The 135,716-nt window shown below is 43.5% G+C and overlaps 19 protein-coding genes across 27 annotated transcripts; 6 read left to right on the top strand and 13 right to left on the bottom strand.

Moving 5' to 3' along the window:
* Nucleotides 1-2,186: 2,186 nt before the first annotated feature.
* cyp26a1 (cytochrome P450, family 26, subfamily A, polypeptide 1) lies at nt 2,187-5,368 on the bottom strand. Its single transcript, XM_079577799.1, has 7 exons — nt 4,429-5,368; nt 4,125-4,349; nt 3,763-4,044; nt 3,546-3,695; nt 3,042-3,176; nt 2,749-2,895; nt 2,187-2,671 (listed from the first exon to the last, which is right to left on the bottom strand). The coding sequence occupies exons 1-7, from the start codon at nt 4,615-4,617 to the stop codon at nt 2,339-2,341; spliced, it is 1,461 nt and encodes a 486-aa protein (XP_079433925.1). The 5' UTR covers nt 4,618-5,368; the 3' UTR covers nt 2,187-2,338.
* A 2,680-nt stretch (nt 5,369-8,048) lies between these two features.
* exoc6 (exocyst complex component 6) lies at nt 8,049-23,500 on the bottom strand (the record flags this gene model as incomplete). 5 transcript variants are annotated; one of them, XM_079576697.1, is made up of 24 exons in its annotated part: nt 23,362-23,500; nt 22,333-22,504; nt 21,922-21,969; nt 20,953-21,043; nt 20,403-20,448; nt 20,201-20,254; nt 19,683-19,833; nt 19,468-19,617; nt 19,313-19,381; nt 18,923-19,006; nt 18,796-18,842; nt 18,591-18,711; nt 17,806-17,877; nt 17,640-17,737; nt 17,419-17,524; nt 17,157-17,269; nt 16,974-17,085; nt 16,553-16,687; nt 16,302-16,481; nt 15,566-15,595; nt 14,059-14,200; nt 13,838-13,911; nt 11,814-11,926; nt 8,049-9,942 (listed from the first exon to the last, which is right to left on the bottom strand). In XM_079576697.1, the coding sequence occupies exons 1-24, from the start codon at nt 23,457-23,459 to the stop codon at nt 9,816-9,818; spliced, it is 2,433 nt and encodes an 810-aa protein (XP_079432823.1). In that variant the 5' UTR covers nt 23,460-23,500. The 5 variants fall into 5 exon arrangements, with proteins under 5 accessions (XP_079432823.1, XP_079432824.1, XP_079432825.1 ...); XM_079576698.1 differs by having other exon boundaries at nt 17,157-17,266; XM_079576699.1 differs by lacking the exon at nt 15,566-15,595.
* Nucleotides 23,501-31,040: 7,540 nt separating this feature from the next.
* Nucleotides 31,041-35,010, bottom strand: hhex (hematopoietically expressed homeobox). Its single transcript, XM_079577440.1, has 4 exons — nt 34,350-35,010; nt 31,904-32,082; nt 31,752-31,802; nt 31,041-31,686 (listed from the first exon to the last, which is right to left on the bottom strand). Exons 1-4 carry the CDS (start codon nt 34,702-34,704, stop codon nt 31,501-31,503), a joined length of 771 nt encoding a protein of 256 aa, XP_079433566.1. The 5' UTR covers nt 34,705-35,010; the 3' UTR covers nt 31,041-31,500.
* A 979-nt stretch (nt 35,011-35,989) lies between these two features.
* Nucleotides 35,990-39,985, bottom strand: trub1 (TruB pseudouridine (psi) synthase family member 1). Its single transcript, XM_079577409.1, has 8 exons — nt 39,829-39,985; nt 39,662-39,760; nt 38,121-38,176; nt 37,925-38,006; nt 37,778-37,850; nt 36,582-36,721; nt 36,428-36,484; nt 35,990-36,361 (listed from the first exon to the last, which is right to left on the bottom strand). The coding sequence occupies exons 1-8, from the start codon at nt 39,974-39,976 to the stop codon at nt 36,114-36,116; spliced, it is 903 nt and encodes a 300-aa protein (XP_079433535.1). The 5' UTR covers nt 39,977-39,985; the 3' UTR covers nt 35,990-36,113.
* Nucleotides 39,986-40,305: 320 nt separating this feature from the next.
* On the top strand, nt 40,306-47,031 carry lrrc45 (leucine rich repeat containing 45). The gene is made up of 18 exons (XM_079576716.1): nt 40,306-40,390; nt 40,729-40,955; nt 41,646-41,707; nt 41,776-41,846; nt 41,925-42,103; nt 42,220-42,348; nt 42,526-42,638; nt 42,721-42,779; nt 42,878-42,955; nt 44,484-44,619; nt 44,700-44,777; nt 44,837-44,948; nt 45,071-45,141; nt 45,218-45,310; nt 45,403-45,495; nt 45,585-45,758; nt 46,148-46,295; nt 46,457-47,031. Exons 2-18 carry the CDS (start codon nt 40,742-40,744, stop codon nt 46,660-46,662), a joined length of 2,016 nt encoding a protein of 671 aa, XP_079432842.1. The 5' UTR covers nt 40,306-40,390; nt 40,729-40,741; the 3' UTR covers nt 46,663-47,031.
* A 510-nt stretch (nt 47,032-47,541) lies between these two features.
* Nucleotides 47,542-52,959, top strand: rac3b (Rac family small GTPase 3b). The gene is made up of 6 exons (XM_079577008.1): nt 47,542-47,701; nt 48,574-48,645; nt 48,798-48,915; nt 49,581-49,643; nt 50,408-50,567; nt 50,659-52,959. Exons 1-6 carry the CDS (start codon nt 47,667-47,669, stop codon nt 50,787-50,789), a joined length of 579 nt encoding a protein of 192 aa, XP_079433134.1. The 5' UTR covers nt 47,542-47,666; the 3' UTR covers nt 50,790-52,959.
* On the bottom strand, nt 50,902-55,757 carry dcxr (dicarbonyl/L-xylulose reductase). The gene is made up of 8 exons (XM_079577007.1): nt 55,471-55,757; nt 54,552-54,649; nt 54,285-54,439; nt 54,077-54,119; nt 53,910-54,009; nt 53,763-53,827; nt 53,394-53,511; nt 50,902-53,287 (listed from the first exon to the last, which is right to left on the bottom strand). Exons 1-8 carry the CDS (start codon nt 55,520-55,522, stop codon nt 53,184-53,186), a joined length of 735 nt encoding a protein of 244 aa, XP_079433133.1. The 5' UTR covers nt 55,523-55,757; the 3' UTR covers nt 50,902-53,183.
* A 472-nt stretch (nt 55,758-56,229) lies between these two features.
* rfng (RFNG O-fucosylpeptide 3-beta-N-acetylglucosaminyltransferase) lies at nt 56,230-65,533 on the bottom strand. Of its 4 annotated transcripts, none has more exons than XM_079577607.1 (9): nt 59,768-60,026; nt 58,893-59,321; nt 58,200-58,248; nt 58,021-58,123; nt 57,820-57,910; nt 57,205-57,290; nt 56,872-57,037; nt 56,571-56,656; nt 56,230-56,506 (listed from the first exon to the last, which is right to left on the bottom strand). In XM_079577607.1, exons 2-9 carry the CDS (start codon nt 59,241-59,243, stop codon nt 56,431-56,433), a joined length of 1,008 nt encoding a protein of 335 aa, XP_079433733.1. In that variant the 5' UTR covers nt 59,244-59,321; nt 59,768-60,026; the 3' UTR covers nt 56,230-56,430. The 4 variants fall into 4 exon arrangements, with proteins under 4 accessions (XP_079433733.1, XP_079433731.1, XP_079433732.1 ...); XM_079577605.1 differs by lacking the exon at nt 59,768-60,026 and adding an exon at nt 65,422-65,533 and having other exon boundaries at nt 56,231-56,506; nt 57,820-57,955; nt 58,893-59,310; XM_079577606.1 differs by lacking the exon at nt 59,768-60,026 and adding an exon at nt 65,432-65,472 and having other exon boundaries at nt 56,231-56,506; nt 57,820-57,955.
* On the bottom strand, nt 60,651-66,605 carry LOC306978342 (NACHT, LRR and PYD domains-containing protein 3-like; the record flags this gene model as incomplete). The annotated part of the gene is made up of 12 exons (XM_079576865.1): nt 60,651-61,258; nt 61,329-61,375; nt 61,469-61,630; nt 61,901-62,074; nt 62,245-62,418; nt 62,490-62,663; nt 62,735-64,523; nt 64,875-65,085; nt 65,432-65,519; nt 65,768-65,872; nt 66,261-66,341; nt 66,469-66,605. 12 exons carry the CDS (start codon nt 66,603-66,605, stop codon nt 60,684-60,686), a joined length of 3,717 nt encoding a protein of 1,238 aa, XP_079432991.1. The 3' UTR covers nt 60,651-60,683.
* A 1,264-nt stretch (nt 66,606-67,869) lies between these two features.
* fasn (fatty acid synthase) lies at nt 67,870-84,564 on the bottom strand. The gene is made up of 42 exons (XM_079577048.1): nt 84,404-84,564; nt 83,156-83,282; nt 82,689-82,841; nt 82,337-82,510; nt 82,064-82,264; nt 81,725-81,847; nt 81,537-81,652; nt 81,253-81,387; nt 80,150-80,600; nt 79,485-79,672; nt 79,093-79,282; nt 78,292-78,386; nt 78,074-78,208; nt 77,800-78,003; nt 77,080-77,195; nt 76,819-76,994; nt 76,552-76,743; nt 76,335-76,415; nt 76,070-76,252; nt 75,672-75,851; nt 75,373-75,576; nt 74,964-75,280; nt 74,492-74,881; nt 74,103-74,267; nt 73,911-74,026; nt 73,671-73,825; nt 73,397-73,600; nt 73,159-73,309; nt 72,809-72,987; nt 72,246-72,365; nt 72,026-72,148; nt 71,679-71,902; nt 71,408-71,588; nt 71,104-71,255; nt 70,856-70,947; nt 70,382-70,776; nt 70,123-70,314; nt 69,798-70,019; nt 69,508-69,719; nt 69,322-69,420; nt 68,407-68,658; nt 67,870-68,181 (listed from the first exon to the last, which is right to left on the bottom strand). The coding sequence occupies exons 2-42, from the start codon at nt 83,280-83,282 to the stop codon at nt 68,047-68,049; spliced, it is 7,500 nt and encodes a 2,499-aa protein (XP_079433174.1). The 5' UTR covers nt 84,404-84,564; the 3' UTR covers nt 67,870-68,046.
* Nucleotides 84,565-84,592: 28 nt separating this feature from the next.
* On the bottom strand, nt 84,593-91,564 carry LOC306978501 (uncharacterized protein; the record flags this gene model as incomplete). The annotated part of the gene is made up of 12 exons (XM_079577049.1): nt 91,356-91,564; nt 91,195-91,263; nt 89,626-89,742; nt 88,757-88,909; nt 88,450-88,612; nt 87,652-87,744; nt 87,389-87,539; nt 86,861-86,946; nt 86,446-86,739; nt 86,238-86,340; nt 85,690-85,781; nt 84,593-84,724 (listed from the first exon to the last, which is right to left on the bottom strand). The coding sequence occupies exons 1-12, from the start codon at nt 91,379-91,381 to the stop codon at nt 84,593-84,595; spliced, it is 1,479 nt and encodes a 492-aa protein (XP_079433175.1). The 5' UTR covers nt 91,382-91,564.
* Nucleotides 91,565-92,233: 669 nt separating this feature from the next.
* Nucleotides 92,234-94,339, top strand: LOC306978246 (monocarboxylate transporter 4-like; the record flags this gene model as incomplete). Its single annotated transcript, XM_079576771.1, has 5 exons — nt 92,234-92,456; nt 92,775-92,918; nt 93,040-93,623; nt 93,733-93,913; nt 94,053-94,339. The coding sequence occupies 5 exons, from the start codon at nt 92,234-92,236 to the stop codon at nt 94,337-94,339; spliced, it is 1,419 nt and encodes a 472-aa protein (XP_079432897.1).
* A 534-nt stretch (nt 94,340-94,873) lies between these two features.
* On the top strand, nt 94,874-96,863 carry LOC306978245 (ectonucleotide pyrophosphatase/phosphodiesterase family member 7-like; the record flags this gene model as incomplete). The annotated part of the gene is made up of 4 exons (XM_079576770.1): nt 94,874-95,142; nt 95,485-95,630; nt 95,826-96,458; nt 96,606-96,863. Exons 1-4 carry the CDS (start codon nt 94,881-94,883, stop codon nt 96,861-96,863), a joined length of 1,299 nt encoding a protein of 432 aa, XP_079432896.1. The 5' UTR covers nt 94,874-94,880.
* Nucleotides 96,864-98,266: 1,403 nt separating this feature from the next.
* LOC306978818 (DNA-directed RNA polymerase III subunit RPC4) lies at nt 98,267-100,822 on the top strand. 2 transcript variants are annotated; one of them, XM_079577499.1, is made up of 9 exons: nt 98,267-98,443; nt 98,772-98,954; nt 99,028-99,074; nt 99,145-99,299; nt 99,367-99,473; nt 99,574-99,661; nt 99,738-100,021; nt 100,242-100,373; nt 100,446-100,822. In XM_079577499.1, the coding sequence occupies exons 2-9, from the start codon at nt 98,787-98,789 to the stop codon at nt 100,575-100,577; spliced, it is 1,113 nt and encodes a 370-aa protein (XP_079433625.1). In that variant the 5' UTR covers nt 98,267-98,443; nt 98,772-98,786; the 3' UTR covers nt 100,578-100,822. The 2 variants fall into 2 exon arrangements, with proteins under 2 accessions (XP_079433625.1, XP_079433624.1); XM_079577498.1 differs by lacking the exon at nt 98,267-98,443 and having other exon boundaries at nt 98,587-98,954; nt 100,446-100,821.
* A 129-nt stretch (nt 100,823-100,951) lies between these two features.
* tfam (transcription factor A, mitochondrial) lies at nt 100,952-105,628 on the bottom strand. Its single transcript, XM_079577439.1, has 7 exons — nt 104,751-105,628; nt 104,366-104,508; nt 104,222-104,292; nt 103,986-104,135; nt 103,431-103,526; nt 103,271-103,327; nt 100,952-101,688 (listed from the first exon to the last, which is right to left on the bottom strand). The coding sequence occupies exons 1-7, from the start codon at nt 104,834-104,836 to the stop codon at nt 101,440-101,442; spliced, it is 852 nt and encodes a 283-aa protein (XP_079433565.1). The 5' UTR covers nt 104,837-105,628; the 3' UTR covers nt 100,952-101,439.
* A 454-nt stretch (nt 105,629-106,082) lies between these two features.
* Nucleotides 106,083-112,621, top strand: ipmkb (inositol polyphosphate multikinase b). Its single transcript, XM_079577652.1, has 6 exons — nt 106,083-106,311; nt 107,184-107,269; nt 107,917-108,013; nt 108,103-108,275; nt 109,238-109,319; nt 109,885-112,621. Exons 1-6 carry the CDS (start codon nt 106,125-106,127, stop codon nt 110,427-110,429), a joined length of 1,170 nt encoding a protein of 389 aa, XP_079433778.1. The 5' UTR covers nt 106,083-106,124; the 3' UTR covers nt 110,430-112,621.
* Nucleotides 112,622-113,008: 387 nt separating this feature from the next.
* On the bottom strand, nt 113,009-117,574 carry naglu (N-acetylglucosaminidase, alpha). The gene is made up of 6 exons (XM_079576715.1): nt 117,019-117,574; nt 115,872-116,019; nt 115,325-115,471; nt 115,035-115,120; nt 114,708-114,964; nt 113,009-114,543 (listed from the first exon to the last, which is right to left on the bottom strand). Exons 1-6 carry the CDS (start codon nt 117,429-117,431, stop codon nt 113,339-113,341), a joined length of 2,256 nt encoding a protein of 751 aa, XP_079432841.1. The 5' UTR covers nt 117,432-117,574; the 3' UTR covers nt 113,009-113,338.
* A 1,967-nt stretch (nt 117,575-119,541) lies between these two features.
* On the bottom strand, nt 119,542-126,958 carry LOC306979085 (signal transducer and activator of transcription 5B-like). Its single transcript, XM_079577898.1, has 19 exons — nt 126,799-126,958; nt 126,384-126,518; nt 126,135-126,291; nt 125,618-125,707; nt 124,449-124,626; nt 124,104-124,234; nt 123,836-123,987; nt 123,597-123,752; nt 123,346-123,525; nt 123,190-123,277; nt 122,785-122,907; nt 122,036-122,128; nt 121,664-121,870; nt 121,497-121,591; nt 121,258-121,400; nt 120,960-121,115; nt 120,829-120,883; nt 120,603-120,707; nt 119,542-120,007 (listed from the first exon to the last, which is right to left on the bottom strand). Exons 2-19 carry the CDS (start codon nt 126,509-126,511, stop codon nt 119,881-119,883), a joined length of 2,364 nt encoding a protein of 787 aa, XP_079434024.1. The 5' UTR covers nt 126,512-126,518; nt 126,799-126,958; the 3' UTR covers nt 119,542-119,880.
* Nucleotides 126,959-128,236: 1,278 nt separating this feature from the next.
* Nucleotides 128,237-135,462, bottom strand: cavin1b (caveolae associated protein 1b). Its single transcript, XM_079577047.1, has 2 exons — nt 134,794-135,462; nt 128,237-129,832 (listed from the first exon to the last, which is right to left on the bottom strand). The coding sequence occupies exons 1-2, from the start codon at nt 135,304-135,306 to the stop codon at nt 128,912-128,914; spliced, it is 1,434 nt and encodes a 477-aa protein (XP_079433173.1). The 5' UTR covers nt 135,307-135,462; the 3' UTR covers nt 128,237-128,911.
* Nucleotides 135,463-135,716: the final 254 nt, after the last annotated feature.

Raw genomic sequence — 135,716 nt, 5'->3', positions numbered from 1 at the left:
GTTGTATTCTGCACCGACTAGTCAATCTGAAATATCAGCCTCACATTGCTTGTTCCTTGACTCCTGCGACTCGCACTGTGGTAATTTTACTATTAAAGCATTTGAGATACGTTGACATTTCACTTCTGGTAATTAATATGTGTAACTTAACATATTGTATGCATGGGTTAATATGTTGAATTAATTCAGACCAATTTTCTGAGTACAAAACACCTGCACTCATCCAGTAAAGCAGGCAGAAAACCAATAGCAATCAGTTTTTAAAAAGACATGATTTGTTTTGGCGGAAATGTAAAAAAAAAAGTGAAGCTTTGTGGACTAAAAAAAACTGTGAGCACATCCTAATGATGTCAGCAGGAACCGGAGGGTGAAAGGAGAGGAAACGCAGATGTACGAGAGAAAGACATCATAACATGGAGAAAAGCTCAAAATAGTTTATTTGATTAAACTGGAACTATAATTGTGGTCCTGCATCAATCCCAGCTTAAATCATTATTTCATTGTGTTGTATCTATGCCCACACAGCACGTGTGAGGTTAGTGTCAGGGTTAATTGAAAGGCTTGTATGGGTCAGGCTGCTGTCAAAGTCCACAGCTTTACAGTGAGAGTAGGGGCTGTCCAAGCTCCAAAGTTCAGCCTTGCTCTTGTAAATATTTAAGAGACAGCAACACACTGTTGTTGTGTCGTTGGGCAAGACACTCCCCACATTGACATGTGTGAATGTGGTCTGTGAGACTTAGTTCAGACTGGCAACAGTCAGCTTTAAGTGTGGCACAGAATGTGCGTGAAGAGAAAATGAATAATGGTCCACTGTAACACAATCCGTGATGTTACCACAAAAACAAATTAAATATATCAATAAATATATATATATATTTTTTAAAGTTATTTTAAACTTATACACCCCATATCTTCCTCGTTCCCATTAGATGGGGAAGCTTTAGAGCCCCCTAGTGGCTAGTGAGGGTACTCTTCATATACAGATTAGTACATAAGAACAAAATGGATTTAAGAGCCAGGATGTCGCTGTCAAACCAAAGTAGATAATCATAAGATTGTTTTTTACTGAAGTTGGGGAAGGTGTCTGCATTTCTCACGGCCAAAGTCAGGGACAGTCCAATATTCAAGAATAGAGAATGCCATCACAACTCAGTTGTAAAGGGCACAAGTAATAAACAGGAACCTTTGAAATAAAGAAGCTGGTCTTTAAGGGATGACTGAAAGTGCTCTGTAAATTAACTTCATGGATAGATTTATAACGAGATGTTGGCAGACCAATCAAAAGTGTTTAGATCCCATAAGGCTGGGTCTGCAGAGCTGAAATCAAGATACACTTCAGACACTGTGCTGTAGGCAGCAGGTGAACCACCGTGTGTCGCCCCGGGCAACAACCATCTTGGTGTAACTGCGTGGCCTCCATAGCTTGAGCTCAGAGCCATAAGAATGATTTAGTCCACACCATGTTCCCGACTCACAGCAACTGAAAGGGAGTGAACCTGGAGTTCCTTTAACACTGTGCTGTAAATTGATGGAGAACAATGGAGCGGAGGCGGAGAGCAGACACAGATCAGAGAAGTTCACTCACATCATTGAGAGAAGCAGCAGTGTGGATAGGACAAGCTCACATTAAGGCGTCAGCTGCAATTTACAAGGACAATTTGGCATGAAGTTTGCCCTGGTCCTGATGACTTACAGTGCTCAGCATTTGTGGATCCAATATCACAAACACAATTGAACTTCATTTAAACGTAATAAACAAAAGCCTAGACAACAGCACAAAGCCCTGTGGCCTGCTTTATAGTGAAGCAGGGACACAACATCCAAATCTCATCACAGACACGCCCACGCTGTGCTGGGACATGGGACTGTCTCTCTCAGTTCCATTACAGGGTATTGGCTGCAGTCTAAAATGATTGTTGTGAACTCCATTTCACCCCGGCTGCACTCATCTGCCACGCTCATCAGCTCCATGCATTCCAGATTTGTCTTTCCCTCTGCTGTGTGTGTAACTTATACCTGCAGGAGGCAGGCTGGGGACACTGATGTCATGATGCTGCAGCAGCACAGGACACATGCCCCAGAGACTTGTTCATTCATAATAATACATTCATATGAACTGAAGGGAATAACATCACGCTTTATTTCTTTCACAAAATGTGTTTATTAAATAAAATCTCATACATTTTAGTAGTCACTTAAATAAGTGAAAAGTACAAAAGTCAAATCTACATATGTACACAGGTCTATAGATACATGTGCTCATGGATACAAGTGTCCCACGTCAGAGTGCCTCTGTTTGCATTTATACACAACATATTTACAAATGTCCAATTGTGCTTCAGTTGTAACTCATGAACTTGGTGGGCAGGTTGTCCACAGGGTACACTGTGGGGCCAGTCTTCATGGTGGGGGGCCCATTTAGGAGCGTCCAGTGGGACTTTGACACCAGCTCGACGAGGAAGATCTTCAGCAGGACTTTGGCAAACTCCTTCCCCACACACATCCTGCTGCCGCCCCCAAAGGGAATGTACTGAAAGCGAGCCGAATCTGCGCAGGGCGAACTCAGGAAGCGCTCAGGCTGGAACTCTTCTTTATGGGGAAAGATCTCGGCCACATCGTGTGTGTCGCATATGCTGTAGATCACGTTCCAGCCTTTGGGGATCTGATAACCCTAAAATGCAAATAAACAAGTTAAAACAAGGCAAATCACACTATGTAAACCCCCAAGAGTTAAGAAAGCAGACATACATTAAGTTCAAACGTCTTCAGGGCCACTCTGAAGCCGCCAGGGACAGGAGGGTTGAGCCGCAGTGTCTCCTTGATCACACAGCTGGTGTATTTGAGCTGCTCCAGCCACTCCATGTTGAGGTTCTGGAGGTCCATGCCCTGCTCCTCCTGCACACAAACAGAGCAGCACAGCCTTGATTAAATGGCTCGAGATTGATTATGGACAGAAAACTCCACTGTGGCGCATCTCAACAAAACTACAAATTAAATACTAAATAAATCCTCCTAGTTTTCAGAAAGGTAAAGTGACGAACCTTCTCGAGGAGTTCAAGGCGTAGGCGGTTCACAGCGTCAGGGTTGAGGCCCAGGAACATGACCAGAGAGGTGGCTGTGCTGGCTGTGGTCTCATGCCCCCCAAACAGCAGCTCTGTGGCAGATTCTTTAATGGCCTGCAGAAGAGAGACAGCATGAGCACACTGCGCATTGCAAACAATAAGCAACATTTTCTTGAAATTGTAGATTTGCCCTTGATTTGACTGACTAACTTAAAAAAATCTGTCCATGAGGCAAAATGAGGCACTTAAAAAAAAAATCTAATTTCACTCAAAATTAGATACTTGTTTTATGATGTTTTTTTTTTTTATTAAAGTGTAAAAAAACTGGACACATTTCTTGAAATTAGTTCTCAAATCAGGGGCCAATTTACTGATGTTACTTATTTCTAGAGGACTTTTAGCAGTGTTATAGCTTCAGGATATCCACATATTGTGTAGTAATGTTTTTTTCTGTCTTAGATGTGACACATGGTGCAGTCATACCTGCATACTAAGGGGCTCTCCGTTCTTGCGGCTGCTGTCGATGAGCTGTTGGAGAGCATCTCTGGGCCGAGAGCCTTTCTCACAGTCCTGCAGCTTCTTTTTGATGTTCTCCTCGATTTTGGAGTGGATGAAGTTCCTGGCCTTCAGCCCCTGTGATACAGCAGGTCAGTATGGTACACCCACACAACTTGTATCAAATAGGAGTTAGTTAACTTACCCGGTACAGGCCGCTGAAAGGCACATCTATGGGCAGAGAGAAAAGGTTTCGGATCATCTCCTCAAAGGCTTCCACCAATTGCTGCTCCTGTGTCTTGATCTGCTCTGCCTCGAAGCCCAGCAGGACCCTCATGGCAATGCGGAACATGAGGCGCTTCATGTCTGGGTAGACAAGGACACATGTGTCCCGGGACAGCCAGTCGTTCACCGCAGCACGCACCTCTTCCTGGATGACTGGGACATACAACTCCAGAGCCTCTCTGGAGAAAGCTCGCATGATGGCCTGCGTAGGGACAGAGCGGTCAATTTGCTGCTATAGCCTGGAAAGTGTGAGAACTCAGCCACTTCACAGAGACACCTTACCTTCTTCTTAGATTTGTGCTGGGATCCATGTACGCTGGACAGAGTGTCTGAGCCCAGAATGGTACGCACAGACGCGGGCCACTGAACGGACACGAGCCGGTGCTCCCCAGTCAGAATTTGTTTGACGTTGTCCGCCCCCATAACGCGCACCGTAGGATTTCCAAAAAGATGCGTGCGGTAGATGTAGCCGTACTTCTGACGCTTCATGCGCAGAAACTTTCTCCTCTGCACAAAGATAGTTCACAGGTTACACGTGCACAAAATAAACAAACAAACCAAAAATGACACGTGTTGCGGGTCTTACCTGGAGGATGAGCTGCAGCGTCTCTCCGAGGAACGGCAGCCCCATAGAGCCGGGGGGCAGCGGCCGGGGGCAGCCGGGGTCCCGGCCTCTCAGCAGGTAAACCTCCCAAAGCTTAAGTGCCACTAGGAAGAGCAGCACGGGCAGTACAATAGTGCACAGGAAGGTGGCCAGCAACGTGTTCAGAGCCATTGCGCAGTGAGGAGCTCTGCTAGAGTGAGTCTAACAGTCGCGCAATCGCGAGGCCTCTTATAGGCTCCTCGCTCTCCTCCCTCACATAAATTAGTTCACACAAAGTTCATCTTTAATTGTGGCTGTCAATGCCCCGCCTACGTCCTATGCTGCTGGCGCGCTCCACCATTTGTTCAGGCCCATCTTTAATCCTTACCTCCTGTAGTATGGACATTTCACTGAGAAAAGGTGCTGCTTTCAGTAAGACAATGAGTGAGTGCCAAGGCGTCTTTGTTTTCCGAGAGGCCACTCGTTTAGGCCTCGGTATTGCTAATCTGCCTGCAGGGCGGACCGCATTCAGCCCAGAGCCAACTCTCCACAGTTCCGTAGCGCATTAATCCGCCTCCCGTGAACCCGGCTGCTGTCATTCAAAGTGCAGCTCTGCGCTATTCTCCGAAAGCTGTTTCGTCAGCGTGAACTGGTTTCAATTTCTGATAATATGCAGTAATTCTGAGTCATAAAGTGATATCTGCCGCGGGTTCAAACTTGGGTCAGCACACTCGCACGCGCACAGGCGCGCGAGGTTATCCACGGGCTACGCACAGAGTAAACAGAGGCACCAGCGGTAAGTGTTTTTACGACCTGAGTGAGCGTGCGCGTGCATGTCAGACAACCTGGTGCCGTGTTCAGCGTTTACGGGCTCACCTCAGTTCAGTGGGACACCGCACATAACGAGCACACTTCTCATGACCCGTTCAAGTTGTGTTTCAGAAGTCATCGGGGGGTTGCGCCTGATGGGGCACCGAGGGTGCATAAACATGTCCCGGTCAAACGCTACGTGTACCTGGATAATCTTGCGTAAATAAATATCGTCACACATTATAAACAGCTGCCTGAGAATAAAAAAAACGTATGTCGAGAGGAGTATCAGTAGTATTAGGCTGCCAGGACAGGTTTTGTTTTGCATTGTAAACGTAAGGCAGTGGAATGTGCAGCTGAAGTTTGAACCTCTTGGATGAAGAAGAGGAAATGAATTGGGGAAAATGAATGAGACGTTCAAAGTGTTGCGACTCCGTCCGCGCGTAGGGCGTGTGTTCATATCACCACAGCTCCTCCCCCGCTCGCGCTCCCTGACCCGCTTGTGACCCTGACATCACTGTGAACTCTGCGCACCAAGTTCACTGTCCGCCAAGCGCACGCACTCACGCACGCGCAGGAGGCACGAGAGCAGTTGTGCTGCACCGCTTCAGGCAAGTCCTCTGCACTGCTTCATTGGATTAAAACTTGTAATAAATATGTCCAAATGTCACTGTTTGATGATGTCATTCTGGAGCCACCAAGTGTATAAAAACAAACAGGATTAGACTGAGACACAAGTGTGCCCCTGTCCACTCTGGAGTCAGCACTAAGAAATAAACAGTCTGGCCTCAGGACAGTGATTAAGCAACAGAATAACTTATGCTATTGGACTTCAACTATAGCCCCAGATCTGTGATCACACCATTCACATGAGGTGAACCTAAACTTCGTGATGCATTTGTGAAGTAATGCAATTAGATCTTAACCTAGACATAACCCTGGCCATATGAACTTACAGGAACTATTTGTGGAGCATGCAGTGGTGTGAGATAATCCCAGCGCTGATCAAAGAGCTGTTATCTGTGTGGGGCAGCACACAGCGGCTGTGAGGTGTGGAGGTGAGGGGTCACTGCAGAGTCAGGCCGGTTCAGCCTCAGGTCAGGGGCTCCACACAGGTCAGTGCCTGCTGTCACAGCACCTCACCGTCACACACTCACTGTAAACTCTGGAGCGCACGGTGACAGTCTCACAAACATCCAGGAAGAGATGGAGCGTTTTAGAAGATTGTTTGTACCAATGTGACATGACATCACAACTTTCTAAAGAGCCTATAGTTTACTTTTGAGGCGGGAGACAGGTCAGAATTCTATGGTAGACTTTGTCTTTTAACTGTCAGAATGCAGATGTTTTGGAATGTTTTATGGTTTATATATCTGTAATTACAAGGCCTATCCACATGAAACAAAACCAGCATAAAGTTCTGTGTCTTTTCTGTCAGCAGAAATGGGCTAAGGTCAACTGTTTTCTTTACTATGGTATTAAAAAGTGGTGGCATTATTCTGTTGCCAGTAACGTCACAGAAGCACAATCTCAAATTTGTGGACCCGGTTACTAACAATATTAGTAACCGGATTTTTTGTTCTTTCAAAAATAGTGAATCGCCCCTTGAGATCTAGACCTCTGTCCTTCATCTGAAATTAATCTTAATCCTAGAATGCTGTGGATGCAATGTATCGTGTAGGCCGCGAATGATTGAAAACAGGAGTATTCAATTATATAAGTGAAACAAAGTTGGACGTTTTCTTCTCGAGTTGTTCCAATGAGACCTGTGGCCTTGTTGACCCTTGCGCTCTATTGTGGCCCAGATGTGCTTGAGATGCTGAGGTTGCTGAACTCTGGCAGAGCGAGCGGTGCCTTCAGGATGTGGCGTGAACGAGCCGAAGCGTCCTGTCTGCGTTGTATTGTTGCGAGCGGGTGTTAAAGCGTTTGATCTCGGCACTAAAATACTTGTCACTTCTATTGACAGTCACAGGAAGAGTTCCTCCCCCCGGAGCGACACAGGAACGCCGAGCTGCCGCCTGCCACACGCTCAGGTCATAAACATGCTCGTTTGGTGCAGCACTAAGCCTTTGTAGAACACAAGAGCGTTGTAAAATATTCAACGTGGCAATCTAGAGCTGCACAATTGATCGCAATTGTATATGAACACAATCTGAACATTTAGGCGGCGCAAGACTCTTTGCAAACAACTAAATGTCTTGTCTTTTCTGAAATACCTTGATTCTCGTTCAGTTTCAGTCCCAAACACAATCACTTAGGCAATATCCTTTGAAAAACAACAAAATATCAAGGCTCTATGGGTTGTATGTTATTGTGTATAAAACCAACAAACCTTGTAGTTCGGACCTCTACAAAGTACAGTGCAACCTGCATTTTAATTTTTAAACTGCATAACAGCATTTTGATGGTGCCCATAAAATGACGTCATATTAGAAAATGCATGGGGTTGTTGGACTTTTCCTCCCTAAAGCCTCACAGCGAGTGTCAGGAGCTGAATTTGAGAATAGAGTAGTGGTTCTCAGCTGGGATGGCCTTGGGACACACCATCACCCTTCGAGAAAAGCCGTGACTGTATTTTCCCCGTTTATTGTATATTTTTCAAAACAACTCATTTTCACAAACTCAGGTAGAGTTTTTGTACTTTTTCAGTAGATAAATGTGAGTCTGGTGACATTTATGGTTCCCGACCCAAGAGTGAGAACCACTGGAGCAGAGGCGTAAGTGAGCTGAAGAGGTGTGGTCTTCAGCTCATTGAAAGGGGGTCTGGATTTGTGGACTTCCCCGGTGTTAGTCCCATTCAAAAGACAATAGAAAACAAAAGCTGTGCTCTTTATTGGCATTGTAAGTCTGCTTGTGGCATGTTGCTGACAAAGAGGAGAGGGTTGTACACGGGTGAGCGGAGCTCATGGATAGGGAGGATGCTGGACTGCCAGATCTTTTTTGTTATTTTTACAAAATATGCATTATCTACAAGCCATTTATAGGGAAATACAGTATTAACAATGCTAAAAAGTAAATATAAGAGGAACAAATTCCTTAGTGCTAATTTGTTCAAAAGGAGACTAATGAAAACAGTCCTGACTAATGTGGGTTAGATTTAGTAGAGCCAATAGGATTCAGTCATTATTGCTGAGCTCTGTGGATTCAAGACTAAAGCTTCAGTTCACCCTGAGAAACAAAAACACAGAAATAAAAATAATTTGTTAAATATTTAAATAGACTGTATATATATAGTTATATTTACCAATGCCACACAAAGTCCCTACATGTGGGAGGTTATCTTATGTCAAGTCTTCCTGCTTTAAAACAGGCCTAAGGTTTGATAACCAGAGACACAGGCTGGAGTCGTGGCCCTTGTTCCTTCATCAGGCCTCAGCGAAAGCCTCTTGAATTACACATGTTAATGAGAGGGAATAAGCTCATGTTGTGGCACCCATGCTCAGTCTGACAGAAGAGTATCGATCTGAAAATTGCTGCATGTGCACAGCCCGGCTCTACATCAGCATTTCATACACTCATCACCTCCCATCATCTCTGCCAACGGCCACAGAACAAAGCAAAAACAAGCAGCAAGAAGATTGTGAACATCAGTCTTGACTCTTTACAAACATCATAGTTCAATAAGAATATTACTTTAGGGGATGTGAAACAGCAGAGCGGCCACCCAAGTACTGGACAAGTCTCTTCAGCTATTGGGCAGGAGACAAGACTTACTGTGAGGAACAACGGAAAAATCTGGCTCGTGTGGACACCTTCAGACTGACTATGGTCTGACTATTATGCGTAAATGCAGTTTTAAGCATGATTTTCTTAATTTTGTTTCATTAAAACTTGTTTGGTCCTGATTAGAAGTCTTACCATTTTCAAAAAGAAATTGCTAACAAAGTGGAATGTACTATGTTGTAATGATTTAGGACATGTTGCAATCATATTGTTCTGGCATGATTCAAGACCGTGCAGCCCTACAGTCTGAAATCCATGTGTCATTGGTGAAGCTTATAGATTTGAAAGTTATTCTGAGTTGAGACTGTACTTGAAGGCGTTTACTGTTTCATATCGCGACAAGCTGAATGCTCACATAGTTTACACATTGATCTCTTAAAGCGCAGGGCAGTGTTCCCTTTAGTGTGTCGTTCCAGGCAGACTCTTCCTTCTTCACCGGGACAGTCGTAAGTTTGAGGTGAACGCAGGCTCAGATGCACAACAAAAAGACAACACTCAGATGGACAACAGGCCGTCTGTCCAACGCCACAGAAAACACAAGGCTCCAGGATTGAGTTTTCTGTTCCATGCCAGTTATTACGAGTGACTCTGCCTTTTCAAGTCCATTTATCTGCTTTAGTGTCATACATTTCACTGTTTCAGGAGTTTGTGCCGTTGCCCACTTCAAAATGACAGGATGTGTGTGGAGTTTTTACAGTTCGAGCAGTCGTTCCCTGCTGCCGGGTCCGTTACTGAAATGGCGTGAGAATCGCTGCTGCTCCGGACCTTACCCGACCCTACTCTCTTTAGTTTCGGAGTAAACGCATGCGCACAGGGGCACATGAGCGCAGGGCAGTCAGTGGGTGAGACGGGAGAGTTCATGACGACATGCCGTTGACCAGGCTGCGCAGCTGCTTCACCACCGTCTCGATCAGCTTCTGCTTGTCTCGATCGTTCTTTCTGAACTGAGAGAAGATGTTGTTCTTCTTACTGGTGTCCTTCATCCTGACGCAAAGAAAAAAAGAGATAATAAACAACCGCCCTATAGATACAGCACTTGTGGACTTAGCTAAGATGAACAACAATGAAACAAGTAAAGAGTAAAGACATTGGGGGTCATTTACCAAGCATTTAAGCACGTTTCAGCAAATGCCAAAGTGGATTAGCAGCAGAGCCGTTTGCACGTTTTTTACTCATGCAGCATTCTGTCATAACAGAATTGGGACACTGATACTGTAGTACACGCAGTTTTAAATGGTGAACCATAATGCCCACAAATAGCTATATATTTGCAATTTTCCAGCAAATGTCTTCTGTGAACATGTGATGTTGAATCGTCACATGTTGAAAGTTCCACTATGCATGCGCCCAGCTTTCTCGTAAAAAACGTCTGTTAACTGCATTTAAACCTTGTGTTACATACTTTTACTCTCTTGTACTTTGATCATAAACAGGTTTAAAAGGAAAATGTCCCTATAGGTGTGTGCATGCAAAGCAACACTGTTTAGCTCCACTCAACGAGCAGCTTGTTTCAACAGTATTGCTCCCTTTTCCAATGCAGATGACTCTTTGGACGACTACGGACATCAAACAACACCACAACACTCATCAGTTTGCTACTTGGGCACAGAAACAGGTTGAAGTAATCTGGATACTACCAACAGTGCAAATACTACCTATGTAGTTTCAAATGTCACAAACAGTACATACACGTGGGCACGTGAGTATACTTACCCTCTGTGGACCCTTCAGCAGCAGGGGGAGCAGAGAAAACATTAAATATCTGTGGTAGAACGCGCTTAACAACTGAGCCACTGGCTCTTCGTAAATATAGAAATAAAGGACCTTTACAGTGACATACAGTACGCGGCGAAAGTTAAGGCCATCAACATTTCTATTAATGTGAATAATGAAGTCAGGGGAAGTCTTTCAATTTTTGTTCTAGGGAATTTTGCCCTTTCTTCCTTGCAAAAGTCTTACAGAACTGAGAGATTTCTGGGCTGCATGTCACACACTGCTCTTTGGAGGTTTATCCACAGATCTTCAATGATGTTTAGGTCAGGAGACTGTGAAGGCCACATTGTGGATTTTGAGCTGTGTTTATAATTTTTTTTATTTTTTTTTATTCATTGATAGGGACAAGTGTGAACAATTAACATGAACCACACTACAACATTTACATTTGCAATGTCTGTCCCTAGAAGAGCTTCTCAAATGCACACTGAAAATACAGAAAAGAGTAACATTCATTCTGACATTACACAAGTGCATTTGAGTGCAATCTAAAAATGATTCCACACTTTCTCTTTTTCAAACACGCTTTAGTTCATTTTTAAAAGTCCCCAGATCTAAGTCCTGTTTCAGCTCAGGAGACAAGGAGTTCCAGAGTTTAGCCTTTAACAGTAAAGGCTGACTGTCCAAAGGTCTTTCTTCCAAAGGGGCACTTTCACATTTCCATTAGCAGCTCCTCGTGTGATGGAGCCCACAGATCGAAGAGGGACTTTGAGCCGTCTGAGAAAATCAGGGGCTTGGTTGTGCAAACATTTAAACATTGAATGTCATTAACATCATTTGCCATGAATGCAGAGTGCCCAAACTTTTGCACTGGTCTTTTTAGATTCTTTTATTTGGAAAATGTAAATCATGGAATGAAAAATTGTTATGGAAATGTCTCATCTACAAGTTCATGCCTTTTGGAGATCATTTCATCTTCCCCTTGCTTCATATTTCACTAAATTAGACATTTTGATCCGGTGTGCCTAAACCTTCGCGCCCCACTGTATATGATACATACTAGGTTACCAAAATACCACAGTAGACACCATGGTGGTAGTATTTTAGTAGTAATTATGTCGGTATTAACAAGAGACACTCACTTCTCCAGCAGGGCCAGGGCAGTGGCTGGGTTCACACGCAGATATTTGGAGTTGGGCTGCCCGTAGTCTGCCAGATACGTGGACCAGTCCCACACCATGAACAGGTCCAGGAGCTGAGCACACACAACAGCCACATAGGCAGTCAATAGAATTCCAACTCATTACAGTGATTTAAGAAACCTTACGATTGAGAGCGTCATTCATGTAAAAAGACAAATTCTCTAATTAGCCTCGAATTATTCTGGTTTGTTTAAATAGATACCATTTATTATGTCTAGAGAGTGTAGTTACAGTGGGCTGTGAGAGCCTTGCAGCGTGACTGAGCGGGGAGTGGCACAGCGGCCCTGACAGCCAACAGCTTGAGCTCAGTGTTAGCGAGCGGTCAGCAGCACAGTCGCAGCCATCACTCTCACTCCGAGCACTTGTTTATGCGGGTCGCCAGAGAAACAAGTTTGGAATAAGGGAGGAGGGAGCCCCGGCTAAATGATGAGCGCTAAGTGTGTGGGGATCCCCCGGTCCACGACCCCTCGGTAACCTAATGGAGATGGACCCCCCCACACACACACAGTATATGCTAATGTGTGAGGCAGAAACAGCTGGGTGTGAGGTTGAAAGAGCAGCTTACTGATAATAGCATTATTCATCTGCTCGACGCTCATAGACTCAGGACAATGGCATTCTTCTCACCTGGAGCTGCACCTCAGACACCACCATCAGCAGAGCCCCACACTGCTCACATGTAAATGGACGCACTGATTTAATAAAGCTATCTGGAGCCGCAGCCACTAATCCGCTTAATCCTGACTAGTCGACCATTAAAACAATCGACAACTAATTATTAAGTCATTATTAATTGTCGGGGCTTAATTTGATCCGCCGTTTGGGAGAGCGGATTCATCTTTGTTTTGAATTTTGGAGGTAAAAGATCCAGCAAAGATTTGAGATGATGTGCATCTGTTTTGTTCTCAGTCCAGATGTGTTCCTGTAACAACTGATTGCTCATTCTCAAAGACGTTTAAAAGCCCTATGCCAGATTATTTTTGTTTTGTTGAAAGAGTTAAAATGTTAGTGGACAAACCAATTCCCAACTTTCCTAATGCACTTCACAGTTTATAAGCAAGTTTCACATCCTGTTTTGGTGACGTAAACAGCCAGCTTTTTCATCCCATCATTAAAAAAGTGCACAGCGACTTGGAGTTTCAAGTCAAGAAGTGAGAACTACTTTTTGAAAACCGTATCCGCGTTATTTGTATGCATACTTGATGAAAATGAATACTTGATGGACCGACTGTTGCAGGGTATATAGCAGCTCTTTGGGAGCCTTCTATCATAGAGGGGGAATGCATTTCGGGCCGTGAACACTGCATGGCCCCCGTCTAACCCCTGTTTTCTGTTGCTTGTGCACACACCTCAGGCTGGGATTAACATGGCCGCCCCCCCCCCAGCCACTGTTCACAGGAAACATATGAAGCGATGTGATGCGGTGTTATAATTATGCCCTGGAGGTCTGACATCAGCGTGGCCCTCTGCTGCGTGTGCGAGAGCTAATGAAGGTGAGAGTTGAAAAGGTTAGGCCGGAGCATATACCTAAGTGAGAAGCAGCGTGTTTTTAAAGAACACACGGCTGGTATGTTAAGTGTGGATGGCCTGGGCTGCCCGGTTAATCTGAGCCTGGAGTGAAGTCACAGCTTTAGCAAAGGAGCCTCTTTATGGAGTGAACTGAGAGGAATGTTTAGGAGAAGCAGCAGCCTATAAACGTGTCGTACGGGGAAGGGAATAAGGCGACGCTGCACAGAGGATTTACTCATTCATGTACTTTACTATATACTGCGCATGCATGTAACTTTGGACTTCAGGGGTACAGAATGGACAGGACAGATATCTAGTCAGGTTGTGTTCACGTCTTTCCAGGGAGAGCCCACTTTGTTTTATGTAGCTTATGAACGTGCAACCTGAAGCACTAATGGGCAAAAACTAACAAGAGCACGCAAACATCAAACCAACAAACTGTTTAATGGCTTTACCTGTCGCAGGTCGATGAAGGCCAGCTGCAGAGTGTCTCCTTGAAACCCAGGAACGGGCTCTGAACTGGCAAACACTGAAGAATCACACACAAAAGAATTTGAATGCTTATGCCCCTATAAAGCATTACTCTATTCAAACTGTAGGGTAGATTTGTTTGTTAAAAGAAGTCTGAAAACCCACTGTATGGGTGTGTGTGTGCACAAGTGACGGGGACGCTTACATTCACACTGGATGACGTCTAGGTTGAACTGTTGTATGGCCCCCATACTGATCTGCCGGAGCTCAGTGTCCAGGAGCATCTGCATCAGGGACGTGGAGAGGTGCTTACATGCCGACATACACGCCGTCTGCGCCACCTTACCCTGTGCGGAGGACAAAGAGCACAGAGATGGACCACATCAGAAACACTACATTATAGCTCCACGCAACCACATGTGCGTGCCGTCCCAGAGACTCCTGCAGAGACTACGATGGATCTTATTCGGCAGTTAGGTGGAGACATCTTTAGCGCGATATTACACGGTGTGAGGAGAAGATAATTCTCATTGAGCAAAGCAACTCCTTTCGGTCACTTTTGAGCTCACCAGCCTCATGACAAAGAGCAATAGGGATAAATCAACCAAGCACAGTCTGGATTCATACACTTGCTAGAAGATTGAAAGTGTGTTACTCTTCATTATTATAATTATCTAGACAGACATGCATCAACATACACAGGAATAAGGTGGTGGCTCTTTGGAAATAAATAAAAATGCATGACTTGACTTGTTGGTAGCATGGATGCCCCACACCATTCCTGTGGACTTCAAACTCATGCTGAAGACTGGCAAACACAGAAGAGAATAAAGAAACCTTTTGTGGCACCATTTGGACCAAAGTTTATGAACAGGCCTCTTAACCGTCTGCAGACTCAAACTGGACTCAAGACGCCGTGCAGGTTTCAGTAACGTCTCGACTTGAATCAGTTTTTATAAGCAAGAAATCAACAAAGTTAATTAAAGATTTGGGGAATTTGTCAGGGCCTGGTGTTTGCTGAGGCTGCCTTAGAAACCTTTTTCCGCTCAATACAGATCCATTAATGTGACTTCTAAAATGTATCAGTCACAAGAGCTTAAATGCTGCAAGAAAATAAAGATGGTGTCTGTGAATGTGACCACCGGACATTTGAACACTCATGGACAAAAGACATGGAAATTCATTAAGCTAAATACAGTATCTCGTCCATCACATGGAGCTGAATTGACTAATCCCACTGGTTTATAACTACGGGAATGCCACATATAAAAGTCACGGCAATAAGAAGCCCTGCAGAGCTTGACATGCAAACGCCACACAAGCAAACTGGACACATCAATAAAAGTGTTTTAAAGCCCAATATCACAGCAGGAGTTGCCTCAAAGGGCTGCACGAATATTACTGATTTTGGATTTGTTTAGAACCGCACTGTATGTCGTCTGTGTTCCAGAGGGAAAGACGCTGGTTTTATAAATGTGAGTAAGCAAATGGTCTGCAATGTTATCCAGAAAAAAAGCCTCCATTTCTACACTCCGTTCCTCTTCCACTGAGTTTTCAGAGATTGAGCGCACACACACAATAAAGACCTCAATCTGCTCCACCAGCACTATATGGAAGATGCAGTCCAGAGTTTAAATGCACAACAGATAAGAGTAAACATGCTTTTCTCCTCTGTCCTCAGCAAACTCAGCAGAGCAGGGAAAGGTACTCACCGACATGGACGCATGGTCATTGTTGTTATTCTGAGCACAAGCCCAAATCAACAAAACATGGAGAAGGGAAAGAGGGAAAGGAGAGGAAAAGAAAGGTGGTAACCATAAATGGACAGAAGGCGTTCAATTCATCAATGAAACTTCAGCATGCAAAACAGAGTTTACATGAAGGGCAAATTTGTAAAGAAAATATAGGAACTAAAAATGTCTGCAAATAATGGGTAAGCATGCAAAGACCTAAGATCTAAAAACTAAAAAAGAACTAAGAACATGAGACCAGTGCCGACAGTTGGACCCAGAGAGCATTCCACTCTACAAGCTTCTTAGAACATGTCACGCTGAGGCTTCAGACTAGTTCCAGCTTGTGAACAAGACCCTTCAATTTACTGCTCATACTTGCAAAAACAAAAATGTTTGTTTGAATATTTGATTTGTATCTAAATAACACAGGTCATACCAGCTTAGGACAGTATGGCACACGCTCAATCGGTTACTTCACTGGTGAGTGTATTAAGAAAAAAAGCTTAGATACACACCTTAGACTACACACTGTTCATGATCAAAATCAAGCCCTCTATTGCTAGTCTTTGGAAATCATATGAACAATTGAAAATCAGTAGATCTTCCTATATATGTGTGTTGTTTTTTTAATACAGACACATCTTTATTTATTATGTTTATTACAATTGTAAGGCCCAGAGAATAGGACCTGTCATGACAAGTTGCTGTGACGTACCGGCAGGTGTGTGAACACCTGGAAGGTGGAGCGTAGGAAGTTGATCAGGTCCATAAGGTATCCTGATGCGCGGCCATCAGACTCTGACATGCCCCAGTCATAATCGGCCAACTGGATGAACTCATCTATCTTTTGGTTCAGTTTTGTGTAGATCTCTCCTTCCGCAGCATGACGAGCATCCTGGTTAAGACACTTGTTAGTTGGAGTAAAACAAAAAGTCTCTTCTCACGTTGACAATTAGACAGCAGTACCTTGAATGTGGACAGTCCATAGAGGCGTGTGGTGTGCACCGTCTCAGGAGACACATTGGTGATGTTGGTGATGAACTCCTCTAAGTACCTGCAGGCCTGCTCCAGGTGAGTGCTGTTGATGATGATCTGCACCAGCTGCAAAGTTCAAACAGGCATCACATACAGGCTCTTCTCAAAGGGACCTACTGTACCTCAGTCAGACCAGTGACCTACCTCAGTCAGACCAATGTGACCTACCTCAGTCAGACCAATGTTATCTACCTCAGTCAGACCAGTGACCTACCTCAGTCAGACCAATGTTATCTACCTCAGTCAGACCAGTGACCTACCTCAGTCAGACCAATGTTATCTACCTCAGTCAGACCAGTGACCTACCTCAGTCAGACCAATGTTATCTACCTTAGTCAGACCAGTGACCTACCTCAGTCAGACCAATGTGCGGCTTCTTGATGAGGTTCTGCAGACAGCTGCTCAGAATCCTGGTCAGCAGCAGGTTTGTCGACTTCCTCAACATATCATCGATCTCAGTTGAGCTAAAACAAGACGGGTTAAAATCAAATATGTGCCTCCTGTAAACAGTTTGTGGAAAAGGAGAAGGGGTTACCTTCTGTGGAGTGATTCTGAGAATTTAAGGCTGGCGTAGATGAACTCTTTGACCTGCGAGTAGATCTGAGGCACCGACTGGGACATGGGCAGCTTTTTTGGAAAGTCCTGCTGCTTTAGAAAAAAACATTAAAATAACAAGTGAAGACATCTGTATTACAAGAGCTCTTCTATTTATTGGCAGGAATCTTCATATTATTGATATTGTACATGTTATCCCTTAGGGTATTGAGATCATCATCAGTTGTGTGTGGTCAACTTACCTTCTCCAGCTCGGGGTCGTGGTAGGGGAAGCGGCTGATTACAGACTTGTATTCTTCTTCTGTCTCCACTGGAATAGGACTATAATTGTCCATTTCAAAAATCTCTCTGCGCAAAAATAAGCAAGACAAAATCATTGTTTAAAAAAAGTACACAAGTCTCTGTACAAAGTAATCTGAGTTTTGTTTCTTTAGCAAGAATCTCATTTGAACAAGAGTCCCACCTAAACACAAGAGCCCATTTCTTCAGCAAAGTCTCGTTGTACTGATCTCGGACTTCAAACAGGAGGTCAAATAATCGAGTGACCGGAAACCCATAGCCCTATGAACAACATAGTCAATAATCAAATCACAGATCCTGCAGCAGCTTTGATATAAGCAGGAACTGACCTGCAGAGTGTCCGCAAAGATCACTATGAGGTTCTTCAGCTCCAGAACCAAATCTGGGTCATCACAGTATGACTGAAACACAACAAACATTGTTTTATCACATGCATAGTATCTGAACATTGTAATTACAATGCTTTAATATAGAATAACCGGAGTATGTGTTCGGCTCTAGATAATAAGTGTTAAAAGTAAATAATGTTGTTTGTTAAGTGAAATGAAGAATGACACTTGTGTGGTTCCTGGTTAACAGTAGTGCAGTAGGAGGCCTGACCTTTCCATTGACAGTAGCAGTCATAAACTCGTACTGACTGCAGGAGTGGGCAGTCCCAGTCCTATCACCACATTAGGAGTGATTTATAACCCTCAGCCACCTCACTATACTCGAGCAGAGGATTCTTGTCACACGTGTGTTTACGCTACACAGTGCAGTCACATGTTAGTGGATAAATTAACATGAAGAGCAATGATGCTAAGAGAGGACAGAGTGTGGTGGTGGGCCACTGGGGGCCAGGGGGCATGAGACCCCTCACTGGGAGCCTATTCTTTATACTGTTAGCATAATCCCCTGCTCATTTACAAATGACTGGTCCCCAGCCGTCAGGAATATGGCTCCTTAATCTTCCGTTATTGTTACAATCTGTCTCTCATTAAGTCTCAATCACCTCCCTTTGGCCCATTTTCACAACAGAAACATCATTAGTTTATCAGTGCAGGGACCTGCATAATGCATTACCACCACTGTACCTCTGACATTTACTTGGAGTATTTATAAAACTAGTTCTTACAGAGTGTGTGCGCAGCACAGCAATGATCTTGGCCAGAGCCATGTTCCACAGCTCATCCGTGAAAGCTTTGGTCACCAGTCCTTGCGTGGCATTTAGGATGTGGTCCTCTACCACAAAGAATCTGAAGGGGAAAAAAAAAACATCCAAAATAAACAATGCACAGGCATGTCACACAGCACAGCAAAATACAGCACCAAAAACATACCCGACGATTTGATTGAAGTATCTTCTATAGCCTTCCACAGTTTCATGCTGAACACACAGAATGATCAGGTTGAAACCACTGTAGTTTAGAGAGAGATGTCTAAAAATAAGACTGTTATTATCATTACCATGTTGGCTTGTGGCTGCAGGACAAGTCGCGCTTGTTTCTTCCTCTGTTTTCTGTAGTAGTTTTCAAATGTTTCCCTGTCACCCTAGAAACACCCAAAGTCAAAGTGCACACTCTTATACTCATGTGACATCAAGAGTCATCTGTTTAAAATAGTCCCTTAACTCTTAAAACATGGATGATCTACACTGACACATAAAGATGAATGAAGTCTGTATAGTGATGAGAGAATTACTCGACTTGTTTTCTGCTTAGAGTCTGCAAAACCACTGGGTGAATTTGTTTTCTGAAATGTCTACTGTTCTTTATCTGTTGCACAACTGCTACTTGCTTGGAAACAGCTGCAGGTCTAAATGTATGTAGTTTCAGCAGTTGGATGAAAGGTACTCACCAGTACAGTGTAGATGTGTAGGCATCTGTACACAGGAGAGAAGTCCACCAGCTCCTGAGCCGTCAGGATCTAGACATCATTGCATCAGAGAAACCATTCACAACTCACTTTTACAAAAGAAAACAAACTTTTTTTGGGGGTAAAAGTTGACTTACCTCTTCATCTGACTCTTCCTCCATGTCCTCATCCATCTGTCCGTTGTGGTGGTGGTGCGTGCGTGCAGTCAGAGTGTATGAAGGCCTGGTGTAATGTCCAGTGCTAGCCTGTTTGGCCACGGCACTGTTGAATGTCCGGTGCTGCTGAGCCTGTTGGGGAAAGTTACAGTTTACATATGCACCCAGACATGCGTCCAGTGTTTGTGCGCTCATACCTGTCTCATCGCGGTCTCTCCCACTTTGTCCGAGTGTTTTCTGATGCTCTCAAGAAAGTCCTTCAGGTCAGACATGGAGATCTCCTTGATCTCCTCTCGGAGTCTGGGCAGATTTTCAGCCATGATTTGGCAGAACCTATATTGACTCACTCTGTAAAGGAAATAAGCACCTTTCAGAGAGACTGTGGAACACTGAGCTTTCAGATACATAAACGTAATTGTAGGGCTGGGCAATGAATCGAAATGTTATCAAAATCACAATCTCTACTTTGGTCAATGTTAACAATCATCGTGGGACTTTATAATCGACAGGTTTACAGCCATTTCTTTGTCAGAAACAGCACCTAGTTTTGGAGTTTGGATGAGACAATGGAAGATTTTTGTGTGGTAAATGAAACTGGAGGAAAGCGTTTGTTTTTGCTTGAGCTTAGGTTTGCATTATTATATATATTTATATAATTATATAAAAACAGCAACACAAAATATTGTGCTACTGCAACACAGTACATGAGTTGTACCTGGGAATGTAGACCATCTCCAGCTGCTCCATGGTCTTCAGTGCTGCATAGTACCTAAACAAATATACACTTGAGAAGCCTCTAATGACAGGACGTCTCTGTCTGCTTAGGTTGGAAGCACTATGCAAGTTTAGAATAAACTATGATTGAACACACTACAGAACCAGCCGTTTTCGGCAAAAAGACGAACAAAAGTTCTTACCTTTTTGCTTCCAGCTGTTCCTTCAGTTTACTGTACATTTCTAATACTGGAAAATACAGTGACAGGAGAAAGGATTAGCTCCAGGCCAATACACCAAAAAGCCTTCAATGCTTGAATTTCATGTTTGGCAGGCCAAAGAAGAGCAGTGCTGCCCTCTACTGAAGCAATGCAGCAATGGGACATTATGATTACACTTTTATTATTCAAGGTGTAGATAATAATATTGAAAAACTATGTACACAGTCCTAGAAGTGAACAGTGCCTCAGCTGTCATAAGATTTGAGACTATGGGTCTGTCTTGTTTCTGCCTGTAAGTTGATGAAATCATTTCAGATGATCGTAGTCCTTTAGCGCCTCCCAGAGGAGAACAATATGAAGTGTGTTTAAGGAAGTGTGTTGATGCTGTGGGGCCTTCTGGTGACCCCTACCCCTGTGGTTGGTTTATGTTCTGTACAAAGAGAAAGCCTGCTCCACAGATGTGTCAAAGTTCACATACTCACATGTTGTATAAATGACATGGTGTCGTTACTGTGACATAGCTGTGAAGTACCTGGAATACAGAGCTGCATTTTCTCCACTGTGGTGGCCATGTTTCTTTGCTGAACACGACAGCGAATCACATCTTCGGTCTGAGCAGTCACCTGATGGGAAAGGGAAAGCAAATACTGTTTGGATTGGTTGGTAAATTTCATTTATTTATTCTCTTTTCATGGTAATGCAACAAGAAAAACCAACACAATCCATCATACACAACAGTAGCAATAATACATTCCATGACAGGAGAAACGGAGGAGGGTGAAGGAAAATTATTATAACTCCTACCCCCAACAAAGTACAAATTAGATTGCCTCACTGACGCCCAAACATAAAGAAATAGCCAACTATAGACCAGATGTAATTGCTATTATTATTATTTAACCATTTTCACATTCCTATTCACACAAATGTATTATTGTAATGTATTTCCTGTTTGTACTTATATTCAATTTTTTTTAACAGCAGATGCTGACTTTGAGTGTATTTCCTATGAAAAGGTGTTTAAAGTCTGTATTAAACTGAGGCGAAAATGGAGCATGTACTGTTACTGAGAGTGACTGACATTAAGTAAATAGTAAATAGTCACATTTATATAGCACTGTGAGTGCCTACCTTCTTTACACAGTGCTTTACATCAAGGAACCACTCACACTCTCATTCATACACCCGTGTAAGACACTGGAGGCAAGCAGGGTGAAGTGTCTTGGCCAAGGACACAACGACAGTGTGCACCTGCGCGATTCGAACCACCAACACGTTTCTATCTGCCCCACTGTCGCCCTATTATGTCTAAGCAATGCTAGTCTAAAGCCCAAATTGTAAACATGTGTGTCCTTGACTGTGAACTCACACACAGACCAACGCTAAATGAAACAAAAGCATCATCAATAAATGATAAACACTAATGACATGATATCAGTTAAAATATACTTCAGCAACAAACAATGACAAGTTTTGTACAGGATGCAGTACTTGGTATTACCTCCCTTCCAGCTTCCTGCAATCTTCTGTTGGTGTCTCTGACTTGACCCTGTAACAAAACAAAAGGCTCATATTCTCAGGCAAAAACATATGCTCAATGCACCTTGGGAACAAAGATATTGTGACATCAGTAGCCCGGTCAAATCACACATTAACCAGCTGAAGCAGTCATCTGATGCTTCGCTGCACCACACCCACAGATCACCCGGACGTTCATACATCAGCTATTCCAGAAGTGTCAACCACAAATGGCACAGAGTGAACATGAATTCACCCTTGATACAGTGGACCGAAACATATTAACCAGAAAGCTAGAAGAAAATATGTTATTCCTTCATCTGAACAATGTTCTGTGGTTCAATTTAAAAACACACTTTGCTCGTGAGCAGACTTGTGTCTTTAACAGGCTCACCAAAAGCTTCTCAGCATCCGCGCGGACTTTGAGCAGTTCTGTGATGGCATCCACAAATCCTTGGTGATGAAAGTTGCACATCTTTTCAATCTCTCGGTCATGGTTTCGGATCCGAGCATCCAGTTTCTCCATAAAACGCCTGTGGGCATTGGGCTGGTCATCGTAAATGGACCTGAGGGCACAGATCACATGTTAGCCCGGAAGGAAGCTCTGGAGTCTGGACAATAAAAGATGTCATGGTACTAACTTTGTAAGAATAATCTGTACATAAGATATTATGAAGAGCATTGCAATCTATTGTACACCATGACCTATTTTTAATGGGACTTGTTTTGAAAGTCTGAGAGTATTTATCAACAGTAACATATCCATGGGCATTATAGGTGACTGTGTGTACAGCTCCAATCTATTTTGTTAAGCAAATCTTGTGACATCACATCACACACATCACGTAGCCCATTTTTGAGCTACAACACCTTGAACTAAATGTAGGGACAATACTAGTCATAGCAAATGAACTTTAATGCTGTTAACAGTTTTAATGTGGCTTCATAATTTTAATGACCAACATTGTGTTTGCATAAGATAGACGTGCAGGGAGGTTGTGCAACATTTCACAGAGGCTTATAGTGATCATGATCTGAAAGTAGAACCACAGGATCCTGATTATTAGGCCTGTGATGATGCTAACGGGCTAAATGCAGCTAATGACAGCTGTTTGATGAGCCTTTTCACCACACCCACAGATGATGTGCATGTCAGGTCCCCGGAAGTCCACGGACACACATCAGCTAAGTATTAATACACAAACGCTCACGAGCCCTATAAATGTTAATTAACGTTTTAAATGAGTTGTGAAAGCTAGCAGCTGACATTGGGCTTCATTTGGGCAATGTTCTGCGTGTGTCCGGCGCGCTAGACCGTTAGCCCGGGCTAGCTCATAAACAAAAGGTCCTGGGATCTGAATTTTGCGGACAAACATGCAGACAGGCTGTATTTGAGGTATGTATAAAATAGCCATTATCTCACCGGAGAGTGGGACCGACACAGGCCGTTTCCGTGCTCTCGATCTCCTGTAAAATGCGTTCGTGCTCCGTTACACACTCCAGGATCTCTGTGTCCGCCATGACTGCTGTCTGCGGCGGCAGCAGTGCGCACCGCGGCCCACAGGGGGCGCCCAAACCCAGTTTACTGTCCTCACTGCTCTGCTCACTGTGGTGGTCAGTTTTGGCATGTGTGGTACTGCCTGGTCAGTGGTCAGTGTCGACAAGTAAGCGTAGGTGTGGGTCATCAAGATCGCGACATATACCATCCAAACAAATACACCCATTATATTATTAGGAGCGGTGATTTTGCTTGTTTTTTCTTTTTACCTTTTTTTTTTTAATTATTTTTTTTTTTTTTACTGTATCCCATATGATGCACAATCAGGTTAAATCTTGCAACACTTTAAGAGTTTGATTCAAAGATTGTCCCACTGTAATTATATCAGACAGATGTGAGCCCCATAAAGAGAGATGGGTTCATAGAAAGATAAATTACCTTAGGGTTGTGCCCAGAGGTAGGTCCACAGACTCCAGTTCTGCACAGATATGATTGAAAGTGTCCTCTCTTTTGTCCTCGGGTCCTGGCTGTTCAGCCCTGTGGAGCCTTGAGCCTGCCATGTTTATTGTAAGTGCAGTAGTTCTGAGTTGCTGTGTAGGGACACCTGCTACATCAGCACAAAGCCAGGAAGCCTGGCAGAGGCCTTGTGATTCAGTGAACTTTGGAACACCCCACAACTAGGCTAATATACGCTGAGTCTTAAAAAGAAAGAAAGACAAGGGGGGGGAAAACTTCAGAAAGAACAATTTAAAAATGTTCATTCTATCACTGCTCCAAGAGTCTCTTCCAGGACTCTTGGAGGAGAACCTGCCAAGAATGGATGTTGCATTTACCAGGCGAGCCTCAAACACTGTAAACAAAACCAGACAATCAGATGCCTAAATAAATATGTATATTTATGAAACCCAATTCAAAGCTTTTTTCCCCCCCCTTCACCCAGCCCGTGGAAGTATCAAAGCGCAGTGTAGTTAACTCAACCACTTCTGCTTTCCTGCTATTCTTCTGTGGACGGATTGGCTCATTGTGAGTGTGCCTGAGCCTATATGACAACATACACTTTCAAAAGGCCTGACTATGAGCTTCCTTATTGCCCCACTGAAAAGGAGAAGTGGCCTCTTATTGGTCTTAGATTGTTTTCAGATTGTTATAAAGTGCTGCTAATGGCATAGGAGGAGTTTATATTGGCGACAAGTTGATTACATTGCCTTTTCATAAAATACTCTAAATGAAAATCACAAGGTTCATTTTTTTGCCACACTTTACATTTACAACCAAACTTTGTCTGTATGTCTTCTCAATTAAGGCTGAAAGATGTGCAATTTGAACCAGTTCCTCACAACAAGAGAAAGTTTTTGCCATATAAAGTATAATTGGCACACAGTATATAACATGTTATGTGTATCATAAGAGTATGCATTAATTCCATTGATCAGATTTGTTACATTTCACATGAGATCTTATATTATTCATAAGTGCCACAGCTACACACTCTGGAGCCAACCATATTTGCTTCACTTAAACATCATTGCCTTTTGCTTGTATTTAATAATGTCCCTGTCTGTGTGGATGACTTCCTGCTGTTCTGTGCAGGATGTGTCACAGTCCTTCCTGTTTCCTGTCCCGTTCTGCTCCAACGGCCCCGTGTGTCTCCCTCAGTTTAAGTCCGTTGGATGTAGTAGTAGTAGTAGTAGTAGTAGTAGTAGTAGTAGTAGTAGTAGTAGTAGTAGTAGTAGTAGTAGTAGTAGTAGTAGTAGTAGTTATTTCTTCGGTCATTATAGACATTTAAATCACATGTCACATGTTTTTCAAAGATCTTATACATTATACAATACGGAAAAGTGGAATGTGGTAAGTGTGGATATAAAGTATATAGTTTCTCTGCTGTCAGGTTCCTTAGGCCTATAACTAATTGGTCAAGCTGATCTTAAAATGAGTGGCCCAGGGCTATCTAATTACTAACTAACATGAAACACTCTAATATATAATAGGGGGAATCATTAAGCAACATTTTATGGTTGTAATTTGCTGCACAAACAAGTGAAATTTAAGCATGAACATTAGTTCTTTACAGCTGCAACGCAGAATGACCTGCAGAGGGCGCGCTTGAGCCTCGGTGGGTTTACCTGTGGTTTAACTGCGATCAGCTTTTTCTACATTCAACAAAATATCTATATTGTAAGGATATATATTTAACTTTTGACTTAACTCGACGTACCACCTCATAAAATTTACCACCAGGCCGAGGTTAAGATCAAATCAGGGCTTAACCAGGGCTAAACAATGTCTTTAATCGATTTAATTTGGACTAAATCATGTCTCAACTGAGTGTAAACCAAGTCTAAACCAGGAAAAACCTCAAGGTTATCTTAAATGCAATATAATAAACCGTAAATGACATCCCAAATAAAAAAGAATAGACCAAAATATCAGATTGCACCTGCACAGTTTATGAGTTCCTGTGTTATTCTTTCATTACCATCCAGTAAGTTATGGCATAATACTGTTTAAAATTCCTGTGAAATTTAATCTTGTTTACGCAGTGTTTACAACAGAGGCAGTTGCAATTTTACTAGCAGGCAGTACGTGGCCAGTTTCCAATATTTCACGTTGTGCCCTTCAATGGAACTGCAAAAGAAAACTGTATGCAAAAGAAAACTGTATTCAAATGTTTTGATATTCTTCAGTGATAGCGCAGTAAACACTTGGTGACACAGCACACTATTTCCAAAAGTTGACTGAAGTGGGCTGCTCTGCTGACTTCTGAGTGAGTGGAGTAGCGCTCTCAGACAGCTCACTGAACTGAGTGTTCTGCTGAAAACAACAGTTCACTCAGGCGTGCAAAGCTCTCCCCAACTCGAAACAGCAGCCATAGATGACCCACAGTCACAGTTGTGAAATAGTCTAGCACTCTTTAAGAAACGGGAAGTGAAACGGGGGTAAACAAGCTGGGCAAGAGGTGCAGCACAAACACGAGAGGCAGATCCTGTGTCAGGGGTTGAGGGAAACCGACAGGAAAGGAAGGTGAAAATAATGGCATAGTTGTAGCCTGACATTCACACTTTCATTCACACACAAGTCAGCAGGAACATATAAACCCATAGTACATCCGGAAAAACAAAGGAATCTTTTTCAGAACGAACCCCTTCAAAAGAAACATCTGCTGTGGGTGAGAAAGAGCTTCCCGTGGCTTGGACAGAGGAGAGTTCTTACCTCTCATTAATGTCAAAGTTTGAAACCTCTCACAAAAACACACTAAACTGACTCGGAGGGAAAATCGGTTGATACTGACACACGATAGACCTACCCGGTAATGGCAACACCACAAAGAGGGACATAAGAACCTGAGTCTCAAAGAGCTGCTGAAGGCGTTTTGTTTTTGGAGCAGAGCCCTGAGATAGAGGGATGGAACCAGACTTGAGTGGGAAACAATAGCTTTATGCATTAAGGGCAGCTGATAATATTGTTGATTGCCTTGTTTATTTCATTACTGTACCAAATCACTAGGTCTTGATTATTGTTTTGCCCCGCTCTACAGCCCAGCATTCTTTCATCTATGTGTTTTCCTGTCAGCTTGGCCATCACTGTTTTCACAGTCATGTGGAGGAAACCAAACACATGAACTCTGCATTGTTCAACCTGGGCCATTATGCCAACAAGTGCAGCAATAATTTCCTGAAAAGGCACACTAATGAAGTGAACAGCAGCATTTATACAAGCGAGATGTTTATTATGCATCAGAGCAATGAATACTCATCTTAAAAACTCAACGGGATGATTCGCTTTTTGCTTGGGGCATTCTCTTGCAAATAACTAAATATTTCAAAATGATGTGCTGTGGCTGGACATCACGTCACCTCATATAAAATACTTTAATTAGACAATTTAGGGTTAGCGGTTAAATCGTTGTCACTGGTTCTTTAAGTAAATCTTAAACTTTAAGGCCATTTTGCTCAAATGAAATCTTCCTGCAGATACTGTGCTTCTGTATGTTCTAAACACTATTGGACCAGCTCTTGGTTAAGATCTAAAAGCTGGACTTCATTCTTATCAGAGTGAAAAAACAAACTGCTCTGTCCTTCCTGCACACATCACCTGTGCATTGTTCCCAAAATGTCACTTGTGCCTAATAGCACTTTAATTGAGTCTGATGTTTGCGGCGCTTGGCCATCACTATTTATTATAAACTGTTTGCTTTGCCTGTGGCCTGTTTGAACGGCTAATCGCTCAGATGGAGCCTATCTAAATTGTATGGTGAGGCAGAAAATCCTGTACTCTTTTAAGTAGTGTCTGACAACCTTAAACTGCGCCTGTCTTCCGTTCGGCGATGGCCTAATTGAAAGGCAAATATTCCAGCTGAGTGCACTCATGAATCAGTGGGGCATCTCTCCTTGGCTGCCTGAGGAATGGAGTGCTGCTGTTTTCCATGGACCATTGTTCTGGGACCACTGAGGTGTATGTTAGCAAGAGACTCTTCCTCCTATGGTTTATGACTACTTCAGTCATTTCAGTCAAAGAATATGCAGCTACCTTAAACAAGTGCCATTATATGTCACAAATGTCAATGTAAAATGTAGATCCAGAAAGATCTCTTTTTAATCTATTAATTGAATGAATACTTTTAAACTGAATATGAATTAGACGACCAATTTCACCGGAACATAGTCAACACAATCTTAGTGAAAGAACAAAGTTGCCCATATTTACCCCTTTGACATATTTTGTGAGGTGTTTTATTTCACTTGTGAGTCCCAGATCGATCCTTGGAATATAGAGCTTTCCCTCGGCCTGTAGTCCGGGACAAAATGTAGCAAATAATGAAGCATAACTTTAAGGACTGAAGCGGAGTACATGCACAGAGTTCTAATGTTTACAGAGCTATCACAGATGATCTTTTGAAATCAGTCTTTTATAGTTTACAGACCGCTGTATCGGATAATGTGTTCCGCATATTAACGACCATGACAATGATATCTGTGACAGTAATGTTTAAACGATGGAGGGTTCCTCTGTAGTTGACTGCAGCGGAGTAATAACACATTTGTCATCATTACAGCTCTTTGGGTGTCATTGGGCTTTCTGTTCTGAGCTCACTTCGTGTTTGCTATCTTTCAGCACACTCCATTTAACTCCAGTTCAGCGCTGGAGTGAGCCTGCTGTTTGCCTGGTGGACCTGCTCATCATGTGGATGAAAATTCTGTCGGGCCAGTCTGCGTGACTTGGTGGTTTTTCAGAGAATCGTCATTGAGTGACCAAACCTTTTATTCCTAGAATCCCAGACAATATGACATGAAATACAGCGGGACTGACAATGACTATTAAACCTGTAAGTAAGTGCTTTATTTGTCGTTGTACAATTTGTTAGTCCTGAGCCGCTGTGACTTGTATTAAAAATTGAACAACGTGCTTTAATGATCTAAATGCTATAGTTCACAAACATTTCAGTTGTCTTATTCCTGCCATTTTTTGTTGTTAATGCTGCCATCTAAATGAATTGATAATAGAACAAATGATGCCCCCATGACACAGTAGCTGGAAGGGATGTGGTGGGTTACTGTGATTGCCATTAGTATTGCTGAACATCCCAATAACACATCGATCTCCAAGCCCTCCGGCTCTTTCAAGTAGCTCCCCAAAGACTTTCTACATTTCTACAGATGCTGGATGAGACACTTTTTTCTGCTATTTCTCCTTGTTATGAAAATAGTTAACATGATCCACAAACAATAGGTAATATCATAAAGTGTATTAAATTCAAGTAATTTTCCTTCTTATTTATGTTGAAAGGTCATCTTGGCGACAAACCCTCGGGGGTGAAGTCATGCATGCGTAAAACTTGAAACTACAAGTGTCAAGAGGAAGTAACGCATAGTAGTCTGAACGTGACTTGATAAACGCAGCTGTGATTTGATAAAAAATTTACATGTGTCAGTTTTTAATTTAGATGTACTTTCATCTCATTTTTTGTTTATCAAATTCACATTCCCTTTTATGAAATCATTTTTGTTACTTCCACCCTTCATACTACATAACATACAATCACTATTCATGCACCATAAGCGTGAATTCTAGGCAAACCAATCCTATCAAAGGCAGGTGGGCTTAAATGCAAAGATTTGAATAGATCAGTCTCTAAAATGAAAGCCCACAGGTTCAGGAGTCAGACTTGTCCTGCCCAGTAGATTTGTGCTGAATGAAAGCTCCAATCAGCCACTCGAGGTCCTGTCTCCTCGGCTGGGGACACTAGTATCAGTGGAGGTGCCTTGTCTCGTTAATTGATCGGCTCTGAAGCAGGAGGGGCAGATAATGGCTTCCATTTGACCAAGGTCAACACTCCACACATTCCACAGTTGTTCAATTATAAGTACACATTAACCAATAACACTGAGATAGATAGTCAGTTATTGTTTAAGTGACTCTGAATTGCATGTGATTCTTGTACTATAGTTCATAGTATTAGAAGCTAGCTACTCCTCTCTCACATACAAAGTCTCCTGTAGTTCATTAAAGTCTCCACATTGCAATCTTGTCAGAAAAATTGCAATTTGATATATTTTCATATCCTGCTTTTTTCTGTGAAACACTTTGATCTACTTTGGAGGATGTGCCCTACAAATAAACATGCCTTTCCTAGATCAAGGAGAGGTGTGCAGTGCCAGTGTGGGACTGGCCTTTTGGAATCAGTTGACTGTCCTCAACATTTCACCCAACCCTGTGTGCACTATGAGTCTCTGTGTTGACTTTCCCCTGCACAATTTGTGAAGCATTACACAATGGAGCGGCCGGATCGATGACCTGCTGTTAGTTTTGGATCGGTTCATGTAGGAATATGTGTGAGTATATGTGTGGAGTCCTGTCAGCTTTCTACAATGGATCTTCAGCGTTTTGGGCAGGACCGCAGGTGTGAGGCCGCCCATCCGAAGGTGTCTTGATCACATAATAGACTCTGGTGCATGATCAGATAGTATTGCCGTCAGTCACTGTCCAGGTTTGTTGTATAGAGCTCACTGTGCGGAGCCTTCTCACAATCATTAACCTCATCTACTTACTGAAAACTCCCCCTCTGTTTACATAGCAGCCCATTGATAAGCTATTTGAAGTTTTAATGTCCTTCTGATCTGTGGCACCATTACTACACAGCAGCAGCTCTTCATCTGACAGACTTTAAATTAATAATGTAGTGAATAATATAATAACCATTTATGGGGGATGATTTCTCATGCAAATATATAACACAAGACAATATTAACTTGATATGATTGTAATTCTAAAGGATTTAGACTTGTAGTAATATTATATACAATAGAGTTTCCATTCTCACCTGAGAGGTATAGATAGCCCAGTGGACTGTTGGAAAAGTACCTAAAGAGGTATGGAAACATAGCCTACCATCCAGTATCAGAATCTGACAGGACTGGTGGTGTGCCGGGATGACACTAAGCTTTGGGGATGGGATACATCACTTCACTAAGGCCTAAACTAAGGGAGGTCCATCCATATAATAATAAAACAATTGTGACATTTAAGTCAATAAAAGACAATATTCCAAAACATTTTTATTACTCATATTAATGTAAACAAACACAAATTATTAAATAAGTGTTATATCTAAGGAAAGAGCTCCGCCATCCTTTAGAGAAAAGTTTGAGAAAAGTGATTGAAAATAGTGCCATGTTACACATTCATTAGTTTGAACCATGTGAACTACTGCTGAGCTTCAGTGCCACAGACAAGTCCACGTCAGAAGAAATACTTAAATGCACATGCAGCGTTATCCTACCATTTTAAAGAGGTTTTTCTTTTCTCTAAACCAGATAAAAACTGAAACAGTTACAGTTTCTCAAAATTTGAACTATAACACAGGCGATCCACAAACGGAGTCCATTGTATTACATTAGTGTCCTGAAACCATCTGGCCATATCTAGGCTCCGCAGTGGCTTCATACTCAGCTCCAGCAGAGCTGTGAGTCTGCCCTGTAGTGTGTGGATTCTTTAGTGTTCAAATGAATGAAAAGGAGATTGCAGGTTCTACAGCCTTGAGAGGATTGTCCTTAGAGGGAACTATCCTCAGAGTGGAGAGTGTGGGGTCCGCAGGGGCTGGTTGGTCTCCTCAATGTCCAGCTCTTGGTCAGTGTCTGACAGCTCTGAGTCCAGCTGGTGCTGTGAGGGTTGAGGAGACCGGGGACTGTGAGGTTGTCCTGTAGAGGGGCTCCTCATTGAGCTGGGCTCACACTTGGCTCCCTGAGGTGTCTCCTGGGGGACAAAGGCAGGTTTAGGAGACACTCTATCACATGTAAACTCACATTAAGCCATCTTACCTGTTTGAGTCGGCGCCACTTGGCTCTGCGGTTCTGGAACCAGGTTTTCACCTGAAAGAGATGAGGCACATTATTATATGTGTTCACTTGTATAATGACATAATGTTTTTATGGACCTTCACTGTGAATATCATGCGTGCCGTGGTGCTTACCTGTCTCTCAGTGAGCTGCAGACTCTTGGCCAGTCTCTTGCGCTCTGGTGGGGACAAGTATTTCTGTGAGTCAAACTTCTTCTCCAGTTCCAGCGTTTGCTCGTTGGAGAAACGGACCTGACCCCCTTTTCTCTTGTGTAGGGGTCGTGGGAGGAAGGGGCCCCACAGCAGAGGTTTGCCTGCAACAGCACAAAGGTATTAATTGTCAAATATTTTTTATACATTCATTTTTCACTTAACATTATGCAAGTGAAGATCACAGTGAAAATATATATTATTTTTTTTCAGCAAGAGAAACAACTTTGGGCTTTAGACAGGGACAGCAGGACAGTCACAAAGCTGCATTTATGGAATAGCCTATGTGTGACCAAAATACCCTCCTCTGCTGCTCTTTTATGTGTTTCCAATGAAGAAAGAATTTAAGGTAAAAGACCAAACCATTTGAAATATTTTTTTTAAGTTCAAAAAGAATCAAAAACAGCAATTGTTTTTGCTTGATCTCAGATGAATTGATCTTACACGGGTTCTAATAACAAGAGCAGATTTAGTTGGAGCTTAATTAGGCTGGGCTTGAGGAAGCGCGTGACTAACAGCAAAGACAGTTTCCGACTCTGGCCTTGCAAGAACAATAAGCAAAGAAAATAATAATAATGTAGACCCTATTGTTCCGGACATTTGTAGCCTTAGCCTACTTTTTTTTTCATTTGGTCCAAATTAAAGAAGAGAATTTCCCGATGAAAATAGCTGGGCTGTGTAAAAACCTTAAAAACACAGATAAAAAGCAGAATAACAAGGTGTGAAAGATGTGAGTCTGCGCACATGAGATGGGCCTGATTGTAGTGTTTGTGTTTTGTTTTGTTTTGTTTTGTTTTGTTTTGTTTTGTTTTGTTTTGTTTTGTTTTGTTTTGTTTTGTTTTGTTTTGTTTTGTTTTGTTTTGTTTTGTTTTGTTTTGTTTTATGGGTTATAGCGATTTTTTTTTACTATTGCTCTTCGTTCTAAATCGTTGAGATTGAAAGCAGCTACAGGAAGTGCAACAATAGTGAACGTATCAGCGCCGAGTGTTTCCTCTATGGTTTCTATTGAGGATGTGGAGAAATAATCAGCAGCGCGCAGCGCGCCCCGAGGAAGTCCTGGCCCACTCCTCCATCACACTATCAGCGGAAACAGCACTGCAGTGGCTCGGGCCCACAACCTGGGCCACGGTCTGAGGCCGGAGCGCACACAGTGTGATGGTCGCGCGCACATGGAGTGTCAGCGCGCGCGTCAATGGCCCGGCTCCTGTGAAGTTCCAAACAATAGGATTCAGGAAGAAGAGTCAGAGCCTGTACCAAGTGCGCGTGGGTTTAATTTGCCTCAACAGATTTGTTTTTATAGCCTACTACCCGCAAGTGATCTACCGCATAACTCAAATCCCTGAATATGCCCCTTCAAAAGCGCATTTCCAAACGCGCTAAAGGCAACATGTAGGCCTATGTCTAAGTGACTCTAATCGAAAAGGGAAAAAAAAAAAAAATCAAACATGAATCACCAGTCAGATGACACTTGTGTCTGAAGAGAAAACACCCTGTCTCGTTTGTTGAAGCATAAACCATACAGCGTTAAAACGCGCACGAGAAGCGCACGAGAGCCCAATAAAGGGTTGAGAAAAAGTTAAGAAAAAGCAAAAAGAGAACCCCAGAGTTATTATAGGCCTATAAAAATTGAAACGTGAAAATCCAGTGAAGTATGTCAGAGTATTGGGATATGTGATGAATAATGCACTAAAATGTAATAGAGTTTGACTTAGTGCCATTGTTAAATTACTAAAGTGAAATCGAAAAAGAAGCAAAATACAGGGTTTGAATTTTCTCATTGTCAACATGAAAGCTTTGGAAATATCACACAAATGAGTAAAAGTCCGTTTTAACTTAGAAATATTTTGCAATTCAAGTAAAAGATGTGTTTAAAGAAACAAATAAGAAAAGTACCTGTAGTGACTATACTGACAACATTTCCAATGGCATAGGCTGTAATAATGATGATGATGATAGCCTAATAATAATAATAATAATAATAATAATAATAATAATAATAATAATAATAATAATAATAGTAATAAAAATAATAATAAAAAATAATAATAAAAAATAATAATAATAACAATAGCCTAATAATAATAATAATAATAATGAAGATGATGATGAAGATGATGATGATGATGATGATGATAGCCTAATAATATAGGCCTCCCTACGTATGTTATTTATGTAAACATAATCTGAGAAGAGCTTTTATTTTTGCCTACATCAATGAAAGGACTACTCGTGCACATTAAATAAGTCCACCCTTTAATAATAACAGTTCTTCCCAATCACAAAAGACCGCAGGCCTTCAGCTTATGTCCCTGTCAGCACATGGCACCCAACATGACCCGCATCGGTCAAGTGGGTCCCACAGAAGACTCACCCAGAGGCTCGTGGCGGAGTAGTGTCTGCGCGTAATCGCCCATGGCGCGCGGCTGCGGCTGTAGCGGGTACAAGGGCCCGGGGTATGGCCCTGACGGGTAGTGCGCCGAGAACAGTGGGTGCAGTGGTGTGGGTTCGTAGATGTGGGTACGGTACGGAGGCACCAGACTCGTAAAAGATGAATGTGCAGAAGGAAGATTAGGGGTGTGCACGAGCGGCGCAGGGCAGGATAGGGACCCGCAGGACACCGAGGTTGCAGGCCCGCTGCGACTCAGAATGTCTTCGATGGAGAAAGGGGTCCGCTGTGCTGGCGGCTGCGTGGTCACGGCCGCATACACTGGCACCGACATGTCCATAGTGTCCGGGTCTGGTGCTACACCCCGAGGAGTCCGTCTTGCGGTCTGTGCGTAAAGGGGTGTGAAGTGCCCTCTGTGGGAGTGCTTTCGGCAGTTTGTGGGCAGCTCAGATCTCTGGGGCAAGTGCACAGCAGCGTTACCTCCCACACTGAACCGTTACGCGTCTGTGGCGAAGGGAAAAGTGATAAGCGCGCGGCCCACTTCCTGCAGGTGTCCGAGCTTGCTCCTCATTGGCCAACTCCAATGCGTGCGGCCCAAAGAACCGAGATAAGTAGTTCAGGAGAATCAGTGTCCGCGGCCCATCAGTGTCCGGTAACGGACGCATCTGTCGACCTGCAGTTTGGCGCACGATGCCGACCAGCGATAGGCTTGTCAGCAGACGGTTTTTCATCTGCGACGCTGCCAAGGCCTCATACGTTGTTTACATTAAAAATATAAACTATGAGCAAAACTAAAAAGTTTGAAAGAGTTTTTTATAGGCTTAGATCAAAAAGATCTCGCCTATGTGTAAAACTAGCTACATCTTGCCTATAATACCACAGTTAAGTTGTAGGCTATTGCAAATCTCAATAGACGGAAGTGGACAATCTTAATAATTCCTAGATTGGTCATTCCAGAAGCGTGTTGTGTATGAATTAAAAGGCCGGAGGCAGCCCACATCCTGTGAGCATTGTAGCGGTTTCCTCAATCTGTTAAACAATAACGCGGACACTTCTGTGTTTGAGAGTGACACCACGAGCCTGCGCCAGATTTTTTATGATCATTGTGTTTCCAAAGGCCTTATCAATGCTTGACAATGTTCGATTTTCTAATGAGGGTTAAAGCGAACTCAATTCTAACTTTCCAACGGCTCCAATTTAGATAAATTGTCAGCCTCGAAGCAAACAGCCTTGAAGTCATCAAAGAAGTCACCAAAAGGCTAATATTTATACTGGGGCAATGATTGCAGCGCATTGATCCTGCAGCTTCCCCTGGCGTCAGACCCGTGTCCAGAGTGATGGATCAGTCGGAGCACTCGGCCGCGCTGTGGCTCCAGGACAGGAGCCCGGGCTATATAGTAATATAGTAATGAGCTCAATAATCAAAGATTAATAGTTGAAGACATACTTTATATGAAAGAGGCTGATAAGTTTTAAGTCATAAATAAAATTCCAACATGTGACTAAAAAAACTAAACAGTCCAACAAACATGAACAAATGTGTCACTGATGTTCTGTCTGAGAAAAAGCAAAAATATGTTTAAATGATGACTGAAATTAAGAATATTTATCACATTTAAAACAAGAATGTCTTATTTGACTTAAAAAGAGGGGAACACAATATTTGCAATCAAAGTAGAAAAATAGCTTAGCTTCTCAAAAGTCACTCAAACTCTGACAAATATTTAAATCAAAGTAGTTTAAACATATTTAAGTTATGAGCTTCTCCACTACTGCTGCCTTTTTCTCCGAGTCAGGATGGGGCTCAGAGGGCGCTGCTGTTGTGGTCTGGTCGGATTCGGGACAGGGCTTAGAAGATGCTGCTGTTTCGGGGCAGGACTTGAGCACTCTAAGAACATGTTCCAGTGTCCATTGTTCCTCATGCAGGACGTTCTCCAATGTGAATGGGCCCTGTTTGGTCCTCATCAGGGATTTGACATGAGCGCACGATGACAAAGCTGCAATATAACATCATTTATTTCACAGCATCACCATCATTTCTACTCAAAGAGGGTTTGTCTCACCTTTTCCCAGGTCATCCACTAAGCTTCTGACGTAAAATCCACCTCCACACTCAACATCTGCTCCATAGAGAGGGGTGCAGATCAATATTAAAACGAACATATGTAACTTGAAGGAATTGTTATGAAACATTATATAGGAGTGTGGTTCTCTGACCGAGGGTGAACAGAGGAGCGCTGAAGTCCTGCAGTGTTATTCCATAGACAGTCACAGGTCGAGCAGGTTTAGCCTCCACCTTGTGACCTTGTTTCAGCAGCACAGACAGACGCTGCCCATCCTTTTTCAACGCCGAGTAGCTGCAGAACAAGCAATGGAGCCTTTATTCAGATTATCTCATTGACTCATGCTTCTAGAAAATAAAAATAAATAAATACATACATACATTTACTTGTTATCCAAGTGAATTGAGTGGGTAATGTATAAAATACTGTTTCATCATAAATTAGAATTGAATAATTATAATTTAATAAGCATGAGATAAGCTTTTAATGATTAATGAGATTTTAACAGACTCTGGAAGTGTTTCAATCATTTTTCAGAGGGACAATATGGAACGAAATGCTCCCTGAGAAAGGCTTGCAATCCACTGATCAGCGGCACGGTAGCGCAGCGGTTAGCGCCTCCGCTTCACAGCTAGAAGGTCCCGGGTTCGCCTTTCTGTGTGGAGTTTGCATGTTCTCCCCGTGTCTGCGTAGGTTTCCTCCGGGTACTCCGGTTTCCCCTACCACTAAAAACATGTGCAATAGGTGAATCCTCCAGCCAGGTGATTCTGACCATCAGCCTGGCTCCACATCATGGAGATGGGTCCCTGGGTGCGGCACTGCCGTCGACCACTGCTCCTTACGGGTTGCCCCAGCGGCATCGAAGGATGGGTTAAATGCAGAGGACGAATTTCCCTACGGGGACAATAAAGTATACAAAAAAACATAATGGTTCCGTGATCCACTTTTGGGTCCCGACCCATTAGCTGAGAACCGCTGCACCACTGAGGAGCTTTGACTTGCACTCTGATCTCCACTGATTCACAGTATTTCTTCTTTTCTGTTTGAAAATGAAATGGGCAGTGGTTTTGGATATAAGGTGTTTAGTGCATCGTGCTGGCTTTATTTACTTTTAGAACCTAGTGCAAAGATAGAATAGACTAGAATGAAAAACGTCATTGTCTACCATGCACAATTTGCCTTTGGTTGGCTCACACTCATTCAAGATTAGCAAGTCAAGCCAGCAAATATAAAATAATACTTAGTAATACATTAGAAGTTCATATTAAAATCAGTTCCTTGCAGACAAAACAGCCGATTGATTTCCTCAAAAAAATTATCGGCTGGAACAGACGGAGCGATGATACTTACAGTGGAGGCACCTGCATGATATCCCCAACAAAGCTCTTCAGCTTCTCCTCAATGTCTGACCGAGTGATGTGCTCTGACCGGATGGAAAACATGGGTGAGAAGCAGAACTCCAGTTTGTATGACTAACCGATTCCAAAATGCACTCACCAAAGCCTTTCTCCAGGGTCACAGTCCCAGAGGCGTCGAGAGTATCTGTGGCTTTCCCCAGTTCACCGACAGTAGTATATTTCTGACAACGAGATGAACGAAGATGAAGTGTCTTTGACAACATTAAAGGCTCCATGTTTCATTTTAATACACAAAAAGAAACACTTCTGTCAAAAAAATGCTAAAACAGACTCACCTTAGATCCTGCCAACATTGCACTGAGCATTTTTGTTCCGTTTCCAACACCAACCACTGCAGAGAGACACAGCGGTCAATGTATTGCCCCCTAAACATTCAGAATCTGTTCAACCCTAAGCTGTAAATGTACACTGCCTGACCATGAAAAAAATGTGCACCTTTAGGTCCAGGTTCACTACATGAACTTTCCGAATGACCAGGTATTTCAATCAAAGGATTTGTTCTTCCCTGATGGCACGGGCAGATTCTAAGATGACAATGTAAGGATTCATCGGGCTCACATTGTGAAAGAGTGGTTCAGGGATGCATAATTTTCTCACATGGATTGGCCACTACAGAGTCCAGATCTTTCCCCTTTGGAAAATCTTTGGAAAGTGCTTGAGAAGGCTTTGCACTTTTCAATACAAGAAAAATGAATGCACTGGATCTTTCAACATTGCAAACGTTTATTGAAACAATGTCAAAGCAAATGCGTCCAGTAATCAAAGCTAAAGGCGGTGCAATTAAATTGACCTTTCTTTTGTGGGGACTATTTTTTGGTCAGGCAGTGTCCATTGAATATTGAAGTACTCGAGCAGTCCACCTGAAACCATATGTGCAGTGTCCAAACATATTCTAACGGTACTGAAGTTTAAACAGCACATTGGGACAAAAATGTAAAAAAGAAAAACAGGGAAATTGGCGACACCTTCTGATGAACACTGATCAAGTCAGGGATACGTGTTAAATAGAAATTCATTCTTTCACCTTTTGAGCTTTAAGGAATGATCAAAAACATGATTCTTCATCGAAAACCTTGCCTAGTATTTTGCTTCATTCTTATAGTTTTGTGTATGTTTTCTTCTACTGCTAGACTCCCTAGATTTAATTGCGTATTTGACAGAACCTTGAAGTGTCTCCTGCATTTTTAAAGTCCATCAATCAGAGATCTTCAACCTGTAGCTCTCCGGCAGCCCTCTAGCCCCCTTTTGATAACTTGTCAAAGCAACTTATCACACTATTTCTTCATGTGTTTGATAAGTCACATTTTAGATGTATTTTCTTTTTTGTTCTGATCATTTTAATAGAATCAGTGAAGTATGAGGACAAAAGTCAAGTCTTTTCTTTAATTATGTTGAAACCCTCCAGGGTGAAGTCATCCTAAGTAGCATAATTACAGAAGTATCTTATAGCTAAAAGCTCACTGAGTAAAAAAAGGTTTAAGACACATGCCATGAACCATATTTGTTAAACTATTCTGGACACGCCCTGTCATCATCACTTTTTTTTGATTCAGCTCACTGGCTAAGGACTGGTGGATGTGCGTGTCCTCACTTATTACCACACCATTGATTTGTTAGCATGCCATTAGCTAAAATGGTGATATAATGGTGGTTATTTCCCCTATGGTCCCAGAATAGCCTTTTTCATGTTAATTCAAAGCATTTTAACTTAACCTGCTGGCCCCCCAGAGAAATTGTAAATGGAAGAAGAAGCTGGGAACAGATAGGGTAGTACTTTCGTTCGTCAAATGGATGCCGTCATTGATTTACTTCCTACCTAACACCCCACTGGCAGCGCTGTCCAAGGTCCCTCCGTGGCCCATCTTCATATGCTGCCTCTTCCTTTTCCGCGGATTGGAGTTGGTGACCCCCGCTTCTGATAACACAGTCACACGTGTGGATGTAGTGTCGACATAGCATGAAAACACCAGTGCACCCCTGTACCTGTCAGTAATGCCTCTTTGAGCGTGTTCAGAACATCTGCAGAAGTGGGTCCCTGTCGTTTGTACACAGCAAACACTCCGTTCAAAGCCTGAAGTTTGGGCAGAGAGCTGCTGAGGGACACAGCGCTGTTACTCAAATTTCCAGCCATGCTTTCTCTTCCTCGTTTTTAAAGATCAAATTGCCCACAAGCTCCATCTAGCGTCCACCCATTACAACTGTGGGGTCAAAGCAAGCAAACACCTACTAAGCTTTTTTCTGCATGCTATGTGTCCTTGTTATTTCATCCAAGATTATATAATTTTAAATGAATATAAAAAAGTTTTAAAAAAAAATTGACCTCCCTCCCACTTTTATGATCTTTAAAAGTTGATTAATCGTACAAAATCATAATCCACCAGATGGCGGCGTTGTGGTCAAGAAAAGAGTTTTCAGTTTGACTTCAATAACCGTGATGCTTTGCGTCACATTTTCGTTTCTGTTTACTTCCGCGTTACGGTTAACTTCAGTTGACTGCTGCTGCTGCTATGCTGATATTGAGTTGTTGACTGTGTTGAAATTAGAGGTCTGTATTTATTATCTTATATCTTATAGACCTAGTCCTCGTTTGAAAATAAATTGTGTCCCCGAACAATACAAACGAGTCCAGACTCATCACAAGTCGTCATGATTATCATATTACTAGCATACACAATAGCTTGCCTGTGTTTTTTGTGTAAAAAGTAAATGGTCTCAACTTTTATAACCCTTTATATTAAGGAGCCACTCACCCATTCACACTCTCATTCATGCACCAATGCACGTAGACACTGTCTATTTGATTAATTGGGTACTACTGCATTCACTGAAATGTTATCTTCTTATAGGTTTACCATTGAAATATGAACCACTTTTTTCTTGCAGGTTGCGTGTGGGAATGGGGGATTTGAGGAGCACGTATGTGAGTCTGTGCAGGGAGAGCGGCGTGGAGATCCAGGAGAGTGTCTTGTCCCAGCTTCAGGGGGGCCCTCGGCTGGACCTCGGCGGACACAGCTTGTCTGCGGACACCTGCTCCATGCTGTCTAGGACCCTCCACAAGAACCATACGGTCACAGAGCTGCTGCTGTGTGACTGTATGCTCAGCGAAGAAGGTATGAATCAATGGATGCTTCCAGGTCTTAAATTAATACATGGGGTTTTGCTTGAGTTGGATGTAACATGTGGAATAGGTTTGTAATTTTTACATTTTTACATAAGTGGCTTAAATGGTAAGTGTGCTTGCACAGAAAATGAATACCCGAAGAATTCACATCCTCATGCTCGGACCAATGTGGCAATGTCAGCGGGTGCGTTGACCTGAAGCCACTCCCTTAGCAACAGCACTCAAAGAGGCAAACAACGGAGTTGACATGATTGACGCACACACGTGCGACAGCCGCACCTTGTGCCACATTTCAACCAATACATTTATCAATTCAACTTGTGACGTAGTTTGTTTGCTCATTCGTTGCTTGTTGCTGATGGTGATGGTCATGGAATTCCCGGATGTCCGAGGAATGACATGTACATTATTTGGTCCTAGCTTTCTGGATTGGAAAATTGTGTGACCAATTGCCATCCCTATGCCAGCTTAATTCTTGGCAGGTTGCCATTTCCCACGACATTCTCACAACTTTTGGAGGTGGTCACCTAGCTAAAAACTATTTCCACTATTGCTATAGCTATTTACAGTTTTTTTGTTGCAAGTACAAAGGTTTCCCAGACTCTGGGCCATTGGTTTAATACAAGGAAAGTGTAGCTATCTGTTATTCTAAGAGACTTTCTTTGTGTGTTTATGTTAGGGGCTGTAGCACTCTTAACTGGACTTATTGGAAGCACCTCTTTGAAAGTTCTTGATTTGAAGGTACAGTCCCACTCATAAACCAATGCGGTGTCTAATTGTTGAGTTTGACTCAGTGACATGTATTCCAGGGCAATAATCTCAGAGCTGCTGGCGCTGAAATCCTAGGACGGTTGCTTGCACAAAACAAGTCCTTAAACAGGTGAAGTTTATGACCAAATACTATGTTTTGCAGAAGGTTGTCTCCGCAAGGTTTGTCCACACTTTCTTGCTCTCTTAGGCTGGTTTTGGAGTGGAATGCTCTTGGCCTGTGGGAAGAGGCCTTCTCTCTCTTTTGTGAAGGCTTGGCTTTGAACCCAAGTCTGAAACAACTGGATCTTCGGAATAATCAAATCAACCACCAGGGCGCGTCAGAGCTCGCCCATGCCCTCAGACGTAACAGCAGTCTGGAAGTGTTGGGTACCATTTTTTTTTAATCTCCGTCTCTATAGCATGAGTTCAGTTTTCATGCTTTGTGTATATAATACACATCACATGATTGTTCTGCTGTATGAACTGTACGGCGGTTTTTCCAGATCTGAGATGGAACAACATGGGTCTTCTGGGTGGGCGTGCTCTTTTGGAGGCTCTACAGAAGAATACATGTCTAGTGCAGCTGGACATGGCAGGAAACAACATCCCGAGTGATATTTTGAAAGCCCTTGGTGAGCTCTCTTAGTATTTCATTCAAGGGGATTTAATCACAGATCTCAGAGTAACTGACCAAACAATTATGATACTAAAATAGCAAAGTTTGAAAATCGAATAAAAAGTTTAAAAAAAACATTGGCATGGTGTAAGTGGAGTGGTCTCTTGCTGAGTGCTCTGTGTGACTGTTTCAGAACAGAGCATGGCTCATAACAGCGAGCGACAGAGTGCAACGAGGGAGAGCCGGAGCAGAACACAGGTCCTCAGTAAAGAGATCCAGATCCTGAAGGAGGAGAAGGGACGGCAGGTGACTGAGCATGAGTGTTGGAGCTGCATGTGTTTGTGTTCATTGTTCATGCTTCAAACTGTTTTGTTTGTGGTGGACTTAGTTTGTGAGCTTGATGGAGACCATTGACCGACAGCGAGAGGAGATGGGACGCTCGGGCAGGTCAGAACTCTGTGCATTATGTTTAGCACATATTTTGACATCCTCATCCTTGTTCTTCATCTGAAATAAGAAAGTTTAATAAATGTTTTCTTCAACAGATGTACAACTGTGCAAATGTCCCAACTTCAGGAAACCCTGAATGCAAGGACGTCGGCTGTCAGTTCTCTTACTGCCAAGTATTAATAATTTAATACTATTTTATATTATTTTAATGAATCAGTTGATTCAATTTGTCAGAAGAGGTTTTAGAGAACAACTAACTTAAAGCTTTTGTTATGTTATTTTTCCTGATCAAAAATATATCTGTAGTTGTTGAAACTCATTACATAACTTTTACAATCTACAGCACATACAGTGCTGTGAAAAAGTATTTGTCCCCTTCCTGACAATTTTCATTTCACAAGGACATTCCCAGTGAATACAAAATGCAATGATAATCAAATTTATTAAGGAAAAGAAAAACCCAAACCTCTCTGGCCCTGTGTGAAAAAGTAAATGCCCCCTCTGTGATTAGCTGTGAATGACTAGATTTGTTTGGTTCAGTTTCATCGGCCGCTCCCAAGCCTGATCACCACCAAGTTTGTTAAAGAAAATATCACATTTAGATCGGTCAGACAAATAAAGTAGGCTACAACATCTTATAAGAAAACCTATAATGCCACGAAATTACAATTGCAACGACAGCTCATCTAGGAGGTCACCAAAGAACCCAGAACGACACCTGAAGATCTGTAGCTTCACTGGGCTCAGTCAAAGTCAGTGTTCATGACTCAATTAGAAGATCAACACTGAGCAAAAATGGCCTCCACGGAGAGGTCCAAAACCAAACCACTGCTGACTAATAAGAGTAGCTCGTCTCTCATTTGCAAAAAAACATCTGGATGATTCCCAAGACTTTTAGAGAAATTCTCTTTGGACTGACGAGACCACTCTGGCGTAAGAATTTGATCAAAAGAACAGCATGCCAAAAGTCAAACATGCTGCTTCAGGACCTTAACAACTTGCTGTCATTTGTGGAATAATAAATAATTCCAACAGTCTACCAGGCAATTCCTGTAAACATTCGACCATCAGTTCAAGCTCTTACACTCAAGCACTCTTGGGCCATGCATCAGGACAAGGATCCCAAACATATGAACAAATCCACTTCTGGACGGCTCAAAAAGAACAAATTAAAGTTTTGGAGTGGCCAGGTCAAAGTCCAGACTTATATCCAATTGAGATGCTGTGGTGCGACCTGAGCAATTCATGCGCAAAAACTAGGGGCATTTACTTTATCCCCTTAATAAATGTGATAATCATTTGCAAACTGCATTTTGTATTCACTGGGATTGTCCTTGTGTGATATAAAATGTGTGTGGTAAATGTAAGAAATCAAGCGCTGTATTTGTGCTTTTTTTTTTTTACATGGTTCCCTCTCCATTAGTACCTTCAGAAGCCTCTCACTGATCAAGTGTTCTTTGCAAACGTAATTGAATTTGAAATAAATACAGGGCTATCCTAAAGGCAGAATAAAGCATGTCACCTTACTACATGTCCTTTGTGAATAAACACTGTCCTGTAGTTATGATGCCAAACATGGTTTTGCATTAGAGTGTTTTAAAGGGGTTAGGTCTTTTATTGTTATACATTTCAGAATGGCTCTCGTTAAAAGGTACGCAAAAGAGAACACAAAGATAGTGAGTGACAGTGTGGTGTCTGCAGGTTACAGATGGCTGAAGCCGCACTGGCTCTGTCGGAACAGAAGAACACCAACATGGCTGCTCTGCTCACTCAGACAAAGACTGAGAAGGAACAGCTGTGGGAACAGCACAACAGAGAGAAGAAGAAAGAACTAGAGGTATCACCATTCATGTGTTTCTTATGATTTACTTGTAGCAAATTAACATATCTATTGTATTGGATTATTGTCTCCTACAGGACAGTGCTTTCAAAGAAGGCAGGCTCCTCAAAGAAATTCAGAGTCTGACCAACCACAATGTCCAGCTCAGAAATAAGGTAAACCCTCTGTGGCATGACCCTCGAGGCTCATGCTGACCTCTGTGTTTGTATGGCAGGTGGAGGAAATGGAACGTAGGTGCAAGTCCCAGCAGCAGCAAGTTTTTGAGCTCAAACAACAACTGACCAACAACACGGCAGAGCTCAAGCTTCGACTGGCCCAGGCCGAAGGTAATGGTTCACACGGGCAAGGACTGAAATTATCTGAATCTGACACTGGAAGAAGAAAACAATGGATGGCGCTTTTTCCCAACAAATTGTCAGTCTATTCAATCAGATGCTGCTTTTCACAGAACGTCTGGAGAAGGAGAGACTGCATTCAAAACAGGCTCTGGAAAACCTGGGCAGTTTGCACCACAAAGAGGTCGGCTGCCCTTTGGAGACCTTGTGTCCACAGACCATAGACTTCCACAACATATTAATGTGTGTCTGGTGAACAGGTGGAGAATGTGAATCGTCATCTCGAGGAGACTGAGAGAGCTTTACAAGAACGCATCTTTAAACTTGAGGCTCAGAGAATCCAACTGGAAGAGGTATGCTGTAAATCCACATCATTAGGTTGATGTGGAAAAGCACCTATATCCATTTGAGCTGATCTTTCCCGTTCCCGTTTCCCATCCCACAGGAGGTTAGCCAGACTAAAGCTCTGTGTGTGAGTGAACGAACCCAGGCACAGGATGAGCTTGGCCGTGTGAGGGCGCAGCTTCGATTAGAGGAGGTTTGTCTGTCCTCTTTACAGGGCACGTGTAAAAGCTCTTCCTCAGAGGTGCTGACTGTTTATTGTATGTACTGTGTACGTATGTGCAGAGGGAGCAGGTGTCCTCTCTGAAGGAGAAGTTGTCCTCCCTGCGATGTTCCCTGCAGGAGGCCCAGCTGCACTCGTCCCAACAGAAGGACCTCATCTCAGATCTGCAGACAAGGGGCAGCCAGCACAGTGTGGAGGTGGACTCTCTGAGGCGAAGAATAGACGAGCTACAACAGGTCTGCATTACCGCTAATGGGAAACATCCAGTAATCGTTCTACGATGCATGTGATTTTTGTGTTTAGCAGTTCCTATGTATTTCGCTTTGCTCTCAAAAGTTAATGCCCCTGGATGTGTTAAAATGGGGACATGAGCATCTTGTTTTGATAACATAAATCACTAATCTAATTCTTTTACATTTAAATCTAATGTATTGTACCAATGTTGTATGTATACCTCAAACACCGAATGGATATGATAATGACGAGTGTAATATTAGCAGAAAAACAAGAGAGCAACCCCAATTTATCATTCTTAATTATTGTCAATGGTTGTCCAATAGCGGGAGTTACTGGGTTTCTTCGAGTTGGCCTCATATGCTTTGGTCACGTAAACGCTATTCTGCAGGAGCTGTCAGGGAAGGAGCAGGAGAAGGTGGCGGAGGTGAACAAGGTGCGCGTGGAGCTTCAGGAGCAGCTCGGACGTCTGGATACAGAGAGGATGGCGCAAACTGCTCTAAAAGAGAGAATCAACGCTGTGGAACGAGAGATGAAAGGTTTGTCCATTGTTCATTTGTTCAATATTCTATTCGACCATGGATGTTGAATGGAAATTAAGATGCAGTGGAGTTGGAGGTGGACTAATAAAGTCAAAAGGCAGGATAGTGAATATATAGCAGAGACATACTGAGATTTTTCATTCTTTTTTTGTGTACAGTGCAGAGCAGCAACCACAAGGAGGCGCTCCGGGACAAAGACAGCGAGATCTCATCTTTGTTGGAGAAAGTACGGCTGAGAGATGCACAGATCCAGAGAATAACAGAGGCGGAGGCGCAGCGAGCCAGCTACTTACAGAGCGCCATTCTCACTTACGTGCAGGGCTCTCCACTGGGACAATTCGGCAGCCCCAACAAGTCCCTCTGACCACAAATAAGTCAACAAACTGCTCTGGGTCGTATGAGTGAGAAGCAGACAGCAGGCAAGGTCTAGACTGATAGATTTAACACAACATGAAAAAGCAAAGGTTTCATAAATGTTCATGCATGTAACTTTTACTGCTGAGCGAATTGAGAATCATGAACATGTCTTTGGAAAGAGACAGGAAGAGAAGACAAGCTGAACACTCTGCTACGGAACTGCACAATATACACACTTGACTTGGCTCCAATCACGTTTATGGGCCTGTATGGACAGAAGAAGTAGAAGAAACATCCTCTGGTGCTTACAATTTTTCACTCTGTTTGCGCTTTCATATTTAGCTCTATTTTAATAAGAAAAAGAAAAAAATCTGCATCTTGCTACTGTGCCAATAAAACGTTTTTGTTTACCAATGGTCAATCAATCAATCAATCAATCAATCAATCAATCAATCAATCAATCAATCAATCAATCAAAGAAGCTTTATTTATAAAGCGCTCATACAAAATGTAAAAAAGTGCTGGTAAATCCTCTTATGATGGAGATCAAGGCAGCCTCACTACAGTCCTGAAGGGCAGACATGGACGCACTATCAGTTAAATGTTATAGGGTATCATTAAGCCATAAGGGAAATTGTGTTATCACAGCAGCTTCATGATGATCTTAAAAGTGAAGCAACCAATAGAAAAAATATATATAATTGAATAACGTTATATATTTATTAAATAATTAGCGGGAACTAAATTTGGATGTTAAACGATAACTAAAGAGACTTCTATGATTTGTTTTGTAGCCACTATGTAAGAACTAAACCAATAGTACGTCCATGTAGCTATCCCTTTAAGGAGCTTCGGTATTTTCCGGAGACGTTCGGCTTTACGTCGCCGAGTCCTTTCACTGCGTCTCCATCGCCCAGCGGACCTCCCCGCAGCTCTCATCCGAGACCAGAGCGTAGACTGACGGATCTGTGACCGCTCAGCACCGGCCTGTGAAGCTCGAGCTCTGCACAAATGCAAGCGATCAAATGCGTGGTGGTGGGCGACGGGTGAGAACCGCGGCTGTTTTTTTGTGGGGGTCAGGGATGCGTCCACGCGCGGGTGGACGCAGGGATGGGAGGATGCTATCACCAAAGGGGGCAGGGGCGCTGGTTCGCGGCTCGATCGCTTCTGTGTGGTTTGTGCTCGTGCATGTTGCCGCTGTAGTGAGCTATACGCGTAGTCGGCCACGGGTCGTCGACAGCGCTTTGTTACAAAGGGACGAGATGCTGAGCCGAGGGAACACCTACACGCCCCACAGGCCACTGGAGGCTGGTGGATGTGCTGATGCGTGCTGAGGAATGCGAGCAGGCCCCGATGCTCTCGGCTGCTCCTCCGCTTTTCTGCACTGGGCCTGTGATGGGTTGTAGACCGCCCGGGCTTCTCCATTGAGTCGGTTCCACAATGAACAATGACATCAGTAGAAAGGACCTGACAAGAGAGGGTTAGCTCTCTATCAGGCGAGCCGACTTACTACTGCCTATCTGTGTTTGTGTAGGGACACCGATGATCAATACTCTTACAACTTTTGATGTAAAACAGCTCTTCACATCCTTTCTCATAAATGTAGGCTTATGTCCTTCAAGGCTATCTTTTCAGTGTTGAAACATGTGCTCATATGATCCCTTGCGATGGCTGTCTGTGCCTGTTCTAACCCATTGTCAACACTGTCCAAATGGGCCAAGAAGCAGAGTCTCTATGTCCATCTGCTGAGCTCTTCCTTGTGCATGTACTTGGAGGGACTGTAGTGGAGGGCAGAGATGGGGGTGGTACAGGGGGCTGTTGTGTCCCTCAGGCCACACAAATGTAGGCCAGTGTGTGGCACATAATGAAAGAGACACTACAGTATTAAGTGCGTGCTCTAACTCTGTATTCTCTGCAGGGCTGTGGGTAAGACCTGTCTGCTCATCAGCTACACCACCAATGCCTTCCCCGGAGAGTACATCCCCACAGTGTAAGTCACCACAGTCATATTTCACACGTTTGCGGGAAATTTAGGCTAATGGTCTGTTGCCATGCAATAATGTCACCTGCAAAACCTCTATAGGTTAAGTGAGATGTAGTTGACTTGTCATTTTTGTTTGCCTTATGTTCTATGATCCACAGCTTTGACAACTACTCTGCCAATGTTATGGTGGATGGTAAACCGGTGAATCTGGGCCTTTGGGACACTGCAGGACAGGAGGACTATGACAGGCTGAGGCCCCTGTCCTACCCCCAGACGGTATTATCCACACACGCACGCAACGCTGCAGCAGTAGAACAAGCCACAAGCAGCCGATTGTATTATGGATTCAGGTTTCTACTTTTCAAAGGGTTCTGGAACACCTTAGGCTAATCAGTACATTTTCAAGTGGGTTAAGACAGTAGTCATACCCCTCTATGTTATTATGTTGAAGTCTGTATACTGAGAATGTTCTAATTATTAGTTTTTATTCTTAAAGTCAGACTCTACACTTACATAGAGGCTGTATCTATCGGTATACTGGCCAATAACGTTGCAGATACGTAGGAAAGGGTGCTTGTAATGCTTTAACTTTAAAAAGGAGTACAGGGGATTGTTCCTTTTCAATAAATAGAATTCAGCATAGACCTTAAGGAAACAACAACTATGATTGAGAGCAATATATAGTATAGCCAATACCAATATAAAAGAAATAGTTGTTTTTTTTACCAATTGAAAAGAAATGCATACGTTTCAGTATTCGATTGCTGCATAATAAATTAGAAATTACAAGACAAAAACTAAAACTCACTATATGGTAAGACACCACTGCTGTTCGCACACTGAAAGAGGAATGTACATTTGTCCTGTCCCACTCACTTTTTCCTCTGAGTCCGTGCCTTCAGAAGAAAGCCTGAACAGCCGTGTCTCTGGTTCTCTCCCAGGATGTGTTCTTGATATGCTTCTCCCTGGTCAGCCCGGCCTCCTTTGAGAACGTCCGTGCTAAGGTCAGTAGGCTGTGTCTGACCACTATGAGGCACATCTTTGGCTCCACCTGGCTCGCCCCGCTCTGTGCCCAGACCTGGCCTTAGCTCCCTTGAGTTTGGAGAGAGTTGTGAGGTAAAGCCAGGTCTGGCGCAGGGCAGCGTCTTTGCTGTGGGATGGTCAGGCTGCAGTGGGTTCACAGCAGAGCTCATGGGACTCTCATGTGAAGACACACCTTTGAATGCGGCTGAACTCCCTCTGTAAAGTCACCCAAATGACAAGTCCACTGCATGTGGCATTTGCTCTGGACGTAGGGTACAACTGAAGCTTTGTGCCAGTTCAAAGAAGAACTTAACCCAACAAATGTGCCTTTCCTATAATAACAAAATCGTAGATCAGTGCAATTTACTACAGTTATTATTAAGAAATCTGTCAATCTCAATACATAGATAGATTTCAATATAAATAGATGTAGATTTTTTGTTTCAAGTTTCAAAAGGATAAGACAATGCAACAAAAATAGGCTGAGAACAGTACTGTCAAATTCAAGAGTGTTTTTTAATTAGTAAAATATGTAATTTCAACACAGGACATTTAACTCTGTTCTACTGCTAATATCAAACTTCAAACTTTTGAGTTCGACGAGTATTTGATAGAAGATCATACACTATCTTAGCATACTGGGTGGGACTGTTCCCGCAGCATGCATATAACAGGCCTTGCCCTAACCCTCCCTCTCCTCTCTTGACTCACCCGTTTTTGTTCCGGGAAATGTGTGTGGCTTCAGTGGTACCCTGAAGTGCGACATCACTGTCCCAACACCCCCATCATCCTGGTGGGCACCAAACTGGACCTGCGGGACGATAAGGACACCATTGAGCGTCTGCGGGACAAGAAACTCTCCCCCATCACCTACCCCCAGGGCCTGGCCATGGCCCGTGAGATAGGTACCGTAGACTCCACAATCCAAACCTCCTTCACACACGGCTGAGCGATCTGTGACCGGCTTGGCCCTGACCGACTGTGGTGTGTTTTTAGGAGCAGTGAAGTACCTGGAGTGTTCCGCTCTGACCCAGCGAGGCCTGAAGACCGTGTTTGACGAGGCCATCCGAGCCGTGCTATGCCCCCCGCCTGTCAAGAAGAGGGGCAAGAGGTGCACCCTTTTTTAGACTCCGCCCACATCACCTGGAAGGCACTGCTGGCGCTCTGAGAACATGGAACAGTGAGTGAGAGTGCACTGCTCAGACTGCTTTCTTTATATCAATGTTTTTCCAAGTGATATTAGCTACAAGACCATTACAGTTGAGTCCAATTTTTTACCATGGCAATATGAGTATGTCCATAGATTCTGCGTGAAAGACTGTCCACATGCTAGGTACTGTATAACATGAGAGTGGCATGAGGGCTACAAGGTTTTTACTCGAGCACACTTCTTTCAGCCCTGGGACATTGTCAGGTCACAAAGCATGTTATATACACTGGCATGAACACAATCCGAGGGGTGCGCTCTTCCCACTGCTAGCACTGTCTTTGAGTCCTACCTCCCGAGCAGCAGTGCGGTTCATCTCATATGGGCAGTCCGCTTCATTTCAGTCTGACACAAACAGAAATGGTCAAACTGGAACAGGGCCGTTTGGGGATTTGGGTGTAAACTCTATTGAGCCGCGGGGTATTTTGTACCCGCTCTTTTAAGTAACTACTTCCGCTCTTGTTCGATGTATAACGGAACAGGCTTTAATTCGGTTTAGTGCCATATTTTCCAAAACCAGACATGCATCCCGTTATTTATTGGGAGTGGGCGCCAGCTCTATTGAAACAAACAGTTGAAGCCATCAGAGGCACTGAGGCTGTTGATACTGTGAAGGGAGGGCAGACTGAACGGGAGCGCACCACTGGACACATTTCACTCCTGTGTGGAAGGAAGTATTAGTAAATATGAGTATTTCAGATGGCCTCTTTGGTCATTGTCATACGAGGCCTTGTTTTGCCGTGGCCTTGAGTCATAACTATAGGTGAGAGCTTACAGTGCTGTATGTGTCAAATACTTATTGTTTGCATTGTGCCACATGAGATCGGGAGGCGATGTGGTACTTAGAGAGTTGCTAATATTTAACATGATTGGAAGACAAGACTCTGTGCCATGTTTATATAAGTACTTTCCACATGTGTGATGTGCACTGTATTCGATGGGCATCATTCTGTCATACACTTTATCATCCTCTCCTTTTCCCGCCTCAGATTCAGTACGAACTCATTCAAACTAAACAAGAATGCAGTAAAATTTCCCCTGAAGGTGGCTTGTTTCTCGTTATCGCTAGATTTTTTTGTTGTTGTTCATTTTGGCTTATAGCTGCATCGTTGTTGTTCTTACGGCTGCTTTATACTGTATCTTTCACCTAATCTTCAATTTAAGCTTTGCATCTGTTGCGAGTGGCTGCGTTCATGTTGCAGCCGATGACACCCGGTCAGATCTGGCCCTTCACATCATCACATAAACATAATCTAAATGAACAGCTCTATCCCGGGACTGAAATGGTCAGGGTGCAGGCTCGTGCCCAAAACAGTGGCCTAGCATAATACACATGGAATTTGATGAATACATTTGTTTGACAGATCCACAACATAAGAGCTTCGCCCTGTAGTGCTTGAGCTTGATTCAGGCTTAGTGCAATTTCTTTTTTCTCTAAGTGTGGATGCAGCCCCAGTGTGTGGCATATCCAGGGGCCCAATACACAAGAGCAGTGATCTTTGGGTAAACCTTTTTAATGTATACATTAAGCTACCATTTCATATTTTTTGTGCAACATGCTAAATGCCATCAAGACTGAAATAGAGGCAGTCAAATCATGTGCAGCTTAATTCCTAGAAAACAATGCATTAGGCAGTGTATCTTTATTCATATGTACCAGTGCATTTAGACCTGATAACACTAAACTATTCAGAATCATAGGCTTAAATGAGAAAGGAGCCACTCTATGTAAGTGGCCTTTTAGCAAAAGCGTGTTTGTTTTGGCTGCAATGATCGCCCGGATGTGGCGAGGCGCTGTCCAGCCCTCACCTTCATAGCGTTGCATAGCACCTGTGTGATAAACTGATATCTGTGGTCTTGCCTAGCTATAATTTAAAATGTAGCTGAGAAACAGCAAAAAATGTGATTTAATATTGCATGGAAAGTGTCTGGTATTGAGCTGCTGTAACTCTTAGGAGTGGTATGAAATGCATTGGCCATGTACTTATGTAATGTAAGATGACTTGTTCAAACTGTTTGTCTTATTTTTTATGACTAAACGTCTGTGTGGTGACATATTTCAATTTTGTAAACTAAATGTATGAAGAACATGCTCTGCTGTCTGTCATCTTTTACAAACGTCTTTGCATTTCTATTCTGAGGCTTGCTTTTGCACTCATATTTAATGATTGTCTAGACTGTAGACGGTCATTAAATCATTCTAGACTCTAGAGGCTCTGCTGTTGCTGATCAAAGTGCTTTGCCTTGGCCCTGTCCATGAAGAGGAGTCCCACTCAGTATGTGCAGGCTTTATTACATCGTGAATACAACGAGGTCAGCAGCACAGAAAACCTCCATCCACAGGCAGCGTCGCTCCACTGGTCATGCTGCTCTTGTCACTCAGCAGAAATAAAATACTGTTGACCACATCTTCCACCTCTGCAGAAATGCACACGCACAATTTCAGCTTTTAGCAGTTAAGAGGAAATTTGCTGCAGAAGCACTGGACAATATGACCCAAGTGTAAACGGCTGAATAAAGGCACCTGCGAAACGCCCCAGGGGGATGCGGGACTTCATTGCTTTGGCCTTTTCCGGATCACTCCAACCGATACGTCCCATTTCGGTCATCACCACAGTGGGGTTCACGCAATTCACACGGATCTGTGCAAAGCAAACAACAGCTAGACCCATACGTTTATTATGGTCTGTCAGGCCGTTTAAATACATGTTAAATGGACACATTGAGTAATATTTCCTGTGCCCAGATTTAAACAATTTACTATATGCCATGGATGCATTCCCAAAACCATAGCCCAAGCTAAACTAGTCAAATAATATATTTGTTTTATTTGTAATTTAAGGTATTCGTTGATAGCTCTGATCACAAGCAGATTAGTGGCCTCGAGCTGTACCTGATGGGGCCCCAGCTCCAGGGCCATCACTTTGGTCAACATGTCCAGCGCTGCTTTTGTTGAACCTGTATACATAAAGGTGTATACTGTACACGGTGAACACATACAATGTGAATATAGGTTTATGTATGCAAACGTGTTACTGACAGTAGATGGCATGGTCTCTGAGAGCGCACTGTGATGCCTGGCTTGACACATTCACAATGGAACCACCAGAGCCCCGGGACTTCATGGAGCGGGCCACTATCTGCGATACAGCACCAAACTCAGAGCAGGCCACAGGCGGAGAAACAATATACTTTTATAAGCTGTACCTGAGACACATGCACAACGGCCTTCACATTCACACTGAACGACCTGGCAATCACAATACACTAGAAATGTCATTCATTTGGTTTTTGCTTTCATTAGATAAAAGACTTTACAGATGATTCTTGTGTCCTGAGTTACACACAAAGTTATCACTAGAAATGTTTGCTGTGGCCCCTTCTTCTGGCCCCAAAGGCAAGCTGAGTTACTTACTTGTCAAACTCCTCCGGGGTGACTTCCAGGAACGACTGCAGATTGGCAGAGGCTGCATTGTTGACGAGCAGGTCAAAGGGCCCCGCCTGCTCCAGTGCTGCTGCTGTGGCCTCCCAGTCGGCCAAGTCCACACACAAAGGAACAATGGAGGGACACTGCACACAAACACTCAGAAGTGCTCTACACATGCCTATACATACGGCCTGTCATGTGTTCTAGGTTAAGTTCTAAGTATTGAGTCATGTAGTGAGAGAAAGTGTGTCTCACCACCAGTAGCAGGCTGTCTAGGTCACTCTGTGTCCGTGTGAGCGCCGTGACCTTGGCCCCGCAGCGGGACAGAGCACATGCTGTGGCCCTGCCGATCCCTGCCACGTCCGCAAACCGCATGAAACAAAAGAACAAACTTTCTTATTGGTAAGAGAACAACTATTTCAACTCCACAACCTGCCCCTGATACCAGTTTATGATCAGAACAAAGGTGCCAGGTGGAGTCTGCCTGCCTGAGGGAAGAAGGTGAATTGTCTGGTGTCCTGGTGCAGCCACAACAACCAGGAGCTGAACAATGAATCATCTTCAAATCTGGCGGAGGTGGATAGGATAAACTGATGTAAGTATAGCTTCCAATCTGCATCTATGACCCATCAGACCACTACTAACTACTCACATACACCACATTCATACAGTCAAGGTGGGTGAAGTGTCTTGCTCATGGACACAATGGCAGTATATGCACAGACCGTATATGGCAGAGCAGGTACCACTGAGTCACTGCAGCCCTGGTAGACTGTGGAGATCTTATGACTCCCCCTTACGCACCATCATCACTCTCCAACCCAGGAGTCGGCGATTAAACAGCGAGTAAAGTTAATGCAGAAAAGTTAGTAGGACGGGGGCCTGACTGGCATTGCCGACTGCTACTGTCAAAGGTTCCCTTCAAAACAATCATACCTGTATAAACGCCGCAAGCATTTCGCTGTTTTATTTTGGAAAGCAACTTCCGCTTTTATTTTAATTTGAAAGGCATACCTTTCCTCACTACAGAACAACAGTTGGAAAAATGTTCTCCACCAGTGTTTGACTTGGGTCATTCATTATTATCAGGTCTAAATGTATAAACATTGCAGATCTGAACAAGCGTTGTTTCGGCGCTGTAGTGTTGAAAATGCTGCGACTGTTCGGGGCTCACCTTTCCCTGCTCCCGTGACTAGAGCGTGTTTTCCCGCGAACGAAATCTCCATCTTCCCGACACCCAGATGAAGAACTAACCAGAGTTTAGCAGGTTTCAGCACAGAATGAGTGTTATCCAGGGAGTCAGTGTCGGAGACGATCCTATAACCTGTCGCTCATTGAGTTGGAAACGCTGTCTGAGCGCGGGGCGCAGTGGGCAGGCTGCAGGAACTGGATCTGCAGTCTGCTCTGTTCCTCTCTAACGTGGGTTTGACTTTGACCCAAGTAAAACAGAGCTTGGTCAGCGTGAGCAAGCATCTCCAGAGCAGCTGGGCCTGCAACTCAGCCTCATGCATGTGATTTCCCTAGACTTTTGGCTACAATAGGCCTATTTTACTCGATAAAAAAAACACAATTTACAGTAGTTCTCGAAACTCTGTTCATGATACAAAGACCTTCATCTTTGTGACAGCCCTAGGTGTTGTGTTATCAGACAGTAGTACAAACACCATGAAATGAAATGCTCAAGTGAGCAATAAGCTTTATTTCTAAAAACACCATACTACAGCCCATTACAGGTAAACCAGTCTCATCCACCGACCAGCAGTGAACACATTACATCTGAAGCACCTTCTCACAACTGTACAAAACACTGAGGACATTCCATTGGAACATCAGACTGTAAGGTTATACAGATGCTCAAGTGAAAGCAATGTTTTCTGGGTTTCATGGACTGCTCATATCACCTTTATACAGTGCAAACCTGGATGGACACACCATCAAATACAATGTAGAGAGACATGAAAAACTTGGATTAAGTGTTTTAACACTTAAAACATCTTTGTCATGTTACAATACTGTCTGCCAGATAAGATTCTCCTTGACCATTCACAGTCTTTTCTTTGGTTTTTGAAGATGATTGCATGTAAAATCGAGCAACCGCCTTTTCAGAATTCAGTCTTTGAAGATTTGAAGGTGCTCAGTGACGAGAATCAGGTTTGACCTTCGAGCACCAGTCCGTTTCTGGGTACAGCAGACAGTGAACGGTCTTAAACCTGAAGACAGGACACAGTAGATTAATATGTAGCAACTCCTACAACTACGTTTGTAAACATTTACCTTGTTGGGTCCTCTGCAAGAGAAAATCTTCCAACCATACTGACCACATTTCTTTTGTTCTCAAAGCCTCCATAGCTGAGGGTCACCTGGTCAAAACGGCAACAAAACACTCAGTTGAGGTGCAGTTGACAAGCCAACAAGTCTTTATGAATCAACATTTCAATGCCAATTGGCCTTTCATTTTACACAGAAACTGCTGAATAGTATGATGCCCGCAAGATGATATACAATTACAGATTGTGTGGCATTGGTGCTTTGTTTACATTTATGTTAACATATTGTATCTGTGCAGAGACTGTACCTGATCCAGGACAGTCTCAAAAGGAAGCTTCCTTAGGTTCTCCAGGTGGGAGTGAAACAGCAAGGTGTGAGTCAACTTCACCTCCAGCAAAGCCTCAATAATGTATCCAATTGTACAGTCATCGGGCAGACGGATTTTCTCAGCAGTGCTGATAAAGTTTCCTAAACTAAAATGACAGAAAAGCAAGCTCAAGTCAAGTGAGAAGGTATCACCCTTCTTTACAGAAGAAATTCACCCAATTTCTATTCTACTCCAGTAGGAACCCTGCTAGAGGAATCTTCTTAAGGTTTTTGTTGACAATAGGAAGACTAATTAACTGCAGGAACAACCTACCTGGCCCAGGGGCTCATCTTCAAAGCCAGACCACGGCTGATGCAGAAGCCTGCTCCACCAGTGGCAAACCAGAACTGCACCGACACCTGCAGGAACATAATAAACTCTTATAACTTGGATAATACAAGTTATTTTTTACATACAATAAAATACTCTTTTTCGGGGGGGTTTTGTGTTCATTCAGAAATATATCCACGTTACATGTCACATGGGCTGCAATACCAGATTTTATTTTTTTCACCCTCCTTCCCTCCTTCCCAGGCCACACATCTCCAAACCCAGACAAAACACGTAAAAGATACAACTAAATAAAACACAACAATATCAATAAGGGAGAAAACAACAACAATCTTAAAAGCACTATAACTAATGTTCAACCTTTTCAGTCAAAATGTGAAAAGATGGGTATTTCCCACCATCATGGCCGCCCTTAGGAGTCAGTATGTGGCGTAAAAGGCACACACTTTATGTCACACACTGACCACCCAGGCCGACCACCCAGGCCGACCACACACAACATACTATAAATAATGTTTCTTCAATGAAACATGTTTATCATCACGTAAAGTCAGAACCATCAGAGCCCAAGTGACTGATCAAACTATTGCACTTCACCTTCTCAGGGGCCTCAATGGGGTGGTCCAGGCTGGGCCGACCCAGGTACACGTCCTGACTGTGGTGATAGGAAGACAGCAACAGCAAGAGGCTGGGCAGCAGCACATAGTTGTCATCATCCACATGGCAGAACCACCTGCACCAATACACTGTTTAATAATGATTCAATGAGACCCGACGACGATGGAGCTGTGTACTCACTTTTTCTGAGACTCGATGAACTTATCGTACTCCACCGACATCTTACAACAAAGAGCTTGTCGAGTGTGAGCCGCAGAGCAGTTGGTATTGATCAAATTAATTCCTGTCAAAGGAAAGTGCACCTTGATTTAAAGGGGAACTTCATATGCAGTATATTAATAATCATTGTTGTTCATTACCAGTCTTCAGCTGCAGCTCCTTGTCCTCTCCATCAGTGAAGATGAATGTCTGGAACAGATGATGCACAGATGGTTGCTGCTTTATGTAAAGGACATAATCTCTTGGAATACACAGTACATCAAACTATATTGGTTTGGCTCTATATTTGAAACAGCAACAATCTGCTCATGTCAAAGCTATGGGAAAATTATACTTGAGACTAAGACCACAGTATTTAGCCACAGACCACAGACCACAGTACTAGTGAGGCAACTCCTGCTGTGATGTTGAGCTATACAAAGAGTATTGTGTATTTTTATCGTATGCAGTTCGCTTCATGAAGTGAAAGTCTTAAACTGCACTTATTTTTAATTGCTTATTTTCAGAAGACATCCGAAAATCTAATAGCATTTAATGTCATTTTAAATTATTTATAATCATTTATAATCTTACTATAAAATGTTCATATCATCTTAGTTTTCCTCATCAGCATCCTTACTGTCAGCTTGTTTCACATTTGCATCATTCCACCAAATCCTTAATTTGATTAACTGTTTCTAACCAACAATGGCATTATGTATTGGTTTTGTTCTGAATGTTTATTTTGAAGGAAAAAAAAACAAAATAAAAACATCCTCCTCAGTGCATGAAAAACCCTAATGCTGGGATTAGTCTCTATGGCTATGCGGCCTCAGCACCTGATCTGTTCTCACCTGCCGTATGGCCTGGGAAATCCAGGTCTGGAGGAGGAGCTCCAGTCTAGACCGGTGGTACTTCCTTGTGGTCTTCACTGCAATAAAAACATCCTCTATGTTCAGAGGTTCGTGGTTGAGGCGGCCAGTCGGGGCAGTGACTAGACTCTTTCTTTTCAGCGGGGTCTCGGCTAAAGTGAGGCTGTAATTCCTGTGTGTTCTGTTGAGAGCAGGTCTGAGCTGGGCTTTAGGCTGGGGAAGCACCAGTGGCGGAGGAGAGGGCCACAGGCTGGGCAAAAGAAGCAGCAAGCCACACAAAGCCAGGGAGAGGCAAAAACACAATTTGTTGATCCCCACTGAGGCTATGTGCATGGTGGAAAGCCTCGTTCGAAGAGGCCTGTCCCATGGTCACATCCTCATGATCTTGGAGAATGGCATCCTCTGGACGACCTGAAAACACAGGGCAGAGACATGGCACCAAAATGAATGGGAATACGATTAGATTTCACAGGAATTGTTAGATTTCACAGGCCCTGTTCTAGCGCTTAATTCCCTTGACTGTGTTGCATCTATCTTTTGGTATCATGATGCAAATAGCTGTACTGTAAGTTTGACTCAAATGTAAGGGAAGAGAAATAGCTAATTACAGTAGGATAGCACATATACCCCGATGTCCAGAAGTGCTTTAAAAGCCAAGAATAAACCCGGACCTTATGATGTGCAAAAATATATGCGTCTGGGGTTGTATATATTAGGGACATCTTTTAACTAATGTATTGCCCATTAACAACATCAACATTGTACACACGTCTGTTTGTTCCAGTGAATAAAACTGGGCGAACACAAAAACAATTAATAATATAACTTTGTGTCCAGAGAAGTTAGTATTGACTCACCATATAAACATTTAACCCAGAATCACGTGGGACAGCATTAGTAAAGACAACAGTGCGTTCGCGTTGAGCGTTTCTTTGTTTCGGTCCCACTGGTTTTATAATTGTTCTCTTCCCGTTTCTTCGATCACTTCTAATTTATCCAGTGTATAAAGTTAGCTTTTAGTTCAACCAAATCTGAACCACAGCAAATGATAAGTTAGTAAAACTTTCCTCGGAAAAACACATCTGGGTCAAACGTTTACACCCAGACTGCTGTAATTTCCGGAAGGTCGCCTTTTCAAAATAAGAGCCTACGGAAATATTATATCTATGCATTCAGTAAAGTAAACGTTAATATCAAATAAAATATAGATATATGCAGACATTTTTTTTATGTTTTACATAGCATTACACCGTTTACAACCATAAACATTCCATGTTTTACAATTAAATTACAAAAGTGCACAATAGCAACAAAATTTGAGAAAAAATGTCATTTATTATTATCATCCTTCCTTAAATATCATCACTTTGGACCAATTCTGGACCAGTATAGGTACTTTAAAGGGACTATACAGAGTTTAAAAATGTTTAAATTATGCATTTTCCTCCTCCTACATGTTCCTCCTACATGTTCCAGCAATATCCTAATGTAGAATGAGCCCAGACTCATTCTACATTAGGATATTGTAGAATGCCTCTAAAATCCTGCCCTGTCACTCAAAAAGCTGTAACTGGTCCGAAGTGTCGTCATGCACCAGCTTAGGTGCAGTTACACGTTTGACCTGAGTTGACAGTAGTGAGTATAAAATGGATAACTTGCATCTAGCCCCTTAAAGCTGTGTCAGTAGATCAACATAAACACATGTAACCTGCAACCTACTCCAAAACTGAAAAAAATGTTTTGTCAAAATCCAGTCACAAAATAACCATAGTCTCATATCTGCATGGGGCATACTGTCACAGTGTTGCAGGAGCCTAGTGTGTATTCAGAGCGAAGTCTGAATCCGGGGAGCAGGGGCTCACTGAATGATGAGTGGAAAGTGTGGATCAACCTTCGGCCACCAGGAAGCACTGTGAAGAAGGACAGTACCCCCTCCTCCCAGTCCAAGTACACACCTACTGTGCTCTCAGCACCTCCACAAAAGTCCTCTTTCCAGGCTTTTCTTGGGATGACTTTTTCTGTCATGTCATTGTGCCGTGCAAAGTAATTCTCGGAGGAGCAGTCCAGAGCCCAGGACTGACTGTTTCCTCCAAACATACTATGACAATGATTCCCTTTCCTCTGGATTCCTTTGTAAGTCACTGCTATCGATACCAGGCCTCTCCATTTTACCTCCCAGTAACAGCGGCCAGTCAGGCTTTCACTGCACACAACCTGGTGCCAGAAATAAAAGTTGTCTGGCCCCTCCTGGTGTTGGGTCAGTTCTATGTCGTCTGTCAAACAGTTGTTCTCAAACCATAGGAGACATCTGTGTGCTGTGTTTAGGTCTATTGTGAGTTCACAGGCATCTGCAAAAACAGCAGCTAAGAATAAGCAGAGAATGAGCGGACACAATGTGACAAGAGGTAACCTACTTACACTTCTCTAGGCCTGGTCTCAGGCGATGTGGTCCAGCATGTGCAGTCCTGAGGATAACCAGTCAAATTATGTACAGTAAAATATACTTGTCTGTGGCTATTTCACAGTTGCTTTCTTAGTTCAGAAAGTACTCGTAGTACCTTAGAGTTGTGAGGCTGTAGGGAGGCTGCAGAGAGGCTGCCTCAGACAGTATCTGGTCTCCTGGATGGTTGTACCTCAGGTCCAACTCTTTTAGCTGACAGCTGGTCAAAGCATGTTTAAGATAAGTGCAGCCTTTCTCTGTCAGCAAACAGCCCGAAAGCCTACAGTAGAAAGAATCCAACATTCAAGACACACCTGGAATTACTTTTACGGTTTCCCAACCACCATTCAACATAATCTACTTCAAACCAAATAGTCTGTAGTAATTTATGGTGACTGATATTGATACATTTTTGGAGTGTGTTGTTCTTCAACTGCATCAACAGATATAGAAGGACACTGCTAGCTGAGCGGGTGCTACAATTATGTATTATTAATGTTTGTTCCTACCAGTTATGTTCTATGAAACACAAATAAAAAGCAGGTATGACCTGAGTATCTCCAGAGAGCAGTGAGGGCTCATGAGTCCACTGCAGAGTATCTTGGCCCCTGAGTCCTGGAGCGGGTTGTTACTTAGATTCAAGTCGCACAGGGGGGTTGTTTGGTTCAGCAGAATTGCGCTCAGCTCCTCACAGCTCCTGCTTGTCAATCCACACCCGTCCAATCTGAGGGACACAGCAATTCATTACAGAGTGCAAAGGAAACATTTGTTCATTAGCATAAATCTCAACCACTGCAAATCATCAGTCCTCATTTCAGGTAATAAACTGAGATCCTAAAGGAGACACCTTGCAAACATGTTTCTGCAAGAGGTATTTTGATGAGCAGAGGGTACCTGAGGGCAGTGAGTGTCCAGTGGGAGCTTCGTAAGCCTTCTGAAAGCAGCCTGAGTCCTGAATCCTGAAGGGGGTTGTCACTCAAATCCAGCTGTTTTAGAGCACACAGTGGGGAGGAGAGCAGGCCATGCAGGCTCCTGCAGCTGGCCTCTGTAAGTCCACAGCCTCGGAGCCTGGATACAACGCTCATATCATTCTCAAACCACATTCACACTGTTTAAATGTGCCTGATATGAGGGGACACCTGAGAACTTGGAGTTTCCTAAGCAGACTGGACAGCCCATCAGTCAGTGCAGACAGCCCCGAATCCTGCAGTTCAGTGTAGCTCAAATCCAGTTTATTAATCAGGCAGGACTCACTCTTGAGAACTGTGGCTAAAGCTACCCAGCTGGGGAGTGATAAAATACAGCCTCTCAAGCTAGAGAGAGAAGAGAAAAACGAAATGTCAGCATTGTGATGATGAAGAAGAATTAATATATAAATACTAACCTGGAGTCTTGTGACACTTTGATCACTGGAAGCAGCCTGAAGAACACATCCTCTGAGCAGTAAAACTTCCTCAGCTCAAACACATCACATGTTTCTGAGAGCAAAATAAAGACCAGTGCAGACCACTGAACCGAAGAGAGTTTATCAGCTGACAAGCGCTCAGAGCTCAAGAATCTCTGCACCTCTTCCAATAGACTCTGGTCTCCCAGCTCATTCAGACAGTGGAACAGATTAATGGCCTTGTCTGAAGGAAGACCTTCGGTGATCTTCGTTTTGATATGAGCAGCTACCTCCACACTGCTGTGGGAGCTTGGATGGATGTGCTTTATGAGCCCATGGAGAAGATTCTGGTTGCTCTCTAATGACAAACCCAGGAGAAAGCGCAGAAACAGGTCCAAGTGTCCATTGGAGCTCTGCAGGGCTTTGTTCACAGCATTTAGGTAGAATGACTTCTCAGCCACTCTGCCATTTATTGGCTTTACTCTGGGGGTTGAGGATGGGGCTTCAGACAATAGATTGACTCCAGAGTTGAAGAAGGTCAGATGGACGTGAAGAGCAGCCAGAAACTCCTGGACACTCAGATGGATGAAGCAGTAGACCTTGTCCTGGTACAGGCCTGGCTCCTCTCTGAAAACCTGTGTAAATACCCCTGAGCACACTGACGCTGCTGCTGCGTCCAGGCCACACTCATTCAGATCTGACTCGTAGAAGATCAGGTTTCCTTTCTGCAGTTGCTCAAAGGCCAGTTTTCCCAAAGACTCCACCATCTTCCTGCTCTCTGGAATCCAGGGAGAATCTATCTCAGAGCATCCGTCATACTTGAGGCTTTTAATTTTGGTCTGGACCACCAGGAAGTGGATGTACATCTGGGTGAGGGTCTGAGGAAGCGGGCCTATGGTCCCTGTCTTCAACACATGGAGCAGGACTGTGGCGAGGATCCAGCAGAAGATCGGGATGTGGCACATGATGTGGAGGCTGCGGTGCATCTTCATGTGGGAGATGACAGTTGTAGCCTGTTGCACGTCTCTGAACCTCTTTTTCAAGTACTGCTCCTTCTGTGGGTTGGTGAATCCACGAACCTCGGTCACCATGGAAATGCACTCAGCTGGGATCTGATTGGCTGCAGCAGGTCGTGTGGTTATCCAAAGACGAGCAGAGGGGAGGAGTTTTCCCCTGATAAGGTTTACCAGTAGAATGTCCAGTGGCACGGACTCTGTGGTGTCGGTCAAGCTCGGACTGTTGTGAAAGTCCAGGTTGAATCGAGACTCGTCTAAACCATCAAATATCAGTAAAACACTAGCATCATCAAAGCAACAGATTCCAGCTTCTTTTAATTCAAGAAAGAAGTGCTGAACAAAGTCCACTAAGCTGAAGCTCTTCCCTCTGAGCATGTTAAGTTCTCTGAAGCTGAATGGGAGCATGATGCGAATTTTGTGGTGGGCTTTTTGTTCAATCCAGTCCAGTAGCACCTTGTGAACACACAGGGTTTTTCCTATTCCTGCCACTCCTTTTGTCAGCATTGTTCTTACTGACTGGCCACTGAGCGAACAGTCAAAGATATCCTGGCACCTAACAGATCTGTCCTGGTGTTTGTAGGACGCTCTTTGGATGTGACGAATCTCGTGCTCAATGTTGACCCCTCCAGTGTGTCCCTCAGTGATCCATAGGTCTGTGTAGATCTGATTCAGGTCTGTTTGGTGTCCGGCTTTAGTGACTCCCTCAAAAACACACTGGAACCTCGTCTTCAGGTTTGATTTCAGGTTAGACACACATTTTGCAATCTTAGTCCCTGTGAGAATTAATGAAACAATCAGTCACAAAGTTACACAAAAGTACATTTATCAGCCACACTGCGGAACAATCCAGGTTTCTACATCACAAATGTAACTAAATAAATAAACAAATCTACCAGTGATATCAAACATGATCCTATTGATCAGCAAGACATTCACTGTGTAATATTTGCAATGGGCTATCAAAAGCGTTTGGAAGAGCACAACTTTAAACCTTATGCAACGCGTAGTCAAAGCAAAGTCAAAGCAGCAAAGCTAGTGAAGTCTCACTCTGTGAAAAAGTGCGAGTAAGGTTTTCTTCGGCGAGAAGACCATTACCAATCTCAAGGACCAAGGGCCTCACTTACGGCTGACCAGGCGCTGTGCCAAGTGGTCCTGCTTCATGTCTCGGAGGAAGTGAGTGCAAAGGTGGAGGACAGCCTCTCTGCTGCGCTTCGTGTCCTCATCGTCAGATTCATCTCTGCTCTGCTCAGCACTCCCTTCACTTTCTTCGCTCAGAATCCTGTCCAAATACTCCAGTTCACTCTCCATAAACTCTTCAATCTGCGCTCGGAGCTCCTGCAGGGTTCACATGACAGGAAGGAATACCAGGAGTGTGTCCACACATTTTTCACAATGATGCCCCAGGAGTGTCCCTTTGTTATTCTAGCGTGGACCGGCTAATGTAAGGATTTCAGGAAAATGTTGATTGAGAATACAGAACATCTGCATTTCAGCATTTCTGGTGAACTTGAATATTTGAGGCCATTCCCACATACTTTTGTAGCGTGATAAATATTGTAAAAAAACGGCCACCTCACAGACAGAGACACATTCCTACGCAGTAGCTTTAAATAATATTGTATTTACACTTGCTTTCATTTCACTGTTTTGTAGCAGTGCTGCGAAATTTACTCATACTCACCGACATTATGGGGCTGAGTTTCACGTGGCGTTTGAACTCTGACTTTTGCTGGACACTAGCACCATCAGACAAACAGCACTGCACAGCCCTGTTCAAAGAAAAGACATTTGAGTTAAGGAAAGTTCTGACATTTTTGTTTCTTGTGGATAGGCCAAGTAATTACTGACAGACTGAAATTACCCATAAATAAGACCAAACAATCTGCATTTTGAGTAAAAAAAAATCTCAGTATTAAGCCATGATCTCTTCAGAAAGTTAAGATGACTAGCTGTTAACCACTGGTAACCGCACATATTTGATCATCATGTTTCCAACCTATTTAAGGCCGTGTCAGACCTGGATGCCAGCGTGTTGGGTTTGAAGTAAATTGGATGCTCCATGGACCAGTCACTCTTTTGGGACACACAGCTTTGCGCAGAAGTGAGCGCCTCCTCCCGGATTCTGCAAAACAGAACACCAAGGGGAAGGGCCTGGTCAGAACTTGGATGGGAGATTTCACCAGGAAGCCGGGATGTATGTAGTGTGGGTGGTTGGTGGTGGTCGGAGGGGCCGATGGTACAGACTGGTTGCCTCACTTCAGTCAGTCTATCCCATGACAGCTGTGGCTACAACAGTATCTCACCACCACCCAGCATGGAGTGAATGAATAATGACGACAGTGTAGTGCTTTGAGAAACTTGGTAATGCAGGTTTGCAAAGCGCAATACAAGTGTAAGCCATTATTATTATTATTACAACTTTGGTCTGGTTATGAACAGAGACGGTCATTCTGGTAATAATTGGCTGCTGCTCCGAGCCTCAGGCAAAGAAAGGAATGAGATCATCCAACCGGTCATTTTCTGTGTCCAGCCCCTGGTTCTGTTCCACCGAAACCTCTTTGGACTCATCTCTCAGGGCTGTGGACGAGTATCTGAGGAGACACCCAGGGCAAGTCTTTTGTTATTACTAACTACAGAGTTTAACCAGAGGAAACATTTTGCTTACTGTTCTTTAAATGAGATTGGGTTCCCCATGGAGTGCAGACTGTGTGCACTCACACAGCTGGCAGCTGGGCCGTGTTGCTCCTCCATGAGGCCAGTGTGCTGTCACTGTGCTGCTCCCCGCCTGTAGGCTGGATTTTGGGCCAAAGTGTGACGTTCCTCTGGTCATAGAGCGGGTCCTGCTCTGATTTCATTGAAACGCACAACATGCACTATATTAAACAATAGCTGCTATAGGACAATTAGACTACAATCATTTTTCGAAATATTTTTTTTAATTACATTCACAAATGACTCCCATGAGGCTGTAAATAACACTAGACTTTGATCATTACCACGTTACACAACACAGACTGATAAAGTCAATGACACCCATTAAAATGTATTAGGCCAGAAATTATTACTTTATTACTTTGGACGATACAACTTTTAAGCAAAATCATTCTATCAGAAGACCTACCGTGTTGTTGTTAATTTAAGAAAAGCAGCTTTTGTTGTATCCGACAGACAGTGTAGACTAGGCTTACAAACGAAAATAAAGGCGACCAATACTCAGTAAATGAAAGTGAAAGCTATTTTTTTTTAAGTGCAAAACTGCGCCATCTACCGTGGTGAATGATATATATATTTGTATTATTTATTTATGACAGGAGGGTCTACCGTGGTGAATGATATATATTTTTTTTTATTATTTATTTATGACAGGAGGGGGAGCCAGTCATATTGTAGAATGACTAATTATCCAAAAGGGTCATTAAATATTTTAAAAACAAATGTTATTTACTAAATATTATTATTAAAAAACACAGTGTTAAAGTGCGAAATTCCAACAAAGACAATAAACAAAGAGTTAAGAGTGGATTTATTCAGTAATGTAAGCATATAAAATACAAGTATCTTTCCAGACTTTTCACAGACTGATGGTTCACCCAGGTCTGGTCATTAGAGTCTGCCTGCTCCTCACTGTGTTCATACAGCAGGCACATACACACAGTTCACCAAATGTAACAAAACAAGGTGCCTTGAACATACAAAAAAGACACACTTTCGAAATTTTTACATAAAATGTTAAACTTCTGACTAAGTGGGACAGTATCATGCTTTACTCAAAAGTACTTTGACTTTTATGGCAGTGTGGATGTATATGGAGGTGCGTCACTGCTGCACATACAGTATGTACATTTGTAACAGGAGCTCACATGTTATCTAACAATAGAACATTATGTTGTGCAACTCAGCGAACATCCAAACATTTTGGCCACAGAAAAAGCTAAGTTTGAGTTGGTGTGCAAATCATATCTGTCTTAATATATATAAAAATAGGATTTCAAGAGAAAACAAAAGGAACTTGCATATATCCCTCCACTTCCTCAGTAACAACACTCAATTACATCCTGGATGTGTTCTGTCGCTCATATGTTTATGATGAGTCCATTTATTGACTGCATGTTACTTTTGGAGACTAAGGGAAATAATCTACTACCAGGACCGGGGAGAAAAATACAACAACTAACGTGAAATCTGAATTACTCTCCCCCCTTCCTTCGAAGGGTCTCAAACGTGCAGGAGCTGAGGGTGACATACTGGGCCAGGCCCAGGGGAATGTAACAAGCTTGAAGCTCTCATTGTATGGAGCTAATGTTCTGCAGTCCTGGGGCCCTCCGACAGTGAGCCGTGGATGATGCTGCTGATGGATTTGGCCCCTGGGTCCTGAAGAATGGAGCGATGGTCGCCCTCAATCACATGCACTGATATTGGCCCATCACACACCTGCAACACACATCATCATTATCATCAACAACAACAACAACAGCAACAACAGGCCAAAGCCAAACAATGCTATCAAAAATAAAAGGATATCAGCAAAGCCATTATTTACAACACTATATTTGAATGCCCATAAAACTACAATTTATCAGGTCTATAGATCCACTGTAAATGCATGTATCATCACTATGCCTGGTCTCTGTAGAAGGCCATTATATTCTCTCTTACTTCATGAAGCTTGTAGTCTGCTCCCAGGCTGTCCTCGTACTGGCTGCTAGTTTGTGCCCGCAGCAGCACGATTCGGCCGTGATACTTGATGGTAGGCAGGTAGCTGTCTGCAGCCTTGAGTTTCTGGTAGAAGGCTCTGGCGGCAAAGTGCACGACGGCTGGGTTCAGGTCCTTGTGGTTGGAGGTGATGAAGTTCACAGCAGCTGTGACCCGAGCCTCCAGGTCCGAGAGCGGGAGGAGAGCCTCCACCAGCTGCAAAAACACACAGGTACACGATATGAATAATACGAGCGATCGCTGTTATTGTTTACTTCTGCAATTTTCGCCAGATGTTTTGGTGAATGGTAGGCAATAGCTGATGCATACAGGCCTGTAACTCGGTTTTATAAAATGATAGATCTGTTACAGCGCAAGAGAAGCAATGCCCTGTTTATGGACATTATTTTTGCTGATTATAGGATTTTAATAAAATGTTTATCTAATATGACAATGTAAAATGCCTACCACGGCCAACGGATGTGACGACACCATGATCGCTCGTATACTATGCTTTGTACTATCAGAGTTTATGCAGGTAACTCTGATAGGTTAATGCCATTTATATGTCCAGATACAATTATTTTTGATGCCACAAATCTGTGCATTTATAATTTTATTACCATTCGTTTATAAAAGAATAAATAAATTGATATTTAAAAGTCAATTGGACAAAACAAAATTTAGAATGAAGGCGGCTTTAAATCAAATTTAGATTAAATGCCTCTTGGAATTTTTTGCCTTTAAATTACAATTAAGGCCTTAATTTTGGCTTTATGCATTTAATGACTGAACGTTTTTAAAGCCCTGCAAAAGCCTGACTATGGGAACAGCCACACTGCACAAGTCGCAGCACTGGTTGGACAGCAATATAAATACCTTATTGTACTCTGCTCCTGTGAACTGCTGAATGAAGGCACACAGTGCCTCTGTCTCAGCCTCAGAGTCTTTGCCTGGGGTCAGTTTGGCTCTGTAACTCTGATGACCAAAACACACTTTATGAAAACCTCATCATCATTATCAGCAATGTTTTTTTTAATATATATATATTTTGTTTGTCCTGACCTGTGTATATGCTGCTACATAGGAGTGTGAACCATCCAGTAAAAACAGGCACTCCACAGCAGAGCCCTGCCTCTGCAGCTGAGAGCACATCTCAAAAGCCACACAGGCTCCAAACGAATATCCTGCCAGTCGATATGGCCCCTCTGGCAGGGCCTTTCTCAAGCAGGACACATAGTAAGTTGCCAGTGACTGGATGCTGTCCAGAGGCGCAGCTGAAGGAAAATAGTGATAAAAAAGAATATAAGAACATGAATAATGAAATCGACAAACAGGGTGAGTCCAGACTGCACCTGTCGTGCACTGCAGGCCGTAGCATGGCATGCCCAGCTCAGAGGCCAGGGCCTTGAAGACGGACACAGTGCCCTCTATGGGATGTATCAGGAACAAGGGCCGCTCCTGATTCTGCACTGAGTTTACTGCTGTCACTGTGGGGCCCTCAGGGTCCACCAGCATGCCACTAATGTCAGTGTTCAGCACAGACAGAAGTTCTCCCTTGGATGAACCAGACACATCTGCAACACAGAATAATAATTTCACTCCAACTATGGGAGATTACGTATTTGTGTCTGTTAAGGTTGCTTAAGAACACAGCAGTTGAAGAAATTAAGTAAAAACCTTTTGCTGTGGAGGATTTGCTGTTGGCTAGCTCCCGCAGTTTGTTGATGGTGAGCAGGCGGATGTCCCTCATGGTCATAACAAGATCATAATCTCTCTCCAGTGTCTGACGAACCTCAACGCCCATGAGAGAGTCCAGGCCCAAGTCTGCCAAGGTGGCCTCAGCATTCAGGTTGCTCACATCACGCACGCCTAAACATGAAAGTGCTTAACAACTCTTTCCATTATGTTATAGTATAGAAAAAAAAAAATGTCATACCCAGAATGTGTGCTATGGCCTCCACAAGGTCTGCTCGGCCTCCAGTGTCGCCTTTGACCACCATGCGCTCTGCCAGCACAAAGCTGGACATGACAGGTTTCCCCAGGCACAGGAACAGGTCCAGCACTTCTAAACAGGAGTTGATGCGCTGAGGTAGAGTGCCCCCAATCACAGTATCGTTGTCTCCCATGGTCTCCAGCACCACGCCCACATCCCCGATGGCTCCCCACTGCACAGCCAGCCCGGGCAGCCCATCCCACTGACGCTTCTCACACACGCGCTCCATTGCAGAGTTGGCATAGCCATAGTTACTTTGGCCTGCATTACCTCGGCCACAGCTCACAGAGGAGAAGACCACAAAGTGGCTTAGCTCTGGACAGCTTTTCCGTGTCACTCTGAAAAAATAATTAAACAATATGCCGACACATCAGTATTGGCTTTGTCCTGGATAAACAGTTTTTGTAAGCATCATACTTGTCTAAGTTCAATGTTCCATCATATTTAGGTTTGTTGACTTCCATGAAGAGTTGAGGTGTTAGATTTTCCAACATGCCATCTCTGAGAACCTGAAGAGTCAGAAACAAAGAGTGTAAAGACACACATCATATGCAGTAACTTGGTTCATGTATATGGCCATTCCCTAACGTGCATGCTTTCAAAATGGTTTGGTGTGGTTCTTTTCTTTGTATTTAAAACCAATTAATAATGAATTCCTTTTTTACCATGGCGAGGTGGAAGACCCCTCCCACTGGCCCGAGTCCGTGGGCCTCACTGATGAGCTGCTCTGTTCCTCTCAGAGTGGACACATCACACGTGGACACCAGCACCTCCACTCCCCGTGCCTTCCACTCCTGCACTCGCTTCATCTGGTACCCTGCACCCAGAGGGGTCAACTCACAGATTATTTAATACATCATAACAGATTGTCAACATCAATACAGTCTGTGCTCTTCTTTTACTACCAATGTGCTATTTGAGGAAGGGTTTAAGTCTTTAACAAAGTGAGTTCAGAGAGTATGGTCGTACCACTGCGAATGCCTGATCTGGAGGTCAGCACAATTTTACGGGCTCCTCTTTCCATGAGCCACTGAGCCAGCTCTAGTCCGAAGCCTCCCAGACCTCCAGTGATGATGTACGAGAGGGAGGGTGGACAAAACATCCTGCACATGGCAGGGAGAGTCACTGTTGGACTCTGCTCCTCACGGATCTGGATTTCAAACAAACACCTGATAATAAAGGCTTCACAGCAATTGATGCAGGCTATCTTTCTGAAATGCTTGTTTTACATTGACTTTACCTTGAGCAGAACTTTGCCAATGTGCTTGCCCTGGGCCATGAATCTGAAAGCTTGCTCCACCTGGTTGTTCTCAAACACTGTGGTTTTTAGAGGTTTCACTACACCATCCAGAATTCCCTGTTGGAGAAGCTGGGACACGTCCTCCCACTCAGGGTTGCCCTCCTCAAACAGCGCGTCCAGCAGTATACCGTGAAAGGCCACATTCTTTAGGAACACAGCCATGCCTGAAAATTGATTCACAATTGTAAGACAAATATTCATATTTTCTAATAAGTTGACAGGTTAGGATACTTTAAGGATAATTTCAACAGAAAACCCCACAGACACCACGTTCAGTTTGGACAAACCTAAAGGGGAGTTGTTGGACAAGTCGTATTTCCCGATCTCCAGGAAGCGTCCGTGGCGGGCGAGACAGCGGACACTCGCCTGAAGCTTCTCCTCCGCCAGCGAGTTCAGCACCACATTCACACCTTTGACACAAAAGACAACGTTCACAGACCTATATCCGGCAACAGGAGCATCGCTCAAGCAGAAAGTGTCAGTCAGGAGGCAGTGAGAGGAACACACCTTTGCCCCCTGTGTTGAGGAGGACATGCTGCTCAAATGACGTGTCCCTGGAGTTGGCAAAGCTTTTCTCAGAGAGCTGTGGAAACCGCTGCTGTAAGTACGCCTGTTTCTCTGCTGAGCCTGCACAGTTGTATCAAACCTCAAATTAGATGCAAATCAAGGGAAAGCCGGAGCATAAGCTGTAAGCTGCTGTCACAACATGAATCTAAATCTCAGACAAACCTCCTGCACACTCGATTGCATATTTTTGACATATAAGTTATATTTCAAGCACTTTACACTTTACAGCTTTGTCAGACGGGAAGTGATGAAGGGCAAACCGCAATAGAAATATATTGCATGGATTTAGACTCATCATTTCCGCATTAGCGATGGATAAAGATACACTAGATTTCGATACTAACTGCATCTGTGGACTGCTTGTTTTGCCACAATGCAAGTTCACAATGGCTTATTACATTTACTCTGCTACAAGGAAAGGAAATCGGTTATCCCAGAATTAATTTCAATATGCAACATTAAAGGAACAAACTCCTAATGATAATAAAGAGGAACATCCGTACCGACTGTGGTGAAGACTTTGCACTTATGGCTCAGAGCTATGGCGATGGCAGCTTGTCCGACCCCCCCAGAGCCGGAGTGGATCAGAACACTGTCCCCTGGCCGCAGTCTGCCGCGCACTACCAGAGAGTAGTATGCCGTGGCATACACCACCGGCACAGAGGCGGCCTGCTCCAGAGTCCTGTCAAGAAATCGGTGCAGTGTAAAGTCATGTTTTGCCATTTTCACAAATACATTCTAAAGAGAATAGCTTATAATCAAATTAAATGTTTCTAATTAATCCTGGTAAGTTTTATGATTTTGAATAGATTTGCAATTTTATTTTCTTAAATTAAACATTCCATGAACTCACCAGTCAGAGGGAACACTCCAGAGGAAGCGCTTGTCTGCACTCACACATGTCGCCAGGCCATTTGCTGGGAGCAGGCCCATGACTCTCTGGCCACTTTGGTCTTCACCTGAGAACTCCATCCCCAGCAGGCACTGCTGAAGCGCTGCATCACCTATCACAATCCCAAAACAGCATTAGGGGGTTTCTCTTACTGCTACAATTCATGCTCTTCTTCTTAATGATAGTACTAAATATATACCCGGAATTGCGTCTGGGGGCAGTTTTCCTGTGGCTAACATGATGTCTCTGAAGTTGAGAGAACTGTAGAAGACACTGCACAGCTCTGAGTTGGGGTTGGTGGGTTTGTAGTGCTTGAGGGGAGAGGCGATCCAGCGCAGAGAGGACAGGTCCCCTCGAGTCAGTACGTTTACATAGGCTTGCTGGGTTTGCTCCTCTCTCAGAGCTGAACACACACACAAGGCCCAGTTACACAAACTGTGACAGTCCATTCACAGCAGACTCATGGGACATACCATTGGTGAGAAGCTGGTGTCGGAAGGCGCCCCACTCTCCATCTCTCCATACGTTCATGACCAGGTCTTTCTCCAGCAGCGACTGTATGGCTTTTTCAGATGGAATGAGGGCCGGTATAAAAGACGATTCATTCAGATTGGATGTAAAAGCACAGCTGCAGAGAAAAATATTATTTAATTAATATTATTATCTTTTTCCAAATAAGTTGACACAAATGTAATCATTTTCATAAAGTGTACCGGATTCGATTGCCACCAGATTCCTGGCGAAGGCAGTTGACCAATCCCACCACACCACAGTGCAGCTGAGAGGCAGTGAGCCAAATGGGACAGTCTGACGGCTCAGACAACAGGGACTGCAAAGAAATGTGCTCATTACAGTCAACTGCATAACATTTTATGCAAACAACAAACATGTGGGAGAAAACATACTTTGAGTCTCTCCACCCAGCTGTAAGTCGTATCATCCACTGACAGAAATATTGGCTCCACTGATGGGATGCGGCGGCGGCAAAGGAACAGCGCAGAACCATAACAGGACGTCTGTGAACTGATCAGGTCCAAAGAGGTCTCTGAAAAAACCTTCTCCCACTCAACCTGCAGAAGACCAGTCCAGGTATTCAAGAACCTTGAAATATTTGTCCACATCCACAAGACTACGATAAAGCTCAAACCAAAGTATTTTAAGGCTGGAACAGGAAAAGTTGTTCCAATACAATATGTCAGTCTTAATAGTCTTACACAGGTTTTTTCAAAGAACTTTGGCAAATAAGACCACACCATAGCATCACACTGCATCGAAAATTTAAGTCTCGACTGACCTGTGAGAGCAGTACATGCTGGGGCCCGCTATCGGTTGGCTTTAACAGAAAGGCCATGGTTTCACCCAGAGTACTCCCCTTCAGCAGCACGTGCAGCAGGATAAACCCCCCTGCTCTGGTGCCAGAAGCCAGGTTTGACACAAGCTGCTTGGGGTCACTCTGTAAAAGGTCCCAGTGGTTACACAGAAGTAGGTCAGCTGTCCCCGCTGAAGCAGGACTTGACCGAGGGTCCCATTGTGCAGAATCCACCCCAAGCTCCTCTAGAGTGTCTCTGAAGGGGCTCAGGAGGTCGCTGTGGACTGCAGTGGCGGTGTACTCCACTTGTATCATGGGCTGGATATTGAGAATGACTAATGCCCGTTGGAAGAGCTGGCCATCATCAGAGAATGCCTAAACAGGGAAAAAGTTTAGAAACAAACTAGACCAATCACTCCTGTCCACATGGTATGGCATTACTGAGGTTCAGACTCACCTCAGTCACCCTGAGCTTGCCAGGGCGGCTGTTCTCCAGCGCTGTGTCCAGGCAGTGTCTGAAGGCAGGATCCTTCAGGAGGCCCTGGATCAGCGGATCATGGAGCAGACCAGACCTTTCCCTCTGAACCAGCTGCTGCATCTCAGACTCTAGGTTCCCATTCAGCTCCAGAGCACACAGAAGAGCCAGCAGCCGCAGCACACCCCCCTCAGAGGGTACAGAGTTGTACACTGGGCTCTCCGACACATCCTCTATTCCTGGGATACTCAGGGACATCCCATGAGGTTTCACCTTCAGCTGCAGGTTGTGGATCAAGTCTGAACATATACATTTGGTTAATAATACATGGTCAAATTTACTAATGTAAATAAACTAAATAAATACTAAAAATAACAGATACTTCACATACTTTTGCAGATATTCATCTGCTCTGCCAGCTGCTCATTCTCTTTCAAGCACCCTGTTTTCATGTTGGGGACAAAACCAAAGTCTTCCAGAGTGGGGGAGCTCTGTTGCTGCTGTCGCCGAGGGGCTACTGTAGCATGAAGCCCACTGATCTGGACTCCTCCAGCCACGATCACATCCACACAGTGGTCTACAGTGATGCCCACAGCTGAAGACAGTTCACCACAATGTCAATGCCCAAAACATTTTCTGAATACAATTTACAAGTGTTATACCAAGCATAGGGACTATGAAGTCACTAACCCTGTTTCTCATCTGCATATTGCCACAGCGTCTCCAGATGAGCTTGAGGGTTGATTCGAACAGAGCGGATCCTGGTAGGAAGGCGCAGGCTGCGCCCAGGCAGGCCGAGCACTATCATCTGTAACATGGTGTCCAGAAAGACCACCCAGTTCCCTGACCACTGCAGTGCCCCATGGTCCCCTGACAGTCATAACACGCAGGTAAAGTGTAAAGATAAGCAGAAGAAGAAACAAAGAAGAATAACATTTTATTTTCTTGTAGTACTTCAGTCATTCACAATAGTTTCAACATTACATTAGGTACACCAAAGGAAGGCTGTGATGTTTTGTTATGTAAAGGCCAATAAAAGCATTATGGAAGGCTATAATTCGGGAACCTGAAAACTTTGTGACTGTTACCTGCAATGTTTGACTCTAAAATTCCCTGGAAGGTTTTTCCATAGTCGTATCCCCGAAGTCGGAGCTCTTTATATATTTCAGGGGCCTTTAGCTTCAGTTTGGGGTCACTCTCCATGTCATTGGCTGTCATTTTCTTGAGCCCCTGTTCATGAAACTCAGGATCTTCTGAAAGGCTTATCTTACCTAAAATCCCGGAAGATGAAATGAATTATTCCCAAAAAGTAGAACAAGTACCCAAAATTAGCTTAAAGAAAGAAGTGCATACCACTGACGGCCAAATTTCCACTCTCAGAGACCTCAAATCTATTAGTAGCTGGCATGAGTCGCACCTCGAGCTGCACAGAGCCTGACAGGACACAGGACACAGAACACTTTGAGCACCAAACACTGTGGGCAGGTATGCAAGTTAAGTTAGGGATCGGGATTTGGGGTGGGAGAGACTAAAACGGAGAGAGAAGAGGTTAGGAGCAACATTTTCTCACCACTTCGGGGCAGAATGGTGGCTCTGTGGATGGCAACATCTTCGAATGTAACAGGAGAGCGGTCCAGAACCATCCCCAGGCTTTTCACCAAGGTTCGCCAGGCCAAGACCAAGTAACCAGTCGCAGGGTACAACACTCGACCGTCAATGCAGTGGCCAAGTAAGTAATAGTCCGGAGACTCTGGGTTTATGTCTATTCAGTAACAATAAAGGTGTTAAAAAACTATTATGGCAACATTTGTCAAAAGCTCTATCTGCTGTACTTCACCAATGTTATAAACGATGGCAGAATTGGATGCGCCAGAGCTATAGGAGAAGTCCGAAGCCTTAGGGACATCCCAGGACTGGGCATGGTCCCACTCCAGCAGAGGCGAGATGAGAGGTGTGCTGGCAGGGACTGGGTACGGTGTGTGTGGGCTCAGCCTGTTACAGTCCACATTGATCCTGAAACAGACAGAACATACACAACTGAACAAAGAGACACAAGATGCAGACGTGTCAAACACTCCTATCATGAAGGCTGACTGACCCGCTCATATAGATTTTGCCGATGCTGGAGAGGAAGAATTCCAGGTTATTGCTGTGGCCTCGTTTCATCAGTGGAACGATGGAGCAGGTGTGTTTGAGGCTGCGCTTCAGGATAGCCTGTGTACACAGATACATTGACGACAAATGAGTTTGGAAAAGATTCAGTCGAAGATTTTTCATAAAATAAGACTCCACTTCTGTTTCACAGAATAATTTATTTTCTAATGTAATAAAGATATTAGGTCCAATCTTGTGTTTCTAAACGCAGACTAGAGTGTAACATACTGGGAGCGCACTTTGAGATCTTCCAGTTCCTAAACTTAGCGCATTTAAGTGGGAAGTACGTGGGGTGGAGAAACACCCATGGCCGATGGTGGTGTTATATAAAACAGCTGGGAAGGGGTGAAGGAGAGGGATTGTGGGGGTTGAACATGTGCTACCGCGCCACAGCGGATGTAAACAAGGAAATGAATGTGAGGCTGCCATATAAGCAACACCCTCTCGCAAGTGCCATCAAGTTAGAGTTTGTGCTATCCTTGCACCAGGCACAAGATCTGGCCCATTGTGTTTTAAAGAATGTTATAGATAAGCTAGGCTGATTCTTTCGTCGAACACATTTAAACAAGACAGCAATCCCATGTGCTTCAGTAAGTTGCCATCACGCTGCTTGTTGTTGATGGTATGGAATAGATTTATTTCTACTATTACAGTATTACAGTACCTGCAGCAGAGCATGAGGGGCGATCTCCAGCACCACTGCGTCCTCTGGCACCATGCTCAGCCCCTCCTGGAAGAGCACTGGGCTCACCAAGTTATTTACATGGTACTCAGCTGAGCTGGACAGGGCCAGAGGAGTGTCCCAGCCAGACTGAGGGATACTGGTACTGACCCATCGAGGAGAGCGCGGTCGCGGCTCTCTGATTACCTACACAAACACATCCCATCAAAGACACTAAAGACAACAATAGTCAATGAGCAAAGTAAAGAGACGAAACCTTCTTCAGAGCAACCAGGAGTGCTGGAGCTATGGACGCCATGAAGTACGAATGGAAGGCCACACCAGCACTGCGCACTTCTTTGGCAAACACTCCTTTGTCTTTCAGCTCCAGGACAAACTGGCGGACAGCATCCTAATGAACCAAACACAGCAGACTTAACAACACATTTCAACACTTCCACAATCAAGTCTTCTCTCAAGAGAAAGAGCATGAACCTGAGGCCCAGAGATGGTGACAGTGTCCTCAGAGTTATGACAAGCTGGAACTACCCCCTGTGGACACTGGGCCTTACACTCCTCCCACGTCAGTCCTGTAACATATACAAAAGATTAAATTATGGGCTTGATCTTGTGTTTCTAAACGCAGACTATAGTAGGAGGGCACTTTCAGATCTTGCAGAGCCAGGCGCAATAAGTGGGCAGGACAGACTTCCGTGGCCAGTGGCGTTGTTATGTAGAACAACACCCTGAGTTGCACCTACTTTAGCACAGTAGATCAGTGCATACCCGTACATGTACATTTCAATTAAGCATCAGATTAAACGGTTGAAAATTAGAATTATTATTATTATTCAGAATTATTTTGTCTCATTACACTCAATTTGACAACTGAACAAATGATACATGGATTCTAAAGGAAAAATACAAGGCAGCGCGATGTAAAGAGGAAAATAATGGGAAGGCTGCCATAAAGAGCAGTGCTCTCAGTGCTGTTTGTAATAAACCACGGCTCAGTCGACCTCTTTTTAATAAGCAACCCCCTCTCGCCAGTGGCGCAGGCACATAGGGCAAAAGTTGCGTCACATGCAAGATAACACGTGTCCAACGTTGCATTTTGATTTGCGCTGGTCCTACTGTATATTATAGGTCTGCCGCCGAGCACAGTACTGGATTTCATTAACAAGGTTTAGTCTCAGTCCTAACCCTGACAAAGATCAGGACTGACCTACAGTACAATAGGGCAGCTTCAATAGCTGCTGCTCAAGCATGAAACATTATTTCAAATATACAACCTACCCACAGCAGCCATGCCCCCAGGAGGCAGATCAGCCTCTTTGATACAGCGTCCCCTCCAGTATGCAGCCAGAATGGCTTCTTCATGACTGAGTGAGCCGTCAGCATATCCACAGGCCAGTTCACCCACAGAATGACCCACAATGCCATCCGGCTGCAGGCCCAGCTTGTTCAACAGGTCAATCTGGGCAATCTAAAAGAATAGTTAAATCCTATTATTAATGAAGCATTACTTGGGTCTTAAAATTATATAAAATAAAAGCTGTTCTAAAATGTTTGTCTCAAAATGTTTTGCATCCTTCAGCTACACAGAGGCCCCTGAATATTAGTATATCATCAGTTATAGTTTCACTATTCTATACTTTTTATCATCACCTCATACCCAAATGTTTTACCTGAATAGCTGCAAGGCCGACAAAGGCATTGGCTGTGTCTTCAAAAGTATTGTCTGTGGCTTCCATGAGCATCTGTGATACTACCAGGCCCGTGTCCTTCAGCGCTGTGTCTGAGCGAAGGATGGAGGCTCTGAAGTCAGGCAGCTGCATGAGACTGCGGCCCATGCCGGCCCACTGGGTCCCCATACCTGCAACCAGGGACACCATTAAGATGTATGTCATATGTGACATATCTGACTTCGAAGATTCTACTGTTGAGGCAGATGCAATGCCTGACAAAAAGGCTTTATTCAGTGTTTAAATTAACAAAAATAGCAAGGTATACACTTGTATTGAGTGCTATACAGTATGTCATGTTGTACTTTACTCTAGAGCAGAGGTAGCTAAGTTTGCTTAGTAGAGGAACGATTTTCTTCATCGTCAAAAGACCAAGGGCCGCATCTGCATATATGTTGTACATGATATATGGCCTTAATGGGTGTTCTTTTTTCCACATTTCTGGTATTTATACAGGCATTTGATGTGTCTGATTTGTGAAATAATATTTCTCAAAATCATCTTGAGGGCCAGAGGTTCTATTACGGAGGGCAGGTTTTGATCCCTGGGACTGACATTGCCTACCCCTGCTCCATAGCATTTCAAACCAATACAACTATAATATATACCTGAGCAGATGAACCATAGCTGCCGGGGGGCTGCCTGGACCGACTGAACCTCGCTGATGTTCTGCTCAGAGCCCAGTACAGTGTAGCCTCTGAAGGGCATCCCGGGGGCAGAGGAGATGTCCGTGAGTAGAGAGAGAAAGCTGTGGTTCTCTGAATGCTCCTGGGCTTTCTGCAGCAGAGTCCTGACAGCTCCCTCTGTGCGGCCACTCGCTGGAACCACCCGCGCCACACACTCCACGCTTTCTGCTTCCCTACAGTCGTTCGGCCGAAGAATCACATGGACATTCGAGCCTCCAAATCCAAACGAGTTGATACCCACGATCCCACCTCGGACTGGGATGGGCTGGTCCACTACCTGGACTCTGCCGTCTGTTAGCGCGGGAATGTCAGGGTTAGGGTCTGTATAGTGTAGATTTGGGGCCCATACTCCTCTCTCCAAAGACAGCACCACCTGCACGGAAAAACACAAGATCAAAATATGATAGAAAAATGCTATGCGTGGTGACACTTTACAGCCCACAAGCTCCATGTGTAGGTACAGGTAACGAGAAAGTAATTACACATTAAAGAGTAATAAAGGTGTACAACATAGTATACATATAACAAAAGCGTACAAGGAGTAACAAAGCTTTAAAAGCTTCTCACTTTATGCACATTAGTTATGCTGTAATTTTTCCTTGTTAAACCTTGTTACTCTTTATTTTTCTCTGTTTCTCTCTCTTTTTTCTTGTAGGTACAGACCATAGCGTCTCACTTTAGATTACAGCCGTGGAACATGTGTAGTTACACATTAGGTACGGTGTATTTTCGCATTAGTTATGCAGTCAATTTCCTCAATTTATGAAACTGGCACATACTGTAGAACAACCTGGAACTACACGTTGTACACCTTTGTTACACTTTATTAAACTTTGCACTTAAATGTGTAATTACCTACATGTGTTACCCTATGTGTAGAAATAATAATAATAATCATCATCATCATCATCATCATCATCATCATTATTATTACATATACATATACATATGGTGCTTTTGTGTGCGACAAAAGAACTTACATAATTGTAGATGAGTGACATTTTTTAAGTGTTAGTGTCACATACCTTCGCCAGTGCAGCTAAACCTGAGGCTGGTTCAGGGTGGCCCATGTTGGACTTGGTGGAGCCAATGAGTAATGGTTCTGTTCTTTTATGACAAAACACACCAACAATGCCATTCAATTCCTGCGGGTCGCCAACCTGTAATGACAAAAATAAGAGTATTCAATTGTACAGTCTATAATAAGTGATGTTTGGAGGAAGAATCAAGCATTATCAAGCAGAGTAACTGGTTTCTCTTTTGCGTTGTGTGAAGAGTGAAAATGAACTGGCGGTTGTGCATATGTTACCTTAGTGCCAGTGCCATGTGCCTCAATGTACTCCACTTGTTCTGGGCTAATTCTGGCCTCCTCATAAAGTGCGCTCACAAGCCTCTGCTGCATCTGCCCTGAAGGGAACGTCACCCCTAACAGAGAACCAGGTCAGGTGTTAGCTCAAATAATGTCTGCCTCCAAGACTTGTTGGACAAGGCACTTACCCTGCTCTTTGTATCCGTCCGTGTTGTTTCCAGCATTGACCACAGTGGCATAAATTCTCTTTGCTGCTGAGCGCTTGGTTATAAGCACGGCTACTGCTGCTTCTGAGCGGCAGTATCCATTTCCTGAGAATAGGAAAAACACTGTTGGAACTATTGCTGTGTGTTCATTAATTCGTCACAACACAATCATGGTTATTTCAGTAATAATCAGAGGACCATGGATCATTGTTCACATTATGCATTGGGATATGACTATTTAGTAGTGAGAACCAAAAGAATAGAAAGCATATTCTACTTCAGAAGTGTAGGAGTAAGGATATTTTATCATCTGTGATTTACCTGAGGCATCAAAAGACTTGCAGGTTCCTTCTGGACTGAGCATTCCCAGTTTCATGAACTGCACAGAGGTGGTGGGTTTAAGCAGCAGGTTGACTCCTCCGACAAGTGCAGCTTCACAATGGCCCATGCGAATAGCATGAAAGGCATTTTCTAACGCCAACAAGCTGGAGGAGCATGCTGTGTCAATGGCTGTGCTAGGACCTGAACAGGAGAATAAAGATGAGCCTGGTCTATGCAGATGCTAAAAAATATTAAACATACTCTTGTCCATACCACTGAAGTCAAAGTAGTAGGAGAGTCGGTTAGCCAGCATCGCTCGCTGGCAGCCAGTCATACTGTAGCCCAGCAGCTCCTCTGGGTCTCTACTCAAGGCCTCGGCCGCCTCAGAAGCACTCACCCCAATGTACACACCAGTTTTAGTTCCCCGCATTGTGGCCGGGTTCAGCCCTAAAAAAAGCAATAATCATTATCATCATGTTTTTGTTTGATTTGATCAAAAATGTTAACAAAACTGTTTATAAAAGAATGTCCCATACAATAAAGGAGAAGACGGGGAAGCCAGAGCATATAAAGAGGCCTTTCAGACAGCCAAGTGACTGTGAGCTGCATTATAGCCATTAATTACCTGCATCTACAATGGCCTCATAGGCCACTTCCAGCATCAGACGCAGCTGAGGGTCCATGGTGTTGGCCTGTTTTGGGTGAACTCCAAAAAATGCTGCATCAAAGTGGCTGATGTCCTTCAATTTGCCATTTCTCCGTGGAAGGCCATACAAACCTGCAGAGCAGAAATTGAAACATTTCTGTCAGAACAAATAATACACTACCAGTACTCCTGCTCTGAGCAGTTCACATATAATTAAATGTGAAACCAATGTATCAAAACAAACTGACTCAAGATTTAAAACCTTAAATCTGCAGGGCTTCAGTCTTGGACGAAGAATTAAATAAGTCAGTGTGAGAGCCTGAGCTCTTCACAAAAACAGTTGTGTAGTCGTGCCTTGGCTGTTAATGTGTTGTACCGTTTAATAGCTCTCTATTACAGTTCCTATATGAAGATGTATTGGAATACACATGTGGAAGTGCTCTGACCTGGCTCCCAGCGTCTGTTGTCCTCAGTAACCATGTCCACGCTGCTCAGCAGGTTTTCCCAGAACTCCTCCAGGTTGTTGGACTCAGGCAGACGGCCTGATATCCCAGCTATGACAATATCCTCCATCTCAACATCAAAACAATAAATTAATATCAGACATTTGTTCATCAAACTTACAAAGGACATGATGAAAACTAAAGACAAGATAAACTTCACTGACCAACAATGGGCACATTCAGCTGTGCACTTAGTAAGATAAAAAGATAAAAAAAATACTTATTATAAAATAATAGAAGAAAATTATTACAAACATTATCTGGAAGAAATGGACAATGAGACTTGGGCGTGGCTGGGACTCAACACCCAGTCCACTTTCATGGTTTTTCATCACAAATGTAAACAAAAAGTAATAGTGGAGGTGAAGAAAGTCCGGGACAGTGTACACAAAGACACACATGTGGAGCATGAAGTACTGACTTGTATTGCCAATTTTAATATTCATATAATTTATATATGATTTTCATTGATCATTATTATCAACCATACAATCATATCAATGATGCCTTGACAGGTCTACACTGACTGTACCCTCGAATCTATCTTCATCAAGTAATAGCCTACAGGTTAGTGTCTAAAATTAAATTATTATAATCAATTAAACTAAATGTTTGCAAAAATCAATATTAACTGTTTCTTTAGAGCTAATGACCCTTGCAGAAGCAGCATAAAGCACTGAGGCCCAACAGGACCAGGAACAATACTGTAAGGACTGAGTCATTTCTGCCGGTCGGATGATGCTGATGATGCTTGGCCAGAGGAGTGCCCGGGGGAGGCCGGCCCGCACACTTCTCACAGATCTAACTGATCTGGTTCTTTCACATAACATGAACTGGTTCTGTCAAATCTCTAGAACTGATAAATACAATAAAGCATTCTTCTCCAGCATACGCCATAGGAATTACGCACGCACGCACGCAACATGACAAGATCGGTCTTGTCACAATCCTAGTTGACATCAGCCTGGCACCGGCACTTCCTTCCAGTTTAAAATGATGGGACCATTATTACTAACATTCAATGCCACTTGCTTTCGAGGAACAATAGAAAAACAAAGAAAACTATAGTCAATGCATATTCTGAAGCCTATCCAATTGAACCGTCTCCATCACACCGGCGGCCACATTGACCGCACGCTAAAGGCAAAGCAGAATATGCACTGAATATACTTTGTGTTGTAGCAAACTTACTGTTGTTGCAAAGCACCCGGTGTCCGGTGTGTCCTGTTACTTAAGTTATCTTATCTCCCTTTTGGCATGCAGTGTTCCGGAGTGTGCGTTAAGTTCGTGTGAGGGATCACGGAGACGGTCCGTGATAACGCAGTCTGGAGGTTGACGTCAGCCGCGTTGCCTCATTGAATGTGTTCTTGTTGGGAGATTTTAAATGAGTAAGTCCGGTCTGGGCCACGCCACATGGGCTGACAGCTTCGCTCGGTAGTGCAGTCCAATGAGAGCAGAGGCAGGGCTTTGGGATGCGGAGGGCGCCCCTGATTCGCTGGCTGCGCCTGTAGACTGTCAAGAGAAAGGAAGTGTTTCGGCACGGGGTTACTACAGTTCAAGTGTACTTTGGTAATAGGATTCATTTTTGGATTGCCAATTAAAAGAACGTTTTTTCATGGTACAAAGTCTATGGCCAAGCGGGAATCAAATGACGCACTGCTCCTGCATGAACACGAGTAGCTACGGCCAAGTCTTTAATCTAAGAGGAAGATGCTACCAAAAAGCCGATGCGCCCATGTGTCTGTCATCGAAACTTGCTGTGTTTACATGGAATCACGTTTAGATAAGCTCTTGAAAACAGTTGCCAGCATTGCGTAACTTTGTCTTCTGTGAGCGCAGCAGACACACGTGTTATTACAATGTGCCTCACCCTGACTGACAGCTCTGCAGTCCAATAAAAAGGCAGGGGCGAGAGTGACAGTCCAATGACGGTATGAGAGCTTTCTTCCCTGTGTGTAAGGTGATTAAGAGGCGGGATTTTATTGGGACACCCTGCGGGGTTACTGTGGTTCATGTGTGCAATTCCTACTGACCTACTGAAGCGCATGAAGCGCAACATGACCTGGATCATCGCTCAAACATGCAGAGCGCACCCCCTCCACAAAATTAAAGCAAAAGACACAATAACTTAACGTGACAAAAGATTTGACCCCATTTCAGTCAGCTGCCATTTATTTACAATGAACAAAGATAAAAATTTAGAATCAATCAACCCATACACATAATTTTAAGTGAAACAGATCTTGTTTACACCATGCTGAACAATGATAATGCCATAAATCACACAAAAGTGATGTTAGAATCCAGATTTGTGTGTGTCTCTTGCGTTGATAACTTTAACCCAGTGCTTAATCTTTGATGTTATAGTTTCTGATTCTCGCAGACTGAGTGAACTTGCCAGTCTTTTTCAGGTGCCCGCTCTTCTGTGGAGGCTTGGCTGTGGACTTCTTGTGGACCGGAGCCCCAACGCCACTCACCTCCATCTGTGTTCCACCAGCGTCTGGTCCCAAGGGGAGAAGAACCTTAGGAGGGACTTCTGCAGGGTCTTTAGAGAGGCCTGCAGAGAAGTCTTCAGAGAAAAGGGGGTATGAGGTGTTAATCATGGTATATCAATACAAAATAGTCCATTTAAATTTTACAATCAAATTTCAACAAAAGTCAAAATCCCACATGTTAACTTATTATTACCTTATTCTAGTTTATACATGGCTTAGTCATTATTTTATTCTGATATTTGGTCCATTTTAGACCTGGTTTAGTCATAATAAGGTGAAGTGTTCCTAATAGCTTCATGCGTTGCTTAAATACCTTCGTTAGATTCTTTAAAAAGAGACTTTGAGACAACTTCTTTACAGTGTTCGACTCACCATTGTTATTCTTCTACTTTCAACATACAGAATAAAGATACTTTTCAAAAAAATTCACAAGGAGGTCCAGAATGGGGAAAGTATTGGTAATGCACCCGGAATGATAAGATTGTTTAATAATTTATACCAACAGCAGACAAGTGTCATTGTGAAATTACCTTGCAAATGGTCCAGCTGAGCCCAGAGGGCACTGAGTGAGGGCAGTGACTGTTCAGACTGTCGGTGAGCTTGGGGCAGTTGTGAGCAGTTCTGAGGTGAACTCTGCAAAATGTAAACACAATTATACTAATGCTGCCATCAGAACAGTGGTCTTTAGGATTTACAGTATGACTTTAACAGCTTTTAATGCAGAAGTGAATGAAGTACCAGTGTTAAGAGATGCTCCTGGCCCTCAGACTCACTTAGTCCTTTCTGACCATTCTGCGCAGACTTCAGGACGTCTGTGGACCGATGGATTGTGTGGTTTGCAGTGTTCTTGTGACTCTGAGACTGAGCAGCGTTAACCTGAGCTCGCAGGCGGTTACAGAGCTCAATTAACTGTTGCCGATCTCTGTTTAAACGTGTTATACACGAGGCAGCTTGCTTCAGTCTGGAGCGCCACTGTGCCACTGCTGCGTTTATGCTGACTCGCCCACAAGAGCACACTGAGGACTTCTGAGGCTGAGAGAATGAAAGAAGAAATTATATAAATGGATTTGTTTCAGAATTCATTAATAATTCAATAGAGAAATGGGACGTGGCCCTGTACAACGCCTGACTGTAAGAACTCATAATTACGTACCTTTTCTTTAACTCTGGTGATGTTTGTTTCCAAATGTTGTACATCTTCTTTGTTTGAAACATGAATTTCTTTATTCCCAATATTTTCTTAAAAAAAAGAAAAAACATTATTCTGTATAAATCCCAGGAAGCCTGTATACATTACTTTACAACAAAAGGGGAAAAAATATTCAAGAACTGTGTCATTGTTCTGTGAACTCTGGGCCGTAAGCTCTGAACTGGAAATAGTGGAATGAACAGAACTGACAAAGGGACATGCAGTTCACAGGGGAACACCCACACTGACACCTGCATCTGCAGATTCTCACTCATCAAAACAAGGCAGCAAGGTGTTATGGCACTGGAGAAATTAAAGAAAATATGATTGATACAACACTGGACACAAGTGGGATATGTTCAGAGAGGTAAGGGGAAGAGAAGATGCTGTTGATAGAGAAACGGTTGGAAATAAAATAGAAATTAAAAAAGTAAAAAAAGACAGAATAGGCCTGATGTGACATGTGTAAGGTTTTTGTCGTAATGAGCCCACCTGAAAGGCGGTGTGGAGGTGGAGGAGTGTGGCGGCTTAGCTCTTCCATTTGTTTCCTCATCTCACTCACCACAGATTGTAGCCTAAAGTTCTGTTGCTGTAAAACAGCCAGTTCCTCTGAAGCCAGGGGTCCAGTAGCCGGGATGCACCCCTGAAACATCAGATATTTTGTGATCTTATAGGAATTTTTATATTATATAATGCAATGAAAGGAGAAAGAACACACAGATACGACATCTCCTGAATATGTGTAGGGGTCTCACCTGTAAGGCCTGATCCCGCTCCTTTGTGACACACTGCAGTAACACTGTTAGCTGCTGCAGTTGGTCCTTTGTTTCCATTAACTCGGCATTCATCTGAAATCACACAGAATCCATTTCATTTTACCATAATAAAGAAACACATAACAGAAGACAATAGAAAGGAACTGTCCTGTGTGATCCCTGGGTTGGGAATAAGATTCATGCTGTGACAGAGGGACACTAATTAAAGTACAATAAAGGTAAACCTTTCATATTACTTTATAATATAAGCTCATAGGCATCAGAAGCACTAGCCTGGCCTGTCAGACTTGTCTTTTCAGGTAGGAGGAGTGGCGTGTCATGCTAACTTGTCTTGCACATTCCCTCTTCTCCTCTGTCCCTTCAGGCAGACGACTGCGGAGCCTGAAAACTCAGACCTCTCATTTCAGAGACCGTTTTTATCCTCAGGCGGTGAGGCTCATGAACAGCCTAAAGGGGAGCTGAGGGTTTTGGGTTCGCTGTTGGAATGCTTTGTTTGTTTTGTATTGATGTTTTTATATGTAGATTTGTTTTCTTGTTCTCTTTCTGGTTTTCTTGAAGAGAGTGCCAGGGCTGAACTCTTTTCATGGCTTTTGGTACCTTGTACTTGACACACATATGATAAATAGACTTAAACTTGAACTAACTAGTAACTCTGAGAAGGACCCTACGCAAAGACGTTCTGTGCCTAGAAAGTTAATGTTTCTTCAACAGAGATTCTCCATCTCCTGAATTCAAATAACGATGTTCATTGCTGAGGTGATGCTGTGGGACACTCGCCTTCTCTCTGGCTGCAGTCAGCTCTTGAATCAGCCGCTCATGCTCCAAATAATGTTTGCTTTTGATGTCCTCACAGTTTGTCTGCCACTCCAGCTCCTTCTGAACCAGTTTCTGCTCCAGGTGTTTCTCTCGCTCCAAACTTGCACTCAGCTGTTTCTTGTATCTGTAAACCAACACAGAGAGTTCAGTCTCCTCCTTATTTGCTCAGCACTCAGTCACAGAATGCCTCCAATATCACTTCACAAAGTTCTCATTGTTGCTCCAAGAAGAAAATGACAGAGCATTTCACTGCTGTGTCCTGTCTCACCGGTCTATGATGTCCTCCCTCTCCTGCAGTTGCTGTTGGTGTTGTGTTTTCATGGACATGGCCTGAGCGGACAGTGTGTTCATTTCAGTCTGCAGTTCGGCGATGGCTTTGTCCACCTCCTTGAGCTGTTCTTCGTGGCTCACACCCACGTGCCTGCCCAAACAAGCTACAGTTAACAAGCACTGATGATGCAGCGCGCTGGACAACTCAATATGTGAGGAACCCAATCATACCTTTGGTCGTCGTCATGACTCCGGCTGTTGTTTTCTTGGACTCTCAGCTGACTTTTCATCTTTTGTTGAATGTTCTCTGAAGTTTCTGTCTGGACAAAGAGTAATATTTTTTATTACATTCACCACATTAAAGATAAGACAATGGATATGACAAAAGTTCTTCTGCCATAGTCTGCAGACGTTTCGCAAAACACATTTTTTTTAAATGGAAAGCGCTTGTTCAACTGGAAGCTCACATAAACATTAAAGATTTGAGTTGGTAGTACATTTAAATGAGAATTATGGCTTCAGAGAAAAATAGTTAAAATCCCAGTGAACACACATTTTCTGGCTGTACCTTACTCTGCCCGGCCGGTCCTTTCTGCTCCAGAATGCTTCTGGCATCAAAAGGGGGGAAAAGTAATTCATAAGTATTCAGCCATACAACAGTATTTTATTTTCTATCTCAAAACCTAATTGTGATAATCTTTGCATTGGGCTTCCCTCTCAGCTGTTGCAAATCCATTTAACAGCGAAGCACAGCCACTGGCCTCTAGTGGTTAAACTGTTCACTACTTGTGGCTGTAGCATCATGTTTAGTGGAATGCTTTAGAATAACTGGGGCTCTCTAGACACACATGGGAATGACAGATGGACCTTTTGCAGCGGCCGTCTCCACTGGTGACAAACTCATATCTGTGTAGCTCTTGATCCCGCTCTGCCAGCACATCCAAGTTAAACCTGAACTCTTCTCTGAGCTGTTGGAATTGTGTCCTGAAAACAAAAAAGAAAAAAAAGCAGTCACCACATGGATGTAAGTCCTCTCTAACCTATTCTCTATTGCTCTGTCCTTTTGAAAATGTTTAAGGGGTAAATTATTATGTCTTTCTATAATGACTTATAATTCAACAACATTGTTTAAAAAGAATAGTGTGAAGGAATACAAATAAATCATCTTCGGGCTTGGTGAAGGGAAAAACGCTCCAAACAGTAAGGATATGAAGTCACAGAAAACATGTCACTGGTACGACAACTTTCTGAAAACGGCCAAAGAAGCCCAGTCACAGTCCTGTAAGAGCAACCTGGACTTTATACTGTATCTCAGCAGTCCCGCAGGTTGTCCTTCTCCAGCAACACACTACACAAGATATAAAACAGATCGTGGAATTTCAGTTTTGACGTTTTGCACACAAACATTTCAACAGAAGCTGGATTTTACTGATAACATATCCAGGAGCTTTTGACCATGCACACGCTCCATTCTGTGCGAGAAACGCATTTCGAAAGCTCCACAAACACAACCCCACAGTGAGTCAACGTTTTTGTAATATGTTCAGGATAGTTGAACTCATGAAAAAAAAACTATTCACTTTATCTTGGTCTGAGACATCATCCCCAGGAACAGATGCTTTTACACTGGCCTAGTGATAGCTATTCTTTAGGCCAGAAATTCCCACTGCTGAGGCTGTGCAGGTGCCCTCCAAAGGCTGACCACACATCAGTCTTTTAAAAAACCTTCAAAATTAACTTTGTGTTGTTGTTTATATATATATATATATAATTTTAATCTACATCTCCATATCCAGTTGTTCTCATCCAGGTTACACTTCTGCCGTAATCATTGTTTTTCGTTCAGTAATGAGAAGAAATTTCATATTCTTTCAAAAGAGTGGATTATATTTCTTTGGATCTATGGGGGGCCATACTGGACTGTGAGGAACTGAGAATGGCTACTCTTGGTCAAGCTCATCCAGTTAACGGACCAGGGTGCACAATAGGGGTTTAGCTGATGACATTCCAGCACAGCAACAGAGGCAAAAAAATGATCATCAATTTAGATTTTTTAAAATTATTTATTGTGACACTCAGTCCAGAATGTTAAGGGTTGCATTTGCTACCCTGTGTACCCAACAATGTAAGTGTGTAATATATTTATGTCTACTCTACATGCAATAAATGACACAACCTCTTGCACCATCAGAGTGTGATCTTGGCTGCCAGGGTCCTATTGATCCTTCCATTAGATGAATTTAAGTTTCAACAGACTGAACAGACACTGATTTCGATTGCTTCATTTTGTCTGTACAGACAGCATCTTCTGTTTTTGAACTAATTTAGTTAATTTATCTATTTTCAAACATTCGCTGAATCGGATTGAAGCCATAATTTGGATAGTTCTGTCCATGGTCCAGACACAGATAGTTCACAAAAGCAGTTCAGCAGTACCTGAGTGAAGAATAATGTTCTTGGGCTCTTCTGAGGCTTGTCTCCCACCTGTGGATCTCTGAAGGACACCTGTGACAACTGAGAGTCTCAGGAGCTGGCTGCATCTCCACCTAAAACACACACTTAGTTGAGTCCTGGTTAGCCCCATTAGGGTCACTTACTGAGTACAGGGGACATTCAACGTCATGACATTCAATAGTCAGGGCAAGATGTCCTATTTATAACAGCATGAGATGAACTAACATAGCTGCTTTGACGACCATGGGTGCCCCTGGAGTTTGTCATAAAATACAAACATCATGGTCAGCACACAATTATTTGGATTACAACTTACCGAAAACATACGGGTTTTTTTGCCAATTACTTTCGGGTAACAACCACCAAAACGTGCGCTTTGCAGTGAAGTTTGTTTGTTGGGGTCGTCAAGGCAACAGCGGTACGTTTCTCAAATGATTCCTCCTGGAACAGCGAGCCGTAGTGGTTCCGCCATAAATAAAAAAAATAGGCCTACATGAAAAAAAGTTTGTTTTTGCTGTGACCTGTCTCACAAGAAAGGGGTTGGTTATAACTATACACTGCGGGAATGCGTGTGTGCTGATGTGTTAATGAATAACTGTGGGTCGGAGTTATGGAGGAGAGTTAACTTCTGACTATGAGAGAATGAGAGAGACCCGGGGGCGGGGCACACTTAATAAAATCTGCTGTTCACGTGAGAGATGCTGAGGCTGCTGGACATCAGGTAGGAGGACTATATTTCATTCTGATGATTTTACAAATGTCAGTTATATATTTACTTTAGGTTACATTTCTGGGAGGTTAAGCTTTTTGTGTATATTCTAATTATCTCATTTTTGTTGAAGGTGTGTTTAAGTGTGTTTTATAATTGCAGTGTAATGTAATGTTTCAAACAAGATTCTAAAGTTAAGTTAAGTCTTGCTAAAGTCAGAGTGTGTGAAGCATATTGTGGGAACCCCATCATATGCACTGGTATTACAGGAATGTGGTCTTGCTTGGTCTTTATGCAGAACTCTGGAGCAGAATGGGTGGTGCAGCGGTGGACATGGGACCCTCGGGGGTCAAGGCTCCGGACGGTGGTTGGGGCTGGGCAGTGCTGATGGGCTGCTTCATCATCACTGGCTTCTCATATGCCTTTCCTAAAGCAGTCAGTGTGTTCTTCAAGGAGCTGATCCATGAGTTTGGAGTTGGCTACAGCGACATGGCCTGGATCTCTTCCATCGTGCTGGCCATGCTGTATGGAACAGGTATGGTTTTGTCCACCTGCAGACTTCACATGTCTATTTTTTCACTATTTTTGCTTTGATTGGTGCGACTGACCAACTTTACCCAATATGTTAGTAAGTCATTCATTCTTTAGTTAAGGAGGCATCCAATTATGTTAGCCATCCTGCTTACACAAACCATTTGAATTATTGATTGATTGCTATAGTCTCCCTAACCATACAGATTGTCCAGACTGTACCAGAGCCAGAGCCTGATAGCTTAAAAACCGACCGACAGTGCAGGCTTTAGCAGGGGGAAATGTGACTTTCTTTACGGGACTGACTGAGATGTTTGTCTAGGTCCCTTGTGCACTGTGTTGGTCAACAAATTTGGCTGCCGTCCCGTCATGATGGTGGGTGGGATTCTGGCTTCTCTGGGGATGATCCTGGCCTCTTTCGCCACCAGTGTAATTCACATTTATCTGTGCACGGGTGTGATCACAGGTATGGGCATCTCTATATATTTATAAAACTAACCAGTGTTCAACCAATGCCATAAAATAATAAATTGTAATATCTAGATGTTTTCAATTATGCAAAATATTTACACTGCCTTTGTCCTCAGGTCTGGGTCTGGCTCTGAACTTCCAGCCCTCTCTCATAATGCTCAATCTCTATTTTAGCGAGAAGCGCCCTTTGGCCAATGGGCTTGCAGCAGCGGGCAGCCCTGTCGCCCTGTGCTGTTTGTCTCCTCTTGGGCAGCTCTTCCAGCACAAGTATGGCTGGAGGGGGGGCTTCCTCATTCTGGGAGGGTTGCTATTGAACTGCTGTGCCTGTGGGGCCCTCATGAGACCCTTACTTCCTCCAAAGAAGAAGCGAGAGCAGGAGATAGAGAAGGTCCAGATTAAAAGAAAGCTATTGGACTTCACCGTGTTCAAAGACAGGGGGTTTGTCATCTACACTGTGGCAGCATCCGCCATGGTGCTGGGCCTGTTCGTGCCGCCCGTCTTTGTAGTCAACTATGCCAAAAGTCTGAACTATGAGGACACCAAATCGGCTCTGCTGCTAACCATCCTGGGCTTGGTGGACATGTTTGCACGTCCCGCCTGTGGGGTCATCGCAGGCATGAAGTCTGTGAGGCCACGTTGTGTCTATCTGTTCAGCTTCGCCATGCTCTTCAACGGGTGCACTGACCTCATCTGCGCTCAGGTAACTGCAGTGTTGATTTCTTAAAATAACATCAGATCTAATAAAAATGGATCAGTAAAATACGGTTGGTAGTATGACGTTTTTGAAGTTATTGTTTCTATGTCTGTAGGCAAACACATACTCCGGTCTGGTGCTGTTCTGTGTCTTCTTTGGCATCTCTTATGGCATGGTGGGGGCACTGCAGTTCGAGGTGCTCATGGCTCTGGTGGGGACAGAGAAGTTTTCCAGTGCCATTGGGCTGGTGCTCCTCATGGAGGCCATGGCAGTGCTGGTGGGGCCGCCTGGTGCAGGTCAGAGCTACATACAGCAGCAGGGCTACTTATCACCAAAAACAGTGATATCCTTACAGATCTGGGAGGATGGAGTAGTGAGTTATGAAGGTGAAAGATGTGAGTGATAGAGGTTGTAACATTGCCCTGTGTATTGCAGGTCGTCTGCTGGATGCCACACACCAGTACAAACATGCCTTTCTGCTTGCTGGAGCCGAAGTCACACTGTCTGCCTTCATCCTGGCTCTGGGAAACTTCTTCTGCATTAAAACAAAACACACAACACCTCCAGCGGCCACCGAGATGAATGTAAGAGCTGCTGAGGGGGACACGCTAAAATATGATGAAGTGATGACAGAGGATGAGAAAGTGGATCTGGGAGACAAGGAGGTGGAAGTTGGAGACCAAGAGGAACAGGAGGTGGCACCTGCTGGACTATCTCAGTGAGACACTGTCGGAAAACAGCCACAGTTGTCATAACGGCAGTGTTGGGCCAGAGGCCAGAGTCAGGAGTCACTTCAGACTTGACAAACTGCTGCAACGTTCGGGTTAAATGAGTGTCAAGAACTTTCTCAGCAGTGAGCCGCCATTTGCACCAAATATAGAGGAAAACATTTGGGCTGTGATTCTGCTATGGAGCAACCCACTGACTGATCAAATGGAAGTGATACAGCTCATTTTGGAAGATTATATAAGCTTTATATTTATATTTAATAACATTTGTTAGAAATATATTTATATAAATGTACAAGTGTTGAAAATAAAATGAATAAGAGCTGAACAAAAGTTTTTAAAGACTTCATGTGTCAGTATCACTTATTTTTGACTGTGGGTTTGACACAATAGAATGGATCCTTCTTTGATTGTCTTCTACATTTTTATCATGACTCACTACACTTTGCAACAGTAACAAAACTATAAACCATGTGCCAGATAAGTGTTGGATGATAAGGGTGCAGTCAGGGAATAGAGCATGTTTATTTGAACCATGGTGCAGGTCAGACAGGTGTGTGTGTGGGGGCTCGTGCTCGTGCTGAGTCCCCTCTTCTCAGCTGCACCCACAAACCGTGCTGCTTCATCACAGAGGAACAAGTTGCTGCTCATCTCTTTTGATGGGTTCCGTTGGGACTACGACCGTGATGTGGACACCCCGAACCTGGATAAGATGGCTCAGGAGGGCGTGAAGGCTAAATATGTGACCCCCCCATACCTCACCATCACCAGCCCGGCACACTTCAGCATGCTTACAGGTACACTGCATGTCTGCGGCTCAGCTTGTTCATAGATTGAGAGGGGAACTCTCATTTCCACCACCTCTTCGCACTGCTGGGGTCAGCACTGGACTCACCAATGAGTACTGAAATACAGTAGTTTATAGTGTGTTCATGATTTAATTTAAAACCTAATACTAATTTAGAAATTAGAAAATGTATGTTTCATCAGACCTTGGGCATGATGTGTTGGGGCAAAGCTCTCTGTATCTGAGCTTTGGACCAGCACAAAGTCTATGCTGTAACAGCTCTAAATACCTTCACGGAAATCCTTCTGTAAAAATACAAGTCAGTGATGGTGACATATGTTTGTACTTTTAGGGCGTTATGTTGAAAACCATGGAGTGATTCACAACATGTGGTTCAACACCACCACTCAGGAGAAAAAGCAGTACTACGAAGCCCAATTTGTTGATTCGTACTGGGACAATGGCAGCCTGCCAATATGGATAACAGCTCAGAGACAGGTTTGACAGAACTTTCGAAGCTTTGAATGTGCTTCAAAATAACGGTAATAGCCTGTGGGAGTGAATGTTGGATTATTTTCTGTATGTTTCTATTCACTTGTATTTCTGACTACATTCCCTATGAGTTGAAAATCCACAAAAATCAGTTTGCATTGCCAATATAATAGAATTTGTGTTTTGATTGTATTTGGACAGGGCCTTAAAACCGGCTCTCTGCATTTCCCTGGCACAGCCCCCACTTATCAAGGAGAGAATGTGACGATGCGGCAGATCGAACCCCCTAACTACAAGTTCTCCAATGAGACTGAATGGAGGATCCACATTGATACGGTCCTCGCCGACTGGTTTCACAAGCAAGACCTGGATTTTGTCTCATTGTACTTCGGAGAACCAGATGTAACAGGACATAAACACGGTCCAGACTCCCCACAGCTGAAGGCGATGGTCAAGCAGGTTGATCGAACGGTGGGCTACATCAGAGAGCGGCTCCAACAGCTCGGATTGACCAACCGTATAAATGTGATCATGACTGCAGACCATGGCATGACCAACGTGCTGCGAGGGGAACAAATCCAACAAATCCTTCTGTCCAAGATCCCAAACTTCAGTTTCCGGGATATACAGTTCCAGCTCTTGGACTATGGTGCTTTGGGAATGCTGCTGCCTAAGGAGGGGAAGCTGGAGAAAGTGTACCAGGCTCTGAAGAACAGTCACCCGCACCTACAGGTTTACAAGAAACATGATGTCCCAGCTAGACTACACTACAGCAGCCACCCTCGCCTCCTGCCCCTCATATTAATCGCAGACACGGGATATATTGTCAATGGGGTAGGTCTATCAAACAGAACTTTTCTCAACTACAGTATACAGTGAATGAGTGAAAAAAAGTGCCGGTTTAAGTAATGATAAGATAATATTATAAACAAAAACTCAGACCGACTGTTAAAACCATTCACAATGATCTTTTTTCCATAGATTTTGCCCTTGCACTCCAGCAAAGGGGACCATGGCTTTGACAATGAGATCATGGACATGAAGGCCTTCTTCAGAGCGGTGGGCCCGGACTTTCACACTGACCTGCTGGTGGAGCCTTTTGACCTGGTCGACGTGTATCCGCTCATGTGCCACCTGCTGAAGATACAGCCTGAAGTCAATGATGGTGATCTGGAGAAGACCAAAAAGATGCTGATTTCGGAAGGAGACACCGGAGGGAGTGACGGTATATACGTATAGGGGCAAATGCACAGAGTCAAAGTCCAAACTTAGATGTTTGTTTCTGCGACTTAGTAGTTGAAATACTCTAAAATCCTTGAAGTAAGTATGTACTGTATATAGAGAGCATTCTGGGTGGAGTAGTGACTGAGGTGACCGAACAAAAACCCCACCACCCCCCTTCTTTAATAATATACAGAAATTAAAAGCCTTACAGAGGAAATATTATTCCAGAGTTGAAACAAAAGTTCTGCATTATAATCATGATTTATTTTGTAATAATCCGGTTTGGGACATCGCTTTGTTGCAGTGGCAGGTTAAACTTTATTGTAAAGTGAGTTTAATGCCTGGATCCTTGTGTGTCACTTACAAATTGCTACATCTCCACTATGCTTCTCGGTCTTGTCTTTTTGTGTTCATTAATTTGTTACTGTTTTGTGCAGGGGTCTCTCATAGGACATTGGTGATCGGGATCTCAGCAGCCAGCGGCCTTCTAGTACTCATCTTCATCATTACTGCCACATTTCAGATCTGGAAAAGAACCAAAGAAGAGAGAGAAAGAATGTTTTAAAATATACATTCTGTTGTTTTTTTACTCAAGTAAGAGTACTTCAATGTAATTTTACTCAAGTAGAAGTAAAAAAAACAGTACACCAGTATAGTTACATAAAAAGTGACTTTACATTACTAAATGTACTTGAGTTAATGCAACTGAGCGCTAGCCGCATCTGTGTGATATTGTATTTGTATTTAGGACTGTAGTGCATACTGGTGTATGGTATAAAACTAGTCACCTTAAATAAATGCATACATAAGCTACTGTATAACCATCTAGAGTTGAAATTGCATCACTGAACCCTTTAATGTTGACAGGAGGCACTGAAGTCTCTCACCGATGTATTCTTATCTAATCTCTGACCAATAAGAATTTGCTGATTTGCAGATCTCAAATTGATTATTTTTTTATACACACTGTATGACCAATGACCATCTATATTACACTTATTGCATGAAGATAATAAATTAACCCTGTGTGAACACTTTTACTTTCCTTCAGCATGAGGAAGTTCAGCCTCGCATGCCTTTAGGCCGAGAATGAGTGATAATAATAGGATGTATAAATTTGCATCAGGGAATTATGAATTGAACAAATGTTTATTTTATGGTGTTAAAGGACTAGTAACATTTACTCCACATGTGGTGTGTATGTGGCTTTTTTCCATACCATATCAAATAATAGTTTGTAATTTAGGCATAATAGGCCATGCACAGAAGTCTATAACTAAAGAAAACAATATCTTTTTGTCAGAATGATACAATGAAAACATACGCTACATAAATGAGGAAATTACAGTCATGATCCGTGTGATGTTTGGATTTATTTGGACAGCTCAACATGAATGTACAGCCTGCGTGCTCATTGCGCCCTCTACAGTCCGACACTCGGTTATGCAGGTTTTAAGCGCTCTTTTGTGAAGTGCGACCACCCAGCCCAGCTACTTCGGAAAATCCGACCTGAGCAGAACCATGTCCCGATTGAAGCCTGGTTCAGAGGGGTGAGAGGCTGTGCCAACGATGAGGACCAGATCTTTTGGGTTCTGGTAGGCCTGCAATGTTGCCTTTCAGTCATGTACATCAAATGATGTCGAACTACTAATATTTAAGCATGATGAAGCAACTAATAATGGGTATGTATGGCTGCCCTGCAAATGTGCGCAATTAAAACAAAGACTATAAGCAAAGGCACTAAGAATATCTTCCAGAACAGCCTACATCCTGTTGCTGAATTCATGGCTAATGCTAAGTTAAAATGGAGGCGGGTCAGCTGTTGTTTGCTGCTGGTGCACAATGCTATTATATTCAAACACTGAGAGCAATGTTCTCCATTTCTAGGAGGGAGTGCAAATGACTAACAGACGTTTCTCCCAGAGAACAGATATCAGCATGAATGATTGTCCGTCCCAGTCCGACCTCAGCGACGGTCTCTCCTCCGCTCAACGAGCGCTCCCCTCGGGACCCTTCAGGAGCGCACCCTGTGCCCCTGGGCCCGCGAGGCTGGCGTCTCTGAGAACTAGGGACATGACCCTGATAGGAGCACCCAAAAAACCACGGGTAAAAATTGTGGTTGTATAAATACATCATTTAATTATAATGCAAGGTATTGTTAACACTATTTCTGATTCAGAGAACCTTTGAACCAAATGTCAATGTTGTGAGAAAGAGCAAAGATGAGTAAGTAACTATGTCTCATAATAGCACGTCAAAGCCTGATGCCTTGCTAATATATATTTCCTGTTTACAGAATAAAAGGACAGATTACCACCACCCCCAAGCAACAGAGATCAGAGAGAGAGGAAAAGAGGAAGGAGAGGAGAGCGGTGAAAAAAGAAAAGCCTCGGATCATTCAGTCTCACTCCATCTTTGAGCAGGGTCCAGCAGCTTGCTCACGGAGAACAGGTAAAAGCAAATTAGTCCTGTCCTCACCACTGTCCCTCAGTGCTCTGACCATGTGGCGTTTGTCCAGGCCGTGGAGCCATTGTGCCCGAGCCCAGCAGCTCCCTGTGTGACCAGCTCAAGAGGGAGCCCGAAGAGGACAGCCACATCGCTTTGAGTAAACTGTACAGAGATGATGTATGCTGCATATATTATTCATTCATAATAGGCTTCCACAAAAAACATAGCCAAATTCCCCCCTTATTAATGCTTCGACCGTTGTCTGTATGTTTTAAAGTTTATAGACGACCCTAGTCTGAAGAACAACTCCAAGCTTAAGCCCATTCAGCTTCCTTTGTGTCACGCTCCATCTTTAAGTGTCACAGGTAGGCCACACTGTACCAGCCCCTGAGAAATCGCTATTGTCACTAATTGTTATATATTTTTTTTAATCTTTTGTAGCTCAGAGTGCAGTGGGCGGTCGTAACTTGGAGACGTGTGAAACGAAGCAGCCGTCCCTTGGGGATCTCCTCAGTGACTTGTGCTTGTCTGACCAACAAGAGCTCTTTTTCATTCAGCTCCCAGACTGCATGCCCATTAAAACTTCAGCACACAGACCCACAGACACTGCCAGCCCCGGACCCTCCCGAACAGCCACAAGAGACAGCAAGCTTCCGGACAAATTCAGATCACCCACAAGAGACAGCAAGCTTGAGGACAAAGTGTCAGCAAACCAGCAAACACAAGTGAGGTTTAGATCAACACAGTCTGGCAATGTTACATAATGTACAGATAAGACTATTTAGACTGAGTACACATACATGTACAAACACAAACACTGTTTAACTCCCTAGTTCAAATAGACACAAACTCTTTAAACAGAAAATTGAATAATACAACTTTAGTTTTAGGTGAATAAATGTATCTAAATGGAATCAACTGTTCACTGTTGTCTTGTATCTCCAGGAGCCTGTGCTGGCCGGTTTTTCTGAGGGCCGTCTGGGTAAACTACAGCTGCGGAGGTCGGGCAAGGTGGTGCTGAAACTAGGAGACATTAGCATGGACGTGACTGAGGGGGCTGCATTCTCCTTCTTGCAGGTATCACCGCGCCCAATGGCTCCATGTCTGTATAGTGACACACGAGGCTCACCTCAGCCATTTGTCTTGCAGGAGCTGGTATCGGTGCGTCTGTCCGAGGGCCGCTCCGGAGACATGATGGTCCTCGGGAACATCAGACACAAGCTTGTCTTATCTCCAGTTTTCCAGACTTTACTTGACCAGTCAGAGACCAAAAGCCCTTAGAAAGTCTAGTGTTTTTACACAAAATGTACAATCGGCAGCTAAATTTACCGTAGTATTTGAAACCTATTTATTTTCCATATTAGATAATAGGGGTTTTCTCCACTTCATAAACAGATATAAACTTTATTTTTTATAACGTCATTCTTGTACTTAAGAGCGTTAGTGATGCATTTAAGGACTTCACTGAAAATGAGCAGCACTGACATTCCATTGTTCCTGATATTCTAATATTGCTATCTTAAAGAATCATTGTACCAACTGATATGTACATTATTTTATATTCAGGTGCTGTGTAACAGACACACATGTATGTAAATTACTGTTTTGTAAAAATGCATATGTTGAACTTTATTGAATATTGAAAATACAGTTTTCAATGCACACTCTTCAGCTGCGTGACATTACTTCACCATCAGAATGTAGCCATAATGAACTATAGCTTATGTACTTTTGTCACAGGTAAACAGCACTTTAGTAATTACATGATGGTAACAGAACAGTGCTTGATAATTTAGAACAGAAACTGTTACATTATTAACTTTGTCTAAACCAAAACTATAAAACGGCTGATACAGATGAACAGATGGGTCATCGTTCAGTGTAACTATACCAGTGTTGGCAGCCTTTTGTTTAAGGGGCCCCTTTAGTAACCGGTTACTAAATGTTCCAATCAGAGATGAGCGTCGCAGCTTTAATGAAGAGAAGATGTATAGACCTAATCAAGTGAACAAATGCTCAAAGCATTTATAAACTGGCACCTTCAGAAGAAAAAAAAAAACATTGAATGACAAAGGACTCAGTCTTTGTTTTTCTGGATTTCATCAAAGAAACACTAAAGTTTTTATTCTACAGTAGATACATCTTATCTCTTTTTTGAGGTTTTAACAGTCTTAGTGGTGCTGCTTTTTGCCTTCTTCCTCAATGTTATGGCCTTGGCTGACGTTCTTTTTACAACTTTTTTCTTTGTTTTGAGAGCAGGTTTTTTGGCTTTAGTGGACAATGTTTGCTCACGAACCAAGTCTGCACGTCCTATTTCTACCATGTGATCTTCCCATGATTTCATTTCGTTTTTATAACGGATTTTGTCGTCTTCTGCCAACTGTGTGTAGACCTGCGAGAAAGTGAGAGACTGCGTAAGCCAGTGGCACATGTATATGTATTTATACATGTATACAGTGGGTTGCATAAGTATCGGCCCCCTTTAACTTTGACATATTGCCACGCTATGGACCATAAACATAAATATATTTAATGGAAATTTTATGTGAAAGACACACTAAGTGACACACAGTCATTAATTGAAATGAAATGTATACATGATTAAGATTTTTTTTCTATAAATACAAAGCTGAAAAGTGTGATGTGCATAAGTATCGACCCCCTTGCCTTTTAGTGCAAACAGTTGCCTTCAGAAGTTGCCTGATGATTTCTGATTGATCGCATGTTGACCTAATGACTACATAGAGTCTATCTGTGTGTAATCTAATCTCACTTCAATTACAGCTGATCTGTCATGGTCTCAGAGGTCTGTTAAGAGACTATTAACCACTAGCAGAGTGGATAAAAGAAGGCATTTTAGTCTCATCTGACCAAAGCACCCTCTTCCACGTGTTTTCTGTATCCCCCATGTGGCTTCTGGCAAACAGCAAACGGGTCTTATTATGGTTTTCTTTTCAAAATATCACTCTTTCATAAATGCCATATTTGTGCCGTGTACGACTAATAGTTGTTCTGTGGACAGTTTCCTCCACCTGAGCTGTAACTCTCTGCAGTTCAACCAGGGTCATCAAAGGCTTCTTGGTACCTGTTCTGGTCAGTGCTGATCTTGTTCGGTCAGTAAGTTTAGGAGGACGGCTGGGTCTTGGTAGGTTTCCAGTGCTGCCAAACTCTTTACATTCCTGGATGGTGTATTTAACTGTACTTTGAGAGATGTTCAAAGCTTTGGAAATCTTTTTATAACCTAACCCAGCTTTATACTTCTCAATCACTTTATCCCGGACCTGTCAGGTGTGTTTTTGGACTTCATGATGCTGTCTGCTCCCCTATAGTCTCTAACAGACCTCTGAGACCATCACAGAGCAGCTGTATTTGAACTGACATTAGATTACACACAGGTAGACTCTATTTAGTCACTGGGTCAACATGTGATCAATCAGAAAATCTTCTTCTTCAACTGGTTGCACTAAAAGGAAAGGGAAGGGGGGAAGGGAATCTTATTTGTATAGCGCTTTTCATATGACACAAGTCACAGCCAAAGCGCTTCACACATGAAAGGGAGGGAGGTTCATTCACTCCATGCTGATGGTGGTAAGCTACATTTGTAGCCACAGTTTCCCCTGGGGTAGAGTGACAGGCCACTCACATCTGTCAACAGTCCCTCCGACCACCACCAACCACTCACACATGGGCATTGGGTGAAGTGTTTGCCCAAAGACACAACGACTGGGATTCGAACGCCCAACCTTCCGATCATGAGACTACCCGCTCTAGCGTCTGTGCCACTGTCACCGACGCCGACACACAAGGGGGGCCAGTACTCATGCACATCCAACTTAGTGTGCGTCTTTCACATAAAACTTCAATTAAATATATTTATGTTTGTGGTCCATATCGAAAAGTTAAAGGTTATACTTATGCAACCCACTGTACATGTGTATTTGTATATTTATGCAGAGAAGAGATTTGGAGCACACCTGCTTCTGGTGATTGAACAGATTCTTCCAGTCCTCCAGCAGTGACTTCATCTTTGCCTATAATAGACAGTAATTCTTATTAAAGTCAAGTGTTCAGAACAAACAGATCTTTTGAAAGACACAAGGCAAGCATCATTCTGCCCCGTCCTTAAGTGCTGACCTGTATGGTGGTTCCTCTAGCCTCTTCAAAGTGCTCCGACATGTATATGTTAAATGCAGAGCGTGGGCGCTTTGGTTTTCCGAGAGCGGTTAACTCCTGCAAGACACACAAGTCAATTAGTAATGTATGGCATATACCAGGGATACTCGTGTTGTACTGGGAGTTTTTCCATACTATAAGTGCCTCTATAAACACTCACACATACAAGCTGACAATTCTGTAAATAGGTTGTTTAACTAAAATAAATACTTGTATACTCTTCGTAAATGTTAGCAGCCAACTCAAACAAACAAAAATATGTATTACCTGAACTAGCAATAAATTAAAAAAAGACAATATGAATATGCTTAGTTTCAAATCGAGCACTGAAGCACATTCAATTCATAATTAAAAGTGGCTCTTCGACGGGTGAGAAGGAGATTAAACAGACATTTCTCCCCTTGTGATGAAGACATCGCTATTCGCTAATGATGGCTAATAATAGAGTTCCTGACAACTCACTCCTTCAGATACTTTTTAAGTATACAAGTCCATCTGATTCTGCTTTTCTCTTACCCTCTTCTTACGAATGGCTTTCCTCTTGGCGAGCCTCTGTTTTTTGTCCAAAGCCTGCTGCTTCTCCTGTGCTGGGGTCAGCTGGGCCGTATAGCGCTGCAGGTCGACTCTAAACTGCTCCCTGGCTTTTACCGAGGCCTCTTCAAAAGGCTGTGATGCAAAGAAGGACTAAAGTGATCCCCAATTTCTTCCACTTAAACCTATGTTTGATATTGTTATGAATGTGGACGACTTACCCTTTTCTGTTCAGGGCTCAGGGCCCTCCACTGTTGAGCGATTTTTCTAACAACATCCACAGCCCTGATTTCTGGAATCAAAAATCTGTAATTTGTAATTGGTGGAGCCACTTTAAGTAGATATGATTTTGTCAGTGATTTTACCTGGGTGTAGTCTGACCAGGACAGGCCTGTGCTGCTGTACATATCGCATGTATGCATTCAGGGGTCTTTTTGGAGGAGTGCTGGTGGTAGTGCTGAGCCACCTGACACAGAAGGTTGAGGCAGGGAAAAAACCGGGGCTCCTGCTGCAAAAAGAGACACTACAGGGATAAGAGGGCTGTAATATTTATACATAGGCCAGAGAGACAATTCTGTGTTTACATGCGCTCAACCATAACTCATAAGGACACGTTTATGTTGTATGTTCCTGCTTCAAGTTTGAAAGAAAAAAGCTGCATGAATCATTATTATCCTGAACATGCACTGAGGGCATAAACAATGAGACACCGTGAACAGGCGGGGGTGGTCTCTGGTGGTGTGGGCTTACCTCGCAAGGGTAGTTGTGCACGAGTACACGCTAAAACACTTGGTCCAAAGGTTAGCAGCTGCAGACACAAGACTGGACGGCGCCATTACGACCAACTGAGTTTTGACGGTGTATTATGGAAGCGCAGAACCTCTCTCAAACCACCGTGTTTTCCAGCATTCCACAGAGAAAACCCAAAGCTAACTTGACGAGGGTGCACTGCAAAAGGCGCCTTGACTTCTTCACCAAAGCATTGTGGGAAAAAAATATTTCCGCTTCCGCTTGCCCCGTTGTTTACTACGACCTTATGACAACTGCGCTTTAAACATGACTCACGAGCCCACCGGGTATTTAACGTGACAGCCGTGAGAAGATAAACGGTTCATGTGTTTAGTATGTAAAGATAAACGTGTTGAAAAGTGCATTGGCGGGGGCAGGTGGTCTTTACTCCGGCAGAGGGAGGCGGTAGCGGGCCGTGCGCGTCGGCACCAGCGCACCGAAGAAGAGCAGCGGCAGCAGCGGCAGCAGCAGCAGCAGCGCGTACAAGTGTGACCTGGATGGATCTACAGATGTAACACGGGGATGGGAGTTAAGACAGCACCTCCACGGGGTTCACTTCCTCTTTTCGGTGCATATGTCGGTGGATGAACTCACTCCGCGGGATTAGCGCCCCGGACCACAGCTATTTTACATACGCGTGACGCAAGGAACGGGCTTGTTTCGCAGCTAGCCCGTGCGTAAGGGAAATTCACGGGAATGCTTGGCTCCGACAGCTCCTACAGGGTGTGTGCTGCTGACAGGAGCTGGTTATGGGCCCCGGCGGCGGCACTTCAGCTCATTAGCGTCAGGGCTTGAATATTAGCGGTGGACTGACAGGTGATACAGGTGTTGGCGTTGCATCCATTTTTGCATACGTTCAATGCCGTCTTTTCACTCCATTGTTTTTAAGTCCACCCCAGAACTGGTTGATCCGAGAGTCTCTGGGCTCGCACTACTAGTCGCTGCTGTTGAGCGGACACCGTGACGTGATGAGACCTGAGCATTCCTCGGAAGTGAAGTGGGATGTGGCCACGGTATATTTGTGCAGCCGCTGAAGAGATGACAGTCACTGCCGAGTCGCGCCCCGGGAGAGTGGCCAGCCTCCGGAGTGCTTCCTGCTCTGCTCGCCGTCTTTGGGTGCTGTCAGTGGGCGCAGTCACCGCTCACCCTTGTACCGTGCCTCGCAGCAGCTCCCACCAAGGCTCCCGCGCGCACTTAGAGCCAGTGTGGAACTCGTGTGCAACAGCAGCATGTGAGCCGCTGTCGTTTTAAAGCGGGCGGGTTTTTTTTAACACTTTGACGCTGTTCCTCGGACTTTATTTGTTGCGTTAACCCGTTTTAAAGCAAAGGTCTCGGATGGAGTCGTCCATAGCTCTGGGCAGACTTGAGCTGAGCCCGGGTCCCGCCGTTGTTGGGGTCACCGGGGCTTCAAGGCTGAGTGGCTTAGAACCTGCTCCGGAGAGAGGGGCTCAGCGGCGCATGAACGGCTGCGTGCCCCTGTCCCACCAGGTTGCAGGGCACAAGTACGGAGTGGACAAAGTGGGTGAGTGAAGGCTATTGTTGACTATGTTTTTTTTTAAGTTTTGCCTGGTCTGGTTGTGTGTTGGCCTGCGCACAGGTGTGTACATAAGGCTCAGTGGATTGTTCTCGGTGAAGTTATCAGCAGAGTCTGTTAAAGTTCAATCTCAGATGAGTCATTGCACACAGTCCGCGATGAAGCTTGTGTCCCTTGTGAGCCACGGTCAAACTCCTGCCCATCTGGCTCTGTTCAAGTGTATTAACATCTATTCAAATTGATGTCAGAAACAAACGCCATAGTCACAGTCATCATCTCTGTATTATTGTATTCAAAGTTCTAAAGTCTTGTCCTTGTTTGGTTAATCCACACGCATATTGACATATATATAACCGCATTATAACCACATACATCCCTGGTTTGTTCCCGTCAGTGATTAAGTACTGTTCAATCATTCTGAAGTTGATTAAGTGCCATCCGATTGTTCCTGGGTTTTTTAAGGAGGACTGACTGGTTCTCTGGCATTACACAACAGTGATGTTTGTAATGCGTGAGTATGCAGTAGGCCATTTGAAGAAGCATTTAGCATTTCTTCTTAAGTTCAGGCGGAAAGTGTAGAACCAGCTCTCAATCCTGCTAAACCAGTTCCTCGTCCTCTCGCTTCTTATCTGCTTTTGGTTGAAACTGCTGCTTTTTTTTCTTCTGTTTAGGATTAGATGAGTTTGAGTGTCCTTGTTCAGATTGTATGTGCCACACATGGTAACATTAATACAAAATGGCACATTGGTTAGTCATTGATTACCCAATTGCATTTTAAATGTTGGCAATTGGCCAATGTGGAATAATGATGCGCTTTACTGTCATGCTCAGATATATTGTGTTTTTTTCTCTTTTTACAGGTATTCTGCAGCATCCAGATGGGACAGTCCTAAAGCAGCTCCAGCCCCCACCCAGAGGTCCCAGAGAGATGCACTTCTATAGCATGGTATACCCACAACTCTTCTTTTTATTGAAGCTTTCTCCATCAGATTGTTCATTTTTCAGAGAGCTCAGCCTCAGTGGTTAAGCGACCCACACTGTACCTGAGGCAGCTCCAGTCACACTCTTGACTGACTCTGCAGTTGACACAGACTACACTGATTGTTTTTATCCTTTTATAATCCTGTCGTGTGACAGGCTCTAAACTCTGTTGAGTGCATGTGAGACTTTGGTGTTGAACTAAAATGACTGCAAAATGCTTAAAGCATGCATTCCTGTTCATTCTGCTGCAATGTGCTTGTATGAGCATTCATTTGTATTGAGTCACACAAAGACAGTGCATTGATGAGGGTCAGCACGTACGTATAGCCCCAAGACTGCACCTCCATTTAACCACCACATTAAAAGTACAAACATACTGTGAAATATACTTGAGAGGTAAATATTCATAAACATTTTTAATCCGAAACATAACATGTTAACTGAGCATCAAGAATTGTGCTGTTTAAAAACGTTTTTCTTTTTTTTAATCGTTTTTTATTGTTCTGTATCTGTTACACAGTCACACTGATCACACTGCATCCAGGAATATATGCGAGGACTGTAATGCAGCATACAGTATGATTTACAGTGAACCATGTGTTTTTAACACAGGTGTATGCAGAAGACTGCTGTGATCCGTGTCTTCTGGAGCTCCGAAACCATCTTCCAAAATACTACGGCACTTGGGTTTCTCCTGACAACCCGAGCGGTAAGCTGTGATCCAAGGGTCATTTGTTAAGCACTTGTTATAACCCTTTTATCTGAAACAGCACCTCATGTTGTCTTGTTGTGCTGCAGACCTTTACCTGAAACTGGAAGATGTGACGCGCCTGTTTCATAAGCCGTGTATCATGGACGTAAAGCTCGGCCAGCGCAGCTACGACCCCTACGCCTCACAGGAGAAGCGAGAGCAGCAGATCCGAAAGTACCCTCTGATGGAGGAGATCGGCTTCCTGCTGCTGGGAATGAGGGTGAGGATTCTCCAGGGCGCTTCAGCCATGACTCTGACTGATCTGCTTTAGTTTTACTGAGGTACCAGGGACAGGCAGAGGCAGATTTAGTCAAACATACGATAGAAGTGCTGCGGAGAGGTCATACTCCATTCCCTTTGTTATAGTTGAACATGGTTTATGACTGTTCGCTCCTTGAACAATCCTCCGGTTTGTCCCAGAGCACTGATCTCTCCTTTAAACATTACTGTGCGCTCCACACCTTTCAGTAATACTCACAGCAGTAAATGTTTAACCCTAAGGTGTAAAGTTTCAACCTGTTTTTGTTTTACTGAGCAAACAAAGCAAGAATACAAATGTTCAGCGGCAGATCACCCAGGCCTTTATTATTTTGCATATTCTCAAATGGGAAACATAAACTAGTATAATGTTGAATAACTGCTAAATTGAAGTGCAATTATCATAACATTAAACTGACAATGTAACAATGCTTTAACTCAACATACTGTACAAGTATTGATGCTTTTGATGCTTTTCACCATAATAGACAAGGTTGCTCATCAGAGGGAGACTGTTTTCAACTGTGCTGCAGTGAGCTGACCTCCTAACTGGTCTACAAGTTTTTGCCTAATGGTGCCGTCGCAAATACAGATAAGATAGGGTGCTTCCTGACGCCAGTGTGCGTGCAAGAGGCAAATTAAGCATGTTGTTGTGCCAATCTGTGCTGTTTGTTTGGATCCAGGAAATGCGAATGTCTTAATCATGGCTTGTCACTGGTACACACAAGTTTGGAAGTTTCCTGTTTGTTTTTTTTTATCTAAAGTGGCTGCGAAAATAGCTTTAAAAAAATTACACAAATCTGTGCATAACTTTGGGATGTTACAGAGTTACTTTACCACATGTTTTATGGGGAGTGCCAAGTTTAGTAGAAGACACTATCATATTGCGTATGATGCATTAACACAGCAAACGTTCTGTTTCAGGTCTACAACGTGTCAAATGACTCATTTGACTCCTACGATCAACACTACGGACGGAAACTACTGAAGGACACTCTTAAAGATGGTATGAGATAGTATGTCTCCATCAGACTGTAAACCTGGGTTTATGGACTGCATTGTCAGGGAAAAGTGGCCTTAAAAGAGTATTCTCGTGTACGATATGGGAACCTACCACAAAAAAGAAAAATACACATTCCAACATCAAGAAATGCTGATGCTACCAGTAGTTTATGGCTTACCAAATATAATGATTATTTTGCTGTTAATTGTAATGGCCATTTGTTGTTAATGTATATACGAGACTTCTTTATGTAAGATAAGATACGATCGTCCTATATTGATCTCACAACTTGTTAAATAAGTTCTCAAGAAACACTCAGGGTGTGCAAAAAAAGACAGGAAATGTGCAATCAATTAAATAGTAAATATCTTATATACAATGAATGCATATAAACCGCTACAACGGATTGCAGCCATCTACTAATCTGCTCCTATTGTCCCTCATTTGCACTCACAAATACACTCTCCTCTCATACACGTATAATATTTCACATGGGCCAGTATGTATGAACAAAAATCCCTTATAATTATTTGTAAATTATAAATATTATTTCTCTTTCTGTTCTTAGGTTTGGCCAAGTTCTTCTATAATGGAATTGCTCTCAGAAAGGACGCTGTGTCAGCGAGTATTGGAAAAGTGCAGCAGATCTTGCATTGGTTTGAGTCCCAGCAGCAACTGTGCTTCTATGCCAGTTCACTGCTGTTTGTGTATGAGGGTCAGCCCCCCGCTACGCCCCTCACCAACCCTCTTCAGGACAAGACACCTGCCACAAGTGCTGCGCTGAAGGACGAGCACACAGAAGAATACAATAATAACAACATTCAGGTGTCTATGTCCTGGGATTACAGCCTGGACTCCATCTGCAGCAACCACAAGAGTCTATGCCAGCAGCAGTGTAAGGAGCAGCAGCCCAACCACAACCAGGAGGGTGCTGGACAGGAGAATGAGACGACAAAAGGAGCCGGCCCCGGGGCAGGTCCCGCTGTGGAAGTGCGCATGATTGACTTCGCTCATGTGTTCCCCAGCGACAGTCACGACCAGGGCTATGTCTACGGCCTCAAACATCTACTGAGTGTCCTCCAGCAGCTGCTGCACGAGCCGGAGCTTCACTGAAGTTTGTCGCTTTACCCATGCACTAAAGTGTCCATGCATTAACCCATCCCGTGTCTTATGCCAATATTTTATTAGGATTTAGTGTTCAGAAAACCAAAGTAGGGAAATTAGACTCTTATTACAAGTGGGTTACAAGATGGCCATTTGTGTTTTAAAATGACCAAATTAAGAATTAATCTAGAGCTACTGTGACTACAGGGTGGGGAACCATGTTGTAGACTCAGCAAGTCTAACAATTTGCATAACATTTTCTGATTTTGTGTTTCTCATCTGCTGCTGCAGTCAGTAACATCTCAGCCCCTTCATGCTCTGTACAGCCATCGTCTCAAGCCATAAAGGCAACGCCTACCTCCAAAATCAGCTCTCACTCACTTGTGTCTGTGTAAGTAGGAAAGTGTCAAAAAGACATTTTCCATAATAAGAAATAAAAAGTTTAAAAAATCTATTTTTTGCTTGAAGCTTAGATCCTATTTTTTTAAGACCCTGTAAAATAAGAATGCTAAGGGAATTCTTACCACAGCCTTGGTGAATTAGAGCTGCTTCTGGACTGGTGTTATGCCACCTCACTGAGCTGCCCCCACTTCATTTTAAACTCCAACATCACAATATACATGTTTAACTCTCTATGTTCGACATATTAGTGAGGAGCCTTTCATGTTAGCTCATGTTTTTATTTATAACCACTGTTGAGAGGTCTCTAGCTCAGGTACATGGTCTCTAACTGTATTTTTTATCCTTCATTGCTCTGTTTAACCTGACACATACTGTGCTCTTATCAGGAATGATCAAGTATCATAGGTCTCCTTTTCTGTGCACACAGGAACAAACCGCACGAACATTTATCTCAACAATTCTATATATTGATTATCATGGACATTATTTTAATATAAGCCCATAGTGCTGTATTCCTCTTTGGTTTTATTCAACAGGTTTTGCCAGTGAAGATGGAATATTTATTTGTTCTCATTTAAAAAATAGATATTTTGTCAGAGCATTGAAGTCATGATTGTTCTCCCCTTAAATTATCATGCACACAATGATTTCTTAATGTGAAATTTAAAGTTTACGGGTTTGATTTTATTACTGCCCATTATTGGTGTGTCTGGAAGTGATTAATGATCATTATGGCAGCTTTACATCTCATGTACTTTGTTTTTGCTGCTTGTTAGCACCAAGACCAGACTGGACATGGCCTGTCTGTGGGTGGCGTTGGTTCCTTGTGCACTTTATTCATGCAGAGTCATGTGACTGCCTCAGACCACACCCACTCCAGGTCAGCCTATCCATCCTTTTCTCATAATGCCCTGGTGTCCTTAAACCACAGCTGTGTTGTTGGGTATGTTTTTATGTACTTGCATTGTAATTACAACACATGTAGAATATATTATATTGCACCTTATCCAGTGCAATCCTTTTTGAAACATTGTTGTGGGTCTTTTTCACCTAAACATGGCCTCATGCATCTCTGTACATTTCTGCAATAAGCAGGTTGTTTGCAGTTGAAGTAACAATGCTGTTCTTAAAAAGGAAAGTGTTCATTTGATAGTAACCAATAGTGGCATCAAGAACAGGTGCCATTTGACCCTGCACCAGATGAAACACAGGTGACTACAAAGAGTTGCATGAAGCAGTCGGAGGCAGTTCAACAGAAGTGATGGATAAAAAGTGGATTTATTTTTATACAATCAAATATATTTGAGCAACAGGTTCTGGTGGTGTTACTAATTTCTGCAAATCAGAGACTCGGAGCCAGTTCCCAATCTATGTAATTGTATGTAAAATTAGTGCAAATAATTATCCTCTAACCATTGTCATTCTTCTCAATATTTTTAATAAAATATTATTCTTTATCGCCATGGTTCTGCTCTTTGTTTTACAAGCATCTTATACAATAGTCATTTGGCATGTATTTTTATGTTTGTGTGCATAAGACTGTCCACTAGGTGGCAGCGTAAATGTCTCTTGCTGAACACCATAGTATTTAAAGCCACACGGCGTAACATTTCACCCAACAAACAATTAAAATACAAGCATTTTATTACAAATATTTTTATTGTTGAGGAATACCATAAAAAATGATGTGTCTTTGCTGTGAGCGGCTCACCTCCTAAAACCTGACTCTCCTGGGAGTGGGGACCTCCAGTTTGTCTCCAGCTCCAGACGGCAGCCAAATGTGAGATCTGTGTTGCTGGTCATTAGGAACATGTTTTAACAGCATGATCCAAAATGGTACGCAGTGTGCCTTAATCAAATATAATTGTCAAATGGCAAAATGACATTATTTTAGCATTTGTTAAAATTGTATTTGGCCATATTTCATTCAGGCAACAATTTCAATCTTGGATGCTTGAATTTGACAGTTATAATACACCTGCGATGAGATTGTTTCACACTATTATTTATTGTTCCCATCAGTATCCGACACAGCCACCTCGGCCTGTCAGACTCTGTTAAATGATCCAAACCCTTAGGTCACCTGACTGAGACGAGGGTCCCAAAGTTTATTATGGGGATATAAGTTTCATTTATAAAGCTAAAGCATTCAACTTGCTCCAACTTCTTCCACCAAATACGGTAATAAATCAAACTACAGAAGCTAGCTTTATCAAAAATACATTTGTATTTATAAAAGATGTGATTAAAAATCCCTTTTGTTTGAAGCTAGATACAAAATTACAAGTGTGACAAATAAAACATGTTTGTCATAAATTGGACCCTAAACAACAATAGACAGACAGATCGGTGACAGAATTTGTAAGAGTATAAAACCAAAGCATTAAGGTTTCCATTAATTGGCACAAAAATATTGTTGAAGTTGATGGCAACAGATCACACAACATCTGGCTAAAAACAATCTCTGATTTCTACATGATGGTCTGAACAAACATTTTATAGTGTTGGTTGGTTGATTACAACTTTTTTAAGGCTTGTGGGTAATACTTCAGAAATATTCTGTAGGCTATTTCGTAAGTGTCCCCCTGAGGTGCGCTTGGGTACTTATGACCGTTGAAGATGAAGCCCCTCTCCACCTGGAACACAGCTTGATTGAAAGTGTCTTGCTTGAAGGGCGTCCCACTGTTGAGGCACTCCACAAGTGTGTTCACAAACAACGCCCACCTCTGGCCATAGTAGTCCTCCATGAGGCCGCCCCACTCTTTACTGGCATAGTCCAGGATCTCTCCGCTGGGTCCCCACAGGGTGAGCTGGTTGCGAGCGTTCATGTCGTACAGCTGGGTTTCGGTGTCGTCCAGGGCCAAGGAGCGGGCCCTCTCTAGCCATGTGCCCAGCAGGAAGCCACGATCACTGTTCAGAAGTCGGTTCAGCTCCGGCAAGAGGTCATACACCAGCACTCCCCCAGCTGTCAGCAGTTCTGCCAACTTCTGCTTGTGGAACGCATCCACAATGTCCTGGTAAAACCATGTGGTCATAACCTGTAACACCTGCCGCGTGACATCCACCAGGTCGTAGCGGAACGTCTCCTTGGACATGAGCTCTGGAGCCGCGTCCAACATTAGCTTCCAGGCCTGAATGAGGAGGGCTGGCTCATACCACAGATCTGTGTTCATGTGGAGCGACGGCCGGCGCACCAGTGGACTGTGGTTATGGTTTCTATAATGAGCTACTGTACAGTTGTACGCACTAGCAAACAACAACTTCCAGGCAGTACTAAGGTTCTCCTGTGTACTTCCATAACGCCGTATGGCATACAAGGACACCCACTTGGATAGGTTCACAGGCTCCTTGCGCCAGGCCAGCTCACTCATCAGCTCATAGATGACAGGATTCTGCTCAATGCCCTCGGGTGTCAGACCGGTGCCAACCATAGTGGAGTTTGGGAAATGCAACGCTTTGAACGGACCCGAGTTAATGCTCTCCACTGTGCCAAAAAATCCACTGTTGCCCCCAAAGTTATGTAGCATGCACCAAATAAACGGCTGGCCATAGAAAGACTGTGTGTAAGAAAAAATTGGTTCGGTTTCAGCAAACAAATCCAGCACTATCATGCGTCCCAGTGGCACTCCGTGGAGTAAGGCCTGGATCTGGGCTGGTTGCCAAAAGGTTGCATCACTGAAGAAGAGCCAGCCTTGCATGAGCCAAATGGCCTGAGGATCAACTGCAGAGCAAAGGAATTTTGGTCAGAAATCCCCACACACAGAAGATTCAACATGTGACAGAGGAACAACAGTACATACTCACACACCCCATGCACTATCACAATATTCAACTTTACCATAGCTCAACACAGTACATCGCTCCACTTTTCTGAGGAACACCCACCTGCCGTCATGGTGCTGAAGACTGAGCGGCTGACGGACGACAAGTAGGTGGGGTCAGACGAGGGCGGGGTCATCTCATTGAAGGTGTCTGTGTTATAAATGTGGTCTGTGCCAAACTGTTTGACCACTTGAGAGAGGAAGAGAGAGCCGATCCGGAAGAAGAGAGGGTCTTGCGGATCCAAGATATATGAGCAAGAGTAGCTGCAGTTGAAATGTGCCCACGGTCCCAGCCTTGTTGCGTTCGCCTTTGGATACAATCTAAAACATTAGAGATTAGGCAGAAAAGTCATTCCAAACATTTATTTAAGGGCTTAATGTGTGACATCACCTCAGGATTCCTTTGGGGATATTTCCCGAGAAGGCTGGGAGGACAGGAATCATGCCAAACGATCGCATTCTCTCTAAAATCTTAAACTGCAGACACAACAAGAGTACTTTAGTAGCAGTGACAACCTTAACAAAGTCCATCTCATTTTCACATACATGTGAAACCAGCAGCAAATACATATAGCAGTATCTCTACAGCATCTATACTGCAATCTCTATACAAACAAAAACATGAAACTGTTTACGCTACTGCACACACGTAGGATCATGGGGGTGGGGGGTCCTATGTACCTGGAGGTTTAGCTGAGTCACATGCCAGGACTGGGGTAGAGGTCCTCCGAAGCGAAACATGTTTCCCATGCGGTTCCAGGCCAGAAACGCTGGACCAGAGAAAAACTCTTCCAACTCAGATTGGTTCAGGCCCAGAGAACGGTACACCTAAAGCACACAGTCAAATTAAAGACCAGTCTCAAGGGGGCGCCACACATGTCATATACAGTATAACCATAGAAAATGAAAAAGTTGTGTAATGACAGTATTACATGATATCATATATAATTGGATTTTACAGTATAGCTATTTATCCATACAAGCATGCTAAAAGCATGTAGGGGAGGAGAGCGGGGTGTGAAGACAGGAGCAGCATATTTCTACTCCAGTACACTCGTGTCATGGTGTTTTCAGACTGTAATGTATAAACCTAACCAACCACATTTCCAGAATGACAACTGATGGCTATATAAAGGGAAGGGAATGTTGCAACTGAATTAGTCAGCTCATTTAAATACCAGGTTGATCCTAGCTGCAGTACAATTTGCCGGTTAACTCCCACTCCTACCTCCTGCCACAGTGCCTCCTGTCCCGTGAAGGCCAGGGGCAAGTTGATCCCATTCAGTGCCATCCAGTCGATCTCTCTCTCCCATCGGGGCCAGTCCCACCACACGGACGAGTAGCTGAACGTGCACACATTCTGGTAGTACCGGAATCTGCAGTAGCAAAATGAAACGGTGTATGAAAGATAAGGTGCAAGGATTTATACAAGATTTTATACCTTACATTACTGTCACAGGCCTGACCTTGCTGATAGACAGAATGCGGGTGAATAATTCACTTAATGAGGCTACGGTCGGCTGTTATATGTTCAAAGTTGGTTGAAACATAATTTTATAGATGCACAAAGTGCAAAACCACAAAGTGCTGTTAGGATAAGACCAGAAGACAAAAAAGTGGACAAATCAGTGGAAAAACACAGGTGAAGAATATCTTTTGCAGCACAAAGGGCCCCCCATATTGATTCCATGAACTTATTTTTTTTTTAATTGCACACAGAGCATGACTTTCCACGAGAGCAATAAGAAAAAAAACATTAATGGCACCTTGCCATCAGAGTCATGTGATGTGCTACAGGTCGATATGTAATCTTAATACTGAGGTTGAGATTAGTGAGGATTATTGCAAATCATGTCAGTAGCAGTTTCCTTTTGAGACTTCAACATATTTGCATTATCAGCCTTTGATGTGCCCCGAGAGCGTTTACTGTGTCTGTGTGTGTGAGAGTAAACAAGGCCTGTTGTGTGAATCTGGCACTGGGCCAAACACAGTGAATGGCTTTGGTGAAAAACAGCCTGAAAGAGGCCGTTCTGCTGAGCTCAGTTAAAACTGGAGTATCCTACTGTCACTAGAGCGTCAGCCCTCAAATCCTTCATTCATTGATTCTGACATTACGCAGGGGAGAATCAGTTTAAGCCTGTCCCTTAAACGTTGTCTGGGCAGCTCTTTGTACAATTAAAAACCATGTTTGATCAAGTTGACCAAAGGCCTCTAAGCATCTGTGGCACAGGGAAAACGGTTTCTATGTAATGATAGATCTATCAGTTTCTTGGCGCATTCCCGAGCCGAGACACCTATGATCCCATGTCATATCTCCAACCTCCTCTACATGTCATGCGAGTGAATGCCAAGGCTGCATGTGATGTGTCAGTGACCTGTGTGGGCTGCTGATGCGCAGGACACCGCTCAGCTTGGGCAGAGGTCGGGGAAGGTCCAGCTGTGCTCCAGACCAGGACACGTGACAGTTGCAGAAGTATTTGAGGTAGTTGTAGATGCCAGACGCCACTGCTACACCGCTGCTCCCGATCACCACCACCCTGTTGTTCCTGGTGGAGCGCAGCTCGCATACGTCCAGACTGTCGTTAGACAGGCTCTTGTTGACGGACACGATGAACTCAGATGCGCGGGTCCCAAGGAGTCTGCGGAGCAGCCCATTCACCGCTGAGTCCTGCGCCTGCTCACTGCTGCCTGACTGGAGGTGCTCCAAGGAGGGAAATCTCCGCTGTGCAGACACACTCCCGCACAGCGCTAGGAAGATGAGGAACCTCCAAACGCAGCTGGAGAGCATCTTCGCTCGCGATCAACACAAACTCGTTCCCACCACAGCGGCACTTTCAAAACCATTTCCTACTTTCACCGAAACAGGAAGTACCCAGAGACTGCGCACCAATCACTTTTCTTTCCTCTTTAAGCGGCAACCAATTACACAATCACTGTCATGTGATTTTAGGTCATGTGTTAAAGTTAAATGTACTCTCATAATGAGAGTACATTGGGTCAGATATGATGAATATTTACTACTGTCACTACCATAGACTGTATATATAATTACTCACTACTCACTCTCTACTCACTGAACACATTTCACTACAAAGGCAGAACTGTTAATGAGCGCTGTGGCAGTGAAAGAAGTGCAATACAGTCAATAAATTAACACTGGTCAAGAGATGAAAAAAAAAAAAAGGTTTTAATAAAAACGTATTTATTAAAATAAAAACAGGGACTACAAGGATCTGCTGGTGAGACCATCCTTAAGTTTTAGTAAATATTTTAGATTTGGTTTTACACATAAGCACAAGCCAAAGGCACCAAAATGAGCAACAGTACAATCAAGCCGTTATTGATAGCGATAGCAAGATAGAGGGATTTCCTGAGGTTAACTAACTTATGTGCAAGGCTTCCCACTGCTTTGGCAGGAAGCAGAGGTGTAATAAAGATGCATTTACATGTCCATAGTTTCCCTTCGTAACATCACTGAAGGCACAGGCGTTTATCAACATGCATATGCAGCTCAAGAGCATACAAGCATTTGAATCAAGAAACACAAAATCTGTTGGTCAAAACGATAACCCTGCCCAGAGCATGCCCCGAGGTTCCAACTACATCACATCCAAATTCACAATGACCCTGTTCGCTGAAAATCTGGTCCCAGCATGAAGGCAGGGTTGGTCCCAGTTTTAATTCCTGCTCTATATCTGGTGCATACAAATATACTTCTCAGTTTTGACATAAAATACCATGGGCCAGATCTTGTGGTTCATAGCGCAGGCTGTAGAGAAGACGAGTACGCAGACGTGTGGCGCTCCTTGCAATCTTCAGTGTCATACCTGGCGCAAAAAGTGGGCAGGACAGGAGGGGTGGACAGACTCGCATTGCGATGTTGTGGTACCGCCCCCTCCCCATGCTTTCCCCAGACCTGCGGAAGGCGGTGGTTTGCGAGGATGCAGAGCGCAATGTTTAATAAAGATGAAAGAAATAAAACTGTCCCTCCGCTGCTGCAGCCACGCGCTGCAGATCCACGATGAGCGGGCGGGGACAGAGAGGCAGCTGCCTCGGCGTTGGACACCGTTCAAATGCACAAAGTTACAAAATGTACAGGATTTAATTGATCAGAAACTGTCATAATGGCTGCAGAGGAGTTGCAGAGTTATGCAGCAGTTGCAAGAAAACTGTAGCGTATTGGAACATTTGTGCTCCAGCTGCAGGATTCTTGGAGCGGCTGAATTGGAAAAAAAAGTTGCTATGCTCCCTGTAAATGTGCTTCTTTCTTTTGGACTGAGCTGTGGCTACACAAGGAGCATCATCAGGAGGTAAAGACTGACACACGATGGAAAGACTGTTGTGGCACTTGAAGGCGTGTGGTTTATTTATGGAAAACTGTTGTTGTTTTGGTGTTAGGGGTGTGCGCGTTGATCGACAGTATCAAAGTAAGCCCGTGTGTAACCTACGCTCAAACAGACTTTTCAAGGCAATTTCGCTTTTGTTTTCAATTTGACGTCGATTCTAAGGAAGAAGACAAGGCAGCGCGATGTAAAGAGGAACATAATGTGAAGGTTGCCATAGAAGAGTAGCACGAGTGCTGCTTGTAATGAACCACGCCTCAGTCTGGCTCTTTTTCTTAAAAAACGCCCTCTCCGCAGCCTTGAGCGCAAAACCTGCGCCACATGCAAGATCACGCGTGTACTATGTTGCGTTTAGAGTTGCGCACGGACTGCGCCAGTCACAAGATCTGGCCCCATATGTGTAAAACGTAAAGAGTAAGAATTTTACATAGGAACATGTAACAAATACACTTTTTCCAACTTTTGCCACAAATGCCCAGTTTAGTTGATCTAAATTATTAGCCAATTTGAAGGTTTAATTTTAGTTTTTTGCATCTAGATTATGGCCGTTTATCATCACTCAGGGTTACGTACATTTTAAATTGTCACAAATGGGAACGTGTACTCACTCAAGACAAGCTAGTCCCAAGCTACATTTAAATCTATATAAAAGTACTTACAAGTAGAATAGTGATTTCACTGTAAATGTAGATTGCTTTCAACTTATATTTGTAAAGTACAATTTAAAAAAATAAAATGCAGCGGTGGCCCAAATCTTTTCAACAAAGTTGCAACCAAAGCCCTGAGGGAGCATGGAGCAGGACTGGAGTGTTAAACCAGGCACATGAGTATGTGTTTGTTGAGGCAACACAGGGCACACCTCTAATACTGTCTCCATGGTAGCGATAGAGGTCCTTAGGACTGCTGCTGATTTCCCCATTGATTTGCCAGGGGCCTTCGCAGCAGCTCCTCAACATGACGAGCCACATCCATGGTGTCCTCAAGGTCAAACTCTCCATCACCGTCCAGCATGGCCTCACTCCTGAGACACATCAGAAAGTCATTTTGCACAAATAATTCCAGCAGAGCAGAAGTTGCATCTGAACACAAGTGCCTGAAAACACTGAACAAAGGTTTCCACTTGTGCACCATTGAGGTTAGTAATTGTTTAAAAAAAAAAGCTTAGGGATGTGCCAAGAACAAAGTGATTCATTACGGCACCGACTCGGTTTAGAAATAGGAAAGTTGTTGGAATTGTATTTTTCTTTTCAGATAACCCTGAAAAAGTGCACACACCCAGGAATTGTGTTTTGTTTCTTCTATAGTCGGGTGAACACTAACCTTTCAACAAACACATTTTTCAAAAAGCTTGGCTCAGTTACAATACAAATAAATGTACTGTTTATCTTGTCTGTATTGACACACACACAGTGACCCTGTCCAACATCCCAGCCAGTCGGCTCATTTGCTACAATGTGACACAACCCATAGAGGATACATCCGTGTACATAAACAGACATGATTGGTTGAAAAATGCCAGATGGACATCACTGATGGGCTACATTCAGGGAACTTGCCTTTGGCTTGCCAGGTGAGGAGAAGTTACCCTTTGCCTCTGAATACAAAAGGCTGCTTACATGGGGGGGTAGACGCTGAAGCTGCTGGGATGGCCCACAGATGGAGATGTGGTCTGATCCATGAAGGTTGACGCACCACTGGGCTCGGGGTTAGGGCTGGTGAATCTGGCAGGGCAAAATAAAACGTCTTTTGTCAAAGTTCCAGTAAATGCAATTAAAATTTATGTCATTTTTCTTCCATTACCCAATATATGTTTATAGAAGGATGTAAGGAAATTGTACGTACTCTGGCACAACCTGTCTGATAAGTGGCTTTACATATCCATCAACAGGTGCTTTGGCTGTAAAATAATATTTGTAGCATTAGTATAATCTGACTCCATCTCCATAATTACTCAACAATAACAGTGTACATACAGAGGGGCGGTGTGTAGTACTTTGCAAACACCTCGTCTTTTGCTTTATCCGGGTACAAAAATAACAGGTGATTGAGGTCACTGATGCGGTCAGCGAGTGAGCGTATGGAGAAGTCCTTGGTGGTGTAAGGCAGCAGATTCCAGACCAGCCTTTCCCCTGCCCCAAAACAAGGAACCATGACATAGGTGAAGGTAATGTGTTAAAATAACTGTAAAATCATTTATTTTATCATTTACTGCATTTACATTGAAACAGATCAGATTTGAAAGACTGTGTGACAAGTGTTTATGGTACTAACCCGATTTGTTGGGATTCTCTGCCACCCAGGCAATAGTTATGCCTCCAATCTCTGAGTCGCTAAAGCGGAGCAGAAATGTTCCATTGGGTTTGGACAGGAGCATGTCCTGGGCCTGCTGCTTGTTGACAAAGCCTAAAATGGCCCTATCAAAAAGTCAGTTTGAACACTTTCAATCATCAAGTGTTAAAGACAGGCGCATGTGTAAAATGTTCCTTAATATATATCATTAAAACACTTACCCATCATTCCAGTGAGGTTTTAGGTGCTTTTTCATGAGCTCCACAACGCCATCAAACCACTGCCAAAAGGTAAAGTTGCGTCCAGGTAAACTCTCCTGCGAACACAAAACAAGCCATTGTTAATAGAGCGTTGCCGTGAGCAGACTTGACAGTGTGGGATGGTTTACTCTGTTGAACTGGGCCCAGGAGATGGTCATGTTGCGGTAGTCTTCAGGGTTATTACTGCTGCTGCTAAAGGCCTTCTGTGCCAGGAACACCAGGTTATCCTCCGACAGGCCGCGCGCACTGTGCATTTCTGCCTTGTATTTCATGTCCAAAGCCTCACACAACAGAGACCACACCACTTTGTCTGGGACCATGAAAGGCACACGACCCTGAGGAGACACAGCTAGATCAGATTAACCTCCCAAAATTCAGAAAATATATGCCAAAGCCCTTCTGACAACTTGAGTATTAATATATTAAACAATATCATCTCATTAAGTCTGCAAATGAAGCATCATTCTGCTTGATAGAGCTGAAAAGAAGCTCAGACTGACCGGCTCAGCAAAGGCGTTGTCCCAGAGGACTGTAGCTGTGGCATTGTTGTCCTGGCTGCCATGAACAATCACCACCACCGGTAAAGACAAGGTCTGGACAAACACAAGCGACTGTAAGTATTCACCTGTATCACTGTGGTAAAATCATCACATGTAAACAAAATTAGCACATTGTGTATATTAGTGATGCGCAGTTTTCAGGAACCTTAACCTTAACGTGGTGGAGGGGCTTGAGCACCCGAATGATCCTGGGAGCTCTGTTGTTGGGGGCTTCGTGCCCCTGGTAGGGTCTCCCATGGCAAACAGGTTCTTGGTGACAGATCAGACAAAGGTTTGAATCGTGAGGCCGTCCACCTGTGGACCCCCCACCTGCAGGAGGAGCCAGAAGGGTCTGGTGCAATGTGATTTGGGCAGCTGTTGGAGCGGCCCCCACGACCCGGCTCGACCCAAGCCCATTTTTGTACGGAATTAAAGTCCATTCAGACGGATCATGTTTGTAACGAGTCATTTTTAATTGCGGGGCGGGTTGTAAAAATAAAAACCACGTTGCAGGGCGGTCCCGGAGCAGGTTAGAACCAGCTCAAAGGGCGCCGCAGGCTGAAAAAAAACCTGACCTGCGCATCACTAATGTATATGGTGCGTAAACATGTTGCAGGCGCCATTCTGAGGTGGGTACACATTAGAAAAAATATGTAAAGGTAAAAGTACAATATTCCCAGTATGAAACACCATGAGCAGCATATACTCACCTTGACATGAAAGACAAGCTCGTTGCCCCCAACACTGAACTGTGATTCGAACAGGACAGTGAACTTCTCCTCTGTGACTGACTCAGCACCACGGCGGTCCGAGCGCTTGATCCGCTTCAGGGACTGCCAAATCATTACACAAAACACGAGTATCACTAGCTATCAGTGCTATGTTTACCCACACAGCTACATTGAAATTATGATTTTGATAATTGGTTGTGTGCATAGTCATTGAACAAAATTAATATAGTGGTAAAAACTGTGGTATGATGAGAAATATAAACATATAATCTTTTGAATAACACTTGTAACGTAAAGCTGCCAGGCTATGGTGAAGCGACCTTAAAGTACTCTTCTTTAAAAACACAAGGTATTCTAAACAAAGCAGACATAATGAGACTGTACCATGTTTCTGAAGTGAGCACTGAGGGTTCCTGTGGCCTGGTGATACTCCATCACACAGTTGTTGTTCAGGATCTCTCCGCTGCTTTCACTGGAAACCACAGAGAGTTTAGGCCCTTGAATGTGGGCGCAGGCCGAGAAGGGCAAAGTGTGTCTCACCTGTGCGTGCTCTCATTTTTTAACAGAGCTTTGGCCTGCTGCTCACTCACTATTATGGCCTTGACCTGAGGAGGGTTCATGTGGACATTCAGTTTCCCTCCCACTAGGAGGCGCACTGTGGCTGCAAACTTAGTTTGGGTTTTTAACACCTGGGGAGGCTGCTTTTCAATAATAAAGGTGCTGAAACAAAAATATGAAAATATGAATATCTTATACATTTCCAAAACTAGAAAGTACTGCAAAGTTCTGACCTGGTGACAAGTGCGGAGATGATGTCAGTGATATCAGCGTTGAGTTTGCTCAGCAGCTCCTCCATAGGACCGGGCAGAGGCAGCTGTTGAGTCAGGTGTTCACAGCGGCGGATCTGCTGCCTATTCTGCCAGATGAGGTCAGCCAGTTTCTCACACCTCAACACCAAAACAAAAAGCGGACACATTAGGTTATTACGTTCTGCCAACCTCTGCATAACTGTACACGGAGCAGTCCTTACCAGGATTGGAGCACATCCAGTCCCCCTTCATGTGGGCCTCCGTTGCCAGCCAGCTGCTGTCTCCTCTTCCATTGAATGAGCTCCTCGTCTAGAATTAGAGTCTGCTGCTTCCTCAACAAGGACAAGGTCTTCTGATGCTGTTCAGACAGGTCCTTAAAAACAATAAGAGATTTGTATAGTAAATATGCTTGCCAAGTCTAGATAAAAAAACAAACAAACATTGGAATCATAAACGCAGCAATAAATCAGCAATGCACCATGTACTTACAAGTCTGTATTTCTGAAGTGTGCTGGCCTCCCTGGCGAGCCAGGACTCCACTGTAGCTCTCTTACTTTGGAGAGCTGGCTCTCTCTGAGCGCGCTCAGCTGCCGGCAGGGAGTTCAGGCTGCTTATCTGGGCTAATACAAGATAAAGAAACAGGCAGAACACTGCACTCATCAACTGGACATGAGAGGCATGAGGTTTGTGCAGGACCCTAGTGTCTGCACAAAAGTGTTTTTACCTTCACTGCTTCCAAGTTAGGTTAAATAAAGTGAAATGATATGTCGAGCTTGTGCATGTGCCAGGGTACACACAAAACGTATTGCACAGGGCAATGTGCATACCATTTACCTTGTATGCGAATGTTCTCTTGATACTGAATAATGAAGTACTCCTGGCTGTGCTGAAGTTTACGCAGCTCATTCTCAGTCTCCTGAGTGGCCAGCCGCAGTTCCTCAAAGGACTGGTTTATCTGCTGATGGCGCTGGGACAAACTATCCATCGACTGACCTTCTGTACCACAACTCGCCTGTCAACAAACCAACACAACAAATGAGCCTTTGGACTTCTGTTTCCAAACGCACTGTGTGCTTCCATACAGGGGCCAGGAAATGTTTTGGGGCATTTGTTTCCCATTGTACCAGTACATTTACATAGTGCATCATACTCTCCTGATCAGAAGTCTAAGATCACTTAAAAATGGCAACACAAAAAATAAAATCACATTTTGCAGGGTGGCATTTTGAGTGAACTTTATTGAATACACAGTCATTTTTTTAGGGGGAGGGTTATGGAACGAAAAAAGTGCTTTTGGGGCCTTCCACTTCACTTTTTTGTCCCATAATAATGCATTAGTCTTATCTAGCGCTTTTCCAGACGCTCAAAGTTGCTTTTACAATTTTGTGCATTATTCATTCACTCCATACTCAGTAGTGGTAAGCCTCATGATCTTTTAGGAAATTCAAAATGATGTTTTACTCCTCAGCAGCGATGTCCCATTGCGAGAGGCCCTGCTTAAGCAACTCAACAACCCAAACACGCTGAAAAAGTGAGAATACCTGACAGAAAATGACGCTGAATCCACATTTTTGCACAGATTTGGCCTTTTAAAGGCATGTGGTCTTAAACTTTTGATCAGCTGCTAAACACCTATTTGAGTTTAATGGTTGTTTTCAATAAAAGATTCACTCAAAATGTTTTTTCTCACTCCCAGTTCTTCTTGTTGCAGTGCAAGTTCTGCTTGGAAGATCCAACCATGCAAAATGTGATTTTTTGTTTTGTTGTTGCCATTTTTTAAGTGGTCGGGACTGTATTATTACACTATTAGCGTAATCTTTTTTTTTATTTTATTTTTTACTTTTGAATTATCTGTTCTGATACCATTTAGGCATCTATCTGAAAGGGTTTGTGTTCAAAATGTCCACATGTAAATCTTCAAGTTACTTTTTTTCAGAGATGACATGTTTTGCTCTGTTTTCTTTCAACGGTAATAATCAGAAACCTGCTGGACTTGTGCTTACGTTTGTAGCATCTTGAACGAGCCTCTTCTCGGACTGCAGGATGTGTCGAATGCAGCGCACGAGCTCCAGTGGACAACGGTCGTATGTGCTCTGGATACACAAGGATAGAATTTAGGATAATCCAATAGATGACTGTGACATCACTTCCAGGCATGTGTAGTTTTTTCTTTCATCTATTGCATGCTGTCATATGAAACTATGAATAAGAGGTGGGTAGAGTAAAAGAGTCAAAAGAAGACGGTACATCAAAATAACTTTACCCAAGTAGGAGTGAAAAGTAGTGACCCCTATAATTACTCAAGTATAAGTAAAAACTTCTTGGAAATCCTGCTAAAGGGCTCCAAATGCGGACTAAAAGACAGATTTATGTGCATGCAGTGACCAAATAATTCCAGAAGAAAATGCCATAACATTATACATAAAGAAACAATTCTACTCTGAGAAGTACAGTTACTTCAAAAGGTTCAAGTTCTTGAGTAAATGTGACTGAATATTAGTGCCTGAATAAGTGACACACCTTGAGCTGGCTGGCATAGTGACCTAGCTTAATCTTGAGCAAAAAGCCATCCTCTCCACCCTGAATCTGAGCCTTCTTCTGGAGCTCTGCCACAAGGCCATCCAACAAACGCTTGGCTTTGACCTCCTCTCCTGGATTCTCCAGCTCCACTGAGTCCCTGCAGGACATGACACAGCCCCATTCAGACTCAACCCCACAGGACTGTTGCAAGAACTAGGCGAGCAATGCAAGTGCAAAACATTCACCTACCATTGTTGGTTCTCTATCCACTGAGCAAGGTAGTGTCGCACCTCTATAGGAAAATGCTGTCCATACAGAGCTTGCATCTGGTGCAATGCTTCTCCTTGAAGTTGCTGGGCTTGAATCCACATTGCCATAGTGCCACTGGCGAAAAGTGTCACATCATTTTGTGAAACAGGGCGCAAAACAAGGGACATTTGTAAGACATGAATATAACTTTATAAAACAAAGATGCATAAAAGCTTGGATATGTTTTGACTGACACTGACATGAGCTATGCGGGTGTATTAAATGGTAATTGCTGGTACAGTAGAGACATTTTCTTAGCTCGAGCTGCTACGTTAGCTTGGTATTTAAGACCTGTGGCACTTGATCTACGCCGTACAGCCGACCTGTGGTGTGACACGGGTGTAAGTTGTCTTACACTGCATATAGCACTCCGAACAGCTACAGTTTGTAGAGAAACACACGCCGCTGGAGCTGGGGCCAGAGGTGCTCATGCTACATGCTGCTCCTTCCTCTTCTTCAGGAGCTGCAGCTGTCCAACCAACCGCGGAAGTTCAACACATGCAACTTCTCCATTTTCCGCTGCGGAGGTCAGGCACCAGATGGCAGCATCCTCCCAAGCTTCTCTCCACTGCTCTGCAGAAAACCGAGGCTTATTTCTCATTTGGATGTTTTCTCCATCACAGTTAGCCAACATTGTACTAACAGGACGACAGGGCCGATGGCGCAGATCGGCAGCCTCACTTCCGTTAATGTGTTGTGCCGCAGGGCAGTGCTGTGAATACAGGACCATCACTTTGAGAAAACAAAGCGCAATACTGATGTAAAGTGTAAGACAATAATTTACTACTATTGTGAATGATATAATAATATTTTATGATGATGAGTAATAATAATGGCTCATATTGCGCTTTACAAGCCTGTATTAACAAGTTTCTCAAAGTAAATGGTCTCAACTTACATAGCGCTTTTCCACCTACATTAGGCACTCAAAGCGCTTTACAGCAAAGATCCACTCACCCATTCATACTCTCATTCATACACCAATGTACGCAGACACTGGGGCAATGTAGGTGAAGTGTCTGCACCACTGTCGCCGTTTGCTACATTGTAGTCCTTATTCATTCACGCCATACTCAGTGGTGGTAAGCTACTATTGTAGCCACAGCTGCCCTGGGGTAGATTGACAGAGGCGAGGCTACCAGTCTGTGCCATCGGCCCCTCTGACCACCACCAACCACTTTCTCGCACACTACATTTATTCTGGCCTATTGTACATGTTTTTGTTTGTTTGTTGTTATGTGACGTTTATTTAACCAGGAAAGTCCCGCTGAGATTACAACTCTGTTTTACAGGGGAGTCCTGGCCCCAGAGAGGAACCTATTGTACATATTGTTCATGGTCGGGGAAACCTGAGTACACACAGGGAGAACATGCAGAGTCCACACAGAAAGACTCCGTTCAGGTGGGAATCGAATCTGAGACCTTCTAGCTGTGAGGCACGAGCGCCAACCGCTGTAACATCGTGCCTCTAAAACAGAAGCCACATATCCCTTGGAAATTATCACATTTGACTGTTTTCTTGTTATTAATCAATGCTTAAAGCAGTAAAATTGCCTGTTGGGTCAGAATAGAGCCTTTATTCAGTCATTGGCCGCCTTGTCACAATAGGGATTGCCTACTACAAAGCCCTTTATCTCTAGGTAAGGCGCAGTATACCACAAAGATATAATCTGTCATCATGATTTCATTTTCCTGAAATGAGCTTAGCTCAGCCATGAGTGAATTCTGATTTATACTGTATTACTTAATACAGACACAACATAAAAGTAAAGTAGTCCCAAAATGAGTGAACAAGACTTTATTAAAGTAAACATTAAGCTAGTGGTTCAGAAAAGAAAAAACAAACAAATAACTGTGGAGTTTTCTGTGCTTAGAGACAAACATGACAATTATGAGATAGATAAGAAATATATTGTGAGTGTTTACAGCACCTTGTCCCATCTTTGAGCTGGCAACGGTGGGCTAACTTAAACTGTAGTGTATCTTTAAGGTGGTCACCGGTCAGAAGGCACCTAGAATAATGAATACGGTATCTACACCCGCATCTGCTAATATGTTTGTGATCAATATATAAAAAATATAATAAAACAACATATAAATGCACACAGTAAGGAAACATGGACAGCAGAAGTTGTTGAGAAGGAGGCCAAATGGAACAGTCTACATCTAGTTGAAGTTATAGTGAATAAACATTTATACATTTTGATTTATTTATCAAGAGGAATGGGGTCAAGTGAAAAAAGCCAGTGCGGGTGTATAAAGTCCATGAATATGTGTCAAACAGAGAGGCTGTTAAATTTCTAAGGTAAAGACTACTATATTCTCATTTCAGCAAAGGGAAACATTGTCTTGACATTGCCCTTGTGTCACATTCTTACTATTTCGATCACTTCAAACATTTCTTCAAGGTTTTGTTACTCAATGGGCCGTAATTTTATTAATGGCATGTGTGTTAAGTGTGACACAGACTAATCACTGTCCCTGTCCTGGTCCTCGTCCTTCTGCAGCTCCTCGTGGCTGTCCTCCTCGTCAGGGTCCTCCGCCTCTTCATCCTGCTCTTCATTCTCCTCCTCGTCTCCCCCTCCGTTCATCATCTCCATCTCTACTTCCACAGCCTCATCCTGGAGCTCAGTGTCCACCCCGCTGAAGGCCTCTCCGTCCTGGGACACCTCAATCATCTCAGTACCCTGCACCACCTCCACTTCCCCCTCGCGAAACTTCTTCACATGAAAGGTGAAGGGGGGCACTTTGTACATAGCGGTCTTGGATCGGGCGTAAACCACGTGGTCAGGAGTGAAAGACTTCTTCACCTTCTCCCGTGACGTCTGCATTTTCTGTTTGCGCTCAGGATTTACAGACATGCGAGTTCCAAGCTTTCCCATCTTCTTCTCAATATTGTGGCGTGTCTTCTCCAAGTTCTCTTTGGTCTTTTGTTTGGTCTTCTCCAAGTTTTCTTTAGTTTTCTGCTTGGTTTTCTCAAAGTTCTCCTTGGTTTTCTGCTTGGTTTTCTCAATGTTATCTTTGGTCTTCTGCCTGGTTTTCTCAATATTCTCTTTGGTTTTTTGTTTGCTCTTTTCCAGGTTTTCTTTGGTTTTTGCCTTGGTTTTGTCCATCTTCTCTTTGGAAAAGACAGTCTTTAGAGTTTGCACGCGTTGCAGGCTACTGCGCTTGATGCGCTCTGCCCGAGTTTCCTCCAGAAGTTCTTCAACATCTACGCCTTCTTCGTCTGAGGACAGCTCGACATGGGGCTTGTCAGTGCTCTGCCCAGCCTCCTCCCCTTCCACTTCCTCTTTCAGCTCTAGCATGCTGCCTCCCCTGCTCCCGGACACCGACTCTGATGCCTTCAAGGATTTGGAGATGCTGAGTCTGGAGGGCAACTTCACATCATCCTGTAGGAACACAAAGGAAGATGTGTTGAGAAACTTATACTTTACATGAATGGTAGGGAAGCCTCCAGATACTGCTCTTGAGAAGAGAATCAAGCCTGCCATTGTAATGCTGCTAATTTGAGTGTCTTTGTATTCATACTGACATTCCATAAAGCATTATGGGTAACGGAGGAGTTACTTGGTGGTTTGTTCCACTGTAGGCCACATAAAGACAAGTTTAGATGATGTGTCCGCTGTAAACACCCCACAGAGAGTGAATGTGAGAATGACTCTTTCAGCGTGTCTGTGTATGAATGTTCCCCTCCAGGGTAACACCTTTAACATGCCCTTCCCTTTCCACTCATGGAGCCTGTTCCCTCACATGTCCCATAAGCTCATGGATGTGATGGTGTGGCTTGTCCATGAAAGACTGCTATGAAGCAGCTTCCTCTTTCCATCCTGCAGCAACTGCTTGAGCAATTATGTCGCTGATCGTCTGCAGGGCCCGCAGTCCCAGCAAAACAGGAACACGACGGGCTGGAACAAAAGCCCACCGGACGACAGGATGTGTGTAAGAGGGAGATCCCTTTGTGGAAACATGTGAATAACAGAGTACGTGGAATCATACTTCAGAATCTTGGACTGCCATCTGCGCAGCAGGAAAATAAGCTGATGATGTAACCAGCAGTATCCATGCCCACTGAGTTACAGTTTAATGAGGGCTTCATTAATCTATTGTATTGCCCTTTCAGAGTTCTATCAGATTATCCTTGTCACATTAAAACACACACACAAGTAGTCAAAACATGCTGTGACTGTCTTAGAACCATGAAACTTATAGTATTCTGAAGTCTGTCACATTCAACAACACCTCATCAAAAACATTTCATTGAGGATAGTAACCTCAGAAAAGAGAGATTGCACAGCTGTTTGCAGTATGATTTTTTGTACATGATCAGTGAGGACTAAATTGTGCGTGTGTGTTTAGAAAAGGGTTTGGGATGTGGAGCATTCACCTTGGTGTTGACTTCCTGACCCTCCTCATTTAATGGGACATTGTTCTTGAAACGGCTGCAGGAAGGTCTCTCAAAGCCATGGAAAATACAGTACAAGACTGAGCTATGCACTGGGTGTGCACATAATGTGTGTGTCTGCCCTCTTAGCGAGGACACATGTGGGGAAGCAGGGAAAGCTCTTTTTATGAGGGCACTGCGATCGCTGTCTTGTGATTTCTTTCACCACAATACCAAATACAGTCTCTCTATCTCTGATACTGTGTATGTTTGCGTTTCTATGGAAACTCTGCTGGCTTGCAATTACGTGGATTTATGTGGCCAGTATTTGAATTTTTTTTTTTCTCTGCATGACTCATGGCTCTTTGCGGTGCTCAAAATATTTTCTTCTTGCTGCTCTTCCTGTAACCACCCTCGTTGTGTGACCTAGGTTTGGGCTTAAATTACCATGCCGCATGGCCAGCATTCATCTGAAAACTTTTGGAGAACTATACTGTCGTGTAATCTGAAAGATTCTGCCTGTCTAGAGGACTGCACTTTCAACAGATTTATTCAATTATAAAGAAGCAACAAAATATCTGTTTCACTAAACACAAGGAGTCTTTGTCTTAGAAAATTAGTTTGATCACATGCCCAGCCCGTTGCACTGTATTGGCTGAACCACTGGGTCAGATGAGGCTACTACCTACTGCATGCTCTGTGGTTCTTTCTTTGGAGGGAGATTCTCTTTATAAAAAAGAAAAGAAAAAAAGATTAGTACATGGGTCTGACACTGAGTTTGTAATCCTTTGTTTCCTGTGTCCACTGTGTGCAGATTGATGGTCCTCCAGCAAACACTGTGAGGGTTTCCAGGGCTGCACCAGCACGGCCTGAAGCAGCTTTATTCTGCTCACATCTTCAACTCACTACACAACACGGCTAAGGACAAGGTTTCCCTCACAGCACAGCGCATGGATCTGAACGAGTGAAAATCATGGCTCTGCTAGACTTTGTATTTTGTGAGACAACTTAGGGTCGCTTTATGGTCCAGGTGTTGAGCATTATCTACTGTACCGTTTAATAGTGATTAAGTTATAAGTTAATAAGTAAGAAAAGGTTTCAATGGAACCTTTCATCAATATTGAATGATACCATATCATTACAATTTACACAAATGCCCTTGTAGACTGGTGGAATCATGTGGCACTCGCCAGAGTGACTGTGAGTCAGCCCTATCTGACTCATCTGAAGAAGGCCTGGAACATCACCAGGGCAACTTCACTTTCCTAATGTTCATTTGAGAGTTTGTGCGGTGTCGTGATCACTGTATTGTTAACACACTGAAAGATGACGAAGAGATATATTATATATGGATAAATAAATCTTGCAACTGAGCGAGCCTTTTGATCAATCCCAAATGTACAAAAACATGATTACATTCTCCTAAAGGCTCTTTCCTTTTCACAATCAAACAAGTATGTGATGGGTGCTATTTATAGACACCCCCCTTCCACCCCTCTGTTTTGTGTGTGTATGCACCCCACCCCCACCCCCCATCCTCGCCCCCTGTCCCCTCTTCTAGCTCATGCAGTCTCCATGAAAATATTCAACTATAAGCTGAAGATCTGATCTGGAAACAGTTTGGCCCTCCATTTCCATTTATGGACTGGTAGTGACTTGAAGAATGGCTTTAGTGTGATGAATTTACATGCACTGACTTGGAGCCTGAGAAATCCCAGACAGCTGGCGTAAGCTGCTCATCTCCGTACGCTTTGATGGTGCACTCAGGAGAGTTCTAGTAAATGAGCTTTTGTTACTTAAAAAAATGCCCAGACCAAACCATTACTACTACTTTGCTAGTATTTTGACTTTTGGAACTGTCAGCACCAAAACTTCATATAAATCATTTTCGCTTTTTTACCTCCTCAGCTGTGCAGCAGGTGTGCTCAGTATCATGGCTATACGATGATTCTCTATATACCACAGTTCAAATGGTTCAAACACAAAGGTGCATGTATTAATGGTGGCAGCAATAGTTATTTTTGTTTTAGAGGCAGCCAAAGTCCCAATATTGTGCTTATGACACGCCTTCCTTATCCTTTAAATGTAGGTTACTTGTTTAGGTGTTTTTTCCCCCTCCCGAATAAGGGAATCTACTTGGTTTTGCGTCGTTTCCTGGTTATATCCGAGTTTATGTTTTTTCCACTTGTTGGGTAATTTTGCTTTTTCAAGACATACTTTGAGGTAGTACTTGAGAAGGTCTTTGAGATTGAAACTGGATATTAGTGCAGGAGTCTATAGGTCACTAGTAGCCACCCCATATTGTAATTAAACAACACTATATGAGTCTACATGAGGTTTGCTTGGCCTTTGCAGGTTAGCAGATGTTTCAAGACAGCAAAAATGACTGAGTGGATTGTGAATAGAAATAGTCATGAGGCAAGGATCTCTGTGGGTTATGGAGGAGGCTGGATGCTGCTGGGATGGGTGCATTTTTCTGAAGGGTGGAGACACAGAGGAGTGGAAAACAAGGCAGTGACTGGTTCCACATGAGGAAGAGGCAGGAGCAGAACGTGCCTGCTCCGTTAATCAGCTGTCTAAATAAAGTCCTACTACATCCACCCCACACACCGGTGTCTTCGAGTACAGTGTTGTAAAGCTTTTATTAGGACTGTGCATGGGTTGCTACAAGTGAAACAAGGGGGCGATTTGGAGAAGCATTACGCTGAAAAGTAATCAGCATACTTAAAAAAATAAATAATTGCAATTTCAATGATTTGAATAATAAAGATGATTATATTTTAATCATGGAGCACTTGCTTACCCACATGTGGTCATGGATGGGCTGTAACTGATTGAATGTATATATTTCTTAAGTGGGCTCATAAAGACTGTTTATGTAAGAGTACCACTATGAATCACCATGCAGAAAGAATAGGATACTGTGTGCAGAGATTGAGAGCTGGTTTGCCCCTTTGATAAATAAATAAATCCTTATGCCCTTGTTGGCAGCTGCAGAAAAGTCACCGTTTTGAATTAGTGAAAGCCAGAGAAAGGCATTTCAGGGGGAGTTTCTCTCACACAGAGCCAAGCCCTTGGCAACAACAACCACAATCTGCACAACGTTGACATCTGACTGTGCTTATGTGCGTGGAATGTGTTGGGAAATCTATCTAACTATCTCCCCAAACAAGCTGCTAATGAAATGAATGCCTGGATGGTGATGATGGAAACTGAAAGGTGATTTATGAGTCTAACACATAAAAACAATGCAATCTGGCGTGTCGGGTCAGGAACACTCCAGTTTGCAGAACACAAGAGTTAACTAACACTTGGAAAGAGCAGACAGAACCACTGAGTCAGGACTGGAAACTTTGAATGTTCTTACACCACTGTGCAAAAAGCTGCGAGCTATTCCACATCACCCTCAGGCCGACGCACTCCGCTCTGTTCTGTCTCTGCAGCGGGCACAACTTTGAGGAGGCCTGTGGTATTTTCCATCTCCTTAATAAAAAGAAGCTGATGATGCCGGAGCCAAGGATGACGCAGTGTGTGGAGTTCACATGTGAAGACTTGTATTTTTAGAGTCATGAAGAAAATATCTCCAGGCAGTAAAGTGCATATAGCAACCATGTGAAGGCAGCTGGGGTGACAGTGGACCCACATGACCGAGACAGGCTCTATGATTTTACAACATTGAGTGGGATATTCAACCTTTACTTTGAAATCACAAAAATAAATAGTTGCACTTGGTATATTGTTTTTTGGTTTATGTTGTGATTGTCAGACTTTTTCACCATTTAAAAGATTGAGGTTTATAAATACAAAAGGAAAAAAAGGTCTAAAATTACATCAAGGTCTGAAAAGGGCATGTTCTGAAAAAGACTGGGTACTGAACCACTCATTTATTATTGGCAACAGAATCTCACCACAGAAGCCTCACCCTCACATTAGACTTGCAGTGAAGTCTTCCTCACTCTGTGGACTCACCTGATAGATCATGACTTTGAAGTTACGTCTCTTCAGCAGCTCTGCTTCATTGGTCTCCAGTTTCTTGATCTGGCCTCCTTGCTTCTCGAGGGTGGCTCGGACCGTTTTCACATTGACGCTGACTTTGCGCACCTTCTCCATCATCTTGTTCACACTGTTGGATGTGGTGTTGTGACTCTTGGCCAGTTTGAACAGCTCACCCTGGATGGTGGTGACAGAACGCTCCATGTCCTGCTGTCGGGTCTCCAGGCCGCTCTGCGTCTGCTGGATCTGGTCCACAGCTCCGATGATCTTGTCGAGCAGAGAGAGCACCATGGCCCCGTTCATAGGCTGGTCTGCAGCGGCCTGTCCCGTGCCCTCTGCCTCCTCAAGAGCTGCAGAGGCGGCCTCTGTTTTGCCCTCAGCCTGCTCCTCATCATCTGAAGGAGGCAGGTTGATCTCATCGTCAGAGATCTCAGTGAGTGTCTGCTCCAGAGGGGCGCTGAACGGCTCCAGTGTTTCCATGGCTGCCATGTTTGTAGATATGAGCTGATAAATTCCTCTTTATTATTGTCAGGACCTATGAGAGCTGCTGCTCCTGACCCTCTGCTTGGTTCTGTGGTCCTTGAAGCAGTTGGAGTGAGTGTGGATGGGAATGCCACAGCAGGCAGAGAAACCTCCAGGCAAGCATCAGCCCACTGTCTTTTTTCTCCATGGCTCCCCCCTTTTTTCCACTGCACACTTCTCCTCCCAGGGCCCTCCCCTTCAGCGGGGCCAGCCCTTTGCCCAGCCCGCCTCAAAGCTCCGTCAGTGTGGTAGAAATGTTCACCTACAAGCTCAGGCACAGCTCAAGGAAGGAATGCCCAAGACTGTTTTGACTGCCTTTGTCTCAGCATTACAACTGTGCTTGTGGTTATTTGTCGAACACATGGGAACATTACACC

The sequence above is a fragment of the Gobius niger genome (assembly GCF_951799975.1).
Source record: "Gobius niger genome assembly, chromosome: 19".
Classification (NCBI taxonomy): Eukaryota; Metazoa; Chordata; class Actinopteri; order Gobiiformes; family Gobiidae; genus Gobius; species Gobius niger.
This window is presented reverse-complemented; position numbering and strand designations above follow the sequence as displayed.

Bases quoted from the DNA above. Each gene is read 5' to 3' on its own strand.
- naglu (XM_079576715.1), bottom strand. From the start codon at position 117,431: ATGCTCTCCAGCTGCGTTTGGAGGTTCCTCATCTTCCTAGCGCTGTGC. The intron at 115,472-115,871 runs GTAGGAGTGGGA...TGTGTGCTTTAG, and splicing joins AGGAGGCACTGTGGCAGGAG to GTGTACCGTTCTCTGGGCCT. The intron at 114,965-115,034 runs GTGATGTCACAC...CTAATGTTTTAG, and splicing joins ATCCCCAAAGGAATCCTGAG to ATTGTATCCAAAGGCGAACG.
- lrrc45 (XM_079576716.1), top strand. From the start codon at position 40,742: ATGGGGGATTTGAGGAGCACGTATGTGAGTCTGTGCAGGGAGAGCGGC. The intron at 42,639-42,720 runs GTGACTGAGCAT...TGGTGGACTTAG, and splicing joins AGGAGGAGAAGGGACGGCAG to TTTGTGAGCTTGATGGAGAC. The intron at 42,780-42,877 runs GTCAGAACTCTG...TTTCTTCAACAG, and splicing joins GAGATGGGACGCTCGGGCAG to ATGTACAACTGTGCAAATGT.
- ipmkb (XM_079577652.1), top strand. From the start codon at position 106,125: ATGGAGTCGTCCATAGCTCTGGGCAGACTTGAGCTGAGCCCGGGTCCC. The intron at 108,014-108,102 runs GTAAGCTGTGAT...GTTGTGCTGCAG, and splicing joins TTCTCCTGACAACCCGAGCG to ACCTTTACCTGAAACTGGAA. The intron at 108,276-109,237 runs GTGAGGATTCTC...GTTCTGTTTCAG, and splicing joins TCCTGCTGCTGGGAATGAGG to GTCTACAACGTGTCAAATGA.
- LOC306979085 (XM_079577898.1), bottom strand. From the start codon at position 126,511: ATGGCAATGTGGATTCAAGCCCAGCAACTTCAAGGAGAAGCATTGCAC. The intron at 126,292-126,383 runs GTAGGTGAATGT...CATGTCCTGCAG, and splicing joins TGGATAGAGAACCAACAATG to GGACTCAGTGGAGCTGGAGA. The intron at 121,401-121,496 runs GTAAGTGTTTTA...ACTTTTTGATAG, and splicing joins AAACCTCACTGGAATGATGG to GGCCATTTTAGGCTTTGTCA.
- cyp26a1 (XM_079577799.1), bottom strand. From the start codon at position 4,617: ATGGCTCTGAACACGTTGCTGGCCACCTTCCTGTGCACTATTGTACTG. The intron at 4,350-4,428 runs GTAAGACCCGCA...ATCTTTGTGCAG, and splicing joins CGCTGCAGCTCATCCTCCAG to AGGAGAAAGTTTCTGCGCAT. The intron at 2,896-3,041 runs GTTCGTCACTTT...GTTTGTGTGCAG, and splicing joins GCCTTGAACTCCTCGAGAAG to GAGGAGCAGGGCATGGACCT.
- rac3b (XM_079577008.1), top strand. From the start codon at position 47,667: ATGCAAGCGATCAAATGCGTGGTGGTGGGCGACGG. The intron at 47,702-48,573 runs GTGAGAACCGCG...TATTCTCTGCAG, and splicing joins TGCGTGGTGGTGGGCGACGG to GGCTGTGGGTAAGACCTGTC. The intron at 48,916-49,580 runs GTATTATCCACA...GTTCTCTCCCAG, and splicing joins CCCTGTCCTACCCCCAGACG to GATGTGTTCTTGATATGCTT.
- rfng (XM_079577605.1), bottom strand. From the start codon at position 59,243: ATGCACATAGCCTCAGTGGGGATCAACAAATTGTGTTTTTGCCTCTCC. The intron at 58,124-58,199 runs GTAATGAACAAC...TTCCTTTGACAG, and splicing joins GGAGCTGCAGCTGAAGACTG to GAATTAATTTGATCAATACC. The intron at 57,956-58,020 runs GTGAGTACACAG...GTATTGGTGCAG, and splicing joins TTCATCGAGTCTCAGAAAAA to GTGGTTCTGCCATGTGGATG.
- LOC306978818 (XM_079577498.1), top strand. From the start codon at position 98,748: ATGACTAACAGACGTTTCTCCCAGAGAACAGATATCAGCATGAATGAT. The intron at 99,075-99,144 runs GTAAGTAACTAT...TCCTGTTTACAG, and splicing joins GTGAGAAAGAGCAAAGATGA to AATAAAAGGACAGATTACCA. The intron at 99,474-99,573 runs GTATGCTGCATA...TATGTTTTAAAG, and splicing joins GTAAACTGTACAGAGATGAT to TTTATAGACGACCCTAGTCT.
- hhex (XM_079577440.1), bottom strand. From the start codon at position 34,704: ATGGACATGTCGGTGCCAGTGTATGCGGCCGTGACCACGCAGCCGCCA. The intron at 31,803-31,903 runs GTAAGCACCACG...CATCTCTTTCAG, and splicing joins TGCAGCTCACTGAGAGACAG to GTGAAAACCTGGTTCCAGAA. The intron at 31,687-31,751 runs GTAAGATGGCTT...TTTGTCCCCCAG, and splicing joins AGTGGCGCCGACTCAAACAG to GAGACACCTCAGGGAGCCAA.
- tfam (XM_079577439.1), bottom strand. From the start codon at position 104,836: ATGGCGCCGTCCAGTCTTGTGTCTGCAGCTGCTAACCTTTGGACCAAG. The intron at 104,509-104,750 runs GTAAGCCCACAC...CTCTTTTTGCAG, and splicing joins TGCACAACTACCCTTGCGAG to CAGGAGCCCCGGTTTTTTCC. The intron at 101,689-103,270 runs GTGTGCTCCAAA...ACTTTCTCGCAG, and splicing joins TGTTCAATCACCAGAAGCAG to GTCTACACACAGTTGGCAGA.
- cavin1b (XM_079577047.1), bottom strand. From the start codon at position 135,306: ATGGCAGCCATGGAAACACTGGAGCCGTTCAGCGCCCCTCTGGAGCAG. The intron at 129,833-134,793 runs GTGAGTCCACAG...GTGTTCCTACAG, and splicing joins TCAAAGTCATGATCTATCAG to GATGATGTGAAGTTGCCCTC.
- dcxr (XM_079577007.1), bottom strand. From the start codon at position 55,522: ATGGAGATTTCGTTCGCGGGAAAACACGCTCTAGTCACGGGAGCAGGG. The intron at 54,120-54,284 runs GTAAGTAACTCA...TGTGATTGCCAG, and splicing joins ACCCCGGAGGAGTTTGACAA to GTCGTTCAGTGTGAATGTGA. The intron at 53,512-53,762 runs GTACAGCTCGAG...TGCTTTGCACAG, and splicing joins TGGAGCTGGGGCCCCATCAG to ATCCGTGTGAATTGCGTGAA.
- fasn (XM_079577048.1), bottom strand. From the start codon at position 83,282: ATGGAGGATATTGTCATAGCTGGGATATCAGGCCGTCTGCCTGAGTCC. The intron at 78,004-78,073 runs GTTTCGTCTCTT...GTGTTTGTGTAG, and splicing joins TCCTGGTTGCTCTGAAGAAG to GTAATCAGAGAGCCGCGACC. The intron at 75,577-75,671 runs GTTAGTGACTTC...AACTGTCTTCAG, and splicing joins ATATGCAGATGAGAAACAGG to CTGTGGGCATCACTGTAGAC.
- trub1 (XM_079577409.1), bottom strand. From the start codon at position 39,976: ATGGCTGGAAATTTGAGTAACAGCGCTGTGTCCCTCAGCAGCTCTCTG. The intron at 39,761-39,828 runs GTACAGGGGTGC...CTGTGTTATCAG, and splicing joins CAAAGAGGCATTACTGACAG to AAGCGGGGGTCACCAACTCC. The intron at 37,851-37,924 runs GTGAGTGCATTT...CCATCCGGTCAG, and splicing joins GACCCTGGAGAAAGGCTTTG to AGCACATCACTCGGTCAGAC.